This window comes from Rissa tridactyla, chromosome 14 (assembly GCF_028500815.1).
Source record: "Rissa tridactyla isolate bRisTri1 chromosome 14, bRisTri1.patW.cur.20221130, whole genome shotgun sequence".
NCBI lineage: Eukaryota > Metazoa > Chordata > Aves > Charadriiformes > Laridae > Rissa > Rissa tridactyla.
Genome location: NC_071479.1, coordinates 8,330,147 through 8,474,325, shown reverse-complemented (window position 1 = coordinate 8,474,325; position 144,179 = coordinate 8,330,147). Strand labels below are relative to the sequence as shown.

Genomic DNA, 144,179 nt, shown 5'->3' with positions numbered 1-144,179 from the left:
TTTTTAAATATAAAAATGGGTACATATTCACCTATTACAAATGCAGTATTTCCCAGTAGTAATGGTACTTGGAAATACTTCTACTAACTAATCATATTTGCCACTTATGAAGATTAAGAAAATGTTTGTACACCAAATTCAGTGAAATAAAAATGCCACATAAAAGAGGGGAAACAAAAAAGAAAACGATCCACGGGTTAAGCATGAGGTTGTTTTGCCAAAATAAAATGTGCACTTCTTTGTACTCAACTTAAAAATATGTATTTATTATGTGGCCAGTATAGGGTTTCAGAAGTCCTTAATCATTCATTTCCTTGCTTTTAAGTGTGAGGGTTTTGCAAATGATGTGATAAGTAAGTACATTGTTGTCACTTAGCAACCTTAACTCGCTTCTGAAGTGAGTTGTTTGTTTCTATAATAAATGAGACACTCAGATACCATGGTGATGAGCATGGGAGACCTTGTATGCTTAGACAGAGTGCTGTCTTGATAAATACGATATTGTTCAGAGGTATAAGGCCCTCACAACAGAGGAGTAGCTCCTTGCTCTTGTCCACAACATAGAAACGTGGTCACTGGCTGCGTTTGTGCTGCCTTAGGAGGAGCACCTGGAAGCTGTTCTGAAGACAAGGCTCATTGTCCTTTCAGGCAGAAAACCTGGAATTTTGGCCTTAGCTATGGCTGGAGGTCACCTCTGCAATGCCCAAGATCCTAGCTGTCCAAGTGTGCCCTTGATGGGTTTGCAGACAGTTCTCAGATTCCTTCATTGTTATCGCCAGCCTTCGGTGTGGAACTTTACCTTTGGCATCCAGCTCCACGCTCCGAAAGCTCCATCTTTTCATCTCCAGGCAGTCTGCTAGAGCTGCACTGGGCCTTCTCTTGTCCCCTAATTACTCCTTTGCGCACCACTTCTGATGTAACACAGCTATAATGCCAGCTTAACCAGCTGGTAGAAGATTGCTGGCCTCTGGGAAGCCTGCTGTGATAAAGAACTTCCAGTATGGTTCCTGCAGATGGGAACTGTTGCCAAACCTTGAGGGCTGTGTCTGGGGGAAAAAAAAAAGGAAAAAGACAAATAGCATGGCTGAGATTGAACTCCCTCCCTCAAAATTGAGCTTCTGCTTTCTGGGAGTAAATTAAAGCACAGGGTTAATAACAAATGTCAAAATAGATTCTAGACAACTCTGTTCCATCCTAAAATGGCTTTTACTGTACAAGACTCTTGTAAATCCCTGGACATAGTCAATCCTGCTTGAGCTCACCTGATTTTTCCAGTTTTTCTCTTCCTTTTCTGTATTTCTCGACTTTGCACACAGTGTATTTGTGCTGCTGTTACTGCTTCTTGAGTTTAAATTAATCTTTTAAAGAAGGATGAACCACATGAACTTCCTTTTGGTTTTAGAAACCACATCCATATTCATAATCCACTAATCATGTTTGATAAATCAGAATTCATTGTGAAACACACTAAACCTTCATGTTGCTTCAGTTTTTAATCTTGTAGGAGAAGCAATCATCTATGCCACGCATTTGAAGGGGCTGGGCTGGGCTGTCTTGGGTGTCTCGTTGAGTCAGCTTCCTTGTTTGTACAATACAGCTTGTGCTGCTGAATCTAAGCTATCATCTAAAAACATAATTAAGTCTTCAGCGCTTCAGTAGCAAGAGGAATCTTCACAGTGTGAATCAAACACCATCTTCTCAGTGATGCTGTCCTGAGTCTGCAACTTGTCTGGAAGAGCAGCTCTGAGCTTTCCCCTCATTCCAGTGGTGTAACCACACTGAAACCTCGAGATCTTATTCTTGCAAGTCAGCAAAGATAAATATTTCACCTGCAGTCAAAGGCTAAACAGGGAGATGAGTGACTGTAGAGATCAGTAGGGTCTGTTATTACGCAGTGACTTTTTTAATCTGGGTACAGTTTGGATAAGATTGAAAAGATGGTATTTCTGCCGCTTAGTCATTTGCAGATGAGTATGCACATTTTCTAACTGTTTGCAAAATGGGACTTATTGGCAACACCTAGCTACATCACTTTTTTTTTTCCCCTTTTTTTTTTCCCCATCAGTCCATTAACCCTGACCTTTGCTTTAGAGAAAGAATCTTTACTTGAGTCCAGATCCTGTGATCTATTCTGTCTGCTTCTCTTGCTGCCTACTCCAAGACTATCTCTTCTTCCCCACCGGCAGCTGGGCTGAGACTAGAGACAAGCAGCCCACAGTGGGGGAAGGACAGGGACAAAGTGAAGGACTCTGGACCACGGACCACCTCCCGTGGATGGTGTAAAGGTGGCTGGCTCCAGTCCATGCACTGGAGTTGTTCTGCTTTTCCCACAGCCCCAAGTTTGAGGCTTCCACGCTTTCCCAAAGACGTATGGCTGGTATTTGCCGAAGCAGATTCTGAGCTTGCCACACTTAATAATTCAGTGGTGAACTTTAGAGCTGAGCACAGGCTGAAAAATAACTTGCTTTAGTAAGTACAAAATCTCCATTTCTGCTGCCTTCGCCTCTCCCTCCTTCTCTCACCCGTGGCCCTGGCAGCCCCCTGCAATCCAGATGCTCACCGTTATTATGCGACGGAGCAAAAAAGAAAAGCGGGGGGGGGGGGGAGCGGAATTAATTTCCTCTCTGTGGGGTGTTTATTGTTTTTTCTGCTCTCAGCGGTCCAAGGTCTCTGTCGTTTTACGTGATATTTTATAATGGGAACGGTCCTCATAGGCACCAATGAGTTCATCTGCAGAGACGCGCGGAGCCTGGAGATTTAAATTTATACCTCCCTGACGCCGCTGTAATTGGGGCTCCCGGGAGAGGAAACCCTGACAAGTGACACAAATAAACCCTGCCAGACCCCTTTCAAGACCTGTAGCAGCAGTAACCCCAGGAGGACTCCCGTGATCAAATTACCCTTAAACCAATGCTTCTGCAGTAACTAAGGCTGTAACTGCTGAAGGTCAACAAGGTGTTTGCAGGAGATGTTTACCGGGTTTATTTCCCATCGCCTGCTCCCACTCAAAGACCATGAGTTGCAACACTGGCAAAATGGAACTGGAAGAAGCTGCAAACCTAATTAAAACTCGTTACTCCAATTGTCTAGGAATACATTTATTTAGGCCTTCCCTAACCCTGTAGCTATTCAGACGTAATTACACCAGCGCTGGTTCCCTGAATATAAATGAATAATATAAAGTAGACTCATTTTCTCTCCTGTGAACTGAAATTTGGCAATGCCTGTGACATTTGTTTGGGGAGCTCATGAAAACATTTTGAAGATGTCTGCATCTCAGTGGAAAAGAGGAAGTTAGCAAAGATTGATAGACAGGCAGATAGATATGGATATACAGAAATATCCATGGATAGAGATATATAAAAATGATTTACAGCTTGCTTCCTTTCTCCCACCCTTTTGCAGTCAGTACCTGTTTTTGGTGGGGGGAACTGCAGTACATTGATTTAATCAGATTTTGACAGCCAAAGCAACGGTGATCTTTAAATTCAGCCTGTGCCTCAGGAAACCTTATTTGCCGTCCCCCTTGTGGTGCCAGACTGCGTGACTGGGTCAGCCCCTTAACCGCTTGGTTTTTTATTCTTCTTTTCTTTTTCTGTATCAGATTGTAAGCTTTTTAGGGAAACGACCTATTGCATAAATATATGTTATTTCCATGTAGGAGGAAAAATAATTAATACTGATGTAATTGTCGTTTAAACAGCTGGGAGGGAATGCATTTCAGGTGCTGCACTGCTTTAACTGTTGGTTAAAAGAAGAAAAGTCCCCATAACTGACTGACAAACTGTGCTAGCATAAAAATTCTGTATTGACCTTCTACAAACCACAAATAGCTCCTTCTGGTAAAAACGGTAAGACAGACAGAAATTACGGGTGTAAAACAAAAATCATGGGATGAAATTCTTAGACTGGATTATGCAGGAAGTTCAAACTTGAAGACCAAGAGAGCTTCTAAGTGTCTTTTCTAGATTTCCTCCCAGAGGCTGCTGGGTTTGAAACATAACCTTACTTGTTGGTTAGCACAGAGCTTTGCTGTAAGCCCAATGCCTGACAGGAGCTGTAAGTTCAGTGAAAGCTTGATGAGACCCAGGAACTTCAGCAAGATTTTCTTAGAATTAGTCATGGTGTCAAGGGACTCCTTCATTCCTTGCTCATTGTTTATCACTTAGTCATTCACTAAAGCTCACATTCCTGGATCTAGCCCTGTTGACAACTCATCCCTTGGGTTTTTGTTGCAATACAGGCCATGTCCCGGCCCTGAATCTCCCTGTCATGTTCTCGTCATACTCCATACTCCATAAGCCGTACTTCCACGCAGCTGGAGGAACAGCTTGTGCCAACAGCTTGACATTCCCGGGAGCAGAGCACATGTCCCGTTCAGGACTCAGCTGCCTGCAGCTGTTCATATTCCTGCAGTAAAGGAGGCAGCCCAGGGATCTTTTCTTGAATGCTGGCCCTGCATCCCAGGGGATGGGAAAAAGATCTCCAGCCTTGGTCCAGGCCACGTTATCTCAGTGCAAGGAGACACCCAAAGGCACTTTTCGACGTTTTGAGCAGTCTAAACTGCCCTGGTGGGTGTAGCCATATTACCATGCAGTACACAGTCTGCCCAGTAGCTCACCGACTCGCGCATTTCCCATCATGCCGAAGTTTTCCTAACATCCCGGTTACTCAGTGCCCCAGGTCATTCTGTGCTGGTGGTAAAAATTACAATCACAGAACCGGACTCTTGTATGTTTCCCTCGGCTCACAATCACCAGAAGATGATTTAATTGCATGAGAAAATGTTCTCTCTAATCTCCTAGAATTAGTCATCTCTTCCTCAGTCATCTCTCTATATTTTTGGTTAGAGAGACTGAAAATCTTAATATATCAGTGACATTTATAACACATGTTAATATTATAAAACGTCAGTGCTCTATTTGCAGAAATGAATACTGATGTGATGGGAGTGTTTTATTATGTCAATGACTTTTATTATAAATATGATAAAACTGTGTCATCTTCTTTTTTTCCAAATAAAAAATAAAACCACCTAATCATTTATCTCAAGGTTACTGCTCCGCTACCTGGTTAATTTATTCAGTAGTGATGTTAAAGAAAAAATATACCCTGCAATGGATTTTCACATTGTGTGGTTGTTTGATGGATGTTATGATTTACCTGCACGTTTGGTTAGGATCAGAGTGTGACAGCACAGAAATAGGGTTTAAATAGTGGCTTCCTGTGGACACAAAGCCAGGAGCCGAAATCTAGCTTTAAGTGAATAATTAATCATTACCAGAGAGTGAAAGGTGGTTGATATCATGGCGTCTCCGTTGCTCGCCCCAGGGCTACTGGTTACTGGAACGGCCATGCCTCAATCCCACCAGCCCTGTCTGCAGATGATGCTTTCGAGACGTTTCCCTGCCTGATGCTCCTTTAGCCCTCGCGTTTATTGCCAGGCCCACAGAGATCTAGAGGCTCTGGATGGCATCTTGAGCGAGCCCATTGTGGGGGCTATGATACCATCCGGCCAATTAATCTTTATTACTACAGCCAGTATTTACTGTTGTGAGTAAGCTGAACTGTTCACAATAGGTGGTTGCGCTTCCAACCCCAATAATAAGGTGGCAGATTCACAAAAAATCAAGAGCTCATTATAAGGATAATGATATTATATGGAAAAGATTAGTAAATAATTAGTGTATACATTTCTGCTCTGTCTCTTTGTCTGTTTAAATTTCCTTACTAATTTTTGAAAATTGCAGACCGATGAGAACCATCTTTACAAGAAATAAAACATGAATTTATTTAAAAGAGAGAATGAGAAAACTTGATTTGATTCATACAAAATATCATGACTCCAAAGGCTGGGATTTTTCAGAATACACAGAAATATTATGAAAGTCCGTCCGAAGTTAGAAGCAGCCACCAGAATGAGTCGGCACATTCCTGGTCCCTGAGTTACCACACAACAACGATGAGGAATCTGTTCCCCTGGGCAGAAAGCGCGGGGAGGACGGAGATTGCAGCGTTAAGATCATGCTGTTGCTATGGTTAGTAGTGTGCAAGACTTCAGGATTATTATTCTTTTTTTTTTACTTTTAACTTTTTTTTCTTTTTCCCCTCCCTTCCCTTCTGTCTATGTGCTAGTGATACTGAGAAGGGAAACCCAGGATTACGGTCCTCGTAAGAAAGACATCTGTTTTGGTTGTCAGCTTGAAGGAGGTCAGGAACAGGCTGTTGAAGACAACCGTCATAGAGTAGATAATAAATCCAGGGCGAAATTTAATGAGTGGGTGCTTTTAATGGTAGGCATCTAACATTTCTAGAGAGACACTCAGTCTGTTTTTTCAGGAAACCTCTCTACTGCCGCTGAGACCCGGCAATATCATTGCATGCATGGGAGGAGCTGGCCAGAGGCGTCTGCAGGGGGCGTAAAGGGGCCGTGGGGAATGAGGGAAAGGCCGAGGAGCCAGAGCGACAGGAGCCTCTTCAGATGCCACCGAACCAAACAGCAGCACAGGGCAGGGAAGCTCCCTTAGCTGCTGCTTGAATGAAAAATATCCGTAAGCCGACTCTGCTCGAGTGCTCAGTAATTTGATGCCTTGAGGGAAGAGAAATAACATTCTGCTGGTGCCCAATTCGGAGATCTCCGGAAGGGGAAGACGTGAAGTGACCATCCTTTGGGCCACTGTTGATGGGACACGGTGGGCCGTATCCCGGCTGTGCCAGGACCATCCCCTTCCCATGCAGCAGGAGGATCGCTGAAATGCTGCCTGGGTTATTAGGCTGTCTCAACAGTGTGCTTGTGATGGTTCCCCAAGGACTCCAGTCTGAAGTAGCACAGTCACACAGCCGTAGAAGGCTTCTCCCTCCCAGAAGTGAGCTACAACAGCACTTTAGCTGGAGACAGAAGAACAGCTCTTTAAAAGAAAATGCTGCCGCTTCTCTTTTAAATGTTCCACTGGGCTCTTGAGGAGGTTCACAGATGTCTGCGAGGCTCTGGATGCTAAAGGATGCAGTAATGAGCCCTACTAATTCACAGCGCTGCCCAGTCAGTCTCGTACCAGCAGCCGGGGAGTGCAAGGTGTCCTGTGGTTGCAAAGCAGGACATGGGAATCAGCTCGTTTCGGAGTTTTCTTTACTTTCTTTCCATGTTCTCAAGCCTTAACGGGGAAGAAGGGGTATGCACCTTCCTCCCCTGGGCTGCCAATGGCTATGGGTAAACTGAAAGTAAGGAAATCATGGCAAGTTATTTACCCCTTGAGGAAATGCCTTGTTGAAGAAACATAAATCAGGGTTTATTCAGAAGATTTCCTAATTAGGCCTACAGGAAAGTCTGTTCTCCTTCCATTTATGCTGCTCTCAAACAAGCTGCTCCTGATATCATATTGGTGTGAATGAATTGCTCTCACTGTAGACTTTTATAGGGGTCTTGGTATTGGTGTTTAACCTATCTTTAAAGCGAGGTCTATAGAAACATCCTTCTGTATAGCATCACATTGCACTCAGGATTTTAAAGGCCCATTGGAAATAAGACTGGAAGTAAGGTCTCCTGAGGCATAGGCAGGTTTTTAAGTCCCCAGAAATTCACTGTCACTTACACTGTTGAGATCTGGTTGCGGATCTGGTTGCAGGTGCACTGCTGTTCTTGGACCCCAGCAAAAAACGGTATTGATGCAAAAGGATGGGAGAGAGGAAGGGAATCTATAAATAATTTTTGTATATCTGTATCTATCAATACATCTCGATATCCGTATCTGCCTGCCTATTGTCTGTCTGTCTGTCTATCTGTCTGTCTATCTGCGCATTTCCTTGCAGTCCTCCTCTGGATGCTTGTCTGACTTCTGTCCTTCAGCTGGTCCTGCGGCTCACTCCTACAACAGATGGGTGAACGCCAGTCGTGTCCTGACCTGGGCTGGGTTTTGTTTTGCATTTCTCCTGCAAGTGAGTTTTTACAACTTCCATTTCCCCTAATCTCATGCTTCAGGAGCTGGCTGCTGGGAGAGAGATCGCGTGAGGCAAGAAACTCCCTTACGTATGTGCTGGGATTTCAAAACGCAGCGTGGATGGTGCACTGTGGAGCAAAGCTGACTGGAGGTCACCCAGGAGATGCCTTTAGTGAGTTCCAGAGAGAAAAGCATGTCATGGTGGTGCATATAATACCAGCAAACCAGTGGACCCTGAAGCAGAAGAGTGTCTCCAAGCTGGTGTTACTCTGGAATATAGAAAAGACTGAGACTGAACGGCTAAAAAGGAGAAAGGTACGGCAAGGGGCAGCTTACGGAGGGAGGAGCGTGGGCTAAAAGTGAAGGGGAACCTGTGTGAGATGACAATGGGGAAGAAACCATTATAATGACAGAAAAGAGCATCAGGGGGTTAAATGAGCAATCAGAGGGCATGTCTGAAGGGCCTTAATGCAAAGGCAAAACTGCCAAATCCGTGATGTGGCTGGTAAACATGAATAGTGTAGGGAAGGAATGGGGCTGAGAGAAGGACTGGAACTGAGGATTTTGAAGAAAGAAAAGGTGCACAGAGATGCTGGAGAAAACCAGAAGCATTGGCCTGAGGCAGAGAAGAGGGATAAAGGATGTAGGATGGAAGCACAGAGATGCAGGACTGATTTATGGAGAGAGGAGAGCCTGGGAGAGGAGGGCAGTCAAGGGGAAACACTGGCAAGAAGAATTCACTTGTGGGAGGAGTAATGCCATGGACAGGGACAGCCTGCCAGATCTTGGTACTCTCCTCATCTGAGTTTGTCACTTCCCTGTAATTTCACCTCCATCTATCCCTTCCACAACCACCTTGAGTTTCTTAAGGATGACTCATTAAAAGAAAAAAGAAGAAAAAAAAAAAAGAAAAGAAAAGCAATAGCCACCTATTTCTGGTCTAAATTGAAAGGGCAAGCTGTGTTTTCTGTTTGGGCTAGAAAATGCCTTTCAGAGCTCAGCTGGCATTTAATTTGTTTATTCTTTCTCAGGACTCTCGCTTGCCTCTTTCTGCTCGTGTTTTTCACAGTTGCTACTCAGTGGAAGGTAAAGCCAATAATGGCCAGGTTGGAGGTGAACTTTCAAACCCACAATATTGGAGCAGGTTCAGAAGGAAACAAATGGAGGCTGCTCAGGCATAATTTAGGAAATGGCTGGAGACAGATGGGCATTTGGCGCTGAAACAAGAACAGGAAGACCATGAACTTTGGGGCAGCAGGAGGACTTTATGCTCGCTCAAAGAAGCCAACAGCGCTGTCTCGGGGATAAAGAGGGGTGCTAACAACATCCCCAGCTGTGGGATGGAGCCCAGGTGAAACTGGCCTTCCCCTTCCTGGAGACGTGACCTCGGCGCTGTGGTGGCAGTGGGTGGCAGTTAATGATGACAGCTTTATGAGCTGATCTGTAACGATGAGGCTTAGCTCCTGAACAGCTCCAAATGGGACTTTTAAAGGCTATTAAACCAGCTGTGCAGTATTTTCTGTTTCATAAGAACAGCAGTGGCAAGGTCTGTGCCTGTTTTCAATGTGAGGACATGCATGTGGCCATGCTTGTGTGTGTGTGTGTGTGCACAAAAACTGGAAGGATCGCAGTCCAGTAAAGCTCTCCCTGCTTCCCAAGGCTACTTTCTGGTTTCAGGTCTGATCTGAGGAGGAAGGGAGCTGGAAACACAATGTCCTTTGGAAGAGGAACATAACTCCTGCTGGCCTTGTCCGTGGAGATGGGGACACTGAGGTAAAAAAGACAGGCATTGCATGGCCTCCCTCCCTAGTTCATGCTGCCCTCTCTCTGTCCCAAACACCCCAATTGCTTCCCCATGTCCCGGAGGAACTTTTTTTCCTTGAGCACGCATGGATGATATTTTCCTCATGGATAAGGAGTTTCTGATTATTTAAACTAGAGGTCAACAGAGCAGCAGGGCCTTACAGCAGATTGTAGTGGGGGAAACCAGGCATAGATGAGTGACTATGAGGACAGGTTAATCAAGAAAGCAGCTAAGAGAAGCAAAGGGATGTCAACCTTTGACACTGGAGCAGATCACTTAAAGATGAAAAAATCACTTAAAGATGGAAAATAAGTGTAAAATAGCTTCATGTTTCACTTGGACAAATTCAATTTGAGAAAGGATGTGACTGGAGAAGTCAAAGGAATGCAGTCAATGTGCGACTCCTGGGAGGCACTTCAAAAACCAGGTGTCTCTGATATCCCACCCATCTGTCTTCATCCCAGCCTGAGTTTTGGGAGTCACCCATCACTTAGCCAAGCTAAGCCCAGCTAAACCACGCTGCCGCTTCTGGCGGAGGACTCTCTACTCTGTCTTGTCCTTGTCCTCTGCCTGCCTTGGAGCACGAGTCTCTGCAGAGTAGCCAGACGGCCAGTATCTCTTTCGCTTTGGGTTTGCACAGCCTTTCCCTGGGATCCAGGGGACTTGTTTCTATTAACGTAATTGGCAAACACATTGTTCAAATATTAGCAGTGGCAGCAAAGCCATTGTGCGGGACTAGTCAAGGCAAGCGGTCCCTTCACGCGCGACAGTTAAAACCCGGCCGCTGTTGCCAGGCGTGTTAGGCGCTGAATAGGCTCCAAAAAAGCCGTCCAGCTCTGTGGCTAGCTGAGCCGCTCCAATCTTAGTCATTATTAATTTGACTGGGGATAAAACTACACAGAAAGGCCACTTTATGCAGCCGAAAGCAAGTGACAAAGCATTTGGCATTACGTTCAGCTGCCTCTGGTGCGGGGAGCGAGTGAGGCAGTCCTGGGGCAGGAGCGGGATTAAGGGGGCTGTGCTGAAGCAGCCTCCCGGTGTCTCATGCCGGGTTCGTGGCGCCCTCCCCTTCCCCAATTCCAGCCCTGTCGCCCAGGAGGAGGTGAAGCAGGAGGGTTGCATAAGGCAGGGGAGAGGTTTGAATCAGCAGCTTCAACACCACGGGAAAATGCCCTAATGGCTTTGCCGCCACACCGTGATAATGCAAGATGGGAGAAAGGAGGTTTTTCCAGATACTTTGTTGAATAGGGCTTCATGGGAAGTGTTTATTGCAGTGAGCCAAATTCCACAACCCCACTGAAATCAATGGCATTTTATGCCAGCTGTGAACTGGGTCAATATTTTTATGATGAGGCCTTCGCTGATATACTGTTTGCCTAAAAAAAATGGAATTGAAGTGATCATAAAGCTCAGTTTATGCTTACACATATGGACATGTGAATAATGCAATTCCTATATGACAATAAAAGGGATGGGAGGAAGATCTTTTAAATTCTTTATTGATGAATTTAATGTAGCGGACAATACCAAGTCGATGACATGATGAAGGGGCTGGGGTGGCCAGGTCCATGTCTCTGATTTGGGCCAGCCCAATGGTTGATGAAAGTAAGAATTTGGGTCATTAACTATTCGTCTCCCTTCTGAGGCCATGAAAAGGAGATGTGCCAATAAGATCACAGAGATCTCCCGCTTACTTTCATGTATAACGGAGTGCCAACGAGAGGAAGCTGGGGAAAGCATCCGTGATGCTGAGGATTAATAGGAATATACTTACATATCACTGCCCTGTATACAAAAATCCCAGACATCTCCTCCTTCACCCCACTGTCCAAAGGTACCAGCTTTCTTTGGTCTTTCAGGTGAATCCCCAGTTCTTGGAGAGAATGTTTAAGGAATACTCATTTTTTTGTGTGTGTAAGAAAACAGGCAGTGCTTTTTTTTTTTTTCTGTAGATGCAGTTGGAAAAACAAAAACAAAACCACAGCTCCCCTGCCCCGTGATCCCAGCATATCCGAAAGATTTAAAATAGAGAAGACACATAAACAAGAATTCAAAATGTGCTTATAAAAACCTCATGCATTTTTTCAGGTATTCTCATGCTGTTTGAACATGGAAAGCTGGGCATACTCGGCGTACTGGCGATGTAGCTCCTGCTATAACTCTGTTGGAGTTGAGATGAGCTACATAAGCAGACAGTTTGGCCCATAATTTTTCTCACGATCGGCAATTTAAAAAAAATAATCTCTGAAGGCGGTGGGTGTTTGAACGCTGTTATCTCTGCTCGTGCTGACAGTTCCCCTTGCCGCCCCATCCTGAACCACACCGTGCGTGCTGGGTGAAGCCTTGGCAATAGTGCAGCCCGGAGATGGAGTGGCCCCCACCTTGTCAGACCATCCAGACCACGCTTCTGCTCAACTAGGCTGAGACTAGACTACGGTAAGAATAAACCCCTCCAGGCCTGTCCTCTCACTTCCCCAAAAATCTGATATTTGAAAGAAAAAAATCCATCCAGAGTTACCTCGACTTCAGGTATTTCACAGGACTGCCACGTCTTCCCTTCCGTGGGTAAACTGAGGTATGGAGGGGAGACCTGTTTGGCTGTACATAAAAAAAAAAGGATCTATGATAGCAATAGACATTTCCACGCCAAACAACAAATCCTGCTCATTGGAACAATTTTATTCGTAAACCCAATCTTATTCTTTAACTGAAAGTCTGTCTTTAGAAGAGAGAAAGCCTGTGGTTTCAGCAAAGTGTTTCTGTTAGAATTGGAAAACCCTGGAGCTTTTGGTACGTTATTGTGTTAGTTTAAAATTTGTTAAAATTAATGGGGAAAAATAAGAAAAAAATCATTAAAGGAAGCTTTTTTCTTTTAATACATGTAAACTCAACGAGATTGATGAACTGGGTTTTTGGTTTTTTTTACACAACTGTTTCGTTAATGAAGTATTTTGTTGTTTATTTACCTTTACAAATACCCAAGGACAGCTTCACAGCTTGGTTTATTTAATTCCCCAGGAGCGGAAAGTTTGTGGGCTTAGGGAAATATTTTTATTTAACATTTATAACAGAATACAGGTCTGATTCACATGCAGAATTTTCTCCCACTAAGACATTTCAATATATCAATAGGATTGATAGCAGAAAAAGTTAAACAAGAACGTAATTTTAAAGCAAAATAGCTAAAGGATAGGTTGAAAATGCTGGAAATTTAATTTTAAGTTAAAATCCTCCAGATACCTCAATTTACCTCATGATAATGATATTTTGGGGCACATCATTATTCTCTCTCACGGGCTTCAGAGTAGGGCTTATGCCTGTCTACTTCAATGGAAACTTTGAAGCAATTTCTCTGATGCTGATATTTTTGAGTTGATTTTTTTTTTTTTAAATTTTGATAGAAACCAAACACTTCTTTGAAAATGTTTTGATGGAAAATCTCTAGCGATTTCCCACAATTCAATGAACTCAACTGGATTCTTTACATGGTCCACATTCTGTGGAAATCAGCATCCCGAATCTGTGTCCAAGGGAAATCTGTATACATTTTTTAGTGGGTTTATTATGTTTGGATCTCCCTTGGTTGTGTCCTTGTGCCCCTTCTGATTTCTGCTGTGCCCGCAGATGATCGAGCACTGTTACAATTTTGGTTGCTCCCCATTTGAGTGTCGCAGCTGCTTGTTACGTCCTGTAGAGAGCGGCCTGGAGGGGCGCAGGGAAATGGGAGAAGAGGAAGGATGCCTTCTGAGGAGCATCATTTCACACCAACGGCAAGCTTCTGTTACCACCCACCCTTAAAATGGCATTTGTCTCCCATTTCCCCATCCCCGGACAAGTGCTGAGAGCGGTCATATTCATTGCCAGCAGGTTGCCACTCATCTTTCCAGACAGTATGTACTGATATACCTGTGACAAATACAGGAACAGATCTTCAGATGCAGCTGCAGTTCCTGGACCACTTGAGATGTTATCAACAGGCTCCTTTTATTGTCTCTACAACCTTACTTCTTTGCTACCAAAAACTGACCAACCATGAAATAGCTGGTTCAGCCACATGAAATTGAACACATCTCACTCGCTTTTTTTTTTGCCCCTGTGGTTGTATTTCATACTGAGTTTTGATGAGCCTTAGGGATATGTGCATATCATACATACCCTTGTGTGATCCAAAGTTAATAAAGTAACACTGAGATCCCGAAAGTACCGATAAGATAATATCTGGTGAGATAAAGGTACTGGGGATAAAAAAGAAGCAAGAGACAATATGAAGAAAAGGCAAGGGAAAACAGGGAAAAAAAGATGAAAAGAGGAGCAGGAGCAAAAAGGAAAAAAAAAATAGAGTAATGCAAAAACAGAAATAGGGGAAAGGATAAAAGGAAAAAGTGCAGATGGAGGAGACGAAATGGAGAAGAGGAATGGGTGGGCTGAAGGAAGGCAAAGGAAGGGGAAAGCTGAGTAAGGAGTGATGAAAGAACTCCAGAGTGATCGGTTTTGCAGGTGCATCTCAGCAGGTTGCCTCTGATCGGCTCTCTCAGGGACACAGCATGTTACCTGGACTAATTTATAAAGGAAATGAAAAGGAAATGGACTTGTTATAATGAACACCATTAACTCACCTCTTCAGACTTCACTGTTTGAACAGAGAGTATCAAACTACTCAATTGTCATTTGTCTATTCCATTCTTCTCTGTTGCCTGTTGGAAATGACTGGTGAGCACATACGCCCCCGAATGGCTGCACAGCCACTAATTAGCATATATATTGTTTGTCCTGGTACAAATTTATAGCAAACAGCAATATTTTACACTCCAGTAAAGTTAATAAATGAGGCTTTAGGCTATAAAAATTTCATGTGCTTTTGTGCAAAGGTCAATTATAAATAGTTAAGCACATATTCATCCAAAAAGCTCTGGGCTTCAGCTCTGGAAGAATAAAATATATTTTGGTCAGTCTGTTTGCCAGCTGGACAAATGCCTCTCGTACAGCCTCTGAGACACCTCTCTCCAAAAGACCACTCAGTTGTAGAGCGCTTTTGGCTGTGAGATGACTCACGTCCCATTTTAGCTTAGAGGAGAAAGATGCTCTGAAGTGTTAGAGGTACAATAGGATCGCACTGGGCCAGGCTAGGGGAGACTCCAATGATTAGAGCAGTCTTCTCTGAGAAGTGGTTCTGCGATTAGAAAATCAGATGCATTCACTTAACAGCTCCAGTGATGCTACTGTGGACAAGAACACAGGAAGAAGATAAAACTAAGTGATATGAAAGCCCTTCCTCATTTTCAAGACAGAAGGAAATCTAGGTTTAAAGATACCTTTAGTTTGCATTATGGAAACACGTAGGAGCTACATTGTGCTCAACACTATAAATATATAAAAGAGAGGTGGCCTGTGTTTTAAAGGGCATCGTCTGCGTATGAGTGATGGAAGGAGAGGTTTGGCAGTTATGCGCATTATTACTAATATTACTCCTTTCTAATGCAGCTGCAACAAAAAGACTAGATCCTGTTATATGAGGTCATATGTGAACATATAAAGACACATCTCTCCTCAAGACTGAGAGCTTATAAGGTAGGGGATCAATGGTACATGGATATATCTTCTTTCTAGCGCAGGGGGAGAGGAAAAACATTGATCGTTCCTGCAACAGCCTTCTTCAGAATGGAGGCATTAAATGATGGGAATTTTTCTGAGGGATCCTGGGGAAACTGGTCTGTAACAATGTGGAAAGGCAATTCAATCGGAGGACACTGGAGATGACAGGATAGACTAGACCGAACGTAGGATGCAGGAGAGTAGTTACTGGAAAGAGACGCTGTGAACAAGAGCATCTGAAGGCTTGACACTGCAGGAGGTTAGGAATGGAGAAGGCTGGAGCCCAGATCACGGAGGAAGCAGCGTTAAACAAACTGTCATCCAGCATTTGTCATCGCTCTTAACCTGGTAACCAGGCAACTGAGAGATCTGTAAGAAGCTCACTGCATCATCCAGAGTGAAGGGATGTGTTTGGAAGGATGAGAACGGGCTTAACAGGCATGTGTTTGGAAGGATAAGAGCTCTGTGATTCATGGGATCAGCAACCCGTCATCGGGGGCTGTCAGGTTGGCAACTCAGAGGACACACACGTGCACACAAGGAATTCATAGGATAGATCAAGGGGGAGGCAGGAAAGCATGGAAAAGAAAGGAAGAAACCAGCACAGATGGGGGCTGTACTGAAGATCCCCATCTTCAGTTATTGCCATCACTGGCTACCTCTGAGCAATTCCTGTGGTTGCCCCAAATGCAGTTTTTCACTTTGGTTTTACGCTTTCCCTCTCCCTCTGCAGGGCTGTGCATCCAGTGTGTTTCTGTGGAGCTTCATTACAGGTTACATTCAGGCGCATATGTCATCCCTCCGTTGCCCAGAGACCGTGCCAGATACCACCAGCTCCAACAAAGGGAAGGACAGCCACTGGACTACCGTGAACTACCCCACAGCAGCAGGTAAGGATGGAGGAATAAAGTTGTTGAAAAGGACTGTTGACATCCTGAGACTGGCATGTCTGCAGGTTGGAGCATGGAGACCTCCCAGTTGGAATGGTTTCATACAGGGAATGGTTTGAAGTTCCTATACAAGAAGTTTGGCAGGGAGCAGAAAGCTGTGCAGAGGAGAGATAAAATCGGGAATGCTTGGCACATGGAGAGATGTAGAAAGGTTTTGGGACAAAAGAAGGAGTACGGAGAAGGGGTAGGAGGAAGGGAGTGATATATCATGCCACTGGAAGTATTGTTCACACTCTGCATGCATCCAGAAAGGAGAACTCAGGAGTCAAAGCTTGGCTTTCCCACTCACCCTGCTTTTTGCTGGGTGAACTAGGAAACTGGCCATGTGAACAGAGGAGTTACCAGTTCTCAGCTCTCCGTGAGGAGGAGCAGTGAGGAGGCACCCCGGACACCACAGGCCTCTGTTACGTGCTTAATGGTAAAGCTGAATGAAGCTAAACTATTTCCATCATTAATAGCCTGTGAATTTATTTCCCTACATTTGCACCCGATCCATTTTTTCTGCTTGCCATCAAGGAGCCTCTCTAGCAGCAGGCGATCCAGCGGAGAGCGGTAACAGGATTGGAAGGAAGCAGCAGTCACCCAAGGTCAGCAGAAGCCTTTGGCTGCTTAGTGCCAGGGTGGCTCAGCAAAGGTCACCACAAATGGGCAGAGACGTGTGTTCGGCAAAGGGTTGGTCAGCATAAAGAAGAGGCCAGGCCTGAGCTGGGCTGGTCGGGAGGTTTCAAAGATGCATCTGGCACCCAGAAAGGGAAGGGATGCTGATGTCTGCACTTGGTCAGAAGGAGACAAAGCTCAGCAAAGGCGACCATCCAGCTGTGGCTGTCATGAGTGCTTTGCTTCATTTACAGCAGCTGTTAATTACACAAGGTTCATGTTGGAACAGCTGGCAAGGTTCTTCCTTCTGTCCTGCTTCTGCATGAGCTGGTTTGGTTGTGTTCTTCTCAGGATTTCAGTCCCAGGTTCTGGAGGGATTTATTAATTGACTGTCTCAAAGCCTCAAAGGTGACCCAAATCAGACTCAGGAGGTCCAAGAAGCAGGATGCTGGTCGTCTTATGTCTTCTTGTGTCCAGGCACCAGTTGTCATTGAGCTGTGAAACAATTTCTTTCCATTTCAAACCACCAATGCTGAAACACACACACAAAAATAGCAACTCTTGTGCTTGGATGTTTTCGTAGAAGGGTCCCTTTGTGAGACAAAGCCACTTTCAGTGGTCCCCAGTTTCAACTGATGTGTCTTTAAACTTGCCACTGATGGTGTGGGTCAAATCTCTCTCCTGATATTGCAGAAATCATCTGGTTTCCAAAATAGCGAGTGCTGGACGCTGTGCTGTAGCAAGGGCACGATGAGAGAGGCATCAGCCCTGGTACCCTGGAGGCAGGAGGAGATGTTAGAGGAGGGCAAGCTCGTTCGAGAGCACACCCAGCTCTGTTGCTGCTATTTCCACCTAGGAAGTGGGGCTGCAGGTCCACACAGCGGGCTGGAAGGAGCCTAAGGAGTGCGAGAGGGGATGTCCTGTGATCCACAGCATCTCCTCTAGCTCCAGCTGTGGTGATCTGAGTGGCTGATAGATACAGGTTAGTTGTCCACTCTCTCACCTGGATATATTAACCCCTCAGGAGTTCAAAAACTCATATAGATTCAGAAATTTGGAAGCTCAGGCTGGTCTCATCAAAGTTTTCAATGTTATTATCTCTGCTAGTCAGAAGCAGATTCCAAACACCCTCAGGAATTCACCTTTAATAAACAGTCGTGGGGTGAAGGGGTGGAGAGCATCCAGCAAGGCCCCTGTTATTATATTTTCCCCTTGTTCAGCGCCGCTCTCACTCAAATATCTCTGAGCCGTAGGGGGCTGCTGGTGGTGATGGGGATCTTATTGCAATTCATTTCTCATCCAAATTAAAATCAGCGCACTGGGTTCACCTTGCCGTGCTGACTGAGTGCCTGTGCCGGAGCAGAGTAAGGCCGGTGGTCCTTGGCAGTGACAAAGGTGGGAGGTGGACACCGCAGACTCACTACCTGAGAAGATGAAGGATCACTGAGCTATTGCAAAATTAGAGCCAGCCCACATTACCCCCTCCTGTTTCCACTGAAGTCAACAGTCAAGCTTTGAAAGCAGCAAGATTGCCTTCAGGCCACAGGCTTCTGCAGATGTGATGTAGCAAGTGTCATCTACATCTGCAGAAGGTTGAAGCAAAAAAAAAAAGTACTAGTCCTATGTCAACTGGCAATAGGAAAGGCCACCTGAGAGCCAGAGCTAGGCTGGGCCCCTGAGATGTTGGTCAAACCACTTTCCTCCTGGCAACAACCATCCTCTGGGACCTGGGTCTGCTCCGGGTCTCCCCTCAGACTCTGCAGTCCCTCCTCCAGCAGTCTGTACGAGAAGCAGCAGTTCTCAAGCTTATTCCCAAAGCTTGTATCATCATCATCCTCTATCACAGAGGAATACAGCCTCGGCATCTTCTCCGGGAAGGAGTCAGTAGCGGGGCTCCTCTTCACTGCTGCTCAGAAATCTAAATTACAAATGCTTCTTTTTGAAATCTCCTTTCACTTGGGAGTAGAGGCATGGGCTCCAGGGCTTATTTTATGTTTTACTATTTTATTCCCATTCTTTCTTTCTTGTCTTCAAAAGGTGCTTCTCACAATGCAGAGGGAGGATCTATTTCTTAGTTTAAGAGGGAAAAAGGTAAATGTGGAACAATACTTGACAAAATAAGCCTATAAGGGAAAATCTTCCAGCAGTTTTGCTTTTTATTGCAAGTTGTTATATACACCCCCTGCTCTGACATTATTTTATAATCTAAAATACTGCCACGCGGTAAAAAAAGTTAAATACAAATATGTTATTACCTCTTTGCCTGGCTTAATGATGGACACCTTGGGTAGGTTTACCCACAAGGTGTAAGCAGCTGGTGTCCCTGTTGCTTTCAACAACTGCTCTTGTCCCCTGCTCTGATTCTGTCACCTCATTTCTACATGCTGCGGCATCTATCTACTTGGCCAAGAGCCGGGAGCCTCCCAACTGAGGGAGGAATTTGAGCCTATGAAGCTATTTATTGTCATATATATACAACCTCTGAGATCAATTTCATTTCTTGTTTTTATTGACCCATTTCGCGCTTCTGAAGTCAATTTTCAAAGCCGGTTAGGGGCAGGTGTCCTCCCGTGTCCTTGTTAAATCGCCACAGTCTTTGGAGATCCCAAAGAGCCAACCGAGCAGCATCGCTTTACGTCCAGGGCTCCAACTCCTGGTGTCAGCTGCTGCACACCTCTTCCCTGGAGCCCAGGAGAGGGACAGCCTTGGAGCCTCACAGGGAAAAGCTGTGAGAGGCAGAGAGGAGGGGGAAGGACTGGAAGAGACTCAAGAAAAAGGAATGAAAATAAGAGAATAGCAGGAGAATGTGATTTGCCATGACAGGTCAGGATGGAAAAGAGTAAGACAGAAGAACCGGAGGATAAGATGGTGTTAACACAAAAAGGATGGTGGGGGGAGATGGAGGTGGAAGAGCAAAGGTTTGTGGGAAGAAAAGAGAAAAGACAGAAGACGAAAATAATTGAAAACTGAGTCTGAGAAAGACAAAGAAAGAAGGAAAAATATAGCAAAAAGAGTTTGTATTTGGTGGATAAGCATTCTGGGTCTGTGTGGTAGAGGCTTTTCTCACTCCATACAGGAGTGTCAGCCCTATTGATGGTGGCCTGCTAAGAGGACACTACAACAAGAATGGAGCGGTCCCCACCAAAAGGGTGTATTTCTTCCAAGGGTGGGCTCCTCTTTTCCAGGGCAATCCAGGGGACTGCTCTGAGTGTGCATGAGATTCATCTTGGGCTTTTCTACACTGCCAGTCACACTCCTGCCTCAGGGCAAATACCTTTCGTCCGCCTTTGGGTCTTACCAGCCACGGCCATGTGATTTATCATCATAAGGCTTGGCCCTGCAAACTGCTGGCCCACTTGCCTTTGCTCGAGGCAAAGTGCTTCACCGTGTATTCAGAGCTAAGGAGATGCTTAAGTACTGCACAGAATTGGGGACAACTTGCCCAGTACCTCCCAGGATCGGTCCCTACCAAAGCAACGCCTTCAGTTTTCACGTACTAGCTTGCGGTAGCTATTTTTCTGTTAGAGACATTGTGGATCTCACAAGTAAAACAACAACGTAATTGAGGAAGCAGCAGGGATGGAGGGAGAGGCTTTAAAAACTTGTAGCTAAATTCTGCCATTGTTACCCTGTTACTGAGGCAAAACTGTCAGGAAGCTTCTGAGGAAAGTACATCAACCTATTTCACCGTCTTTTAGCAGAATTGGATCCGTGGATACACTCATTCCGGGACCTTGAGAGCTTGAAGCCAGCTGGGGCTGGGCAGAGACTACAACCTTCTCCTGCTTCCACACTTGGAATCCCGACCTGCCACCCCGGAACTGCTGAAGTATGCTCTCCACACCTCTGAGCTGCCCACTGCCGGAAGCCTCTTTGGATTTCCAGTGTGCCTGGAAGGAAGCAACGTAAGTTTACTAAACGGATCTCTTAATCACTGCCGTTTTAGTCCTTTGTAGACACAACAATGGTATATTTTTTGCAGACAAATGGAATTCCAGCCGTGAATTCTCCCTTCCTCTGATCACATCCCTATTGAGAAACCTTGTTTTTTGAGATGATGATAGATTTTTTTTTTTTTATAAAGTGTACTTCCTTTGATATTTTTATATTCAACAAGGTGAAAAAGCCAGTGAAAAAATGTTTTATTTCTGTGAAGAGAAAAAAAATAATGTGTATACCAGGTTTTGATGCCTCCTTGACTAAACATACCCAGAGTGTGCTCAGAAGGGTGCGAGCCCAGGACATGTCTTGATAGATCAGGCTGTAACCTGCTTCCAGTTTGGGCTTTTGCCTGTCACCAGTGGTGGGTGCAGACTAAGAATGACGAGCAGAAGAGACTCGTGTTTCCAGTGCAATGCTGGTGCAGCCGTATGCATGATGGCATTAGTGTTGCCCCTAGTTCCCAGCTGGTCAAGATTATGGTGCACCCAATATGAAATATCATAGTGAGACTGAACCTGAATGGATAAAGTCTATTTTACTTTCCATGTTAAACTATCGTGACACATTCAGGGCCCGGGGCGCAGAAGTAACCCATCTTTCTACTCACGGTGAAGCTAACAGCATTTAATCCTGTTCACTTTTGGCCTGGTGACCCCATACACCCCTTCTGAGCGAGCTGCCTGGAGATTTATCGTGGTTCACCTGGGATTGCGGACAAACAACTGGTATCGATATTTTCTCCTTGCTATTAATTGTCCTGGGGTAGGTCTCACCATGAGGGAATAGCTCTGCCTATGAGAAAGTGATCGTTGAAGAAAAAACTGAAATGAAATAGCAGGAACTCAGCAGCTGCAGTGACGTTCCCTGCACGCCACGCATGAGAAGGAAAGGTATGGATTGAAAGCGGATCCCTGCCTTTCATCCGTGCTTCCTACATCTAGGGAACATTTTCCCAGATTTGTGATACAAAAGAAATGCAAACAAGTCCCACCGTCCTCTGCTTCCTCCCCAGCTGGATTAAAATTGTGCATTCAGAAAGCACACCGAAATGGATTCCATTTAATGAATTCTGTTTGAAAGTTGGAAGGAGGTTTGCAGCCAGCAGAGGAGGGAAGCTCTGGAACAGCCTGCAGCAGGAGGAGTGGGTGGCAAGCAGCAGCCTGACTAGTTTTATGATGAAGCTTGATCAGTTTTCGAGTGGGATTATGTGGTGCGGTTGCCTGAGATAGCAGGGGACTGGATGCAGTGACCTTTGAGATCTCTGTCCATCACGTGTTCTTCAACTGCAACGAAGTCACGGCATATAACAGACATAGTTTAATTTTTTTCATGGACGCTACTTTAGTTTACACCAGCTGAGAATCTGCCCTGGTGTGGCCAAAGTCAAGGCTGGCAACCTTTAATCCGTGTAATGTGTGATAACACTTCAGTCCTGTCTGCCCACACCTGGCTTCCTGATAATACCATTGATGCCTTTATTCTCCAATGTCTTTTTATATTGTAGAGATGTTAGCAATGGCCTGTCTGGTGGGCACATTCAAATATATATTTTTCCCTTTGTCTGGTAATAAAAGATACCTTGAAAGAGCAAGGATGGTGGTGAGAGTGTCATGTGGGGTCACAAGGCACAGGCGTTCCACAAAAGGGAGGAAAATAACAATGAGAAAATACCACAAAACACCTTCCAGAAATAACAGCCTAATTAATACAGCTTTTGTTTGCTCCGTGGCTGAACCTCCTTTTCCTATGCTTGGGAATGAGCACGGGGGAACATTAGAGGGAACTCGACTTTGTTTCTAAGCTTTAGCCCTAACAACCTGCTTTGATAGAGAAATGTGTATGAAATCAGGGGGACAGATACACAGCGTGTGAACTCCGGGTTGTGTCAGAGCTAACCGGCACAACATGAACGTGGGATATAGAGTACTAACAATGTACTGCCTATTTTTTTTCATGTGTATATATATATATATATATGTGTGTGTCACAGAGGGACAGCGTGCCCCCAGTCAAAGTGCTAGATGGGCTACAAACACAGTACAAAAAAGACGACCCGCCGAAGCTTACAATTCAACTAAGTAATGACACAGAAAAATAATACCAGGAAAAAATATTTGGCAAATAAATCCAAAGAACTAATGATCTCGGTTGTAGGAGGATAACTCACAGAAAGGCAAAATGAGCCTAATAAATTAGAAAGAAGCAAAATTAGCCTAATAAACCTTTGGCTAGAAGTTAATCATTGCAGTGCACAGGTGCAGTGTAGCTTCCCTCTGGGTGACCCCGAGCACGGAGAGTGACTGAGTGTGGATGTTCCGCTCTGGACATGTCAGAGTTGGGGAAGAAAGTGGGAACCGAGGGTTTGTTTCATTCCTGTATGGAATTTTTGCAACCCATCGCTCATGAGATAACAGATGTCTCGACGTGTACCCTGTCCGTTCCTGACAGGAGACTGACACCGGCATTGCAGATCTAGCTGTGAAGCTTTGTTAGACTTCCAGCTTTGTAGGGCTTTTTTCCCAGTTTCTGTGGCCAGCCAAAACGGCATCTGTTGTGCTGGTGTTTTCTCTCTCGAGGTCTCTAGATCTGCTGTGCATGCACTGCTAGCGTAAACCGGCACTGCTGGACTCATCCCTATGCATCTGTGGATACCAAAAGAAGGAACTGGTTTAATAACCCCGTGAAATAAATTTGTCCAAGCTGCACAGGAAAGCAAGCCCAGCTGGACATTTTTGGGATGAACTGATCAAGGGTACAAAAGTTCATGGTTTCTCTTCCTGCCCCCGAGCAGCACCTCAACATTTGACATGGGGATGGCATCGAGATGTCCCCGGACAGATGTCTTGCTCTTGCCGGCACGCACAATAGCATGTTTTCTGTGCATCCCTGCTGCTAGTGAGGAAAGACTTGAAGTGCTGCCTAAAACTCCACTTTTAAGAAACCTCAGCAGCTGCCCAAGGACACTAGTTCACTTAATTGCTGTATCAGTACATTCCAAGATACTCACTATCTCAATATCGGCCCTAGCGAAACATGTATTATCCATTTGTCCTTGAAACCAGCCATCCCCTTGCGAAGTGATTAAAGTAGTCTTGCGCCGGGTGAACCGTGCACATCTTTTTTTTTTTCTGCAGCTCCCCCCAAAACATATCATCCCCCCTGCCTTCCTACTAGTCACGACAGAGCTCCTTCCTTGCAATTTATTACGTTTGCGCTCATTTATTTTCCTTCAGACAGTCTTTGAGACAACTGCGTCCAGTGACCTCTGGCAAAGGAATGGGAATAGCGCACACTTTTATCCTGGCACTAGGCAGCAGCGGTGACAAATCGGTTTACTTTTCTGCCTGACACTGGGGGTTGTGAGGAGGGAAAGCGGGGGTTTATTACCCTGGACTGACTTAGGCATCTGAAATACGCTTTGTAATCTCTCCTCTCTGATGTTACTTAAAATACGTATTTGGGCTTGTCTGTTACTATCTGGGAATGCGGAAAGTTTTGCCTGAATGGATGGAAACTTCTGGTGGGAAATAAACTTGTTATCGTGATATGCTGGGATTTTTTTTTATTATTTCAACAGCTAAATATACGTGGTCGGTTGTGCATTGATGTATTCAGCTATGCTAGGAAAAGGAACAGCAGACACATGCACAACCACCACTTTCCAGCACGAAAATATCCAGCCGTTTACCAGCGAAAAGAGATTAGGAGGTGTGCGCAGCCACAAGCGCTTCTCAAAGCCTGGGGGAACATTCTGGAAAGAAAGTACTTTTCCCACTTCACTCCTCCTAAAGCGAGCAGAAATAGCCCAGCAGATGGGGGACTCTGGGCGATTCTCCTAAGTGCAAAGTGATAATAATGCTGATTTTTGGTTTCATTATTGCGTGTTTTGCTAGCACCCCTCCTGCCCCCCCCAGCGCACATTCCCCCACGGGCCTTTGGGGGGTGCCCAGCAGGATGGCACAGGAGCTAAAGCAATGGAGATAACTTGGGTGGAGTTCGAAATACTGACGCCTTTTGCAAAGCCTGTAAGATCTACTGGCGGAAAGCGCTCCCTAACAGCTGGGTGTCGTTGCCTTTATTATATTCCTCATTGATTTAAAAATCAAGTGAGAGGTTATAGCACTTGAGGACTTTTCCGTAAGTCCGCATCGCCATTCCTGAAAGGATACTTGTATGTTTGACTGTTCATCTGCCGTTCTGGCTGGGCTACTTGCCGTTGTTCTGAGGATGACCCACGCAGCATACCGTTCATCACAGTTCAGCGCACCATCAGGACGGCGTTTTCCCCGTTCCCGTGTTGCTGCTCCTGACCTCAAAGGGACGATCTCGATGCGACCCCCTCAGAAAAACCGCCTTTTGTGTTCCCTCCTCCGCTTTCTTTTTTGTGGCTGATGTTATCTTGTGTTATCTTAATTACACGCTTTAAGGATGCCTGCTGCACAGATCATTGATGGAGTTTGATGTTTGTTAATATCACGTTGCGTTATGAAAATCTGGTACATTAAGACCTTGGTGTCTTTCCAAATTATTCTGAAGATATAAAAAACTTAATAAGCAATCCACTTTAACTAATGCAGACTAATAGGTTGAGAAGGGGGGGGGGGGGGGAGTTTGGGAACGTGTTTGTTTGAGGGGCTGTAAGTAAAACGATTTAAAGAGCCCTTGATCAGGACTTGCTATTCAAGGTCAAGATTTAGTGTCAAAATTAGGGTTAGTACTGGGGGGGGGGTAGTAGGTATCAATTTGTGGTCAAATCAAGTCAACCTACACGCTTGTATTTAATTTTTCCCCAACCAGCAATTTGTCTTTAAACGCAAACACTTAGCTAAATCAGGTGCAGATGGTTGTTTTTTATCAAATGAATGCTGTTTTATCACTTTAAAAGCTTTTGTTTTTAGTCAAGTGAAGGAAGTGGGCAGCACTCCCTTGTTTTTGAAAGAAGAAGAGCATATGCTTTTTAATTTGAAATGTAGCACTAATAGCATTATCCACAGGAGGATAGGCTGTGCTATTGTGGATTGTGGATAATGCATTTATGCTCAAATATCCTTTATTCCCTCCTGAGTGAAAGAATTTAACAGCATATTGTATTACCATGCCATGGAGAATATCGTTTACTCCAAGAGTGACTTTTTTGATGGTATCAACTCTGGTTTTGTTTTTGTTTTGTTAATTTTTAGGGAAATTCTTGATGAATTTGCAATGTTCCTATAACACTGTGTTGAAAAAAAACAAACCCCAACCTACCATGAACAACGAAAAAAGTACTGTCGAGCGGAGATCTGGAGATAATGCAGACAAGAGCCAGAGACAGTTTCAAAAATAGCTTTACTGACAACGTCCTTCCCCCCCCCCCCCCCCCCCCCCCCCCCATTTCTCAGTCTCTGCTCTCTTCTCACCAGAAGTTGGTGCTCATGCTACAACGGTGCCAAGCTGGGGATGCAACGAGAGAGAAGCAGGCTTGAGACAAGCCAACTCAGTCCACTTGTGACTTTCTGTAGCAGACTCCTTTTCCCCAGGGCGGTAAGACAAATGGTTTAATAACCCAGAATGCTGTGCTCTTTGCTTCAGCAAAGTTGACTCTCTGCATTCAACCTTATTCACAGGTATCTCCAACAACCTCCTGGGAAAATGCTGAACAAACGGAGATCACGGCTTGGAGGCCCGGGGCTGGCCTTGCATTGTTTGCTTTTTATTGTGAGGCTTATCTTGCTGTGTCATATGGTTAAAAACTGGAGCCTTGGCTCCAAGATAGCGGTGAGAAGGCAAGAAAAGCTTGTGCGCATTTGTCTTCAGGTCAGTTTTATAAATGAATGTACTGATGCCGCCCTCAACAAAAATGCAAGGGAGAAACTATGAGCAAGAGAGAACAAGTCCTAACTTCTTTTCTGTCGTGTGTTTTTCTGGAAATGAAAAAATTTGAACACTGCTCGCAAGCTCTCTCACCAGAGAACTGGCTGCACTCCAACAACCGTGTGAAGTGCTGGACTTCCACTCCGGGACGGCGAGCACGGCCGTAGCTAGCCTAGCTGGAGGTACATTCGGAAAACGAAACCAGGTTTTTATACTCAGTTCCCATCTGTCCCAGGATCTTGGGATGTCCTAGTAGTGTCAGGGACAGAAAGCCAAGCCTGTTAGAGATATCGAAATAGAATCAGGTGACGAAGGATGAGAAGCTCAGGAGGCTCCACAGGGTGCAATGTCCAAGTGGGGTGGCAAAGGAGAGGGAAGAGGTTTTTGAAAGCAAGCTGGACTCTAAGTGCTTACCCACCACTTAGTAGGAAGAAACACGAAAAGAATTCCTGCTGTTTCCCAGGAGAATTCACTGAGGCCACAGCTTGAACCTGAGCTGACTCACCGATGGGCAGCAATTACTTCAGACCTGTTTCGGACAAGACAGAAGGTCCATCCTGCAGCTCCACTCACAGGATCACAGAGCAGCGGTGGTGTGGTGTTCATCGCAGTGCTTTATTGTGAAGCGTGGTAATATCTGGGTCTTCTTCAGCAACATGAAGATTACTTTTACTCAGTTTTAGCCATGTAAAAGTGTAGATGTCTAAGCCAGTGATCTAACCCTTCTCTACAGGCTGTGAAGAGAACGGGAGACATCTCCAGAGAGTGAGTCACTTCTTCCTATGTACAGTGTCTAAAGTGGGTGGGATGATTCATCCTCCAAAGGTAACAGTCTCTCTTTCTATGGCTTACATGACTAGTTTCAACTGAAAGCCTAACTTTTTGGTGTCAGAAATTAGCCATCTTCACTGTTACCCACATTTGTCTCAAGTTATTTTCAAAATGCAGAGCGAGGTGAGAAGGCTTACTTCTCAGTAGATGGCCCCTTCAAAGGAGCGTTTTGTGCTTTCTCCTGGGATCTGCACATCTTGGTCCTTCGGAAATGGCACTGAAATGGTTTGCTCAAGTTTCATGGAGTCAGAGAAAATAAAGTCTGTTGGAAACATAAAGAGAAGCCACTTGACCCATCCCAAATCCACAGGCAGAAGGCTGCGGTTAAGTTTTGTTTTCCTTAATGTTTCCTCCTTTCAACAATATCTTCCAAGTCAGTAAGAAAATTTCAGTTGTCTTCAATGGGCTTTCATCCAAGCCTGCAGAGAGAGCAATAGAGAAAATTCAGTTGCAGAGGCAAATCAAAAGAGGGGAAAGGTAATGACACGAGAGAGCTAAAAGACGTAATCGTGAGAGGGGGGAGAGAGGGAAACAGAGAGAGGTGCTTTAAAGATTGAGAACTGCAGGAACACAGAGACATCGCCCGATGGAGAGGAGATCTGGGCAAGGGGAGAGGGACAAACTCATACCCTTGAAATACTCATCTCTCCAACACTGCGGCATCACTTCCATTTGAAAATGCCTAACTGCTCTTCAGTTTAATCATTGCTGCACTTCTGGGTATAAGACAAATAATTAAGCCTGGGAGTAGAATACAGCAAGTGGTAATAGGGCAGAAGGTACTGCAAAGTCCTTATGAAAAGCTGCGCTTGCAGCACACAGTGGCTGCTGTTCTCTGCATCCCCAATCACAAAGTGAGGAGCGTGAAAGTACTAAATTAAATGAAGTGCATCTGTATCCATTCCGCTGGACTTTTTTTCCCCTGCGTTTGATAACTGTTGCTTGCTAAATAATACCCCATCTCTAGCGAAGGAGGAAAAATATAATTCTAAATCTTCCTTCCAAATCAAACCAAGGACGGACATCCTGCACGGCCTTCCGAGCCTACCCCTGCGGACTCCCACAAGCTTAGTCTTCTCCCTTACATAAGTCAATATTTAAAGAAAATGTCTGGTGCCTTAGAGACGATTCAGTCTGAAGCGGCACTGTTGTGGAGCTCGTCCTCTTTTAATGAGTTCAAGATTGCTTCCTGTTGCTTTCAGACAAAAAAAAAATGAAGAAATAAATACCCACTTCAGACCACGAGTGGCAACAATTAAACAATGTCTGAGACAACACTGGGCCAGCTACGCTGCCCAGACACCTTGAAGTGCTGGAGTTTGCACATAGCTAGCTATGCGAGAGAAGACACAGCAAGGAAATGCTGGAACTGGAACAAGATGCAGCTGTTTATCCACGTACGACGCAAGTTACTGCAGTTTGCTGCTCTGTCTGCTGTTTCCCCCTCAATCTTAAGTGTCTCTCCTCCCCAGAGCACACTTCTTCCTCCGACTGTGGACCACCAGGACAAAACAGAAGCGGCTCAAAAGGGAGCAGTTCGCATTTGAAGCATCCAAAACCTGTTTGTGGACGGCGTGCAAGGAGCGGTGTTCATTCCTGCGGGAGATCAGACTGGGCGTCACGCTAAACAGCGAATGCAGAGCTCCTCTTTCAGGGCTTCGTTTTCCGCGTGCACCCAATTAAACAGAGCCGTATAAACTAATCAAATTAGGCTGGGGAGGAAGAAAGACAGATTGTTATTTTTAAATACTTGGGAGACCTTTGGGAATGGGAGGTCATAAAGGTAAAGAGGGAGGTCAATAAATAGAAAGGAGGAAATTATTTTTAACCATTGCAGATAAGGTATTTTTAGAGCAATCACCTGAAGGCTCCCTGAACTACACAGAATGATAAGCACCGCTCACCACGGCAGCAGTAATGGGAGCTGAGCTGCAGCCTGGCTCAGACCCACGTTCCCTTGCTTCTTTCAAGTGAGTTTTCAATGTAATGATTATTTTTTTTTTCCTTTTTCTCCCACCTCCTGTCTTTACTGCCATCACTGAGGGTACCTCAGAGAGTCTGGCTCTCCTATGGACATTTGAGGAGGTTTTCAGTTGCTGCTAAGTGGGTATTTTTCCCCCTCTGTGGTTTGTTTTTCATCCTTTTCTTTCGCCTGCCCTCCTCTCACCTCCGCACTCCGTGGAAGAGATGAAGAGCCGAGCCTCCACAGGCAAGTCGGTGTGAAGAGAAACCAGAGGTTGACTTCCAAAAGGGCTGGGGGACCTGGGGGCCGGGGGGAGACATCTCTGGCTCAAACACCGTCGAGGGATGCCACAGGCAGGGCACGGGCCAGGGGTGCTGCCCCATCCGAGTCCTTTGCAACAAGGAGGCAGCAGACGCAGGCAGAGCTGCCCGAGGAGTCTCCGTGCGTCTGTCTGCGGTGGGAGGGAGGGACACCGCTGGATTTCTAATTTCCCTTTAGGCCCTTTTTGCACACTATCCCACACAGTTTCACCAATTATCTATATCACACTTTGTCAGCAAGGAGACAGGATCAACACCTTTGTTTTTCATAGCCTGGACAATGGTCCAGGAAAATTTAGGCGAAGGAAAACACCTTCAGACCAGGATAAATTTAGGATATGCCTCCCACGGACATTCCCCACTAATGCTGCAGACAAAAGCATGGGATGCACCGACCATACTGTGTAGAAAAAAAATCTCTACTCTTCTTAGAAAGGGCTAGATCTTCAAGATGATTCAGCATAAATAAGGCTGTGCCATAATGCGTAAGCTGTGAATTTAAAACAGATGTTTTCAGTGGTAAGAGAAGATGTCTGAGTGTCTTCCTAAACCTGAATTAGTATTTTTCCCTCCTGGATGCCAAGCTTTTGAATGTGTCCGTATGTTGACACGTTGCCACAATTTGGGGAAAACAGCCGTTTTGGAGCCATCTTCCTATCTGCTGTCTTAAGTCGGTCGTCTTACTGCACCTTCCCTGGCCACTCCTCTGCCTTCCTGTTTTTCCAGAGCGAGGGCAACGAGAAGGGATTTTTTCTTTCTTTCAAGGATCAAAGCAAAACAGAGACGATGCCAAATGATAAATATTTGACTTTGAAACATGAAAAAGAGGAGGAAGAGCAGCATCAAAGGAATAAATCTCTTGGGATGTCCTGTAGTCTGAATGTACATTTTGTATTGCTAAGACAGGAGTTGTGGATGCAGCGTGTGAAGATGTGGGTTTTACAAGAAAATAGAATCAGCCAGGAGACCTCTGGGAAATCACAGAACGTGTGTACGCTTTATGGTTTGTATAAAATTAAATGGTTTTTTTTTCTTAGAGATATTGATCCTTGTTCTTTTATTATTATTATTATTATTATTATTTATTTTCCACCCTTATTTCATTGTCCATATCCCTGTCTTTCAGGTCCCTTGTTTGAACTGGTCCTATTTATGTGAAACAGGTTGATAACTCTCAGCTCTTCTGTCTTTTGCTCTCAATAATTATAGGTCTCCTAGGAAAGCTGGCCTTCAGTAGAAATTTTGTAAAGGTTTTGAAACATTTTATTAGAAAAGATTTGGATCCTGCACAATTATCAGTTCTGAAAGGTGCTTTGCCCACCTCCTCCAGTGGAAGTGCTATTGATCATCTCACAAAAGGAAGGCATGTACTTACAGAGAGAAAAGTTGAGGTCTGGTTACTTTTTCAACATCAATGACAAAATTGCATCTAATGTTCACCTCATTCACCTTAACTCCACTGGTCTGCACTAATTAAGGTGGAGCAAGCAGTGCCGGTTAATAAAGAACACTGTAATTCAGCTTATGCTGGCCAGTGATTGCAACAAGAGAAAAAAACCCAATAACTGATTCAAAAGATGGGCTTTGATTAACAGAAATATCTGGGGCTTTTGTTCACTGATTGTACAGCACACCCTGTAAAACCCTGCCACTAGAAATGGCTTAGATGTAAGACTCAAAATACCTTCTCTCCCTTTTAAGTGGGGCTCTAACTTGCAAAGTCCTGCTTTAAAATATTGCAGATGGTCACCACAATTCTGCCTTCTATTTTGTAAAAACACTGTTCTACTTGGCCATATGTACCGCCGTATTGCTCCAAGGTCTTATACCCAGGGCAATCACGTCCCACCCGACAGCTGACTCCTTTTGGAACAATCACCTTGTTCCCCTGTAAGTCAAACACCAGTGCAGTTTACAGAATATTTTGATCCTGGGACTATTTTAGATACCCACGTGTATAACAAGTTTGGTTCTCTCTATCCAGGACAGTTCTTCACCACTATCAGAACAGACTTTGCTCCTTCACATCACTACCTGCCGTCCTCACAGCGTGTCCTGCAGTAGAAGCCTGTTCTCTGTGCCGTGCTAACAGAGCTGCAACACAACTCCTTTGCTACCTCTGGCACTTTGAGGTGAAAAAAATATACACACGGAATAATTTTCTGGGGAGGTGGGTAGCCACACAAGGGCAAGAGACAACCTGGGTGCTGCGTGATGCCTTGCCGTCACGGCTGATTCCCTCTATGGAGGGAGCCACGGTAAGTGGGAGAGACGCCAGCTTTGGCAGTCTGGCCTGAAGATCAGGGTGGGAGCTGCGCCACGTGGAGCAAACCCACGGGCTTCTCACACCCCAGCCCCGTCTGAGTCCTCGCATTACAGCCGTGCAGGCAGGAGACAGTGTAATCAGGGATCACTCCTTCCTCCGGGGCCTCTCAGGAGCAGTAAGAAATGTCTACGTGTACTCAGTGAGGCCAAGTTTTCACACCCCATTAGCCCAGATGTGATGAACTTGACTTGCCATAACTAGCTCTGCTGATAGAGCTGACCAATTTTTTTTCCCCCCAGCTGAACAGTTTTCTCTTACAGAAATGTGAATTCAGCAAAATATAATTTTTGTTGACATTTTTAATGGGAAATTATTGAAACACTTCATTTCCATTTTAGCATTTGGCCAGTTCTGTCTCATCTGGCATGAAATCCAGGAGAGAAGCCCTTGCCTCTTTCAATCATTTACCAGTTTCCCTTCAAGAAGGCTGTCCTGAGATTCCTGAGCTGGAATATGATGGGAGCCTTTCACTCTAAACTTTGAGAATGGCACTTTCCATTTAACTTCATAACTTTCCTTCTCAGAATGAAAACATTGTTCCAGAAAGCTGCATTTCCAGGGGGGAAAGGTGTCTCACACCAGCTGAATCATAGAAAGGATGGTTTGACTCAAGACTTTTAAAGAATTAACAGTTGCCGCAACAGGACTCCCTCTTATGCAGCCAAGGCGGTGCAGAGAGGAGTTGGTACAGGGAGCCCTGCGTGGTTTAGGCTTTTTATAGTGACAGATTTCTTTGCATAATGCATTTTTGGGTGAAGCTTCAGGTTTATTTTGTACTTATCTGATGTCAGGAAAGTATATATTAAGTCTTCAAAAAAAAAAAAAAAGCAGGTTTTTTAATCAGCTTATTACAGCCTTCTATGTATAATAAAGGAGTTATATGGCAGTAAACCTGGAATCCTGCAGGAGTTTGTTGTAAAGTGACAGATTCAGGTCAGAGCTGTTAATGAACAGCCAGATTGATGTGTGATGCATAACGATGGGAGAAATGGCATTATTGTTTTATAGGAGAGTGCAGAAAGGTAGGATATGCCAGGTTCATTAGAACAACTGGGTACCCTGGAGTTTAATACCGTGCCTCTGGCCAATCCCTGATATTTCAGAGAAACTACAGCTATTCTACAACCGGTGAATAAAGTAGGCACACGTTAGACGTGGTTTTGGCTCCTTAGCTTCCTTCACACCAGCAGGAAACCCTAAATTTCCCTGTTGACTCTTGCTTTGTAGGTACAGACTTTGAAGACCACTGAAATGAGCTGGGTATGACCCAAACAGTGCTGTAAGAAGCCCATTTTTTTTCTTCCTTTGTTTCTGCCACTGACTATGTGACCACAGGGAACTCGTTCAACATCTATTTCTACCGTCTTCCTTGTTTTAAACAAATACTTTTTGGAGTATGAGTTTCTCATGCCCATGTCATCTAGTTGGCTTTTATACCATTTCTTGTTCTAAATTTGCTGGTCTTTATTTTCATTAAGTGGATCCTATAATAAATGCGCAAGTAATGCTGACCTGAAGGAAATGGTGTTCACGTTATAAAGAATATCGGAGAGATAAAAAAACACTTTATGAGTGGGAATATATGCAGAGTGGCAAAAGAATCATAGAATCATAGAGTAGTTTGGGTGGGAAGGAACCTTTAAAGGTCATCTAGTCCAACCCCCCTGCAATGAACTGGGCCATCTTCAAATAGATCAGGTTGCTCAGAGCCCAGTCCAACCTGACCGTGAATGTTTCCAGGGATGGGGCATCTCCCACCTCTCTGGGCAGCCTGGGGCAGTGTTGCACTATCCTCATTGTAAAAAATTTCTTCCTCGTATCTAGTCTAAATCTACCCTCTTTTAGTTTAAAATCATCACCCCTTGTCCTGTCGCAAAAGGCTCTGCTAAAGAGTTTGTCCCCATCTTTCCTGTAGGCCCCCTTTAGGTATTGAAAGGCCACCATTAGGCCTCCCCAGACCCTTCTCTTCTCCAGGCTGAAAAAGCAATGGCTCCTGTTCAACATTTCCTGGGAAGAGAGGGCAGCAAAAAACCACCCTAAAAAAACAGATGAAGGACTGGTCCACCTTCATGGGACTGACCCTTGAAAACCCCCTGGGAACTTCAGCGGGTGCCACATGCATCTTCCTCTTAATTAGTGCTCTTCCGAGAAGCTATTTGAAACCAGATCTCCTTTTTACTATGTCTCAGTAAAATGCCAGCTCCTCTGGGGTCTTGGTGCATGACTGAGGTCCCCCAGTGCTTCATCAGGGATATTAATTCTCATTAAGCAGTGATGCAATTGGTGTGCATGTGGACACACGTTGTGCACTTCACTGGCTGCTCCAGAGGGCAATGTAAGTGTTCATCTGGGTCTAAAAGGCTCTGCGTGTGCTCCATCGCAGCTGCCTAGGCTTACCGAACCCAACCCAGCCACTGAGAGTAAAAAAGGAACTCAGGCTAAAAAGTTGGGTTTTGATCTTAGGACTCCTGGGCCTTGACAGTCCTGAGATCTGGGATTCCCCCAGAGCCCAACACGCATTACCAGTTATTGAGAACTCTCAAGTCGAGCCAGAAAAATATATGGGCGTGATCTTCACTCATATGGTTTTGAATAGTCCCTTTGACTTTCATGCACCTGCCCACACACATGCAGACACAGTATTGCGATCCACTGTGCTCAGCACCTTGCAGATCTGAGCCCTTCGCTAATCCTTCTAAACCCAAGTCTATTGACTTTCAAAGCAGCCCGCGAGGGTTTCTTATCTACATTCCCTGAACAAGCTGCTAGCTTAGGCTGAGCCTTTTTGCATTAGTCTTCAACCAGAGTTGATTTTGAGCAATGAACGCGATTAGATTTTCATATCAAGAGAGACTGAAATTATGGAGATAGTTCCCACGTATCAGGAGTGAACTCCCTCCATGGAGTAGCTTGTAAAAACACAAAAAGATCAGAATTAGTGCCTAAATCCAGTCCAGCCAATATCCAGGTTTTGCTTTCTCATCCTGGAATGAATCTTAACAGAACCCTGAGTCTAAATGTCTTAGGGAAGTTTGAAAACCAGATCTCAGTAGTTAGATGCGTGACATTTGTATAATATGATCCTGTCATCACATTGCAGAACAAGATTCAGTCCTAAATTACACCACAGCCCAACTCAGGGAGATGCTGCACGCTGTCAAGAAGCCTGCCCCAGAAAACAGACTGAAATAAGAATTGCTTCATCTTTAGAAAATTTCTTTTACGGGCTTCTCTGCACCAAAACCAGGCAAAGGCAGTTCTTTTGGGCTTGACCTAAGCATTTGGGATGTCACAAGTCTGAAAGAAAATCCACATTGTGGTAGCACATCATTATACGTCTTTCTCAAAGTCCCTATCAATGCATGTAAGAGTGGGACACTCAGACACCAGGGACTGTCAGTGGGAATAAAAGCACACCTGGAATAACCCTTCCTGCCCTGTCATCTCTCCTCCCCTTCATAGAATGGTCAGTCTTAAGACTGAGACTTGAGACAGACTCTGGTCCCGGTTCGGTGCAGGTTTTGCCATAGCAAGCCAGTCTCCGACCGTCTTGGGCTTCCCTTTCCCACCTGTAAAAGTCAGGCCAGCCCTAAACTGCTCATGTCCATGGGAGTGACGAGCTTCTACCAGTTCTGTGTATGCCCAGGACCAAACGCGACGAGACCTGGCTTGCAATCAAGACTTCAGAATATAGATTGATAGATATCTATTAATGAGTTAAAAGATATCTAATATAAATGTATCAAAACTTAACTAAATGCATACCCATACGTAGAAATACAAAAGGTATAAGTTGTGTTTCTCTCTTCCCGATGTCACATGAACTCTCCTGGCTTCCTCACTTGAATTTAGCAGCATCATAATCCAGGCGCTCTATCCTCTTCCTGGCAGCGGCTTTGAGAACTCTTGACCTTCAGCTCCCCTCGGCACACCCTGTTCAAGGAGATCTGTGAGCGCCTTGGAAAACCATCCCAGTTGAATTTCTTTTTCCTGTTTAGACACATCGATGTTCTCGACAACGTGACTGACTATTAAAAAACAGGGCCAGCTCAGATACTCAAAAACTACTATCTATCCCACGCGTTTCAATTGGAAAATCTAGACTTTAAATTTCTCTTTTTTAGACCTTTTCTTAGAATTTTAACCTTTTCTTAGAATTTTAGACCTAAATTTCAGTCAAAATAAGTCAGTTAGTTAGACATTTTCTACCGGAAGCTGTTATGTTGTTGAAAACTAAGGCATCTCACAGCAATTTATCACTGGCAAAAGCATCCCTAATAAACAGAACAAGTCTGCGTGCTTTTCCCGTTCCATTTTGCTTCTTTGGTTGGTTCAATTTGGTTGACTTTTTCTGTGGCATTAAAATATTATTTTAAGCTGCACTTACATGATGTGTGTTATGTATAATATCTAACAGGCTGGTTTTGTTCGTTACTGAGCCAAAACTGAAAAGAGGAGATGATGAGACACAAGGTGGGTTTGGGGAGAGAAGGGAGTCCTCCCTGAGCGGTGAGGTCAGTAATGCAATTTCTTTTGTGCCTGCCTATATCTGTTCAGGGTCACCTAAGCAGATCTCGCTCCTCCACAGGTTCTACTGCCGTGATTATTTTTTCTAGCAATACCTTTTGCAGTTCTCCTGGGGAGGGACCCATGGCTTGTTTTTTCGAGGTCTCTACACAAGGTCAAATTTGCTTCTTGTCTGAAAAGCGAGTACTGGAGGCCAACAGGAACCACGCAGTGATTGCGCTGCTGTACGGATAAACAATAAGGACGCGGACACAAAATAGTGGACCTGGGGCTGTTCCTGTAGATGTCTTTAATAACCCTAAAAGCCATTAAGATGTTTAGCTAGCTACATCCCACCTCACGTGTCCTGCAAAACGTAATCTAGCTCAGACCGGGAAGATACTCCCCTTGGGAGACCCAATCTCACCACAGTGTCCGGTGGTATCTGTCCGTGTTTATCCGAGCAGCCACAGAGTCGGTAGGCTGGGGAGTACCGCTGCTCACCTCTTTTCTTGTGGTCGGGATTCACGTGGACAGTCCTGTATTTGGGAAGGTTTGTTTTGCAAGGGTTATAGACCGGTACCGTTTGTTTGTGTGTTTTTTTCTTTCTACACAAAAGGAAAGTCCTATTTGTACCAAGCACCCGTCTTTTGTCAGTTGAAAATTCATGAGGAAGGACTGAAATTTCCAACAAGGTTTTCATAGAGCTATTAGTACTCGCTGTTTTCCATCGTTATTTCATTTACAGAAGAAGAATAATCCTGATGACGTTAAGAGAAGGTAGTTTTAGATTATGGAAAAAAAAGATTACTGGAAGAAGTCACAAAGAAAATATGAAGGGGTGTTAATAGAAATGTGGATTAGAAAAAGTATCTTGGACAAGAAGGTCTATAATCTGACTGGGTCCAGCATGTCTAATGTGCAATTTCAAACTTTCCAGGATAGAAAGAACATGGAAATATCTCCCTCATGACCTCCTTATGCCTCATCTCATCTATATCCTTTCTGCCTCTCCCCTGACACACACCACTGGCCAACCTCCTCTTCTTCAGATAAGAAACCTAGTCCTTGGGCCATGTTTTCCTTTCAACAAGCACCTGGGTAGACTCGTCAAGGAAGGCCCTTTAGCTGGAGGCAGGAGCACACAGTCTGGATTGCCACTCAGCATTTCTCCTCCAGCACTGGAAAATGAGCAGCCAGGCTGAGGATCTTGCTACACCCTGGTGCAGGAGATGCCATCTGCCAAATGTCCTCCTGAGTGGTGTTTTAGCAAGTGGGCTAAAAAGAACATCCTGTACGTGGCAGCTGAAGTCCGTCACAGCTGTCACAGGAACATACGCATGCAGCCTGGGCTGGAGGTGGATTCTGGCTCTGGAGGGAGGCTGGGCAAGTGGCCAATAAGCCTCCCTTACTTGCCCATGTTTCCCTTTGGAGAAAGGGATTCCTGGCTTAGTGTGGTCAGCGATGGCTCTGGGGAGCAGGACAGCACCAGAGAGCATTGGCATTCACTCATCCCAGGTGCAGCTCAGTCACAGAGATGCTAACTCCATTAATTGAGTTTGCCAGGGCCTTGTGGCCAGCGTTGATTTCTTTGAGGTCGCTGGCATGAGTCCCACTGGCTCAAAAAGCAGCAGATCTCTTGGGTTCTTTTATGCAAAAGCAAACAAGCTTCCTGGGAAGAGGGAAATAAGTGTGGAAATTGTCTCCATCCTTTATTTACTTCCCTGCCTTCTGCCCTTGTCGCCCTCTTCCCCTAACTTGGCCACCCACCGCCCATGCCTCCAAGAAGACATTTCGGCTCCAGGATGGTGGTGGTTGGAGCTGTGGAGGGGTCACTGGGCCTGTGCCCTTTGCCTCTGAGGAGGGCAAAGCTGCTGAGGTCCAGATTCTTCCTGATGATTTCATGTGATAGCTAATTAATGGCCTCCCCACGTTTCCATGGCAACTCCATGCTGTGCTCTTAGCCCTGATCCAAATGGGCATTCTGTACACTTCTGAAGCTGTAGCATCAGCATATTAATAAGACTTGCTGACGTCCTTTGCTTTCTGCCACATCGGCTGGTTAAGTCTAAATTAGAATAACTTAAAAAAAGCACATTTCTTAGTAAGCTCCCAGTGCATTCTCTCATGCGACTTGAAGTAACTGATCCCAGAAGTCTTCTGCATTTGAAGGGAAGAAGCAGGTAGATTCTGCTCTACCTGCCGCTTTTTGCCGTGCTTTGCCTTTGGGACACCTGGCATCTGTTTTTTCTTTTTTTTTCTCTGGGTTATTTGGAAGCTCCAGCTTTCATGCAGTCCCCAGTTTAATTGCAACAAGTATCTACGATTCTTTGGTAGGACCTTCTCTGCGTTAGCTGAGCTGGGCAATCTTATGGATTGCTCCCTAACTCCTTCTTCTACAGGGGAAGATGAGCTTCATTCTCATACAGTCGGAGAATGATTACTTATATTTCAAAGTAGGAAGGTCCCTTTTATCATTAAACTCTATAACAATACCTACTGATCATGCAATTTAGTGAATGTAGTTTTATGGGTGAAAGGATTCTCTGGGCCCTGCCTAATTCTCCTCTATTAATTACCCTCCGTTCTACTCATTGTCTTGTTAAACAGCTTTTTCTGACCAAGTAGAAGACTTGGACTTAATTTCCTCATAAGCCCATTGACACCACTGTAGGACTGGGGTGGCCTCTCTGGGGTGGTATGAACTACTTTCTCTTATCCAGACAGAAGTTTCCCAGATGCCTCCACATTTTCTATTGCCTGCAGAACAAATACCCTAAAACAAACCTGTGGGATTTGGTTCTGAATCTGGGTGTTTCAGGCTGACCCCTTACCTGGGGAAGGGCCTATGGGACTGAGCAGTGAAAGCAGAGCATGTGCCCTGTCTGTGGCAGACGTTTGTTTTCCAGCATCAACAGCAGAGTGTAGCACGGTCCAGGCCACATTTGGTTGAGTTGTTTGGTTTGTTTTTTTCCTTTTTGTCTCTGACATAAACTTTGAGCCCAAAATGCTGGCTGAGCTGCCCAGATAGCTTCATTTTCCCCTACCCTGAAGGACAAGGAAATTTATTCTTCACATTTTGGCTTCATTCCATCACAAAATTTTACCTAGCCGTGTTGCAACATGATGGCAGATGGTTGCGTCGATGTGCCATCATACCCTGGTGCCACGTTGCACCACCAGGTACTCCCAAGGTAAGTTCCATACACTGACAGCATATCTATGCCAAACTTCCTTCCAGCTCCCTACACTGGTTTTCTACTTTCCAGCTTCACCGCTCCCAGACACGGTGGAAGTGCTAGCTCATGTTGGACAATGCCTCTCTAACTCCGTGGCCGTCTCCCATTGCTTGGGTCTGAACCAGACAGCAGTGATTTAATGTTCTCTTGGCGCCCAATGTCTTGCTTAAGGTTTGTGGTGTTGCCCCCCTTGCTGAAGCCCAGTAATACGGGGGGCTGACCATCCCAAGGCATCGTCGAAGATACATGAGAGCAATTGATTTGATCCCTAACAGTCCCACAAATACAGGTCAAGATTTGGCTAACGTGTTGCTAGTTACCCACGAGATCTGAGGTCTAATTGCAACTTCTTTGGCTTCTGGTCACTAGAGCTGGATACTTATCTCATAGGAAAGCAATTTATCGAATTAATTTCACTTTGTGTTAGCACATTCACTACTCCTGGCCATGAACAGATCCCACCATTGAATGCAGACTGCATCTCAGGCTGTAGGTTGCTCATAAGCAGTATTTAGTATTTTTAGAGCAATAACTATCGTTCTTTTCAGTGTCAGCTCTTCGGGTCATACATGTAAATTAAATAGTACATTTCTATTCCCTGCTTGGATGGATGTAACTGTCAGGAACATTATTTCTAGTCATAATTACAAATCTGACATTCATTTCCCATGAATACTCTCTACTATTTGCTTAAAACTAACTTCCATGCATACTATTGCTGGTGAATTTTCTCTTATCAGAAAGCTGACACAGGAATGTCACAACTGTAAAGAAACCTCTTTGAATGGTGGGGCCGGACCTCTACTACACAAAGCAAAGACCAATCAAATGAAAAATAAACACATGATCAAACTGGGAAAAGTAGGTAACCTTGCACCATCTTGCATGGGCTGACCAGTAAAGATAGAGAGAGATCTTAATGCAAGTTAAGGAAGACACAAAGTTACTACTAACAGAAATTGATGGACGTCCCTAGGAACATCTTTGTCGTTTAATTTACCGAGCTCTTGTTCAGCTGCATGCACTTCCCCACCTTTTGGTAGGCAGACAGGAATGGACGCGTGTTTTTGTAGCTAGGACTCCTTTTTGTTTTCTTACTAACTCCCCAGAGAGTTTCTCTTAGGCCATCAATTGCCAGTTTAGCAGGAGAGTTCAGTGAATGCATATTTTCCTTAAGGTATCTAATTCCTTCTCAACCAAATCCACACAAATTAAGCTAAACCTGAAGCCAGGCTTAATTGTCTAAGTCCCTGGTGTCACATGAATAACACCACGATGCATTTAGCTCTTTCCAGCAGAACTGGTATTATTCTCAGAATCTGAGTCAAAGTCTCCCAATAAGAAATTCAAAATTTCTACAAGAACTGTTTTGAACTTGATTGAATCAACACGTTAAATCTTGAGCCAGGTATGAGTCTCGCACTTTGGGTCAGGACTGTCCCTCCTGCTCAGGCCCATTTTTCCCCAGGATACTCCTCCAGCTCTAGAAGCCGGCAGGATTAGATTTATTTCTCCTATCTAGGAAGGCAGAAACTCTAGTTTCTCACTAGCACTTCTCACAATCAACTTCAGCTAAAACCCAATGAGATTAAGAGAAACACCCCAGTACTCACCTCCCGCTGTGTTCAGGCCTCATCACCCAGCTCAGTTGATCCTACCTCCATACATTCCATTCAATGTATTTTTTTTTAAATCCAGGCACACATGAACACACACACACACACACTCCACAAAATTCTACCCACCTTTTAGTTATTTTTTTGATAATTCAAACTCAGGGCAGATTTCGTTATCGTGCTTTTCCCTCCCACCCCTCCCTTTTACTACTTTTGTGGGTATTTTAATAAAATTTTCTCATCTGTTTTCTGTAATTATTTTTTTTTTTGCAGACAAAGCAAGTGTAAGTGAAACAAGGATATTATTCACAGCCACAGAAACATATGAAAGTAAAAGGATTTTTTCCTTCCCCAAAGAACAAAATGGGCATGTGTACCCCTCAGTGTTTCGGGTTTCCTTGGAAACGTGTTTTCTTGTATCGTGCTTTGGTTTTTGTGGTGACGAGGGTTCGCCAGTGTTATCGGGAAACCCAGAACCTGAGGCAAAAAGCCAAACTCAGGTTTGCCTTTAAGTCTAGGTTTATCAAAGTGGCATATGATTTTGGCTTTCTCTGTATTAGGGACTCTGGTGAAGTACCTTAAAGATGAGCGACGCTGGATCTACAGGTGCTGATCCTCAAGGCGTTAACCTCTGACATGGCTGAAGGCAACAGCAGTCTGATGCAGGGCATGGACTCCAGCTCAGGAAAGCCACCAAAGGGACCTGACACGTCCCATTCTTCAGCAAGTGCTGAGACTCTACCTCTGGTGAAAAGTCTTCCAAGGTGGAAATCCCAAAGTGAAGACACCTGAGACCTGCACCCACCCACCCACCCACCCCCTCTTACGTGTCTTCTCACCAAAAGGGAATTGGTTTCACTCTCAAAGGAGACTGCCATCACCTTCTGTCCTCCAGCAAAGCTCAGCACAGGCTGCGTGAATAACTCAACGTAAAGCTGGCATAAATCTCAACAGAAGAAATATCTTTTATCTTTAACCATTTACTCCCACTATAGGAATAATGGCGGTTCTTTTACATTTACAGATAACTCTTATTTGTTTCTTTGCTTTGATTTTTTTTTTTTGTCTCTTTGTCTTGGCACCTGCATAGCAGAAAACTTTACAGTTCATTACAGAAGTTTGCCCCTCTCTCTGCTCCTCCCTTTATTTACTCCGCTGCCCCTGAGGACTAGCAAGCGACACCCCCAAGGTCAAGAGAGAGTAAGGTGTTACCCTTTTATGACGGATTATAGAAATAACAAACATGCCTGACAGTTTTATACAGCTGCTAGAACGGGTTTAGTTTTCAACAAATGAAGAATTTCCTCTTTTTTTTCTCTTTTGTATATTAATTACATTTTACAAATCTTGTTTTTCCCCCCTTTCTTTACTTTCCCCCCACTTTTCTTTCTTTCTTTTTATTTTTTTTCTCTTTTTTTTTTTTTTCTCTTTTATTTTTTTTACAGCAAAAGGATCAATCACCAACATGTCCACTGAAAAGTCCGGGTTAGCAGAGTTTGGCTGTCATCTGGTCCGACTGTTTGAGGATCTCGGTGTTGTACAGGTCTAGAGCGTGGTTCACGCGGATGATCTCGCTGTTGGTGAGTTTCAGGCGGTGCTTGAGCATACAAGAGAACAGATCCAGCTGGGGCTTCCCTGGGGCCACGGGAGGCGCCAGTCTATTGATTCGGTCCCGAATATCCAGCAGCAAGAGCATGACGGAGGAGGAAGAATAGAACTGCCCACCTTGCGTGTACGACTGGTTGACCTGCTGCACAGCACTGCGCAGTAGGTCAGCATTAAAACGCAGGCTGTAGCCGTACACCTGCACGTCTGAGATCTTGATGTAGAACTGACGCTTGGTGGGGTCAGAAAGGTCCACGGGCCCTTGGCCAGTCTCATTACGCAGCAGGGAGGGCAGCCGAGTCCGGCTGCGTAGGTAGATGTGGACAGTCTCGAAAAAGGTTTTCCACCGGTTGCCCAGTAGCAGGGTCCAGTTGTAGCACTGGCTGTTTTGGAGGCGGATTTTCTCCCAGCGCGGGTAGCCGTACTCCCCAAAGGGCATGTTCCAGCCCTCAGAGTGACTCCCGCTGAACGGGTTGACGTAGACAAAGAACATAGGGTCCAGGCTGCTGTTGCGCATCTGGCAGATTCGCATGGAGATCCCGATCACCATGTGGATGAAGTCCATCCGGTTCTTGTTGCTCTTCAAGGTGAGGGACATGCGTTTGCGCCACCTGGGATCAAAGAAGGTGTCCAGGCGGATCTCGTTGCTGATGAAGGTGGTGTGCACATACAGGCGAGAGTCCATTTTCTGCAGCAGATACTTCAGCTCTAGGTCCTGGAAGTCCAAGTCCGTCTCAAAGCTGATGAACTGCTCGCTCCGCTCCGAGTCTACGTTCTGAGGCTCGCAGCGACCCCGGTAAAGCTTATAGCCCTTGTTGCATGAGCCGCAGAGAGAGATGTTGGCCAGGCTGCACATGGCACAGCTGTTGTTGCCCCCGATGATGCAGGGGATGGGGCGCTGGCACAGGCTGGTGCCACCATGGCAAACGCAGCTCCGTTGGCTTTCCAGAAAGGTCCCCCAGAACCCATTCTCATTGCAGTAGAGCAGGGACTGGACCCGAGTAAGCCATTCCTGTATTGTCCTGTGGGTAGGAAGAAGAAAGCATTAGCGTTGTAGAGCCTCAAAGTGTCTTTGGTGTTGGCATCTTACTGGAGCCACAGCGTTTTCAGGGATATATCTGAGACAGAGCTCTCAGAACATTTGTGTCCTGCCGTGGCACCTGGGAGCTATTCCAGTCTATTTCTAGACTGAATCTTTCTTATGCTGTTTACTCCTTTGGTGGAGAACAAAAGCCCTCTAAGAAATAGCTAGATGGTAGGATCGATCATCTGAAGCCTCTCTCCACACTGTTCTAGGAGCTGAGACTGGCACAGTCTCCTGCCAAGGATCCCATCAGTGCCACAGTGACAAAGTTCAACCATGGGAATGGAGCTGATAAAGCCACGCCAGCGGCGGGAGTGCTATCAGACATCGCGGGTCGGCATAACTTCTAGGCTAGCAGGAGAAGACTCTTTTCCATGTCACTGGCAATTCCCCCCCACTCTCCAAAACCAGACCTGTAATGGGATGGGGCAAAGCCAGTAGTAACCTCTGCTTATGGTGCAGAGCACAATAACAGCAGAAAAGAGGGTGGAAGTCAGGGTGCATAGAGGCGAACCTGCTAGAACAGCTTCTCCTTTAAAAAATCTGCGGCTAATTAACCTCCTTTTACAGCCTTTCCCCTTAACAAGCAGCCACCCTTGCCCATTCCCAAGCCCCACCACTCTCATAATTGCGATATCAGCACCCTCACCTCCACGTCCTGCAGCCCTGGAACGACTCCTAATGAATGACACCGTAACCCATGTTTGCTTTTTGGATAACCCACTTTTGCAATGTTGCCCTGCTGCCCCCTCTTCCCCCCCGCCCCGGGGAAATCTCAGCACAGCGACTCCTTTCTCAGCGGCCTTCGGCAGAACGCCTTGTTCAGCCGCCTGCTCCCTCCCCTCCGCCTCCCCCCCCAGCTAATGAATACTTCGTTGTCTCCTCTGGGCAAAAAGTTCTCGGTAGCGCTGCAGCGAGAGGACTGGCTAATGACAAATTAGGATTCAGTCCCTGTAGAACGGGAGGAGTGATTATGGACAGAGGCTCTCAGAGCTGGATTAGTGAAATTCATGGCACCTGCATCGCCTGACCTCCGAATAATCATTAAGCTGTAGGCTGTATCAAAGAAGGCATTAAATGATACAGCAGCAAAGAACAGCAAGATGATTAGGGGGAGGGAGAGAGTGGAGGGATGAGAGTACGAAACAGAGGAAAGCGCTGGAAGGAAAGAAATAATCAAGGAGCAGAAGCAGAAAGGCTAGAGGAGGAAAGAAGGGGAAAATGTGCAGGTAAAAGGAAAAATTAGAGAGAAATGCAGTGGGCAGGAAGAATAGGGATGGAGAAAAGGGAAAACTGAAACAACAGCGACAACCGAAAGACAGAGGACAGGCAGGAATGAAAAGAAGTAGGAAGAAACTGAGTGAAAGGAGGAGAAAAAAAAAAAAGAGACAGAGCGAGGCAAAAGGAAGTGCATTAGCAGGAAAATTCTGAAGTCTTGGATGTGGGAAGAGAAAATTTTCACGTTCCTCCTGTGGTATGGGGCGACAGCGTCTCTTTCCCCTGTTCACAGCTACCAGGAGCTCTCCTGCCAGTGGAAATGACAAGGTTGGCTTGGGAGCAAGGCAGTGACCTCTATAAATACGTGCCATAGAGGGAGATGGTGACAGCCCTGGTCTCTAGAAAAAGTGCACCGGGCTCCTCCTGGTTTCCAGGACAGCTCTGTTTGGGAGGGAGGGGACAGCACAGCACAGCACAGCACAGCGTGACTCGTGACTGCAAAACATGTTGCTGACAGCAACAAGCACTCTCAAAACCATCCCCTGGGGACCGAGTCTGCCTTCTGCTCAGAAGTGAATTTTTCCTGGCTTTTTCAGCAAGACGTATTATTTTTTTACCCCATCTGAAGCCTTGGGGTTCCTGTTTAGAAAGCCAGCCAAGTGCACTTGAATTTAGCAAGGCTCCCAGATTCCGGGTTTCAATCTCCCTCAGGGGCTGTGAGTCCACCTTCATTCCTCCATGCACCTCCTTGAAAGCTTCTTTCTTTACTTCTAACCACAAACCTAAGCATGAAGCCGAGGGATGATGAGCAAGTGGAGGATGAGCTAAAACGGAAGCATCCCCCCAGTATACGCCCACTGGCTGCTGGGTTCACTGGGCTGGGGGAACTGCTGACGGGAAGCACAAGGCTCCTGCAGGCTGCCTCTTCCCGCGACTGGGCTTGATGACAGCGATGAAAATCAGAGGTTGCTTTGGAGGGAGTTATCTCCTGCAGCCCCAAGCTTTGTCCCTGGCTCCCGCTGTAATTTCTACCAAGACAAGGACAGGGAGAAGCCCCGTGGCACAAAGAAAATGAAGGGCTGAGGCAGCAGGCTGGTGGCAGATAGGTGGGAAATGTCCAGCTCCACCACGTATCGTCTCAGCATCCCTACCCCTGTCCATGAGGTGAGGACGTTATTTCCCTGATTTCCACAGCTCTCTCCATGGTCACGTTTGTAGCTTTTTGCGGGACTGGGCTTCCAGATGAGGTGGTAATGGTTGCCCGTAGGACTAAAGGTGGTTTCTGGGGTGGTTTCCTCATGCACAGAATTCCCAGCGTATTTGTCCAGTGCTGGCTCGATGCTTTACACGGGTTTGACACACTGAGAATGCCATTGAGTTCACGGGATAAAGACTGCCAGGCTACACAGCAGGGGACATGATAAAAATTAGCCAGATGACCATATCCTGGCTGTCTTAGGTGTGATCTGTCTTAGGAAAAAAAAAAATAATAAAAATGCAATCCTTCCATCCTTCTCTTTTACTAACAGTCGGCAGAGCAAAACGAGAAAGGCGTCTCATCTGATATCTTGCAATCGAAACTAGTAATTTTCCCATTCTGCGGATCAACTTTGTAGAGGAAGGGTGGGAGATCAGGAGAAAGAGGGTTGGTTTTCTTGGGGGGGGAGGGTGCGTGTATATGTCTTAGCATTCAGCAGAGACACAAGTAGGACCAAAAAAAAAAAAAAAAGGAAAAAAAGAAGGCTACCCACCATCTGCTGATGGCAGCAATAAAGGACGTAATTAAATGAAAATGCAGAATCCGGGGCAGAGCTGGGCATCGGCTACAAACGTGACAATGGGAAGTGTGATAGAGAGGGGAAATGCGGTATAAATTACCCCATTTTGTCTCGCAACTGGGCCAGGATGAGAATATACGCAGGACCAGTCACAGCCCTTCAGCTGACGGGAGGCAACTTCTTAAAACACCCCCCCTGTGATGGCTCAGGCTCACGCGAATGGAACCCAGAGATGTCAGGGCCCAAGGAGGCTGAAAAAACCCATTGTTTAAAAGCTGAAAGCCAGTAGCAGAGCAGCCATTAGTTTCCATTTTAATTATTTTTCTCTTTCATTAAGGAGTCATAGTTTATCTTTCTCCCTCTTAATATCACCGCAGAAGTTATTTTGCCTGGTGTTTGCTACCTCTGCCAGTTCAAAGTATTAAGTACCAGAGCATGTGAAATTAAAAAAAGGAAAACTATGTCTCCAAAGGTCACTGTCAAGCAATTTTGCATGCAACTTTAATATCTTCCACTCCAAACTAAAATGAGAATAAAAACGACAGCCAGGCAAGGCTGTGAGTGAGAGAGATTTCGCGGGGTTTTCTTGCTGTTGTGACGGGGGCGCGCAGTCCCCTGGCGGCGCTGGGAGCTGGGCGCCAGGTGATCAGGCAGAGCTGTTTCGCCACTTCAGACCCATCTCTTGTGACAAAAATACCCCATGTTTTACAGGACGGCGTTGGGCGTTCAGATCAGAAACGGAGGTCAGGTTATACAGAAAGGTGACGAATAATTTTCTTTCCTCCTGACTTGTCATCTTTTCAGGATTAATCAGCTCGGGGGAGGGGAAGAGGCTGCTGGGTGTCCCTTGAGACAAAGACACAGCCTTGTGGATGGTGTCTGAGATGATTAGAGAGCCATACCAAAGCAAAAACCAACCAAACCAAACAAAAACACCCAAACAATCAAACCCACAATCCAGCAGGGCAGATTTTTTTTTTTTTTTAATTGCAAGAAAAGAGGTAGGGAATTAACAAGGTCTCCTTTGCAAACTCGTCTTTCACTTTCCAACCAGCCCTAGCTGCTGTGGAGGTACTTTTGGGCTTTTGGTATGCAACAGCAAAGTAAAAAATGCTATTTTTATTCTCAGCAGCTGCGAGATGTATTCTTAACTAATGACAATTTGGCTGGAGCCCAGAACATGTATTCCCCCCCCGCTCCTCCTTTGGATGTTATTTATATTTTCCATCCAGAGGTTTAAAATGCAACTATAGGTACTCATTCAACGTTGAAGCTTTAACAACCGAGGAGTGCTTTCTTTTTCAAACCAATGAACCTGCCTGCAAAGAGGTGGTTTTTAAGCAAAAGCAGTGCAGAGCAAATATATATATAAAAATATATATATATTTTTTTTTCCTTCTTAGCAATTGCAAAAAGTCATGGAGAATCACCCTAATTGCCAAAATCCCTACTCTTTCTTTCTTTTGGAAACACCACCTCTTCCTTTCCCTCAGGACAATCAACAGCAGCCCTATTTCTTTTTTTTTTTTTTTTTACATTGCTTTGGAATATATAAAGTAGGCTTACTATTACGTGTTTTAAAGAGAGAGGCTTGCTCTTAATAGAACCTTTCCATCCTTTCAAAGCCACTGGCATGCTTGATAAGCGTCTGTCGTTCTGTACAGTAACAATTAGAAAATTAGAGTATTTCCGAGCCCCGTAAAAGCAGGATGAAATGCATACCTTCTTCCACTGCACATCTGTCTACCCAGCCCCTCCCCTGCCTCGCTACAAACGCGGAATGACAAATAAGAAAAGAAATGATAATATGCCTGGTGGTGTTGACTTAAACAAATCAAGCACATCAGTCAGTTAAAAACCCAGCTGCCATCATCCCATTTTGCCCTCCTTCCCCCAGATTTTATAGTATTAGTCGGAGGCTTCCTTTCTGCGTGGCTGACTTTTTAAAATAGACGAGAAATGCTAAAGATGTATTTCTCGCAGTGCTTTGCAGCAACATGGTTGGCTGGGTATTTGCTCGCTGCTGCTTCACTTCGTTGTTGTGGTGGTTGTGGCACAACTCAAACTAATGCCTGGACATGCTTGTGACTCCTCCACCAGTTGGCTTCTTCGTAGCAGCTCAGCCAATTGGCAGGAACGGGCCAATTTTAGGAAGTTCTCCAGACTTTTTTTTTCATAATCTCTTAAACTTAATAGATATTTCGCCTCATCCCTACTAAGGCCATCAAGTCTTTGTCCAGAAACATGAGATTTCTTGGTAATTAAAGAGATGTTAAGCCCTGGAAGAGTTTGCTGAGCTGCAGAGTAGCGAAATGAAAACTCAGTGTGCTCTCAAGGGGCTGGATGATAACAGGAGACAGCAGCCAATCAGTTTATTTCCTCTTAAGACTAAATATTTAGGTAATGAAGGAGGTGAAAAAAACAGTTCCTCTACAAATATTAACTTGGTCTGACCCTTCCATGAGGAGCAGGGAAGAAAAGGCACTTGGACTCATTTTTTCAGTGCTACTTCACCCCAGACAAAGTAGAAAGAAACGGCAAGAAATGTTTATTAAATTCGATGGATGCAAGCCTCCAAAAATGATTGGAAGCTAACTTAAACTCAGCCGTAGGTCAGGGCTGAAAGGAGCCAGCAGGAGGTGACTATTGGATATCAATAGCTGCTGTAGCTGTAATGGAAAATCTGCTCTCCCCATCCGTAATACTACTGCTGGGCTTCTGGTCAGTGCGGGTGTGCAGGTTCACTCCGCGTTTCGTAGAAGAGATGTGATCTATTCCAAGGGAAACTAAAGCTTCTCTCTCTCACTCTGGCTTTATTCATTGAGGAGCACAACTCAAAAATGGGCTGAAGCATCTTGTGCTCCATATGGCCACTTTAACAGCAAATAGAAGCTTCAAGCTAGCCTCTGGTACGCGATGCAGGATCGTTTAAAAAGCAGCTTAGTCTGCTTGGCTGTCTGATGCCAGCCCTGCCATAGTCTTGCAGAACACTCCAGAATAAGTTGGGTGCCCTTCACCTGGGTAGGTAAGACCACACAGAAAGGATGGGAACGTGCTTAGGTATGGTATAAGGGTTACTTACGCATCCAGAAATTTCAGCCCACTCCCAAACTTCACCATTTTCCCCCAAACCTCCATGTTAGCACGCCCCATACCCAAACACTCAGGCTGCTGGGTTTAGGTCCAAGGCCAGGCTCAGCTCCACCAGCCACCCATCCCAACACACCCAGCCCCAAGGAAGGATGAAGGTACCTTTCTCTAGGCAGCTGGTGGTTAGGATTGTGCCGACACCGGACACTGAGGCCAAAGAGTTTGCGGGCAGTGCGCTGGATCTTCTGGCGCTGGGCTTCCAGGGAGCTCTGCAGCAGCTTGTAGCGGTTCTGCAGATCCCAGTCGTTCCCCCAGTGCTGGTGGATGCTCCCAATGGTCAGGAAGTGGTTGCTAGGTAGCCTTTTCATGAAGGATTTAAACTCATCTGGAACACAGAAAAAACATGGAGAAATACAGACGTTTCTAAACTATAACAAAGTTACGAAGCTTTTCATTAGGAGGATGGAGAAACGGCGGTGATGTACGAGGCCATCAGTGCGCTGCTAAAGGAAGGTGATGTCCATTAATTCACTGGTCTGTCATTCTGCCCCGGGAAGCTCAGTAATTCCATGGCTGTTGCTGCTCCCATATGGGAAATGAAACCCGGAGAGTATTGGGGTGAAACAATCCGGTTAATGTGTACAGGGTAGAGAAAAAAAGAGAGCAAATTCCCTGCAGCATGGGTTATGAACAAAAAGCGGGGAGTTGTAATCATTGTCTGCTAAAGAGTTCTCATTTAAATTGTTTTTCAGCTGCTCCTAAAATGCCTTTTGTTGTTGAACTCAAATCACTTTGGCTGTGTTGTTAAAAAAAAAAAAAAAGATTAAAAAAAAGCTTTAAAAAAATCCCCAGAGGAAGGGTTTGGATTGCGTTAAAATGCCCTGCTTTCTCATTTTTTAAAAAGAGCATTCTGATTCTTTTTTTCTCATTTAACTTCATTTGAAGTTAAATGAGTTGCTTTATGTAACTATGAAAATAAAATAAAATAGTTTGCAGGGCTAAAGTCAGAACAAAATGTGTCAATTTTAGCCAAAGGAAAAAAATCTAATTGATCCAAAAATATGTTGTTAAATGTTGTTTTGCGATCACTTTATTTCCATTTGATTTTGTTTGATAATGAAAAAAACATTATGTAGGGTTTGAGGTTTTTTCATCACAAAACAGAAAATCTGGTACTGTTTCTGTTTATGACCACCCCTTTCCTCCTCACTGAGAAGTAGAGTTTGCTTAGACTCTGATTGCCGGGCTGGGACATCCTCATATGGAAAAAACAGATGGTTCCAACTTTCTCAGTAGAAAATAACCCAATTTTTGATAACAGAAAAACTGCGTTTGACACACTGAGACCTTCAGAAATGCGAGGAGTGAGCCAACAAAACCCCCATAAAGTGCAATAAAGACAAGAACAAAGCTCTGTACCAGGGCAAGAACAACCCCAACAACAACATCAGTGTAGACTTGGAAAGAACCAGTTGAATAACAGCTGCTAGAAAGGCCCTGGGGGTTACGGTGGGCACCATGCTGAAGGTGGGTCAACACTATGTTCTCACTGGAAACAAGACCAACTGCATATTGGGCTAAATCTGGTAGGTCGGGGAAGTTAATGTTCACCTCTTCTTGGCACTATTGGGGCTGCACCTGCATTTCTCTGCCCAGCTTTAGGGACACCCAATTAAAGATGAGTGTTGGGGAGGGCACAGCTGAGGGCTACCAAGGTGGTCAAGTGCCTGGAGCCCAAGACCTGCAAGGTCAGGTGGAGGGAGCTGCATTTGTTTAATCTGGTGGAGAAGGGGCCAAGGGGCAATCTAATTACAGCCTACAACTGCTTAAAAGGTACTTACAAATTCGAAGGAGAGAAACTCTTCTTATTAGAGACAGATGATATAACAAGGAGTAATAGACAGTTTGCAGCTTGAGAAGTTCAAATGATTTATTGAAAAGCTTCTTCACTTGGAGGTAATGCAGCACTGGAACACGCTGCCCGGAGACGCAGAAGAATCTCTCCTTTTAGACTCTGCTAAACAAAACCACGGCCGACCTGATCTAGGGTTGGTGGTAGTCCTGCTTCTAGAGGGAGCTGGACGAAAGCCCTGCCATAAACCCCACAAAGTATCCAACAAGAAATGCAGACATCCTTTCCTGTAAGTTATCTACATTATTTTTCTTCCTTTCCTTATTTTTTTTTTAATTCCTTCACCCCATTTTCAGAAGGAAGAGGACAATAGGAAAAAAAAAAAAAAAGGCAAAAAATGAAATCTTGTAAAGGCTGATATCTTTTCAAATAAAAGAAGTAATCCATAGAACCATTGGAGAAAATCAGACCAGATAATTTACAACCTATTCTACAAAGCTTATATATATTTGCATAACAGATTTCCTATTATTCAGCAACTTGCAGTTCATGCTTAACTGCCTAACAAAGAATATCTGTGCATTAGTCAGTACCATCATTACATAGACGATAAATGGATGTTCATGTCCTACTCATCACATGGTGAAACCGAGCACCTAATAAAAATAATTATCACCATTGCACTACCAAGATCCACGGGACATCTGCTTGTTTCCTTTCTTCCCCAAAGATAACGGAGAGATTTTTTTTTTTTTTTAATCATCTCTCAGGTTTTCACTCCATTTGTAATGCTGCTTTCAGCGCCCTTCTCCTCCCCAAAAATGATTCTCTCCTGTTCAGTGGTCCTCTGAAACTATCATCATGTATAATTGCTTCTGTTGACCATGCTGATTACTCCTGGTACCTTTCAGCAGTAAAAGCCTTGCATTTGCTTCCCGCCCCTTATAAATCAATTTCCTCAAAAACCTGTTTGTGCAAAAGACCAAGCTTTTTCTTTTTTTTTTCCCCCCCCCCCCTCTGATGATGAATGTGCTACATTTGTCATAGAGACGGGCAAGGGAGACATTTCAGTGCAGTGTGCACATTTTGATACTGCAGTGCAACGTTGGGGGAAAAACAAATGAGCAAAATAAAAGCTGGATGGGTTTGGGTTTGGTTTTGGGGGTTTTTTTGTTGTTGGTTTTTTTTGGTTTTTTTGGTTTTTTTTTTTTTTTTTTTTTTTTTAAAAAGGGGGTGAAAAAATACTTTGCAAAAAGAATAGCTGCTTCATTATTTATTTATAACTATCCCTGGAGGCCCCAACTTAGACTACGGCTGCATGGCGCTAAGCCTTGTATCTTCCTGGGAATGGTTCGTTCTTAACCCCGAGAACTTCCAAGCGACTAATGAGGCTGTCTGCGTTTGGTTTTATTTTATTTATCTGCAGAGAAAATGTTGATGGGGGCCAGGACTACATCTCCCATAATGCAACGTGCCCCCCCCGCCTTTTTTGCAGAGTCACCCCGTCCCTGCAGGCTGTCCCCTGGCAATGACTCGGCACCGCAGGTGGGCGCCGGGCAGAGGGTCCAGCCTCTGGAGAAGAATGGTGGCATCCCAGCGACACGGCCATGTCAAACAAGCTCTTTTCAAAGATGAAATATTCACTTTTCCGGTGCTCGTCTTTGCAGTTAAAAAGAAATACCACATTTTCATCAGAAAGCAATAGTACTGAAAAAAAAAAACAACCAAAAAACAACCCACCCCCCCCTCCCCATGACTTTTAATCAAAAGGCTGTTCTAAGATCCAGAATCACAGTCCAGACAGAATTTTTTGGCCAGCCAGACTAAAACGCCAAGAACCAGGCAGCATTATTTTTCTCAATTTACACATGAGCAATGGAGCACAGGACTACGAGAGCGCTCCTGAGCTGAATTAAAGCAGCATCGGCTCACCGCGGCCTCCTTGACTTTGAAGATGCTCTCCCAAATCACACCAACTCTTGATTTGCCCCACGTGATTTTTTTTTTTTTTTTTCCCAAATTGACCTAGGAATCCACCCCAGATCAGAAACAGAATATAGATCTTTTAGGCTATCAGCAGCTTCCTGTGCAAATGGTATTTGCTTTCAGAGCACTCGTGCGCCTTTCAGCCCACTTTATTGGAAAAACCTTCAGATGTCATTAGAGATTTCCTTCCTGCTGTTCATTATGGAGAAAATCCTCTAGTTATTGGGAATATTTATTAAAACAAAGCAGCAAAATACTAATACTACACGCTTTTGTGATAGCAACTTTCATTTCAAAGGATAAGTTCACGCATGATGCAACAAAGTGATGAATGAGATGCAGCAGCTTCAAACATAAAGATAATCACTCCATCTAGCCCCGAAAAGCCTCCAGGCCTGGGTGGAATATGGCTACAGCACAGCCGAGAACTGCGCTGCAATATGTCACTTTAACACGGCAAATGAAAAACACCTTCCTCTGTCGGAATCTCAAGGGAAGGGAGACTGAATATAATTATCTACCACAGTCTTTGCTTAGATCAAGCGCAACAAGTACAGAACGTAACAGTAAAACAATCACTGTGGGACTGTAATTCTTCTCTCTCCACAGGGCTCTCACCTTCTAAGTGCCTGGGTTAGATCCCCTGGGAATGTACGGGGGTTTGATGAGTGGTGGCCAACATGTGGCTCTTGAGCATCTTGTGTGAAGATCCTCTGCCAGAACTAGCAACTAGTAACACTTAACTAGCGGCAGAGCTGTGCCGGCAGGCCCTGCCAGTAATCCTAGTTTGAGTAGTACTGAGCTAGCAGAAGCCTCTGAAACCCACGTTTCAGGTTTGCCCCGGTGTGCCCACCCCATCCATGAATCTATAGAAACTTCCAGAAAGCCACTGACCTTTTCAGCTACTGACCTGCTTCTGGAACTGCCCCAGCCTTGTGGCTCCCCACAGTATATGGGGGGGTTCTCGTCAAGATGGTCATCAGCCTTGGGCCATTAACTACCATCTGACCTCGCTCAGCTGAGCACCAAGTTGACAGGGTGAGTTGGACATAAGAACCTGTGCAACAGGAGACACACCAGCAGGGTCCACATACTGAAGCAAGCAGCAGTCCTCAACAGCCCGTTGAGGAAACATCGTAGGCTGCTTCGTTTCAATCATTAAGGGGATCTTCAACATGAAGAAAAGAATTGATGCTGGGAAGACTTCTGAAGAAGAATTCTTCAGTGCCTTGAATGAAGCTAGATGGTCCTTTCCTCATGTTTTTCTTTCCTAACATGGAGACCTGGACAGTTATGACAATAACCATTAAAGAAAACGTGTTGGAAAGCAACTGGCTAACACTAAAAGAGGAGAGGCAGCGCAGGGATGAGTTCTTGATTAAGTTCTGCTTCGTGCCCGTGTGGCTGCAGGGTAGGCAGACCACTTCCTAAAGGCAAGGATGTAATTGCACTGATAATATTGCTCTCTTTCCTACCTCAAGCCCATGAGAGTGATGTTGCACACCTACTATGGGTGTTACCAGCATCAGTGTGGAACAAACTCTGCTGGCACCTCCAGTGTCACACTGGGAGAAAGTGAAGGGAGAAGAGAAATATTCACACCAGCAGACATTGGCACTGTAGGAGAAAAGTCATTTTCCCTCCTCCTCTCTATCTCAAATGAGGTGTCATCTGGCCTGTGCTCTCTCTCTGTGAATTGCCTTTCACCAAAGCAGAATAAATCATTCATGCAAATCTGAAAAGCAATTTCTGCATCATTCATATTGTGGAAGTTTCTCTGTAGAACTATTAAAGACAGCTTCTGAGCTGGTTTACTATGAAAAATCAGATTTTTAATCAAACAAACTCTTCCATGGAAAATATTCCCTTATACACAGAATTACGTGTGGCGTATGCTTTTGTCTGTACGTACATAGAGAAAAAAAGGCACTCCCTTAAGACTAAGATCACATTTTTGAATTCAATACCCTCTATTGTTTAATCCAAACTGGAACGTTATATTCAGGGAAGAAAGGATTCTTAACTGGTATAATCTGACACATTTTGTTTGAAATAAATCCATCGGAAAATACGTTTTGCTCAGTTACCTGAATTCTCCAGATCTTTATAGGCTTCTGTCCAGGTCTTGGCCATGTTCGCTAGTGTGTACTCCATGATCTGGATGTCGGTGATGGGGCAGTTGCACTGCGGGAACTCCTCGGCACACTGGCAGCCGCACTGGCTGTTCCGGCAGATGTACTCCCCCTCCCCATTGCACATGATGTAACTCAAGGCAGACTGGACAAACTTCTCTTGTAAATACTGAGGGAAGATGATCTGGAGACCTGGCGGGGAAACAAGAGACAGGGATGTAGCGGGGGGAGGGGAGGGGGAAAAAAAAAAAAAAAAAAAAAAAGAAAAGAAGTAATTTCAGGTATCTCTTCTTCTTTTCAAAACCTGTTTCATTAACAGCTTGGGAAAGTGATGCTGAGGAATTAAGAGCTGCTGGGAGATTTCTCTCGGAGCTGTCATGAGTCAGGAAGGTGGGGTATAAATTTCATGCCTCCAGTGCAAGTGGCGAGTTACCTGAGAGCATCTGCTCTATGAGAGAAGGGTGACAAGTTAATCCCCCTTCCCAACACCCAGTGCATCCCCTTCATCCCAGACCTGGATCCCAATACAGCAGACAGCACCTGAAACCAAAGCCTCCCTTATTCCCAGGTGTGAGGTTTTGATTTGGGGGTTATTGGGTTGTTTGGGGGTTTTTTGATACTCTGCAACCAAGTGCTAGTTCAGAGGTGATGAGCATTATCCTGTTCTGAGCTGTTTTGAGAGTAAATAAATAGGTTTGGTGCCACAGAAGCAAGGAAACCACACACTGCAAGAGAAAAGAAGAGAGGAAAGAAAACAGAAGAAAGGAAAATAACGTGAGGAAGAATTTATAAAAGAGCCTTGCAGAGTTAAGTGCCCAGTTCCCACAGTATAAATACAGGAGCTGGGTACCTGAGTCTTTTCAGCTCGCTCCCTGCTAGGAGGGCTACTTGCCAAATCCTATAAAAGTGCAAATGGATTTAGTGCCAATGATTTCAGTGGTGCTCTGAAGATTTACATTAGCTGAGAGATCTAGCCCCGTGTCTCTTTCTCCGTAGCAGGCGTTTGTGTACCCATCCTTCAGCGCAGGCATTGGCGTTGGTGTACGCTTGCTCGGGTACCAGAGGACATCCCAACAGTTAGCGTTTGCCCTGTGTACAATGTACATGTTTTTCCATCCTGTCCTGGGTGGAACCTGTCTCCGGGCTCCCTACTGATGTCCCTGAGGATTCACAGCTGTTTTCTTCTACCTGGCGAGTCCTGCTTGTCAGACTGGGTCAGCATCAGCGGCGCGGGAGGCAGACAGGACAGTAACTCTGAGCCAGGCTGTCGCGGGAAGCCCGGCCCGCTCGCTTTGCTCATAAACGGCCCAGGGATTTCGGAGCGGCAGATAAAGGAGTTTATGGCTTGAACAGCAGCGCTGAACTCCAGTGTAATGAAGGCGCGCGGGTCAATTACCCATCTGTTTGTGTTTCTATTGTGCTGAATTACTGTATCTGCGGCTGACAGCTCATTGGAGTGGAATGAAAATAAGACAATAATTCAGAGGATGGGAGCGTGCAGGAAGGGCGGGAAGGGCTGTGACTCCTTTCAGGAGTTCAGGCCCATCTCCGCCATGGGTCATGTTCACCTCAGGCAAGAGAAAAGCGGCAGGCAGTGCCCCAGGGACCCCCATTACCCTTTTGCTTTTGGTACCACAGAGACACCTCCAGCCTTGACAAGGTCCCTCTGGAAGACCAAGTCTGGGGGGGATGAGGAGGGTGTTGAAGGCACAGGGGCCTCTGTCTCCTCTCCCCTCCTGCCATTGCCAGGGCACAGTCTGAGAGCACCATGCCCGGTGGCAGCGAGCTGCCCCCTCGTCTGCCCTAATTCACAGCCGAGCGAGAGCAGGGGCAGCCTCCAGGCAGGATGAACGCAGAGCAACCTTCAGCTGGAAAAGATGCTTGTGACCCTTGCGCAAGGCAGGATTTCAAGCCCAGCGTTTGGAGGCACTACGCCTGCACAGATCCTGCTGCCTTTTCTGCAGTGCTGCTGTGGGGAAGGCAGGGAACGTGCAAGGAGCTGAACACAGTCTACAGCATCCCTGGAACAGCTCAAAACTACTCTGATGAGGATCAGCATTTTGAGGTCCATTTGGTCTTTCCTGAGATGTTTCTTGATAAGAAGCTCAGCTTTCCTCCTGTTGTCTTCAGGAAGGACCGAAGTTCAGTCTCTTGTAGGGATTTATCTGAAACAACTATCACAGAGGAATGGTCCCTTTTCAGGCCTTCACACTGACATTAGGGATGGTCCCACCTGCCAGACTCCAAGACTTTCCTTCAGGATGGAAAGAAAGTGCAGCGTTACTGCAGGACTGAGATCCCCAAAACGGCCTTGGAGAGCCTGAAGGCTGCTGTACTCACTGAGCTTGTGAGCACACAGGAGAAGCAGGCTGGACTTCTTGATGTGCACTGACCCTGTTTATTCATGGTCCAAGTCCCATGAATAAATCTTTCCACTCTCTGCTTCGCGGAGGAGCAGCCTGCCCTGGTTGCTCCTCCAACCTTTGAATACGAGGCCCAAATACCTGCAGGCTCTTCAGCTCACCATATTTTCTCTTTGAATTTTAACTTGGATAACAGCACCGACACGCTGTCTGGTCCCAGATACTGGCTTTGGAGATTTTTTTCTGGAGGGGAGAGGGGTTAAAAAAGCAACTAAAGTTTCAGGGAAAACACTTCTGATCGCAAGGAACATCTGTTGTGTACCTCAGCACATGCAGAAACAGGAATACCCTGCCATCCCCAACACTTAACCCGGTCCCGTCCTGCACTACAGACTGCCTCATGTGCACGTTTGCTTTTTGTCCGTGAAACTCATGGTTTCTAAAAACATTTACAGGATAACCTTCTCTTGTAAGAAATAATCTCATGTTTAGGAGGTAATCAGATCCCCTGTACACTTAGCACCAATTCAACAAAACACTTTTATAAATACTTAACTGCAGTCAGGTAAGCGGTTCTGCTGGAATCCAAGCAGTTAATTGCAGCATTTAACAAGCAGCACATACTCAAGTAAGTGCTTAGACTAAGAAGAAGTGACACTCAAATCCAGCTACTCATTGAAACACGAGTGTGCGTACACCAAATGCAAAGCCCTAACTTTAAAACTGCAAACACGCTGTAGGGGTTACATGTGACTTCCTCGTGGAAGAAATCTGTTTTAGGGTTACTGAAATACAACCATGCCGGCTTTCACATCTGTACTTTGGCATACATATATATAAACACCCACACGTTTAACATCATACCCAGACACGGGCAGATTGATATCAATATTTTTGGTTTTGTATTGAGCATCCTGGTGACCAGATCCCACCAAGTACTGGGCCAGTAGCATCTCACTCAGTCCTGGTACCCTCCTCCATCAATCATATAGTAGTTCTGTATCATGCCCAGTGACTAAATATTGCTGAAATTGAATCTATTACAGCTGTCAGTAAAGCACAGGTGGGATCAATCATTTTTAAGGTAAGCTTTATAAACACGAAATTGTAAGAAGGCCATTCTGGTTGGGGCAGCTGCTCTGGGTGTTTCGGTTGCCACCTTTAAAGCAGGAAAGTTGCAGTCCCAAGGACCGTAAGAGCAGACCGGCCCCACAGAGCAGCTTGCAGCCGGCCGTGCTGGCTGGGAAAGCCCTGCTGCCAGCCGTGACCTTCACAAAACATCCCAAGATGCTCTTTTGTTCTCTAAGAATTTTCTTTGAATACTGCAAACATCATAAAAAAAAAAAATTAAAAAAAAATTGATCTTTCAGTGTTGTCTACTGATAAAGCAACCTCATGTCAGCAGCCAAGCAAGGGGGCAACCTGCTCTTAAAAACCGAGATATTGGATAATTTTCATGGGGTGAACAACTCAATCCAAGGCAGGGTAGAGCAAGGAATGGGTTCATCCTCCACAGCAGCCTCAGAAGCGGATAATACATGCAGGAGGTAAGTTTGCTGGTGACAAGCGCTAGGGAGAATATCTTAGTTTTGGAGGTACCTTATTGATCAGAAGGAGGAATTCTGCCACTCCGTAAAGCATAAAGCTCCTCTTTAAAAATGAAGAGCAGCATAGATTCGGTGTAAGTTTGTCTTAGATAACTACAGGCAGAATATGAAGAGTCTGACATGGGAACATGTCCTTAATTCACCTAGAAAAACTATTAGAGAGAGATGTTTGGATTTGGACTGTATATAAAAGGCTTCCCGCATTAAAAGAGGTAAATTTCCCCAGCTCTAAATTAGAGCTATTTGAAACATTTTCCGCAGAAGAGTTCTCTGTTGAAAATGCAGTTTCATTGAAGCATTTTGTGAGAGCATGTTGACTCCAAAAGCACTTCTTACAGGGAAAGGTCTAAATGCATATTTTGTACTTCCTCATTTTGTTTCACTGGAAAGCTGAAATGTTTTGTGCTGTCATTACTGCTCTGCCCATCTCGGCAGAGACTTTAATATTAATTGTAATGTAAATGTGAATATTCTATTGCCATATTTGAGGTAACAAACTACCTACTATGCAATATTTCCAGTTTAATGTCACAATGTTTAGAATAGCACAGAAGGATTTTACCTTATTGAAATAGTGCCATGTTGCAATATTGACATATACTGTCACACTGCCCAAGAGGATATGTCTCTGGAATTTTAATTTCCCGAAACTTTTCAAAATGTTGGGGTTTTCCACTCAAATTTTCCAATTACAGCCTAGGACACTTTTCCAGGGAACACAAATTCCTGTTGCCCACTAGACTGCTGTAGAGCTGTTAGCATCTTCCCCTCCCGTCCTCTGGTTTACTCCTTTTCCAGGCAGCTCAAGCATTAGACGCGCTGGAGACAGAGGCAGGGAAAGGGATGGTTTTGTGCTGGTGGAAGGGACAGGAGGATACGAAATACAAATAAGTGCGGTCACCCATGAGATCCTGGCCCACAACAGGATCTCCCCAGTCCCATGAGGGGAGGCTGCATCACCACACAGCCCTCCCCAGGCACAGGACAGGGAACCTGCCCCCAGGTCGTGCAAGGAAAAAGGGAAACCTTCTGAGCTGCTGTCATAAATGTACCTGTACAGGTACCCCAGTGCAGGCGTCTGACACAGATACACACGCTGGGTCCACAGGGATACTGGTTAGTGATGCTTTTCTCACCACAAAAGACATTGAGGGGCTGGAGCGGGTCCAGAGAAAGGCAACGGGAGCTGGTGAGGGGTCTGGAGCACAAGCCTTGTGAGGACCGGCTGAGGGAGCTGGGGGTGTTCAGCCTGGAGAAGAGGAAGCTGAGGGGAGACCTTCTCGCTCTCTGCAACCCCCTGAAAGGAGGGGGTAGCCAGGGGGGGTCGGTCTCTGCTCCCAAGGAACAGGCGATGGGATAAGAGGAAACAGCCTCAAGTTGCACCAGGGGAGGTTTAGATTGGATTTTAGGAAAAATTTTTACACTGAAAGGGTTATTAAAGCATTGGAACAGGCTGCCCAGGGCAGTGGTGGAATCACCATCCCTGGAGGTGTTTAACAGACGGGCAGACACAGAGCTCAGAGATATGGTTTAGTGACAGTTTTTGTCAGAGTTAGGTTGATGGTTGGACTGGATGATCTGAAAGGTCCCTTCCAACCTGGGCGATTCTATGTTTCTACGGACACCCAGCACTGTGCATGCATCCAGGTCCTCCCCTAAATCTCCGGACTGGCTGACCTTCCCAAAACCTACATGCAGGCATGAAGGTAGCTTAAGCTCTGGGTCCAGCCATTGCATCTCCTAAAGGGCACGTCTTTGAAACCATGACTCTCAGGGCTGGGCAGCAACAAGCAAGTTCAGACACAGAAATTCTCCCTGTCACAAAGATGCTGCTCTTTTATTGAGCCAGCCTCGGAGCCAGAGTGACACGAAGGTAGTAACATGGATTTCTGTCAGCAGCTCATGCTCGGCTGCTAATCAGATCAGAGGAGACTCGGTCATGATCCATTACCTGCAGCCCTGTGACTAATTCCTAATGAGGTCTCTCAGAGCACAGGAAGGATCCTGGGTAATTATCCCAAGAACCACACTCCAGATTAGGCGGAAAACACTCAGGTGTAACTTTAAAGGTCACTTTGTTCTGTTAGGAGGAGCTCTTACCTTCCTCCCTTCCCTCACTGTCGCCCTTGGCTTGGGTCTGGCTTCTCCCTGCACTGGGTTATGCCATGAACCTCCATGAAACCCACGTGTGGTTGATCCCTGAGGTCCTATGTCTGCTCCCATCAGAAGTCACAGCCCCATCCACCTTACATCCCCTCTCTTTCCTAATTTTTCCCTCTTCCTCCACCTCCTTCCCCCTCCCAAGCATCTTGCTTTTTCTCTTCTCTTGTAGGATCAGATCTCCAGTAGAGATCTGTTGATTTACCTACTTACCAGTTTGTCCGCCTATAAACTGAGCTGTGTGCTTATTTAGCTCTTTACCTAGTTATCTGATGTGTCATCCTTGGGTTTTCATTACCAGCAGTCATCATCACAATATATAAAAAGCCTCAAATTGTTTATTGTTAATTAGTTAAGAACCAGAACTGAGTGACTTAGATAATCACTGGAATAGTGAGAACAACCTGCCTATTATTTTTAAAGGCAAATAATAACAATAATAATATATCCACAACATGACTCAGTAAATGAAACCCAGTTTCCGTGAAACCAAGATTAAAACAGCACATGCCAAATTATACTCAAAGCGGAAGATGTAACGTAGCCCATTCATCTGAAAAATTAAAATTTGTGCAAGTACAAGGATTCCAAAAATAAAACCATCTGGGCAAATGAGCAATTAAATCCCACATTTCCTTATTTTGTCAAAAACTTGGGAATAACCTTAGTAAATTACACACCCAGTGAATTTCCTCCTTCTACTGAAGCTGACTTCTTGCTAACCAGCATGTATTTATTTATTAATTCAGTCATGACCTCTATCTGTTGACTTCTGGACTAGTTCCCCATCTGGGACTGAAGCCATGGCTTCCAGCATCCAAATAAAACCTCTGTGACTTTTCCCAAAGATTACGGTCATTAGAGAGTCCCAAAAGATGATCTGCAAACCTCTTACGCATATCAGCAATTTGGGAGGGACCGAGAGACGTGGACAGAATGCCCCTTCAATATTAATGGAAAAGGTCACGTTTATTTATATCAGTGTATGTACAATACACAGAAGGCCATCAAAATTCAATGGTAGGGTGCGCCCAGACACTTCACTGGTGTCCAGTCTGCAGTGCCTTGCACCTTTAGCTCGGTCCCTGTCAAGCCCTGGCTCTGCTGCGCATCATATGAAGCCACCAGAAGCCACCGGTCCTGCTCCAGGGAACTAACAGCGAAGAAGGCAATCACAGCAAACAGAGGAGGGTAAAAGGCTAGAAAAAAGGCCACCCCTCTCTCATTTCATCCCCACCCCCCTCCATTCCGTCTATTACCACCTCCCCCATTCCTGTGCCCTACCTTGCAGGTGGAGTTTGCTCTCAGTGCTTTGCAGAAGGACAGAACTCACAGAGTCCAGATTGTCGTAGCTGTTACAGCCCAGGGGGCCAGTCCGAGTTTCTGTTACCTGTGGAGGATGTAGAAAAGAGAGAGTGTCGCCGTCGATGGCAGCATCACATCTTCCCCAGGCACGTTCAGACTTTGTAATATAATAACCCCTTGTCACCAGCTGATGCAATCCAAAATAGCTGATGCAATCCAAAACGCATCTTCCCTAATTGGGCAAAAATGCCCCACACTGGACAGACACGGCTAATGTTTGGCACACTCACAAGCCAAAAAGAGAGAGTGAACTGTATCTGCTTTCTTTATGGCACTGCATGTTATTTCGGGCTTGGCAATGAGGTCCTGCAGATTGATGTTTCTCATAGAGGATCTCCATTGGAGAACATCAGAAGCCAGTAGAGAAATTATTCCCTGGCTTCTCTTATTGGAAAGCAAGATACAGAGATGGATTGCCAGCCCACAATGGTGCCTAGTGCTCCCACAACATATGTGCACGCCATCCTTGTGCTGAGGATAGATGGAGGCACAGATGACCTGCAGTGCTGTTGCTGCGGTTGTTGCTGTTGGTTTCCAGCCATGGAGGAGAGCTGCCCTTCCTGAATTCACAAAGGGTGATTATCTGCTGTCACTGTTTCAATATCTCAATTCGATTTCCCATCCAGAAGGGAACAGACTCAGCCATGAGACACCACAGAACAATAACAAGAGCTGAAACCTTTCAGAAATGGCTAACAATGACGACTCCATCCACATCGCCTTCCCTGGAGTGAACTCTGCAACAATAAAATCCCTCCCCAGTATATGATGATTGCTTTCAGAGAAGGCAGCCTTTGTCTGCAGAGCCATTTTCCCCTATTTTGTATGCTCTGAGCAGCTCCCCTTCCTTCCTGCTGCAACCCCCAAGCTGCCTCTCAGCCTGTTTCATTCCAGATGCCACACTGAGTTTTTCACCTTTTCTTGTAGTAAATTCAGCTGAGAGATGTTTAACAGTCTTACACCCAACAAGAGGCAAATACTTCTGGGATGCACGGGGTTGTCCACTTCCTTCCTGCCTTCCCCTTCCAAACTCCATTGCTGATCTGGATTTATCTGTTCCCTCTCTCCCTTCCAGAGGTCACTGCCACACATCGGGGAAGTCTCCTATCCGACCTAGCCATCACATTGAATGCCCACCTCTTTTCAGATTTCACTGGCCCTGGGGAAATCAATTCTTCAGTAAGGTCTGCAAGAGAAAAATTTACCCTGGGAAATCAGTGCAGAAACAAAACAACTTGTGATGAAAACAGACATCGCCCTGGACTGGCAAAGTCCTGCCCCAAGTCCCTAAGGCGTTGGTACGGACACGCAATCTTCTTTCTCTTCCCAAGGCAAGATACAGTACCTTGATTGCTCCGGTAGAGATCTGGATCTCATGGAGTCTCCTCATGGTGCCATCACGGTCTACAAAGTAGGAGGAAGCGAGCTGGTGCAATGCTTCTACACTCTGGGTAGCGTTTCCTGACTTTCTGTCGAGGCGGCTTTTGTCCATATACATGGTCAAGGCCTCCTCTCCTGCAGCAGAAAAAAAAAAAGGAGATTTCAGTAAGGCCCAGGAGGCTACCACAGAGGGTCATCTTAACAGGAACACACGATGTCACATGTCGCACCTAAGGAAAGAAAAGTCCGACACCTGAAATACTCTTAAATGAACCCACCCTTCCTCACCGGTGCCAGAATCCCAGTGCAGTGTACGTGACCCTCCTTCTCTATTCATCCAGAAGGGCCGGCTCCACCGCACTTGTAGATCAGCTCCGCTGAATTGAGCAGATAACATTTCGGACATTTATTAGCCAGCATAGCTTTACCACAACTGTTGGAAAGGATTCAGACCATTTGCCCCACTTGAGGAATGCTTTTCTCTCCATGGGCAGTACCTCTGGAACGACGCATACCTGACAGAGAAGCTGCCACTTTCATGCAGTCGTGCCTGACTTGATTTCTAGAAGGAACAAATGACGATTTAAGCTGCAAATAGGTGGGTACAGAGGACAAACAAATGCCAGTTGTACCTCTTTAGCTTCCAGTGACCATGGAATGAGTAAGGGCAGGGGGGCGAGTGAAGGAGAGCAATCAGAGGAAAAAGCGAATGCAAAAGTGAAGTTAAACCAACCACCCTTTCTGCCTTCCCCCCCATCCCCCCAGAGTCTCATTCAGGGAAAATCTTTCATCAGAAAATATTGTGCAAGGTAAAGGACGAGAGGTGATTTTGAGCCAGTAATCACAGAGAATCTGGGAGCGAAGCAGTTAAAACCCGGTAGCAGCAAACATCCTAGCACTAGCAGAAACCTGACTCTAACAAAAGAGATACAAAAAGGACATGAAACTAAGAATTAATATTTACCTAAAAAGTTCAATTTGTGCTCTACGAACCAGCTTAAAATCCAGTTCCTTTCTGAACACATGCTGGCATTGCAGGAGGAGTAAAAAGGTAGAATACTCTCCTGCATGCTTAACATCTGAAATTCTGATTTTAATAAATGAAGAGAAGAGACGCCTAGGAATGCGCCATTCCTACATAGCTCTCTTAATGAGAAGAATAGTACTTGTTCTGATTTGATAGATGAACCTCTGATGAATACATTGCCTCCAGCAATGATAGCATGGTCCAGAAAAATGCACCACCACTTTTTACGCCAAGAAATATTTTGCTCTCCAGCATTTTTGCCTTTTTTTTTTTTGTGAGAACAAGCACTTATTTTTGTTTAAAATTTGTATTAGCTGACATCGTTTGATTTGTCCAAATAATTTCTTTTATTGCATACATGCATAAAAGAAAACAAACCTCAGTAAGCCCTCCCCCTTGCTTTCCCTGGAAATTTTCCAGCTTTTATCTGGAAGCCAAAATGCCTGAAAACAAAACAAAAATATTCTGGCCGAAAATCAAAATATTTTTATTAGATTTCAGTGTTTCAAGCGATTGGTATGTTGACGATTGAGCTTTTGGCTTTCAGATGAAAAACTGAAGTGTTGTAGTGGAAAGAAGATACTTTTCATCAAAAGAATTGATCAGTTGAAATCTTTTAATTGGCTTCATGGGAGCTAAGTGGAGAAGTTCGGCATGTAAAACTTTCTCTCTTTAATATTTTGTTAAAAATAACATACTACCCGTTGACCACGATCAAAGTTGCAGTGCTAACAGTACCGTCATTGTTACTTCTCACAAAAACTCCTTCCCTGGAAAGTGACCAGCTTTGATTTCCTTTATCACCATTAACATTATTATGCGTTGAGCGGCATGAGGAGACCTTGGCAGGGATCAAGGCTCTGTCACATCAGGCTCTATCCACACAAACAGCAGAAAGATGGTTCCTGTCCCAGAGGATTTAAACCCCACGTATCTGATGAGACACAACAGTTGTATACAGCAAACAGCCGGCGAAGCACAAGGTAACGAGATGACTGTGATTAGTGCGAGAAACAGCGGTCACCGCACACCAGATGCCTGGCTGCTGTCAATGCATTTTCAGGTTTCAGCTTTGAGGCAAGTTTTACAGGGGGGTTTGAAGGAAGGTCAGGCTTTGTGAATTTTCATGAGGTGACTTGTTTGCCACCGAAAGGACGTCTGCATGGGAGTTAGCCAAGAGGCTTGGAGGAAGATAGGCTGGATCGGCCTGAAAAACTTGTATTTTGAGCCAAAAGTTTAGCATCTCTCATGTAATGGCAGTATTTATCTGCACGGAGATGCAGCAGACATAAGCGATGCTTTGCCTCCATTTCACAAGGCTGTGAAAGGAGAGAGAAGACCTGGGATTGTTCTTCCCTTAGCTACAATTCTCAGAGCAACCTGTGGGATCCAACTATCAACTCTTCCTCAATTCCACCAGTAACTGGAAAAAACACTTCTTTTCTGGGAAAAGAATATCATGCCTTCTTTCAATACCCAAGGCACAAAAATCAGGACTTTTTCAGTCCAGACCAGTTCATTTTAGTGGAGGAACACTGAAACTGGAGATCCCTTGGACAGAGAGCAAGCAGGAAGCATGGGCTGAACTGCATCAGGCAATAACACTGGTTTCACATCACCGGGAGATCCACCATTAGCTTTTGGTCCCCAGACAACACGAAGGAGGCAACGAGCAGCTCCCAGACATCAGAAACCTGTGCTGTAAGGGCAGTAAGGACCAGTGATTTCCCCACGAAAGCTGTCATTTCTTCCTCCCTGAGGTGTTTGGACCTCTCCATTGGGAAGAAGAGGAAGAAAACAGGAAAGTAAAGCCCAAGATATTTGATACTTCCCCTGAGGGACAAATACTGTCCCTAGGAGCGAAGGATGCTGAGCAGAAATAGTGTTGCTGGAAACCTGTTCTGTGTACATGTGTGCAGACCTGGAAAAGCACAGCATCCCCACGGAGAGTGCGCATGAGAAAGCAACCCTTAGATCAAGAGAGGTTAATAGACTTTTGCTGCATTATTAAGTCTTAATTTCTCGTTTATTAAGCGGATGCTATGTTCAAAGTTGCCTTTCCTTCAGGGCTTTGCCTGCAAATTGGCTCTCAGCTCTGTGTGCTCCATCCCGCAGCGTGGATGCCCTCAAAATGACCCTTCGCCAATCCCTTTGTCAGGACTAAACTGGAGCAGAGCTGGGTTTTTTTTTTTTTTATTAGGCTCCAGGGGGACCCGGCTGCTCTGTAGGTTGAAAGGCACCAGAGCTGTTCCCCATGTGGCCAGGTGTGAAAATAGCTGCTGCATTCAGGTGGGCTGGCCCGATCCATCACCCAGCCTCCCGGGGTCCGCGCGACAGCTGGCCTTTAAAAGCAAAACAATTTCCTGTGTGTTTGTCACTTGTTTGCAACCTAATAAGACAGCAGGCTAAGTCCACAAACCGCTGTAATGCAAAGCGGAATTCTTGTAACTTTTCTGAGGAGACCCGAGGCCTCGGGAGAGCCAGGGTGCCAGGACATGCGTGCTTTTACATCCCAGTGGTCTTGTTTAGCCCACAGACTGTGATCAGAGCGCGTCCTACTTGCATAATGCATGCTCAGCTTCATCGGCATTTTCTCGGGGACTGCCATTGCCAAGATAAATCCTTCTTTTCTCCCCCACCATTGCTCACCATGCTCGGGGCTGGTGGAGCATTTAGCACTCCTCTCCAACACCAGTTCTTCTTATACGAGCCTCTGCATATTTAAAATTGTTGCGTTGTAAAAATCAGGAGAAGAAACAAGCCCCTGTGAATAATTCACAACCTCACCCAGGCAAAATTAAAAATATATTTTGCCATCAAAGGTCTTATTTTGAATTTCCACAGATCTAAGTAGCAAGAAGCAAAAAAAGCCTATCAATGGAACTTAAAGTAAACCCACAAAAAAACAACCTCTCAACATTTTACTGGATTCTTACTTGGCTGGCTTAGGCTCTGTAAAATATGGTTCTGAAAAGCAATTTCCTCAACAAAAAGGAGCGTATCTTTACACAGGTTTCATTAAGGCCTGATGCAGGCAGTCACTCACACTCTTCAGTGCATGGAAACCTGCTTTCTCTCACATTTCTTGCGGACGGAGCAGACGGTTTGAATGCCTGGACTGGAAGCGCAGCCCGAGGTTCTTTGAAGGACATTTGCCACACGAGAGGCCATTTGACTTCACTGGAATCACGCCAATTTACCTACCACCTCATTTGTGCATGAATCATATGCACACATCTAATCTCATCTACGTCTCATCCAAGTGTCTGCAGAACGCTTTGGGAACAGACAGATGGCCAGAAATTCCTCAAAGTTCAGTACAAACTTCACAATGTGGCAAGGCTGGAGGTCAGATACATTAGAAGAAGCAACAGCAACAAACTCTGTACTCAAATTAAGACCCTTTACCACTGCAGAATCTCTTACAGATAGCAGTTCTTGAAAGAAAAGTATTTAAATGCACACCCGAAGGGTAGAAAAAGTACAGAGATGGGGAAAAAAAAAAAAAAAAAAAAGATCAGCAGCAGATATCAAGAGGAGCTGCTGATTTTCACTGCTCCTGTTTTCAATACTGAGTACTTGAATTGTTTAAGCAGCACCAACAGCAGTGCATGCACATGGATTAATGGCCCTACAACACTCTGTCTTATGCCATCACTGACATATTCTTCTTGCACACGCAAACCTCTCTGCAGTCCTTGCGTGTACATTTTGAATTTTACTTAACTATTGTTTTTTTTCCAAAAGTCTACTCCACGTTACTGCTTTCACTTAAGCATTCAGCACAGGCCTTTCTGGCCGCCTCTTTGCTGCTCTAACTCCTTGAACTCCCTTTCCCTGAAGCTCTTTAAAATTCCTCTAGTTCCAGAAAGAGAGGACGTCTTTTTCCTCCTGCATTTGGTTTCATTCTGAAAAAAAAAAAGAGGGATCAACACACTCTATTGTCAAATTAAGGACAGAGGCGCAGGAATGACAGACAGGCTCCCCAGCTAAATGAAGCATGTTTATCTTGACGCACACGGGTAGACACATGCGGTTGTCAGAGGAGCACAGGTACCACAGATGCCGAGCTCGCACGCATTGCGCTGTGAATTCATTTCCAAAGGCTATTCGTACTCTGGGGATTTTCACACCATCTGATGACGAGACGGGCTGTAGCTGGGGCGACCTGCAGCCTGGCTCTACGCGACCGGCCAGCCTCCAACACAACGTGGCCAAGGTTTGGAGGTGCCATCACCACCCCACCACTGCCACCCGCAGAAAAAAACAGCCCCAGTTGCCACCTACCTCCCAGGGTGGCAGAGATGAGGATGTGGGTGCCGTACTTTTTGATGATGGTATCAATGAACTGCTGCGTGGTGGGTCTCCTGCCCAGGAGGCGGATGCTCCTCTGAAACTCAGGCATCAGGGGCAGTGGATTGTGGAGCAGGTCCCTCCGCTCGATGGCTGTGTTCCTCACCTTCCAACGGGCAAACTCCCTATGCGACAACACAGGAACACAACAGGGGTGAGGCTTCAAATCCGGAGGGGCAGGGAGAGCCACCAAGGGCAGGGAAGGAGGATTGAGAAGGGGACAATCCTGTTGGACACCCCCACATGGATGCAGACGTGAGGCCACAAGGCTGGACAGAAGGGGAGGGGGAGGAGAAGAGGAAAAGCGAGACGTTACTGCACAATAACAACACACTTTGAGGATCAGGGTCTGGGCTGACGAGGAGGCAGTGTCAGAGTCTCCAGAGGTGCCTGGCAGAGGGCTGCATTTCCCTACGGAGAAAGCAGCCCAGTCCTTTCACCCTCTCACGCTTCGGGATTTTACACTTCTCCATAAAGCAGGAAATTCTGGTTTCTGTCAGCAAAAGAGCTGGTCAGTCAGACCGACTGTAGATGCTGACCAGCCTGGTCATTGCTATGTCCCCGTGTCCACAAGCCTTCCTTGTGGCTACTGCTTTTGCAAAGCAAGGCTGAAGGAAACACACTATCTCCAAACATCTTAATCTTTCAGCACCGGGGAATACAGAAAAGATCATTTTGAAAAACAATACGCTTGATAAGCCATCTAAAAGGATCGATTCAGATATAAGCAGAGGCCAGGATGAAAATGGAGGTTCTGTTTGTTTTCTTTCCTTTTTTTTCTTTTTAAAAAAAAAAAACCCAAACTATAAAGTGATTTTCAAATCCCTTCCTTTAAACTGATACCAACCGGGGAAAAAAATAAAGCTAATGTTTGCAAAAGCAGCGCTTTACTGCGGGTATCCATTTTGAAACAACGCAGAGGGAAATGCCTAGAGAAAACCCTGCACACCTGCGATCTAAACATCAGGCCTCTGAAATACATCACCAGCTGAGCACCTAAGATATGAGAAACCTATCAATGTCCTTTGAAACAATATTGAGCGAGGCCTTCTAAACAGAAAGGATATTATTTATAACTACTCTCCTACGACGCACCTGCACTATCTTAAGCTATCTCCCAGCTAATCAAGTCACAAGTTTCTCTGTCACTTTTCATTCATTTATGCCTCTAACTCAGGTTTAAGACCAAAATTTCATTTAAATAATAGGAAAGACAATACCTGGCACCGAGACGGCACTTTCTATCAATGTGTGTCAGCCAGCACCAGCAATCCCACTTTGCCGGTAGAGAACCTGACGTGCAGGCAGATTTAGGAGATGCTGTACGTCAGTTGTAAAGCCAAGATCACAAACCAGGTTGATTCTATACCCGGTCCGCTTCATCTGTGTTAGGTTATTTTTACTTAATGCAATTATCCGTTTATTTATTTTGATTGCACCCCATCACAACACCCCAGGCTGCCTAACAGCAGTTGCGTTCATTAAAATAGCAAAGTACCAGCTTTTAACTTCGAAATATCTCATTACACCTGAGCTAGTGCCCCCTCTGTAGCTCCCAGGCTTTCACAAGCCAAGTAAGAGTGTCAAAACAAAACACCCCTCTTAACACACCCTAAGAGTCATTAGTGTCAAACCTTAAAATCCCCAGAAATGTAGGTCTTTCTTAGAAAAAAAAACTCTGCCAAAAGGCAGAAAAAAATAAATCCTAAACACAACCCCAAAAGACCTGTATACCAGGATCTTAATACCAGGAGTGGAAAAAACAGGCCACTGACTCCAAAGGTTGGATAACGAGTACATTACCAATATCCATATATTCACTGCATGGAACAGAATATAAATTTTGTTTTTCTACTGTCCCAGAATAGCATAAAAGTCTAGTGTTTAGTATCTGTGGAAGAGATATGTTTGGGTGTCCCACAGTTGATTTTAATGATAGAAAAGCCCTTAAAAGTAAAGACAAATAGCTTCTCTCTGACGTACAGAGAGAGGTTTCTCTAATCATTCTCGATTAGAGTGGCAGTGCCAAACCTCGCTATAGAAAGAAATCCCCTTTGTGTGAAGAAGGAACGGTCCCTTCAGCAGTTACGCTACACGGGAAGATGCAGACCTGGATGCTGAAAGACAGGCAAAGGTTTATAATAAATAGAGATTCTCATGCTCCTATCATAAAGATCATAACTAGCGAGCATAGGAAAAATGCCATCTGTGCTTCCTCTCCAAAGAGACAATTATTACTTCCTGTAAAACTCAGGTACACTTTTGCTCTCAGATTACTGTTTCCTGCAACCATTATCAATAAAGTCAGGAGGGACTAGAGCCCTCCAGAGCCAGCGTGTCCTCAGAAAGGGCTAGGGGAATGCCTGAAGTTCCCCAACAAAGTACAGAAAGTTCGCTTTTGTTACCGTCAGGTTACCTATTCCAAAGCAAAGACCACGGGGTCGAAATGCACAACTGTTCAAGCAGGACCCTATTGATATATCAACACCCACACCCTGGGCGCGCCTCCATTCACTGTGTGGAGATGGGCAGGGCAAACAGTTACGATTAGGACCACACGCTGGAAAGTGGTTGGCAATAAAGATGGGAGAAGGTAGGAACAGAAATCAAAAGTTCGGTAGAGTGTTCAAAGGGAAAGTGGATTCATTTTTTTTTTTTTACAGCAGGTCCAACATCATCTCGTGACACCACTGGCAGGAGGCAAAAGGAGGAGTTTAAAAGAAATCATTGCTATATCTTCAACTTTGCTTGCTGCCACAGGACAGTTCCAGTCACAAATCATAGAATCGGTTGGGTTGAAAGGGACCTTCAAAGGCCATCTAGTCTCACCCCCTGCAGTGAGCAGGGACATCTTTAAGGAGGGACATCAGGTTGCTCAGAGCCTCATCCAGCCGGGCCTTGAATGTCTCCAGGGACGGGGCCTCCTCCACCTCTCTGGGCAACCTGGGCCAGTGTCTCACCACCCTCAGTGTAAAGAACTTCTTCCTAATGTCTCATCTAAACCTGCCCTGCTCAAGTTTAAAACCACTGTCCCTCATCCCATCGCTACAATCATGCAGGTGACAAGACCTAAGCAGAATCCACATCTAAAACTTCATAGCCAAGGAGACTTTTTTCACTCAGTTCTCACCCATGCTACCACTCCCCAGGGCTTCCTACTCCCAGGGCACATCATCAATGTGGAAGCCCAGTTCTATTATACTCTCCAAATGCTTGGATGTGTGGCTTTCATAGCTGATGAGAAAAGCTGAGCAAATACGTTATGATGAATAATTTATGCAACTAACGTAGATGTTTATCTTCTGCTCATAGAATATCCATGAGCCAGTTGCAATTCCCTCTAATTTATGCATTATTTGAATTTACTTAGTGACATTTTTCAAACTTTTTTTTTTTTTAAGGTTTTGCGTAGTATTTGGCTGTATTCTCTCTTTGTGTGCTGTTGATTGGCTGTGACTGGTCAAGCAAATGATACAGTATTGTTAAGCTGATAAATGACCACAAATACATTTTAAACTTGGCTTCTGCTGTTCCAGAATATTTTACATTGAAAGCAACCCCTTAAATGCTAGCAATCTCCCGTGCAACCTACAGAACTCTGTGCTGTAAGATACACCTAAGGCCAAGATTGTGGTACAGTTTTAGAAAATAGGCCTAATATTAATGGATAGGCGCTAGTGAGATCACTTAGAATTATTGAGGTGATTTTAAAAAAAAAAAAAAAAAAGAGAGATTTGCAGGGAACAGTATAGCTCCGGCCTTAGGGAATGATCCAGCCTGTAACTCCTGAAGTCTGTGACAAAACACCTCTAAGAACAGGTTTTCAATTCGTTTTCAGTGTTAGACTTACTTGCATTTTCTGCAGAAGCTAAAACTGAATCCATGGCACTGGGCTAAGTAAGCATACTCTTGCCTGTTTGTCACCACTGAATCCTTGGAGGATCTACCAAGGCCTTGCATTCATGGATGTGTGCAAAAGGACACCGAAATCTTTCCTCCCAGAAATCGTTCTTGGATGCCATTTCACTGATCATCGCTCCTCAGAACCACCAGTAACAGCACAGTGCCAGTGCCGCTGCCTGGAAAGCACAGGTGAGGCCTCTACAGGTCTCGAGGCACTTCATAAAAGAGAAATATTGCACTGTTACTTGCTTATTTTCCAGGTGAAAAAGTTGCAAAGACTTGACGAGGATTATGATGGCACCCCACGACAGGTTAAGGATTATTGCAGAGTCTTCTGACCCTCGGGGGAAATCCCTAACACGGACCTGAACTTCTGCTGGTGGGGAAGCTTTTAAGGGCTTCGGAATGATGATAAACCTCTTAGCAAGGAGGAGGAAGAGTCTGTATCCCTGATGCAGAGACGGGATAAGGAGAAACTATGACCTAACGTCTGAGTAGCGCGGGAGAGGCACTTGTTTATGCTCTAATGTCTCGCCAGCGTAGACAGCCCATGCTAATGTGGAGCGTACCCAGGAAAATGCCTGCCAGGTCAGCGGAGAGGAGTCTGCTCCCTAATGCCTGGTGAAAGCACTGAAGAGCCCACTCTTCTAATGGCTGGAAGGGGTAGGAAGTGCTAATGCCTAAAGGGGGAAGGGAGGCGAGAGGAAACATAGGGATGAAGTACCACCGCAGGGAGGCAGATAGGCATGTTTCAGGCCTTCCTCCCTGTCACAGAAAGGGGATACATTTTATTTGTATACGTCTATATCTGAGAAAATACTTGGCCCTTCAGAGTTTGCGTTAATGAGCTCGCTCTCAAGGCCAGGCATGTCAGAGACAGAGGGAGCCGCTAGGGACGTCTCAGTGCTCATTAGCACTATGACCCCTCCAGGGAAACAGAAAAAAGGGGGGAAAAAATGCTGAAGAGGGAGAAAAAGTCAAAAGCCTGGAATGGGTACATCACCCAGACCCCCCACTGCACCAGCAGAGAGACTAGGAGAATCCAAGGGCGTGAGATCTCTACCCAGGGAGAGAAGTCTGAAAGAGAGAGGCCGTCGGAGCAAATTAAATCCCCCATCTTCAAATGGCCAAGACAACCAAAGGATGTGAGTGAAGAAACAAGTTCAGCACAGACCTCGGGGGCTGGCGCTTGAAACCAAAAAGAAATTAAATGCATTTAAACAACGATCAAGACAGAGTCTGTTTGAAAAAAAGAAAAGAAAAAAGAAAAGCAGAGCAGGAAGACGCTGAACAAAAAGGCTTTAACTGTCATGCTAACTGGAATCCCAGCACCTCCTGCTGCTGGCTGTATTGCCTTCAGGGCAGTTAGAGCATCCCGCTCGCAGGGCACGCTCAGCAAACAGGACCAGCCCCACCACTCCCTGGCAACTGGGCAAGGAGAGGGCAGCAGCTCCTTCTTCTTCAGCGGCTCTTTATCCGTTTTATAGATCACAGCTCAAAAGCCACCAACTGCTCCCACAGGTGATGAGCAGACAGAGCTTTTCCAAAGGCAACACCCTCTTCGGTAACAGCAAGACACAAGCATTGCTTAATGTCCTCTACCTGGCATATTGCACACATTATCGACTCTGGTGTCGGTAGGATCCCCAGTCAGGGACAGAGAGCTCCTAGAGACTTCTTGCTCTCTTGGATTTTGGTGTTTATACAACGGCATCTGCCTAGACACGTCTCTGCCCCTTGTTTTCATCCAAGCACCTCACAATCATTAAGAGAGACATTTTTGGACACCCCTAATGTATGCTGCAGACATTAGGGGACATTAGATTTTAGCTGCCAAAATGAGTATGAAGTGAAACAGCAGATTTGAGGCCTTGCCTAGGTAAAAAACAAGTTTTGTATTAGCATCAGGAACGCAGCCCAAAGTCCTCCAGAATCCTCCCAGATGCTCCTACAGCAGAGATGTTGGTTTAGGTTTTTTTTTTTTTTTTTGTCTTTCCTTTTCTCAGCCTAATTGTCCCAGTCACAGGCTGCACAAAGTAATAGTTATCTTCAGTCCTCAGGGTGATAGCTCTTCCAGGTTGCTGTGTGCCCTTGACTCTGCAAACAATGCCACGAGGGCAGGACACGAGCATGACAACAGCACTATAATGCTTATCTTTTACTGCCAGATCTGGCTTAATGCGAGTCTGGACAGGCTATCTGTGATTATGGTGGGGTCAGGGATGTTTTATTTCTAGTCTGTGCCCTCAAAATGCCAGACAGCCCCAGGCTGAGCAGCGCAATATTCCTTTAGCAGTTTCCGCTGCAGCTTGGTCTCTTCTCTATCTAGGCCAGCATGAAGAAGTCAGTCTTCAAAGCGGAGCTTTTCAAAGGACCTACAGGAATTAGTTCCCTGTGAGGGTTTGGCACTCATCCCCCCTAATCTATTTAAGAAAACTCTAGTCTATAGATTCAAACTAGTTCCAAATTAGGCAGAGGATGAAGCTCTGCCATAAGAAAGAGAGGAAGAAAATACACAAAAATCTAATTCCAGAGAAGTATGAAAGAGAAATGGCTTAAACTGAAAGTCTGACAGCCTTTTGCATAACAACCAGGCAAGCAGACAGGCTGACATGTGACAGCTGGCAGGTGAATAAGATACATAAATTGACTATTGATCTATTGATAAACGGTGTGCTGCCTGCAGCAGTTTTATTCCCATAGAGGCATCTACCTGGATAGGACTGAAGCCAAGGAGAAGACCATCAGTATGTGTGGATCATTCAACAGAATCGTACGGCAGAAATAAGCAGCGCTGTTGGACTACTTACTCCTTCACCTGTCTCCACAGGACAATGGAAAAATCTTCTGTTGCTTTTTCCTTGGTCTGTACTTTGGCCACGTGCTTGGTGTTGGCTGAGGTGTCTGAGGCCTCAACTACTTCCCCTTTTCTGGGCAATCATTTCAGCCTGGTGGATTTTCCCCATTACAAATAGAGTTTTGTTTTCATCGCTCTGATATTTTTCTCAAAAAAATTAAATTGTGACAGGGTTGAAAACTTGGAGGCTTTCTTTGTGGAAGGAGAGGGAGGTAAACAATAGGTCCAGAATGACATGAAGCTTGCAAGAAGCAAAAAGAAAGAAAATTACTTCAAAGTCAGGTGGATTTCATGTGACCTTGAAAGTGCCTTGGTAAACAGATTGTTCCAGCACTGAATTAAAAACCAATCAGACAGACATGACTCTGAGTCTTGTGTTCTCTCTTAGGATGGGACTACACTTGGGTCTCTTAGGAGGCAACATGTAATTGTTGGGTGCTGAAAAGATCGATTTGTTTGAAAAAAAGATGAAGCCGGAATGCATTCATTACTAGACAGTCAAAGCAGACTGATTCAGCATAGGTAAGTACAAGTTAAAAGGCAGGTCATTAAATTTGGTTGTTACTACGTTTGCTTATTATTAAATTTGATCGTGGCCAGGACACGGCTATGATTCCTAGCTCTGACTTCAAATCTAACCACAGCTACCACTGCAATCAGACAATCACGAGCAAACATGGCAGAGCAGGTTACTACCACCTCAGCTGAATGGGGTGACCTCCAGGTTACATGTTTGTGCATCCTCAGATATCACATTAGTAACTTCTCAACTTCTTCAACACAGAGTAAACTCACCAGCAACCTTCATCTGTCATCTATTGCTCTGATCCCACATCTCACCCCAGTCAGCTGCTACAATTCCCTTTCATCACGCCCATCCGGTTACACTGCAAACCGTTTGTGGGACATTTATTCCCCTCAACTTTCCCCATAAAGTTATTTGTGCAGGTTTCATTGCAAACAGCGTGCACCTCGGGCACTAGAGATACCCTTTCCAACGCCAGCCTACTTAAGCTTTGTCCACCCTGCAGACTTGCTCGTAAGTAGTTCCCATTACTGTTAACACCATTTCAGCTGTTTTCAGCATTGGGCTGACGGCGCTTCTTCTAAGCCACTACAATTTACACAGTGGTTGATACTAGCTGCTAGAAGCTGGAGTGACATCTCTACAAGGGCTCCCAGCATTGTTAGCACTGCTGCAGCTTAACAAACATTATCAACAATAGGAAAGTGTTCTGTTCTGTTGCTGTGTTCTTCCTAAAAGGTTACCTAAACCAGACATGGTTTATTAAGCTACTGAGGAAGCTATTCTAATAGGCTGCAGGGTCCTGTGCTCCAAGCACTGGAACGGACAATGTAGACACCCATTCCTTCACTATGAATTACGATAAAAATCACAAGAGATGCAGGCAGACCAACTCTCCAGCAGAAAACCTGAGGCAGCCTAGAGAAACTCATCTACAAAACAGGCATTTTGAGTTCTACAGTTATGATTACAATATTATTTTTCATAGCATGGTCTGCCAGATTTATGTTTCTATGAGTTTGACCTCAAATTCAGGCTCAAGCAGATCCTGGGAAGTCAAGGAGCTTTCAAGAAGATGCTTTCAAAGAAGAGCACTTTTCAAGCAACAGATGGAAACATCCGAGTCATTGAAGGAATTTTAGATAGTCTTGAGGAAACCTGGGATATTGAGGACAATTTTAGGTTCTCTTCTCCACAATTCTTCCAATTCTCTTCTTGTATGCTCCTTTACTCAACACGTAATCCTTCTCCAGACAGCTGCTGGCATACATCAGCCAATTAGACTTAGCCAGTAACAGGTTGGAAGGGAAGCTAAGACACAGGATGGTGAGACAATTAACTAAGGCTGTATAGGAACACGGGGTAGAGACAGGAAAAGGCCCCAGATTGTTCAGTCCTGTGCTGTAGCAACTGAAAAAAACCCACAACTAACAACAAAAAACACCTTTTCACACTGAAGCATTTGTGAATGCTCTAGTAGGTTAGAGGATTAAACTCTTGGTGAAGTCCCTCATAGAGTACATGAAAGTATTTAAATCTGTTACTTTTGAAAGCAAGCTTGAAATGGAAGACAGGCAGACAGATTTTAATTTATGAGCAGATAACAAACGGCCCAGGGGAAGACTGGCCCACGCTAAGCCATGGTGAGCACTCTTTACTCCATGGAGCTCCTCAGCAAGCTAGGCCTGCCCTGCCCCAAAATTCACCCTCTAGACTGGGTCACAGTTGCCTACCAGTGCTCATACGAGCACAACAGCATGAATCAAAGGCTGTAACAAGAACATAGCTTGGAACAAGTCATTTCATTAAATTGCACTTGCTTCATTTCCTGAAGATATAGGTATGTGGACTACAGGGGGTTTTTTTCCTAATTTTAGCTGTAGCAAGCTGATAACCTCAGCCTGTGACACCACAGCCCCAAGCTTTGCTCTTTACTTATCATGATTCACAGTTAACTCAGATGAAAAAAACTGTGAGAAATGTGGACTTGAACCTTAATTTCCCATGTTACAGGCAAGGGTACCTGGCTGCTGCACTACTGGCAACTTAACCATGGTATCTGCCAGTGCTGGGAAAGCAAGTACTGGAAATTTAGCCTTGATTGCCCGTTTTTTGAGAAAAAAAAAGCACAAAATTTTCTCCAACCCAGCATGCAACCATGTTTCAAAACTTGAACTGTTAGAAAATGGAGCCATCACCCACCCCCACCCGGTCAGTTGTGCCACTTAATTGGCAAAGGCTCCAATTCACCATTGCAGGAGGGAAAAAAAAAAAGTGATGTTTAAATGCAAAGCTCCTCCTGCCTCCTACACCCAGCTGTGCCCTCAAGGCAGCCCTGGCAGAGCCACCTGGGCACAGCCACCACACTTGTGGGCTTGGCAAGAACAGGCAGTGATGGGCAAGCTGTCCCCTCTCACCCACCCCCTCGCCCCTGAGTCATTCTCAGCTGATGGGGACACTAGCAATCATGGAAGGTGGGTGTGGGTTGGCAGCTTGGATGCCTAAAGACAGCCAGTTGGCAAAGCCACCTGCTTACATCAGGGATCTCTTGCCACAGGCCTGGCTTTTGTCCGGGTTAAGTGAAGTGAAGGGGGTCCATACCCCTCCCCACCAGGGAACAGCCTTCAGATGGAAGAGGGTGCTCCAGGCTTGCATGTAGGGAATATGTAGGGAAACAGGACGGAGGGACCAATCGCTGTCTGCTCCTAAAAGCATACCCAGACCCAAGACATGACCACCAACCTCAGAATAATCCCGGAGGTGTGATGAGGACTGGCATCCTTCACTACCCAAGCCATTGCAGGAAGCATTCATGAGTACGTGGAGGAGGTATGAGAGTACAAGTGAACAAAGTATGTTTTGTCATCATAAAAATAAAACCACCCTCCCCTTCCATACTGGTCCTTGCTACTTTATTCCTATAGCGTTATGTGACATTATTTCCTCCAAGTCGGTTTAGGAGAAAACGGCGGTTCCTCCTCGCGGTTCCTCAGGACGCCCATTTCTGCGCCTTCACCCCAAGAGCTGTGGCTCAACACCCCTTTGGTTTCCAAGTTCTGCTGTTAGGTTCAGGCCACTCGCCGAGGTTTGCTATTTTAACAGTGACATCCAGCAGGCAGGGATCTACACGGTGGCTGTATGCAGAGACCATCCCCTCTCAGCACAGGATTCAGAGGGTATCTGGGCCTGAAATCACTAGCAAAAGGCAAAAAAAGTGAGAGGTGAAGGGCTAAGAAAAATTAGGCTGCAGAGTAGAGCTGCAGCAAAATTCAAGCCATCCATAATCAGAGACATTTGTGCTTTGTTCAAGATTAAGGGAAAAAAAAAACCAAAACCTGTCCCAAAAAGCCTGTGACATTTCAGAATTATGGTAAAATTGAAGAAATTTTCTCTAGGAAAAAGGTGACCCATTTCCTCAGACTACATCCCTCTTTAGTAAAAAAAACACTGAACACAAGCAGTGAGAAAACCTTGAACATTCCCTGTTTGCTCCAAAATCTCATTTCAACAAAAATCAGTTTTGATGTATTTAATTTTCATTCCTAGTCATGCCATTTAAAACTCAGACATGTTTTGATGGAGGAAATAAAAAGACTACAATAAAATAAAAATTCACAAACCCTTGAAGAAAGGCAATGTTTTTTGCACGCTGCAAAGTGGGCCTGGAATAAAGAGACAGCCATGCTTTTCATGCAACATTTCATAAAGGAAAAGCTTTATTTTTGTCCTGTGCTATCCAGGGAACAGAGACTCGTGAATGCAAGTGCTTTTGTTTTCTGGGATCTGTTTGCGAAGCTTTGAAGCACTGGGTTATTCAGGCATGTGCTTCGCAATTTCCCAATCATGAGTCATGTTTCCTTTAGCTGTTATTTGTGACTTTGATACATGGATCTCAAAGCACTTTTAAACAAATGTGTCACTGTGAGAGAGCGAAGCTACGGCAGCAAGAGATGAACAACTTTTCCAAGGAAGAGGTCTAGCATGCAGCACAGCCATGAACAAAACTAACCCAGAGCTGGAGCCAGGACAAAGCATTTCTCCATCAGGGACTAAACTTGGTAGATTCATAGAATCATTTACGTTGGAGAAGACCCTTAAGATCATCAAGTCCAGCCATTAACATAACACTATCGGATGGGGGGGGTCATGGCCAAACTTACTGCCGATTTTGCAAGCGCCAATAAACTGTCCTGCCCAGGGCACACTGCTCCCAGCATCGTACTCCATCGTGCTTTGGGTGGCAGTGGCAACGTGCAAACACAACCCCACATCGACCACAGAGAAGAGAAGCAAGGGCAGAAGTACATGTCTCTAAATCACCACTGCATGTAAATTCCCAAATCCCAGCCCTTCGGGGAGGACACAAGAGCCCCAAGCTTCCAAACATGGAGTGGAGTGAGCTGGAGTCACACCGCAAGGAGGGGGTTCGACCTGTTCTATAGCAAGAGTGAGAGGGATCAAATGCACACCCGTAGCATTTATCTTCTACGAAGTAATAGGGCCCCAAAGGCTGTGAAATTAATCTAATGAAACGCAAACCACTTCCTTCGGGAAGGTTACGTTGACTGCCAACTCTGTTGTGTTCAGATCAGCAAAGAAGAACGTGCTGGATGGTCTGGGAGAGAAGGCTGAAGACCTCTAAGGCCTCCAGCAATGCTAGCTGTACCGCTTCAGGTGGTGTCTGTCTGAATTCTTGCAATTTTATGAATATACCATAGCCAGATGATACAGGAGACTGTTTTAGTGTAAAAAGGACCACCAGAGCGCTTCCTTAGCTCACCAAGCTTCAAACACACCTAATATAGCTGAGAGGGGTTGTTATACACATGCTGTGGGCATAAGATCTGCAGTGTGGTGGAGGGAGGGAGTTCAGTAGAAGGGCAGGGCATGCAAACTGCTAATTGCCCCGCAATGCGCACAGAGCCCCCAAAACACCTGTCTGCATGAATCGCTTAGTTCAGCTGCAAAGAAAAATCCACTCACGTGCTAAGGTCCAGATGTAAAATTCGGGTCCTGGAGAACTTAAATGCAAAACCTCCTCGACTCCAGTGCAGGCAGCATCCAGCCCCAACACCCCACAGGTCTCTGAGCATCGAAATCCAGGGTTTGGGACAGAGGGCTGGAGCCAAGCCCTGCTGCTGAGCAAAGGGCACAATCCTCTTCCCCAAACACAGGGGTCCTGCCTCTGGGGCAGCTGCAAAGATTTATACCCTCACCTTTCAAGGCCTATTTAGGGGGAAAGAGAAGTCAGCTGTGTGGGGAGGGTTGGCTTTTTTTTTGTTTGTTTGTTTTGGTTTCTTGTTTGTTTGGGTTTTGGTTTTTGTTTGGGTTTTTTTTGTTTCTTTCTTTTTCTTTTTCCTTTTTTTTCTTTTTTCCTCTTCTTCCTTACAAGGGTGTTTGGTTTGGTTTGGTTTTTTTTTTGGTTTTTTTTTTTTTTTTTGGGGGGGGGGGGTGTTCTTTTTTTTAAAGTTTAGTAGGGAGTGAAATAGAGGGTGAAGGGGGTTGCTCTTCCGTAAGGGCTCTTATGTCTTTGCTTTGTGCTTTTATTGTGTCTCAGGAATCCTTTGCTGAGTCTGGGTGGGACCTTCCATGGGGTTGGCTCTTCCCCTTTCGTCTGCGCCGCTTTCTCTCAGGAGAGGCTTTTTTGTTTGTGCTAAGTTTAAAGCCAGGATCTCTCTGAGGCAAGGAACGGGAAACTGAGTCTGGGGGGATCAGATGCGGCAGAAAAGCTAAGGAGAAAACCTCCCCTCATGGCCGTTTCACTGGGCAAAGTAAAATCACCAGCTAAACCCATACACATGGCTGAGTAAGGGATTATGTGCTATTGCACATCTGAGCCTCTGCTGAGAAATAATGAACTGGACCCCAGAATTTCGAAGCACATGCATATGTATATATTTATCTACTGAACAAAACAACAATATCTGCAATGCTTTTTATTTGCCTTCTGGGTTTTGAGATTTACAGACTCACATTTTCCGGCTTTTCTGTGCAATCCTAAAAGGCAGCCTATTCTTATTTTTTAAATGGAAGTTGTGAGTTATACAATAATATGACTCGAGCCTGGAGTACTTAAAGAAGACATGAAAAAAGCCAGTACGAATCCCCCAAACTCTTACAAATAATGGGGGGGGGGGATAAATAAATAAATAAGTCTGTGCAGCCTGGTAGAGAGGTGGTCCCAATGTTTCCTACCACTGACGAGAAATCTCTCAACTCCCAGTGCCCGAGCAAGCGTCAGGAAGACGGGGAACAGGTCAAAGCCTGCCCCGTTGCCATGGGTAGTCATCCCTTGGGGTACAGCCTCTCCTGGACGTGGGTACGCTGCCGGATTAGCTGAGCTGCTGCTCAGCCCCGCAGGATGCTTTTTTAGCGCTCCCCGCCATGCCCAGGCACTCCTTCTTCTTCTCTCTCCTGCTCTTTGCTGGAGTCGCTTCCCCTCCTCGTGCTTCCCAGCCCTCCTTTCTCTTTTCCTCTCTCCCCCAGCTGTTGCGTTGTGCTGAGCAGCACAGATTTAGGGTCCTGCACACCCTATTCTTGTGGCAGGAGGCAGAACCTGACATAAACTACAACTTGTCCAGGGCAGGGGCTGTTACAAACCTTGTGGTGGGGGGGAGAGGAGTCCTAAAACTGCCTGCAGTGGGAGGAATCGATTACACGGCCCAGTGCAAGAGCATCACCCAGAGGCCCGCACAATAAGTGCATGTTTATCGGACTCAAATACCGTCTCTGCAGCAGACCTGTTTGTCCCTGCCCCTCGCACTGTTGCTCTCAAAGCCCAGCTGCTGGCGAATTTGCCGATCTCCGGTTATAAGAAGCAGCGACTCCATGCTAAGGCGTCTTTTTGCAGCTCTGATGTTGCTCCTGGTTGAACTTACTCCCCCCCAGGAGATGTACTGGGTATTCCCGTGGCCCCCAGCCTCGTCCCCCCGCTGCCCGTCTCCCCTCGCCCCGCTTCTCCCCATCTTCGGAAGGGCAGGTGGTGGCTGTATTTAAAGCCTCAATCTTCCTGGGCACCGAACCGTTACAGGCAGCGCGCTCATCAGCAGCGCCGAGTTTCACTGACTGATTGTTTTCTGATTCTGTTTGGCATTTTATCCTGGTGGCATAGAAAACTTATTATAAAATCATGTTTGTGTTCCATAGATTATATCTGTGGCTGACTGCGGCGGGAGTGCGAAGCATGACAGAGGGAGTCGGAGGGACACGGCTGACGAAAGCCCCTGCCAAGGTGACAGGGGCCAAGCTGCAGCGCAGTCACGGTGTCTGCAGAGATGAAAATAGGAGCCCCTTGATCAGCCCCAGGGTTATCCTGGGGGTAAGTTTAGCCGTCGCAATTCTCCCGATCAGATCCGTGCCACACGCCACAAATAAATGTTCAAAGCACAGATTAGTTTTCTATTAGATGACTGCAACAGTCCCTGCTGCTATTAAAAAATCTGTTAGTCTTTCCCCCGGATAGCCCCAGGCTAGAGCCTGCCATCCGGTCACACCTGTATCCATTCCAACAGCCTGTGGTAGAACTAGGGAGAATTATTATTTAGGTTTTCAGTTGTCGCTTGGGCTCTGGGAGCAGCCCCAGCCTGGGAGATCCAGTCTGCAAAGAGACCGCCCCTACTGTCCTGGAGGTTTAGGACTGTAATTCTTCAAATAGCGAAGTGCCGTGCCTGGCGGAGCGGGAGATGGGACACTGTGACCCTGGAGGATTCCTTGGGTTGTGATACCAGATGCTGAAGCCTCTCTGTCCTTTCACCGTTCCTCCATGTCAGCCAACAAAAATGGTGTCCTGCGAGATCAGCTGGGCATGGCAGCAGAAGAGACACTCTTGAGTTGCGTACGCCACAAAAATAAAGCCAACCCTTTTCTAACCATGCTTTTTTTCCACCTTCCTCCTAGCTACATTTCCTGAACGCCTCCCAGCAGTGCCCAGAGCAGTATGATTAGGATCAGATGGGTGGCATTCAACCCTTCTTCCCCTGGCCTCCCCTGGAGAGAGCTAAACACGTGGACTTGTGTTTTGTCGGCTGCTTGACACAAACATCCCAAAACCAGAAAGGTGTCCACAGGAAAAGGTCAAGTAGGAAAACACAGTAACACCTTTGAGAAACAACTAGACACGGCTTGTTGGAGAGGTGGAAAAATGTTCCAGCCTCCCTCTCTCCAGAGTTGTTTCTGGTCTCTAAAACATGCATTTCAGGAGGGGGCTCCTCTATTTTCCCCATCCCTGAGCACAGACAGATCTGCCGGATTCTCCTGCCCACTTCCGCTGCTCGGCTAAGAGCCATCGGTCCCCCCTCCTTCACACGTTGTGGATGCTGGTGGTGCAAGAGGCTTCACATCAGTGGGGCTGGCCATCTGGAACAACCGTCATGTATCTCTCCATCTCACTGACTCTGTTCCATTTCAGTCTCAGCTGAAGTTGTGTCTTTTTTCTCTCCTCCCTTGCCTGTGACTTTCTTATTTTCTCCCTCATACTGTCTCTGCTGCTATTTATGATTTATTCTCTGTAACTGTCCTACTTAATGCTGCAGAATGGTTGGGAAGGTGGTTTCTGTGGATGATGTTGCAGAAAGCAAAGGGGTCCTGTCCCTTACCCATCCCAATGGAGCTGACTAAATGCATCCCAGCATTGTGGGAGATGGAAATCTCACACCAGCACCCTGGACTCTTTGCTGCCCAATACAGTCAGGAGCACAGCGTGACATGGCCACAGTGCCTTGGAGAAACTGGAGATGCTTACGGGGACTTTTGGCTAAAGCAAACAGCTTTCAGGATCAGACCGGGGGCTCCTCCCCTCGCAGTGAGCTCAGGGCATCACCTTAGTCCTAAAGGACCGAATTCCCTTTTCCTGGAGGAGCAGCATGGGATGTTACCCATGCCATCGTACAGTCTTCATCCAGGGTGGAGGAGCACGCTCTCAAGAGCCCATGGGTCCTACGGTCTCACCATTTCTGGAAACTCTGGGATCTGCAGGAGTCGGAGCAGCAAAACACGATGAGTCTGTGAGGCTTCTTCCTACATTGGGATTTTTTATCACGCGAACGCCACGCTGCAGCTGGTTCTGGGAAGGCCTCTGCCCACACACTAAATAAATTCTGGTGCGGTGCGCTGCTTCTCTATGGAAACCGTACCCTGCATTTCTCTCTATAGGATTTTTCTCATTTCAGGCTCCATAATAAATTAACGAGAAGATGTTTTCTTTACACCAACCATAGGAGAGACTCTTTTCTGTACTCGATTAATCTTTAGTGATCTATATTAAATATTTATCTGAAGAAACGAGGCCTGTATTGCAGCAACATTTTCTATTATGAGACTTTATCATATCAAAAGATATTTTCCTGGCGCTGACTCCTTCGCATATACCCAGCCAGAATTTCCGATGGAAGGGCAACCTTTTTTTTTTTTTCTTTCTCTCCCAGTGACCTTTTCCCTCCATAACAAGCTGCTGATATGTTAGAATTTACTGGGTTATAAACATTTTTTATCGAGTAGGAGGAAGCTGGGTGATTTGGCACCAGCTTCCCTAATAAAACCCTGGGGAGAGGCTGTGATGTTTGACACCAATAAAGGCATGGAAGAAGCTGCAGCCTTCTGGGATGCTGGTCACGAATGACAAGGGGAGTCAGCGAGTGTCAGTCACGTAGCTTCGCTCTGCTGAGGCGCTTTTGGGAGGAGGCCAGCTTGCTGGCATGGCAGAGAGAGCTGGGAGGGACCTGGTAAAGGGCTCCTCTGTTCTTCCCCAGCGTTACCGAAATTGTGGGATCTATCACATGGAGCAGGGAGCTGGGACTCCTAAACCCTCTTTTCCCGCAACTGGGGAGGTGGAGAGACACTAAACAGTTGAGATATCTAAGAAGGGATGAGGACCTGCGCTGATCCTACAAGAACATGGAGAACTCCAACCATAGTTTGATCTTGAGTCAGTGATCGAATTTCCCCACCTGAGACAGGCATTGGCTATAGATAAACAGAATTAAAACTGGTTTTATTGAGGTGGTGTCAAAAAGAAGCCCAGGCGCAGGACTCTGCTTGTGGTGCCAGGTGCTGCACAACAATGCGGCAAAAAAGATGGTGAGGGTTCCCCAAGCGCTCACAACCTCAAACGTCTCTGCCTCCCAAGGGAGCAGTGATTTAAACTGGTCAATAACTAACTCATTCCACAAAAGCCTGAATAAATCATCTGATGACTAGATATACACACATTATAAATGTTTAGTTCGGATAATATATGACTGAGCTGTTATTTTGACAAATAGCTGGTGAATAATATATTTGATGAACTGCATAATATTTTACTAATGATTAATTTATTCATTCGAAACAAACAAACAAAACCCAGCCTTTTCCTCAGCTATTATAAGGAATCCTACGTAATGGCTGCAAAGTGCTTTGAGATCCCTGGATGAGCTGTGTGTGTTATTCCTCCTTTTATCATTGCGTATTTCTAGTGATTTATTACCGGGGATAATAAATCCATGGCTTCTGTTATGGATGGCCTCATTTAAGATTGTGACAGATCCTGCTCAAAAGCTCCTGGTTTTATAATGCCCGCTACAGAAATTTGGCACTTAGATAGTTAAGTACCCACACAAAGTGCTTAAATACCTTTCTTAAGCCTGGACCGAGCTTATCTGAAACTTCATCTGCCTCTTCTGGCTGGAGACAGAAGCGTGGTGCTTGGGGACAGTTTCGGTGCTTGGGGACGGTTTTGGTAGGGCTAGTTACTGCAAGACGGCAGTCTATGAGATTCAGTCGAGGATGGCCCTGGCTGTAGTTCTCCCTTTCCCTCACTCCTAATCCCATTCAGAAATATAATTTCTGTGAGTTCACAGAGAAGATAAAGGACTAAAGAGCAAGAGCGCTTCCTCAGAGCTTTTCTGCAAAGGCGGACTGATTGATTACAGATCGGACGCTGCTCCAACTTCTTTTCCTAAATGAAAAATTGAGAGCTCTTAAAAATTGAATAAAATATGCCGTTCTAAGAAGGATTTCCACTGGCATGAGCACAATAAGAGGCAGTAGTGAGTTGCTCAATATTTCTGTGTGCACTGGCTAATCCTTTACTACTCAGTCCCTTTGCACTGTCCCCGTGGCACCTGATGATAACTCATCTGTAATTGGTAAGGGCTTCAGTTTTGTGTCTCCAGACAAAGCTGAAATCGCTCACGTTTGGGAGAGCTCTGACTTCAGTTGCAGCTCGAGCTGTCCAGGAGATTATTCCTTTTTGTAACTACTTTCAGGGCTGCAGAATCTGGCTGTGTTCCATGCTGGAAGACTCTGGAACAGCTTGTAATGTTTTCACTAGACAAAATTTTGTCAAAATAGCTCATTTCTTAGATCGCTCTCTTTCGCCACAGTCACTAGTGACCAGAGAGGCCAGGACTTCAAAAATGCTTTGTATCCAATTCATCAGCCTGAAACGCTACGTTACTAACAAAACAAAGCATTTTGACAAAACCTTACTTTGGAGAAAATATTTTTCTAGCTCACTGAGACAATTTTATTGCATCTAAAATGCAAAGACTTTGCCATCCTGCCATTTGCCTTCCACCATCCTTGTAGAAGTACCCAGACCTGCTCCCCTTGGTGTGCACAATCCCCACCACTACGAGTGAAAACCCCACCCCTGTGGTACAAACACTAGCAAGACTCTGACAGAGAGCTGGGCTACCTCTAGTCCAGCAGCAGAGAGCAGCTCTGCATATAAAGTCTTCACCTTCGGGTGCTCACTCACAATCGTACAGGAGACAATCACCAGTGGAGTTCATATGCTCATGGAGGTTTGGAGCCTCTTCCAAACTCTTGGTTCCTCCTTTTTATATGCTAGAAGAGCTGGTAGGACTTTTTCTGTCCCCTATTATAGAGCCATTTCATAGGAAAGTGTTCTCAGATTTCCTTTAATCCACTATAGACCATGCAAGATGCTTCAGCCATCCCAATATCTACGTGCACCTCAAACATCAGTGTCATGTCAGAGGCAGGTATGAGGCTCTGGAACAGCTACAAGCATGACGTGCTTTGCTGGCTCCCGACCTCCTCAGCGTGCATCACTTGTACACGGAATGTGGACAGCCCGAGTCAACGCGTATGTGGAAGGCAAGGCCACCACTTAAGGGTGACAGTGGCAATTCCCCTTCATCTTACCACAGGAGCATCCCTGTTTTGGTGTGTGTGCAACTGTTCCGGGAATAAAGTTCCCCTGGGTGGTGCATATACCTCACAGAAACATTGGAACAACATCCGAAGGCTTTTTTCCCCTTTCAGATTAATTGAATTCATCTGAGATTATCAAACGATTAGCAAAACGTCCCTTCTGCCATTGCTAACTTATTCGCACGTGCCTGTTCGTTTTGCAGCCTTGTGCTAGGATGGAAGACTCCAGAATATATTTCTCTTCGGGTTTGCAATGCTATTGCTCTGTGGCTTGTTTTCCCTGCTTATGCATGCTGACGAGATTTACTATTATGAATTGCCCCACAAAACTACCTTCAAACTCAAATTTAATAACCTAAGTATTATGAAGATCAATATTATGGCTATTCTCATTCATATGATTAGCACTAATATAATTTGGGGAAATATTTATGCTGCAGTAGTGACTAGAGACCTGGATTAAGAGGAGATCCTCAGCATCTATACAGAAGAAAAGACACTATTCTCTCCAGCTGTGTACTGAAGTGCAATACTCAATCTCTGAGTCTCCACGGGTTTGGATATTTTATGTAAGTTATCTAATAAGATAACAAACCAGCCTTACAATCCCTACAGCCATATTGCTAACTGTTTGAAAATCATGAGTCAGGCTCCAAAAAAGAATTAAGAGATTGGTTTTAAAATTCATGAGACTTTTAAAATCTGATAAACTTCAGGGTTTTTTTCCTCTTCCTTTTTGCCTTCTGCTTTCTGAGTGTGTAGGAGTCGTATTATCAAGTTTTCCTCTGCAATTATGAGGGCCGTAAACTTACTTTAAAAATTGAGTTGAGACTCTTACATAATCAGAGGACTCTCAAAGTGGGGGCTTTGAAGAGACACTAAATAGTCTTGAGATACAGTTCGTCATGCGAGTCGGCAACACTCGCCTGCTGAATCGGTACGGCACGGATTTCAAATACCAAATACTCCCAAGAAACAGTCGGCAGTCTTTTATGGGTGGGAGGGGGGGAATTTGAGACTTTCCCAGTCTGCACATGAATGGGGGGGGGGGGGGGTAAGGGGAGGAAAAGAGGGGGAAGGAAGACAAAACGCAAGGAGAACGTATTAGTCTGGTGGGGATTATTCATTTAGCTTTAACCAGAGACGGAGCTAACAACCTTCTTTTCTTATTCCTGCCTCTCCTGCTTGCTCTTCACCATGCAACAGGTGGTTCTGCCTGTGTACCACGCTCTCTTACTAGCCTTACCCGGGCTGTGCGCCTGCACTCCCCAGGGACAGCCCCAGACATTTGGAGGGGAGTAAAAAGTAATGCTCTTTCTGGTTTTTTGCTCAAGAGCTGGAAGCTAACACCGAAATATTTAATGCTGAATACTCAATAGGCAGGTTTTCCTTTGCTGAGCGGGAAAGGACCAGACTGAAAGAAAGGGGAGGAAAAGCCAAATGAGGTTGGGCGGCGACACAGGGATAATGAAAACGCCTTTGCACTCCCAACACAGTGCTCGGTTTCACCATGTCCTCTCTTCCACCTCCAGGTAGGTGTGGGGTGGCATGGTCCCTCACTGGTCAGTGTTCGCATCCTCATCCAAGCTGAATCCCCTGAGGGCGCTGCGACAGTCAGCTACGGAAATCCGTGCTCAAGCCCAGTCTGCGCTCCAGCAGACCTGCCAGTCCCCGCCAGCCCGTGAAACCGCAGCTTGCAAAGGGGCGCTTCCGTCGCAGAAACAACAAGATCTCTAGCCACATCAGCAGGGGCTGATGAATCAGCGTGTCAGGATGAATGCAAGAGCTATTACGAAGTCAATCAGAGCATATTTGAGCCTCCAGACCCTGGCATGCTTGCTGAGAGCTATCAAATAAGGTTCTTCTGCAATGAACTTTGCCAAAGGTCTGTCCCTGGAAGATGGAGGGCATCCAGAGACTTCTCCTTAACTGGTTTCTAAAGTGTCTAGTTGCTCCCTGCCCTTGCTAAAACTGACGGCAGGAGAAAGCACAGCGTGGGTTTTCGGGCCAGCAGGTGTTGCAGGCTTGCAGGCCACATGGGCGTAACAAAGGAGTCCCTTCAGTGTGAGCTAAGGAGCTCCAGGAGGCAAAAAAACTCCTGCCATAATCCCAGAGCAGAGAATTTCCATGGTGCTGCTTAGCAAGTGCTGCGCACCATCGGCACAACTCAGCCTGCAGGGACACAGTGGCAGTTGGCTGGCTCTTCCCACCTCCAGACGATGGCCGTGCACACGCAGAGGCTGCGTGAGTGTAAAATTTGGCCCTGCAAGGCTGCACGAGAGCCACGTACAGCAAGGGAGGGCATCTTGGTGTAATTCTGCCATGGCACAGCTTTTATGGAAACTCCCTTCTCCAAGCAAACGCGTTCATTGCAAGCAGAAGCACAAGCGGGCCTGACCTGATTGGGAATTTGATGTAATGTCTTCCTCTCCCGGCTGCTCACCCCTCTGCTGGGAGCCGTCTGCACATTAAAGCAGATGTTGGTTGCACTCGGGTCATGTTTCCAAGCTTTCTTTTGCAGTCATAAGGGCTAGAGCCGCTTCCCTCCCTCCCCGCACTCGTTTCTTAATTAAAGCTTAAATTCTGATGTCGTCACATGACTGTAGGAGCAGAGCCCCAGGCAGGCATTTAGTGCTCTGTGTTGTCAGCGGGGCTTTGATTTAGAAGCATAGCAGACACTTTAGAGAATCCCATCCCTCCGCTGCGCCCCAGCCTGGCCCCGCTCGCAGCTGCCGCTGTCAGACCTCAAGGCTTGTCCTTCAGGTCGGAGGCTTTCCCACGCCGCAGAGGATGGAGGGGATGAGGAGGATCTCCGTCCTGTTGAAACGGCGTGGTTGGAGAGCCAGGACGCTGCGAGGAGTCTGGCAGGGAGGAAGAGGAGGAGGAGGAGGAAGCCCCTGCAGAGTGCCTCCAGTCCAGGCAGCTCGGTGGATGCAGCTCCTGTCCCTACCCCTCTTCTCCCCTCCCTCTCAGCATTTCTCACCTGATGGGATGTGTTTAACCAGCAAAAATGACTGCCTGGGGCAGGGAACCTCGCTGCAGGTTCCTGTAAATACTTCGTGGCCACTGGGTTAGTGGCAGAAAGCTGCAGGTGTGAAATCAGGTCTGATCACACAGAGCTTCCAGGCTTGGTCACCAGAGAAAGGCAACGGAGCTGGTGAGGGGTCTGGAGCACAAGCCTTGTGAGGAGCGGCTGAGGGAGCTGCGGGTGTTCAGCCTGGAGAAGAGGAGGCTGAGGGGAGACCTTCTCGCTCTCTGCAACTCCCTGAAAGGAGGGGGTAGCCAGGGGGGGTCGGTCTCTGCTCCCAAGGAACAGGCGATGGGACAAGAGGAAATGGCCTCAAGTTGCGCCAGAGGAGGCTTAGGATGGATATTAGGAAAAATTTCTTCACCGAAAGGGTCATCAAGCACTGGAACAGGCTGCCCAGGGAAGTGGTGGAGTCACTATCGCTGCAGGTATTTAAAAGACGAGCAGACGTGGTGCTGAGGGACATGAGTTAGTGGTAACTTGGCAGTGCTGGGTTAACGGTTGGACGGGATGATCTTAAAGGTCTCTTCCAACCAAAACGATTCTATGAACAGCATCCCTAGTGCACAGACCGGCTGGCAGAACACTCCCTAAATGCTGCCATTCCCCAGGAGCAGCCCAGGTACCACCTCCCAGGCTCTCCGGAGGAGAAGCCGAGGCTGCGCCACGCTGCCGTTGTGCTGCGTCAGCTCCTTCGCCGGGCGCACGTGTGCTGCAGCACACGGAGGAACCGCCGGCTCCACACGAGCATATTTGATTTCACGCTGCCTGGAGAAGAGATCCTGGCACAAAGGGCTGACCCAAACTCTTCTCCCTCCCCGCTGCAGGCAAAGCTGATGCCTGGGTTTCTTTTCAGATGTGTCCTGGGGTTCTGTACCTGCACTCAGTAGTTAAACACGGGAAACCAGCCTGGATGTCTCCGACTGCCCCAGTGGGACGCATCTTGTTCCATTTACAGCGGCTGGTGGGTGGCAATCAGCAAAAAAGAAGGGAAAAAAAAATACTTTCTAGAACCCAAGGGAAACATTAGAAGGATCCAGAAATAGAAAAACCCCTATAATAGGTACAGTCATGCCATCTCCCAGTGCTACTGGTGCCAGAACAAAATTATTCCGTGCATCTAAGTTTTTTTTTTTTAAATGTAACAGCTTCTCTGCTGAAATAAGCATCTGCCTGATTTAAAAGCAGAATTAATAGTCTGCTCACCAAAAAAAAAAACCACAAAAAAAAAACCATGAAGAGCGAAGGCTTCTCCTTGGCCTGTTAGTTTTTAAAATATGCTCCCAAGCCACTGGGCCGTAGTCTGCTGGTCTGAAGAAATCTGAGAGGAACGTGCAGAGTCACTGCAGCTGCGGTGTGCTGGGGAGCATCCCTGGGATTGCTGCCGGGCACAGCCCGCCACTCTTCATGCCGAGGGGAAAGGAACACCCCCCACCGAGGAAGGTCTCCGAGGGGACTGCGTAGACAGCCCCCTCCTGGCCCAGCAGGATGCGGATCTCTTCGGAAAGGTTCAGTGACTAAAAATATTAGCCCATGCTGCTTTCTGGGATGCGTTGGCTAAAATATTTCGTTCCGGCTTCGGAAAGGGAATTTTTGCGCTTGGGCGTGCGATTCTGCAGAGCTGGGCTGACGCTCAGCCGCTCCAGCGCAGAGCTTAGCCGGGTCAGCAGACAGGGCAACCAGTTAGCGATACGCCTTGCCAGGCACACAGCTCACGCGCAGCGCCTCCCTCCAGAGGAACTGGCCTGCCCTAACCACAAGCACGCTATCAGAAGCTGAACTTATCAAATGCGCTGCTTCCCCGCCGTTCCCTACGGCCTGGGCACCCTGAGATGAGGGTTTGCCCTTCCCCAAAGCTTGGCCAGGTGTTCTATTCCCCTGTCTCTGAGCGCATCAAAGGCTGGCGCCATTTATCCTTCCAGTTGCCCTCCGTTCTCAAGGATATCAAAGAGAAGGAGAGGTGTGTCCTTCTGTCAAGCCCTGCAGCTGCCAGGGATGTTCGCAAGCCCTCGCCATCTGAATCCGAACGCAGCCAGAGCAGCTGCTCCTCCGGCCCCGACGAGGGCCAAGCTCAGCCCAGCGCTCCCAGGACTAAGTGCTGCACAGCTCGGCCGGAGCCGTTCCCCGCCATCCCCCTCTCCTGCCTTCATTCTGCTTATGCAAATACATTAAAAGCTTCCCATATGCAGGGAGACGCATTATGCAGGGAATGTAACAACACTGGTCCCTGAACTGCATGAAGAATGAGGGTTGTGGCTAAAGGAGAGGCTACGTGATGGAATCGGCTGGTTTACGCCCATCGCTGGATGGCTCCTGTTTGCCAGGCGGCTGCGTTAGGGCTGGTGAGACAGGAATGTAAATTGTGGCTCTCTTGTAAAGTTGCAGAAACTCGTAGTAATGTCATTTCCAGATTAACATTTACATTGAAGAGAACACTAGAAGGCTTCATTGTTTACATGCACTATGGAAATAGATTTAAATTTTTGGTTTACACACATTTATTTACAAGGCATTTACTGATTACAAACCAATGTACATCACTCGTTTACATGCATAATGTAAACTATGGAGATTTCGTATTTTTTGCCGTGCAATGCTGCACGGATTTCCATTGCTCATTCCACGCAGAGGCAAGAGCCTCCTTTCATCTCAGCTCCCTCTGTCCTTCAACTGCTGCGTTGCCTCTCCTAAAAAAGCCTTGCCTCTGCCTGGAAAACATAAAAGTTGATGTCCCCTTTAAACAGATAGCATAAAAACCTAATAGGAAAACCTTGTCAGCAGAACTTCAGCACGACTAAAGAAGCCAAAGCAAAGATTAAAAAGCCTAACGGTGCCTATCAATTTGTACCAGTGCAAAGCATCACCTTAATGCTGTTTGAGAAGAACCTTCACGGTGCCGTTTTGGATGCTTGAGGCATCCAAACAACTAGAACAGGACTGAAAACTTGCCAGGATGTGAGAGAGGAGCCAGGACCGCACCCGGGTTGTGCAGTTTGTCTCTAGTCAGTAGCACCCAGGTCTCGGCATCCAGCTTCGATTTGAGCAAGCGTGAGCCTGCCCACGGCGAAGCCGCCATCCTGCTGCTCCTCTTGGCTGCGCCTCCCTTGCCCAGTGGTGCTGGGGAAATCATTGTTATTTTTATTAATCCTAAAATGCTAAAAGCTGAACCCAAGGAAAGTCAAAGGCTGAACCCTGGGGAATTTTAAGATTTCAAAGTCTCAGAGTGAAAAATAAGGACAGTCCGTCTTTGTTTTTTTTTCTCCTTCCCTATTTCAACGACATAAAAACTACTTGCAAATTCAACATAAATTGAATGAGCAAGCTGAAGAGCAAACAGCTAGACAAAATACACTCAAAATAAAAATGTTTCCCTTTTGACATCTTTTAAGTGTCATTGGTTGACCTCGTCTTTTGAGATAAACTGTTACGCCTTAAACATTGAAGAGAAAAAAGTTTTTCACTGGATTAATAAAATGAAAACAAACAGCAAAGCTTAAGCCTTTCATTGAGCCTAAAATGAAATGTTTTGATCTTTTTCCTTTTTACTGAAAAGTTGAACAAACATCCATTTCAGATCAGCCCATTTTGAATGTTATTTTTTTGTTCCAGACAACCAGTGAACCACAAAATCAATTATTTGTACAGCTCTAGTGACCAGTAGATTAAATTCAATGCAGTAGAGAGACAGCAAAAGGAGTCAATGAGGAGTGGAGAGATGGGAGTAGAATAAGGAACTGAAAAAAATGGTAGAAGCCGCTCTAATAGATCTTGTCTCTGCCAAAACTTAGCATGCGTTTTCACAACCACTTTAATACAACTTTAATCCACATTGCTGCTGAAAACAGCCGTCTCGCCAGTCCCCTTAGTCCCCTTCCTGCCTCCATCCGCACGGTCCTGTCCCTTTACTATCACCTGAACGTACAACGAACGAGACCGGAAAAGTGATCTTGTTGAAAATTAATTTTTTTTTTCTTTTTTTTTTTTTTTTTTGCCAGATTAGTTTTCTGCCACATCAGTTCCTCAGTTTTGGAAATCACGGGTTTGCGTGAAACCTGCCTGGAAGGTCTGGTCAGGAAAGGCAAAAACTTCTGTAAGAGAAGCTGCTAAAAAACAGTCATAGAAACTTCACATTCACTAGCCGGATTGTCCAAGTCTGGTGCCTGAAGGTAGGAGTTACATCCTGCTTTTCCTTAGAAATAATAACAGCTCACAATGGTCCCGGCCAGCCAGCCCGGGCAAGCAGCCGTATAAGCCCTGGTGCTGCGTCTGCAGGTCCTGGGGCAGTGGGCAATGCTGGCTATACTAGAATAGGTTCTCCGCCCAATAAATCGGTGAATTTTCCTTGAGGTCAACAGCTTCACATATTTATGCCACAGAGAATCTGGCTCATTGTTTTTAATTTGTGGTGCCATAAAACTTTTGAAAGTTTTGTTGAGAACGAATTTTTTTTCTCAAATTTTTATATATATATTTTTTTTTTTTCCTCTAAGGGAAAATTTGAGCAGCAGAACAGCATATGCACTTCTAAGTCAGTTGTAGCTCATGCTACGTGCACAGCCAAGATCTTCGCTTCTTGATAATTTTCTTCTTTGCCAAGGGAATGACACGTTTAGAGAGCACATAGCTGCTCAGATTTGTGGGTTTTCTAGGACTAAATAAAAACCTCTAGCGTGGCCAAATGTATTCAGCAGTGCAAATCCCTTTATGAGCACCCAGTTTAGTGTCCACTCTGAATGGGAGAAACAGGGAAATCACAGAAATGTTCGTTAGACGGGACCCTGGGGGTCCCTAATCCAACCTCCCACCTGAAGGAGGAAAATCACCAGCTCTGAGCACATCAGCTGTGGCTTTGTACAGCCTTGGAAACCACCAAGGGTGGAGATACCCCTTGCCTCTCCATTGACCTGTCCCAGACAGGCACTGCCCTCCTGAAAAAATGACTTTTGGAGGGGGCGAGGGGAAAATCAGCTTTTTTTCCCCAGGCGCCATCCCAACCATTTTACAGCTAGCTTGTGCAGCCAGTTACTCACAACCTTTCCTGTCTCAGGAGCTGTATTTCCTTTTTATACATCCAGGGACCTTACTGTAACGAGTGTACGTAAGCAATCAGTTTTGCCCTGTCACTCTGCAGGCGGAGGGATGCTGCTTTGTTGTCGCATCCCCCATTACGTTTTGAATCTGTCGGTGCATTTTAACCAGAGTTGGCAGAGGTCTCAGAAGTATTCTGTACTTGCAGGTTTCATGAAATTAGGCAGCCTCTAAACGGTCCCGCTGCAGGAGAAGTTGCAAGGCGAGCAGATCTCTCTTCTATACCCCAGGGTTTCCCCACTCTCTTACACAGAGAGCCAGATTTCCCTGTCCTTACTGTCATTTCAGAAAATGGAATTAAACTCCCACACGCGGAAAATCCACATTTCTTCTTGTACATGCACGTTCCCCTTGAGCCCTCTGTGACCATCCACTTTATATTGCTGCCGTCCCTTACGTCCAAACGCCTTGCAGCTTTTAATTAAGTCTGCCCAGCAACGCAGAGCAGACAGACGCTGTCGCCTCCCATCCTCGGGGGCGTGGGGAGGGAACCGAGGTATGGCGAAGTGAGCTTACCCACAGCCATACCGTGAGCCCAGGGCAAAAATACAGCTGCTGCCTGCGTTACCTCTCTGCCGGTCTAACCGAGAGTGTCCCTCTTCCCAAGGCGGGGTGTCCTGTCGCTCCTTTGCTGTGGGAAAACTGGCAGTGCCAGCCTGTCTACCCGGCCGGATGAGACCCTCTTTGCCTCCCGTGTCTCACTTCTGGCATCGAACAACAAAGCCTCGTTGTCTTTTTTCCTAGAAAAGATTCCTTTTTCTAGAACTTGCTTAAGCTGCGCAGCATCGTTAGCGAAATGCCGCTGTTTCAGGGCTTCTGCCTGGCTATTTGCATAGTGTATTCCAGTGCTCAGTCTACTGTTTCCTTTGCTTTGCCTGGTAGCTAAATAATCAGTTTCTGGGAGAAAAAAAAAGAAAAAAAAAAAAAAAGGACAACACAACAATATACTTCAAAGAAGTGGACTGAAGCTGTTAACTCCTGAATTCTGGTAACATGAAGGTTTTCTGGTCTGAGCAGTGCCCTAGTCCCAAAGCCAAGCTGAGCTTCATCTGTTTTCCAGCCTTCGTGCAGAACCTCGTACCCAAGGCTCTCATGGCTAGGAACGACAACAAGGATAGTGATAATGAATATTCAGACATCCCACAAACCACTCTCAGCATCTGCTATCCTATCTGCATTAGCATCAGAGTGCACAGATAATGATCAAAGCAGCATTTTCCTGCCAGAGGCCCCCCTAAACCAGCCTTATTAGTATGAATCGATGCTGATTAATGTGCTTCCTTAACGCAATTGTATCTACCCCTACTGTCCATGATTTAATAGAAAACATCTCCCCCTTCGCTTGCCTTCCTACTAATATCGTGTGCAAGGTGCAAACCTTGACTGAGGGTACAGGGAAAACCAGTGGTTCAAGTTTCGCAAGAAAGAGGCCTAAAATCTGCTAAAATGCAATATACAGAAGGAGGGGACGAGCCTTTGGAGACTGGAACAGCGGACTGCCGTTCCGTGCTAGGATGGTAGGCATCCTAGGAAGAGATATCGGCAGCTCTGCTGTTGTACAGTGATTCTGCTTATGCAGTGTATAAAATAGCCTTGCTCACTAAAACAGGCTCTTTGCTTGCTGCTGACAGACTTCTGGCCGCTCTGATGGAAAGGGGAGCGTTGCATGTTTTATTTTGGTGGTGCTTCCTTTTTAGCATCACCTGTAAAAAGGAGAAAATGCTGCATTTTGCCTTACGCTGCTGCGTTGCTTTGGCAGTGGCTTTATCTCGGTGGGTTTTCAATGTAAATGACACGGTCCTAACGCGCTGTGTCCATGCTCCTGCACAGCAAGACACTGGGGAAATCACCACTAAAGAGGCGACAGCGTTTCAATTAGGGGCGGGTGAGGTCCTCTCGCCCGATTTCACATCCACTCCAAATCCTTGGTCGTTGTGGCTGGTTTGAGGTCTGCTGCTACTGGCCTTAGGAGAAGAGCAGTTGTCGGGTCAAACCTCACCCAACAAAGTCACAAGTGCCCCAAGGAACTGTCTGACCGAGGGACAAAGAACAAACCAGCCAACCAAAAAAAGTGTGAGAGAAAAGGAACATTGGAAGAGAAGACTACACAGAAAACTCCCATGCTCCAAATCAGCTGCTTTTCTAAGGAAAGGAGCAATATCCTTAATGTAGAATATGTGCCTCCCTTGGGCTAGTCTAGTGCAAAGAGCAATTGAGAGACATCATTTGGGAGGAAAGAGGCTTCTGTGTTGGAATTAAACAGCTGACAAAATCCCAACAGCTTCACAGATTCTCGAAGTCAATTTAAGGAGCCCACAAAATGAGATTTTACCCCTGTGGGTTTCAGTAAAATGATATGTTCTGGAGGATGTGTGTGCTCGGAGTCCAGCTCTTAACTGCGAGAATTGGTTGTGGCTCCGCTAATTCACCAGAGCTAGGCTGGTTTTGATACTCCTTAAAAAATGCATGGGCCCAATTTTTAAGTGACCGGTTCTGCCAACGGGGCCAGATATTAAAAGCAAACAACCCTCCAACATCTAGCCAGCCTCCCACCTAATGGCTCCATCTGCTCTGCCGAAGCACATGGGGTTTCCTCTCCTCCTCAGCTGACCGCAGGTGGAGCAGAAGTCACTCCCAGAGCCTGTGTTTCCAAAGCGCTGAGCTCCCAGCAGCTCAAACCATGACACACACGGCTGAGACATCCTCACCCCAGCTTTTCCATCATTTCCCCAAGCCCTCAGCTCCCTCCTCCAGCTTAGTGCGTGGTATTTGGCCATGAGATGCCTCCCTAGGTGCCCTCGCAGCCTTCCCATGTCTCTCTAAACTCTCTCCCTAACAACTTCTACTGGACTTTGTCTCATCTCCATTTTCTTTTGTGAATAATGACTTCTCCAGCGTGATGACCATCTGCAAGACCCTTCTCAGACACCTCCCATGCACGCAGAATTCTGCTGCCCATTTTCTTCCATGTTGGAAGAAGGAGGACATAGTGTCCTCCCCATGCTACAAGTGGCTTTCCTAAGTGCTTTGGCAATAGCCAGCAGAAATTGAGAAAAACAGATCCATTTCCGCTTCCCATATATAAAGTTCATCCTGAACCAAGATAAGCCTTCAAATTCTTACCAGTCTCCTACAAAACAAAGGGGAGTTTGTTCCTCGCCCCATAGCAGATAAAACTAGAAATCACAGGCTTCGCATACAAACAAGATTTTAGCTCCTTTATAAAAGCGGGGACAGCAAAGTCGTGGCGCAGGCTGCCGGCTCTGGGTGTGAATTCTCCGTCACGGGAAACCTTTCAGGAGAGGTTGCCCACGAACCTCTGTCAGATGTGACACAGGTACGTCTGAGTCTGCCTTGGGGAAGGGGCATGGATTAAATGACCTCTCAAGGTCCTTCCAGACCCGTTTCTCCGTGATTCTTAGAGACAGGATCCCAGGCTTGATGGATCTCTGGCCTGACCTACAGTGACAGTTCTTAGATGTGTCTGAACACATACATCGCATGCATTTCTCTCCCACTAGGGCCCCTGTAGACTGCTGCGGTGGCGTTCAGGGCTGAATAGGTCTTTAGCAAAGGGCAGAGCCACTGCCAGGGGCGTTGCGTGGGGCAGAGATTTGCAGTCTCCACGAGGGCAGGAGGCGAGCTGGGGATATCCACAACCAGGAAGAAAGTCTTTTTGAAAAAGGCATGTTTTCTCTGCTCCTCTGTGCAAGCAAAGACAGTGAGACATCCTCAGTGGAAGCGTGGCAGTGTAATTTCTAGGTTTCGGGGCTGTCTTCCCCCTGAGCCATTTCGAATGAAGAGGACAAGCCAGGGCAATACCTTCAACCCATGCTAACCTGCCCTTGCTCTGCGGGCTGCTGCGAGGGGAGGGGACGCTGCACTCCCTGGAGGCCCCCGGACGGGCACAACTCATTTTTCTTCCCTGCATACAGGTGAGGTCTCGCACGTCGCTGTGACTCTGCAAGTGCTTTTGGCTCTCTGCCCACGGGCGCACGCTGCCTGCGCGCACGTGGTTTCCCTGCTCCCCCCGCCCCCCGGTCACCGTGTGCGTGCATCCGCGTGCGTGTTGCCAGCAGGATCTTCACCAGTACTTCCCTACCCACCAGTTTGCATGGTTGTGTTTGCAAGTGTCTCTCCGAAACACAACCGGACCATATAATTACGTAAATGCGCACATGCCTAGGAGAGTTTTGCAGTCTCTTTGGGGTTTAGTGCAAATCTCATGACACTCGCTGGCTTATTCCCCTTCACTCCAAAGCACTTGCTGCTTTAATGGGAGGCTCGTATGAGCACCCCAGCTTTTCATGTTAAAACGAAAAGAGAGACGGGTGTTTCTGAATATCACAGCTGGCAAGAAGAGCTTGAAACAAGCCAGAACAAAGGCTTCAAAACCTAGAAGGTAAAGGAAAATCCGATTTCTGCCTATTCTCTGTCGTTTTTTAATTGGAAGACTTTTAAACCAAGATCACAGTTCTGGGGGGCAAGTTCAACTCATACAAGGGAGACAATCTGCAAGGTCTGTGGTAGGCAGTACACAGCTAAGACTCATGCACAGCAGTGTGAGAACTGCCGTACTGATGCGTGTCTTGCCATCTTTATGTCTCTTCTTGCCCGCGTGAACCTTCCGCTACTGGCAGTTCAGCTTGCTACAGAGGCCTGGTCTGCCCAAAGGTACACTGATTTGAAAAACATACCCGTGAACCCGCCTGTGAACTTCTCTGTCACCACAAATGAAGTCCACCCACACCCTTTGTCCCTTTTTATCTCCATCTGTGTCGTGCACATTGCCGTGGTACCGCAGTGCCTTCATCTCACTATCAGAGCACTACACGAGTCTTTGAAGCAATTTGTGTTGCCAGCTGAGGACCACGAAGAACCAAAGAAGCGTTTCCAGGTGGAATGGGGACAATGATGCGTCTCCCATTGACTACAAGCCTTGAGCCCACGGGAACTGGCTGAGTTCCCACCACCTAACAACTTAGCCAAGCTACAGGTGCTGTAGGAAACCAACATACCTGTATATTTTATATCTGGTTGTAAATCCTTGACGATGTCTTTCCACAAAGGATAAGTAGCTCCGTGAGTGGTGGAAAGGCCCCCTGTCTGAAATAAGCCAATCAAATTCCTTGGAGACATGTTGGTTGGTAGCAGCTGGGTCCTGGTGGGAGGGCTGTACTAGTATATGGTCCCATATAAACAGGAGGTAGAGGAACTCAACAAGCCTCCAGTTCATGCTTTTCTGTCTGCCTTTTTCCTCTCATTCTTGCTCCATTCTGTGGAGTCCTGTTGAAAAAGAGAGGGAAGAGGAGGAAGGAAGGAGAGAGAGAGAGAGAAATGGAGGGGAGGAGAGGGAGGAGGGAGAGAAAGAGAGAGTTTAAAAATGGGAATTGCTTTGATCCTTTGACAACTGTCTCTCAGGGTGAAAACAGACATGAAAAATCAAGTTTTAAAAGACTTCAGTCTGCCTGTGTTACAACTTAGAGTATTTGGCAGCGTTTTATTCATGTACCTAAGTGGTGCCTTTAACCTCCTGAACATATACCACCTTTGAAATAACCAGGTCCTGACCTGAGACATCCTCACCCCAGCTTTTCCATCATTTCCCTCGTGAAGTTCTCCGCAGTGCCGCAAAGGCGAGTGAAGGCTGGGCGCAGAAGGTGGCCGCACCCTAGGCTACAATTACCCCTTTATTGTCCCTTTAATGCTGTGCCAGAGAAACGTGTCTTCTGCTTTCATGTCTCTCTGATGATCTGTGATCCATACTCCATGCAACCTGAGCAATCTATAAAGACCCAGCTCTTACTTTAAAGTGTTGCCAAAAAAGAAATAAAACAAAATAATTACCCGGGCTTCAGTGACGAGCACATGCGGACACACAGACGCACATGCGCACACACACGCGCACGCACACACACGACTATGAAATCCTGCCAAACTTTGCAAGATAAAAATCACCTCAACCTGCTTTCCTGCCTGGGTGTTTGGGAGGTGTGTGTCTGGCGGGGGGGGGGGGGGGCGGGACGACAGGGTCTGTTGCTACTTCCATTACAGTAGGACCTGGAGGCTCGTCCCAAGATCAAGGCTCTGCAGGGCGACACACTGAACATGCATATTCAGCGGAGGAGATTTACTAGGGAGCTTAAGGGGATGCTTCACGCCACCTGGTGCAGGGCACGCTGTCGCTCACGTGATGGGAGAGCGGCTGTCCTGCTGCACCCCCCACCACCCCCATCAAACCATGGCTGGGGACAGCCCTGCTACCAGCCAACTCCTCTCCCCGATGCGTTTAACGGCTAAACAGGCAAGACATATGATGAGTGGGAAGGGAAACAGAGGGGTGAAACGCCTTGCCAAAGGTTACGCAGCAAGCCGCGGATACAGCTGGAAGAGAGCCCTCGTCTCCTGACTCCCGTTTCCAGCGTTTCAGCCATTAGATCATCCGCCTCCGCAGTCATGCTGTTGGCGCGATGCCCCTCTCCGAACGAAGCCGCGTGCTCCGTTGGTGGCAGGTGAGCAGCTTGCTTAGCTGGCACCCTGCGCCTGGCGTGGACCCCCCTCCCCTTCTGCTTCCTACCCGCAACGTGGCTGCAGCAGCAGCCCGGCATGTTGGGTTGTGTTCCTCATCCCTGGGACCTGCTGATGCTGCTCAGAAAAAGTCCTCTCCATAGGCAGGATGCGTTCCTCCTCCTGCCCACCTCCTGTCCATCTGGCTGCCTTGCTGAGTTTTGGGGAAGACGTGCCAACGCGGCGGGCATGCCTGGGCCGGCAGAGCGATCTTGAGGATGCATCTTCCCCCTCCCCGCTCTGGGAGCACAAGCCTGGCCAAAAAGTTGTCCTCAGGACAGGTGATACCCACCTATTTTTGCAGAATATAGGGTGTGTATATATATATAGAATATATATTATTTTTGCAGAATATAGTGCAAATATATATATATAGTGTATATATTATACATATAATGTATATCATACATACAAAATATATATATTTTATATATATAAATATATATATAAAATATATATAAAAATATATGTAGAAAAATACATATATAATATATATAGTTGCAGAATATAGTGCAGAGAAACTGTAGCGAATCTTTAAAGGAAGAGAAATTAGGCTATCCAGAGCTTGGCAAAGTGAGATTTAGTGTCAGGCTTCTTTGTACATCTCCAAAACTCCTTCTGCTTTTGGGTCTGAGTCCACCACAAGCACTTTAAAAGTCTGTAATTCCCAGAGAGACAAGGTCCCACTAACAGTATAGGAGAGGCCAAACCAAGGTGTGCCGGAGGTGCCGCGCACGGTCGCAGCGCGGCGTGTGAACGTGAGACCTTGGCTGGTGCGAGCAGCGTAGCAGAGACCAGAGGGCGCCAGCATTGGCGCTCAGCGTGGTCTCCTCGGCTCCAGGAGCTCTCACGGGGAGCACGGCCGGGCTGCAGCCCATGGCAGGGAGCGCAGGTGTCTCCTGCGCGGGTGGGTCGAAGGGGGGAGTGTGACGGGGAGCGCGCAAGTGCCGGGTGCGTGTGCGTGGCGCAGCGCGTGGGCGTCCGCACGTGTGCGCAGCATGTGTTCGTGGAGCGGCAGTCAGCTCCACAGCACTTGACAAAACCGAGTTGTGTAAGTCTGGTTAAAAATGACAGTCAGCTGTTGCATTACACCAAGAAATGAAAGGAAAAAAAAAAATAAAAAAAAAAATAAGTATGGGAAAGTCAACCAATGTTCGCCTTTTCTGTTGGGCACATATAAACTTCTTTGCCATTGAAGATAGAATATTACTGTTATTAAACATAATGGTACCTGCAGCTGCTGACTGAGGAGGTTGTTCCTGGAGGCTTGTATTTAATATTAGCCTTCACCACTGACTCCTACTTCTCCCATCAACGTGGCAGTTCTCGGTGCTTTAGTCCCTCGCCTCTCAGAAAGGACTGGTTCTACTTTACCTTAAAAAACTGGGGTTTGGGGAGTTCCTAGTCCCACACTGAGAGGAACAGAGCATATTCCAAGTGGGCTACAGCACATCTCTGCTTCCACTCATGGTGGTCATGAACCTGAGCTGAATACTGGGAAATGCTCCCAGCTATGTCCCTCCCTCAACGTTTCCAGACTCCAGTGCAGGGGCTTGTTTCTCTCCTGCTCCTCCATCCAGGCTGCTTCTCCGCGTTCCTGCTCTTTGCAGCCCTGCGGTGTCCCAGCACAGCAAGCAGCTGCAAACTCAGCGTATTTGCCATCAGACGGGCATGCAGATTTGCTGCTGATAACAATCGGTCGTTCTGTACACATTGTTCAAACTCGCTTGGTTGTCTGTTCATTAAACTCATCCATAACTAATTCCTTCATCAGCCAGCCTGGATCAGTTTCCCTTTAAACATTGCACTTTCTATTGAATTTCTATTGCAAAGAGAGGACGGGAACTTTTACATACCAAAGCGGAGCAACGGCTCGCCTCCCGTTCCCAGCACAGTGCGAACTGAAACATGAGAAGAGCCAAATGAAATGGGTTTCAGAGAAATCCCAGTGTGTCCTCACACACGCGAGCCTCATACATCGGGGAAATATCAGCTTATAAAAGAGAGGAGATATTCACTAATTCCCCCCACGCACCTCCTCATCCTCCCTTCCTTTGCTTTTAGCTCAGAGGTAGAGTCAGGATGGTTAGAGTTGTGATGGCTCTTAACCAAGGGTTAAGACACGGGGAGAAGATGCCTGGAGATGACTAGAAGGAATGGACACATCTCCACTCTGGAAGCTGGCTGGATCAGTGCTGAGAGCAGGGAATGGTGCCTGAGGCAACGCAGGATGGTAGAGCGCAATTGGGTCTAGACAACTATCACACCATCAACTTTAATTTTTTAGTAGTATCTTTTTCCCCCCTGTAGCTGCTGTAGAGATGTTGTTTCGCATTAAAGATTAATACACACCACGGGGCTGGTCCCCATGGAAGCTATAAAGCTTACTAAAGTGGGATTATTTTGTGTCTAAGGCAATATTGTGAGGTGCATTCAATCTAACTCCTAACAAGTCTGAATCTGAAATTAATTTGTTAGGTGTCTTTACGGGGCTTCACTGATGTAAGATATGTTCTGGGGATTTTGCTAAAGGGATGGGGGAAGAAGGGGCAGGGAGGCAATGTCTCCAAGAATATAGCCCTTGGATAGGAGACCCAAGACCAACTAAAAGCTAAATCTGGCACAGAAGAAATCTCTGCACTAAAGGGGAGGCTTGGGGCAATGGGTTTTGATCCAGGAATCCAGCATTCTGCTCAATTCTGCCCCAGATTTCCTCGATGATCTTGGGCGGTGCCCTTACATGCTTTTTTGCCTCACTTTCCAGTTATCAGCACGGAGACACTATACTGTTTATTTGACTTATCTGTTTGACTACTTGGACCGTGAACTTGTTGGAGAGGCCATTTTCTGGTTATAGCACCTGGGAAAACACAGTCCTGCTGCCCACATGGCTCAATAGGTGTCCCTATCCTATAAGCAACGAATGGCAACCACCTCAAGGTGTCGGCGAGCTTTGTAACGCAGCCGTTAAAAAAATCCAAGCTACAAAGCCCATTTCCACTCAGGAGCGCTACAGAGCACTGCAGTTCTCTGGGTCCTTCTGATTCACGTCAGCAAACGTGATCGTGCAATTGTCACATCTGTTAATAAACGTAATCGGTGGGTGAGCCACGACGTAGGCTGGAGGTCACAGTAAATAAGTACTGGGAGAAGGAAAACGTTAGATATACCGATTTTGAGACACGTTACGGTCAGCTTCCAGCATTGTCCATCACGAAGGCACATCCATCAGTGCAAATGGAGATTTCTGTCACAAGCCCTTCTAGTCTGTTAGGTGGTTTAAGACGGCCTTATTCTAATCTGAATTCAGCCTGGAACATTAAATGTTCCTTGTCTTACGAGTCTTCAGGATTCTTGGAGGAAAAATAGGCAAGTGCTTTCTGTAAAGTGCAAGTTGTATTTGAATGTACACTTAATTTCATCGTGATTGATATCTGTGTGTTAATTATATTCTATTTTAGGCAATACCTCTGCTGTCACAAGGCAGCGCCTTTTATCCAAGGAGTTCAAATTGAATTAGAGACATTAATTAAAGCTCTCAGCACTCTAGTAAGGCAGGTAAGTGCTGTTACTCCCATTGTTTCTTGAAATAAGAAGAAAGGAATAAAGCTGGGTGTCTACTTAGCCACTTAAAAGGTAATTTTTATACAGTGGGATAGCTCAGAGTGACAGATTTTGCACAAAATTATATTGCGAGGCCTGTTTCGTACGAGGGCGGCCGAGTAGCCCCGGATCCCTGCTATAAACGGGAAAGCAGAATGTGGGAGCTCTGCCTCTCCGTTGCTTGCTGTAAACATTCCACTACTCCTCTGCCTCCCGGGATTTTTCTACCTCTCTTCTAACCACTGTACCTTTCATTTATCCCTTCTATTAGATTCAAATTGATCTCGCACACATCCCTTCTGTTTTCTCACGCTCATTGTTGTAAACTATTTCCATCAGAAATGCAGACTCAGGAAAGAGAAATTACTGAACACATTATTTGCAGCAAAGAAATAAGTCCCCTATCTCTTTAAGCTTCATGCACCAATAATTCTTTCTTGTGTCCCACATTTGGTTCTTGGCAGGTTGAGAGAGGTTTCTGCCTGCTGCCATTTACCAGAGGGAAGAGGCTAACAATTGCTATTTGTATCTGAAACACTTCTCTTCTGCAGCAACTTCACACGCTGCTTTAGGATGCTGATAAATTAGTAAAAGTCTGAAGTGTCAAGGGAGAGATGAAACAGCTTATGTTAGTTTAGAGCTCGACCCTGTAAAGCGACGAATGTCTGACCTCATTTCAGCAAACAGCTTAAGTGTATCCTTAATTTTAAGTATGGGAGACACTCTCCTAGGTTGTACGCAACTATCCCCGCTTTGAGCGAGCTGCGCGCTCCCATTCCTGTGGACAGGTAACTACTGCCCTGCGCCGTTAGGATTTAACTCGTGTTAAGTCTCCGGGTGCAACTGGAGCAATAACGTTTACGTCCTGCACCTAATTCAGAGCTGGCCCATGAAAGCGCTGGAAGGTGGTTACTGCCCTGAAGCAGCTTTAGCTGTCCTTTGGAAACGCTGGCCGCCACTCCAGCCGAGCCGAGGACGTCTTCTGTGTGTCAGGGCCAGGGGAAAACAGGGAACGTGGCTGGAAGGGGACGGGGAATCCAATTTGTCTGGGTTTCTTAAGTCATATGAACTTCTGTGAATAAAGCCGAGCCCTGGGAAACCAGAATTTGGCCATTTCTACCCTAGATGTCTTTATAGCTCAAACTGCAGAGGCTGTTGTCTGACTAGACTCAGGGATGGAGCTGCAGTTCAGCAGTGGCTCTGACTATCTGGATGACCGTGGCATGCAACATCCTAAAATCCCAACTGATTGCAAAGCTATTTCTTTATGCAAGTGGGATTTCTCCATTTCAGACAGGGATGGGCGAACTCCTCACCAAACTTTTGTAATTCTGCACTGATCAGTGTCTAAATTTGCACTTATTCTTTAACCATTTCAGTTTAAAATACGCACGAGTGGTTAGACCTGAGGGATATTCATCAGCTGAAGCATTTTTGGGCGAGGAAAGGCAAGGAGGGAGGGTGAGAAATACCTCTCCAAAAATACCAGCACAGTCCACAAATTCTTTTGCCAAATTGTTCACGCTGAAAAAAATAATGATTGGGAGATGTCAGTCTTTTGGTTGTGAGAGCACCAAGGGGAAATATTTCCAAATCTCCATTTGAAACTACAAGAGCTTTTTCTTTTCCTCCTTTTGATTTGTCTTCCCAGCCTCTTAAAAGAGAACAGTGATAAAAATATTTCTTTTGACCCCAAATGACTTAGAGGAGAAAAGGTTTTTTTTCCTTTTGGGTTTGTCAACACTTTGCTTACAACTTGTCAGAATATTCGGTGAACCAAAACCACCCTACAAATCCTTCGTTATTAATGCAGTTCAACCAGCAGCCTAAAGGGAGCAGGTCTTGTGCAGCAACTCTAATTACTCCCTGCCTATAGCGAGGCAAGAAGCACACTGCTAACAACGAGGTACCTGTTTTCAGCTCGTTTGTCCCCGCGCTTCAGCTAATTATAAACTCCTGGTGTTATTATGATAAGGATGAGAGGCGGCTTGAAACCGAAGAACTGTGGCAGGCGTGCTACCTCCATCGAGTCACAACATCAGGTGGCGCTGGACAGAATTAAACTCCATTAGCCCCCATCATAAACCTACTAGCCAAGGTGCCAAAGCCACCACTCTGAAATCCAGCATCCACAGACACTTGGTTCAGGGCTCTACTTAGAAAGGGGATCCATCTAACCGCGCTCAATAGATTGAGAACCGAATTAAAAGGACCTTCTGCAGATTCACATAGATACGTGGTGAAGTATCACATTTTGAGGACAGTCCTGCAGAATCTGAGACCGGGACAGTGTCGTGCTAGGTGCTGTACGGACAGAAACCAGAAAGGCGGTCCATGCCCCAAAAAGCTTACAATCTAATTAGAAGACCAAGGACACCAGATGGCCAGGGACAGATGGGGGAACGCAAGGGAACAGTGAGATAATACCGCTCAGCGGGCTGCGGAGCAGTGGTGTCAGCACACCAGCAGCCCTACTGTTGGCAAGATTTTGATAGCTATTGTCATAAATGAGAGTTATAAATAGGGAGGCTGGATAATGAGCTAGCTTTGTAGATGTTTGTGAGGAACTCCTCTCATTTGTGAAGTGGCAGAGATAGAATGAATATAGATGATAATAATAATGATAAATTGCACTTTTCTGAGTTGCTTATTAAAAAAAAATATGGTGGGTGGTGAGCAGTGATTTCTATTAAACACCGCCCTGAACTTGACATTATTCCTGGTATTATTAAATTATTGTCCAAGCTAGTCCACTTCCCCATAATTTCATTCTAAGTTACACAAAAATGCAGCTCTGTCTTCTCAGTATTTATACACCTCATATCAAAGTCCAGTAATCTCATAAGTGTTAATAGGTTTTTATCCTTGCAGTAGCTTTAGGAGATCGGGAAATGCTGTTTCTCCTATTCTGCAGAATGGGAACTGAGACACGGGGTTGATTAATGGCTTGTCCCAGATCATTTCATAACTGCTTCAGGAATTCAACCCAAATCTCTTAAGTCTCAGCTCAGTGCTACATCTCCTTGCCGTACCCTTCCTACGCACCTTCATGCTACTATTCCAGAATTAGCTAAGACTTGCCACAGAGCTGCTTAGAATTTTTTTGGATTGCTCATTTTATGTCAGAAAAATGCCAATTCATCAGAGGCAAAACGCTTTGTAGAAATTTGTTGATTTAAGGGGAAAAAAAAAAAAAAAAGGCATTTTGATAAAGTCAGCTTTTCTTTGGAACAGAATGTGTCGAGTGTTCTGTTTGGAAAGGATCGGTTCAAGATTGTGTTTTGTTTTTCATTACATGTTGAGTAATATACATTAAAAATCAAAATGAAGTGTTTTCTTAAACAGCATGTTTTGACTGAGCCAAAATAAATTTTGTAATTTATGCACAAAAGAAAACGTCCAAATTCATTTAATACTTTTCTTGCCTTTTGGAACAACAAACACCTGCAAACCATGCGCAAGAGACTGAACAAAAATAATACTATTCCCTGCAATTTTTTACTGGGAATTTGAGAAAGACAGTAACCTGAAAATCAAGTTCAGAGAGGCCTGTGTGAGAGTCAAGAAACCCTGGTTTTTGCTTTCCTGCCTGTTCCATTCTGGGTGCCAATCTTGCCTTTCTAACGTATTCCATTGCAACAATTTGGACCTGGAAGCAACAAGCTTGAAGGAAAAAAAAAAATCAATGCCAAAACTGCCCCGAAGAGCAATAATGTAACTTTCAATCCAAAAGGTCAACTGTTATCCCACACCTGGCATTCTTTGCAATATTTTTTTTGTTGTTCTGAAGTTCATTCCTGGGCAGGGACTTTACCACCACAGTCACACGGAGCGATCCCGCTCCACAGGGTTTGGGAAATGCAAGTTAACACTGCTTATTTTGGTATGCTAGGAAGCTGAGGTTACCTGATGATCCTTGCAAATGATTTATTTTCCTGTTTTTCTTGTCCCTCGGAAAGGAGCTCAGCTTTTGACCTGGGTCTTTTGTGTTCCTCAGCCCTTACCGGAGGAGCAGAAGGGGTTAAAATCCACAGGCCGTTGCTTCTCCTGGTACAGCTCCTGCTGCTTGGATAATGACAGCCCTGCCTGCCAGGATGAAAAGCACCATTTAACTCAGCGCTTCTTATGGGCACCAGGTTCCGCCACCATTCAGGCTGGATGAAGCCAAGGGAGCCGGGGGCAGCTGAAGAGGGGAGGGAAAAGGGACCCCGAGTTGTCAGCGGCTGCCAATTCTGACCCAGGGCGGATCCGCCTCTCTTATCACGCTGAACGGATGAAGAATTTGCTGTGGCCGGAAAAATCTCCCCCTGCGTGCAGCCACGCTGGCTCCTTGCAGCCACTGCCTTAGAGCAACAGTCCTGCCAGGCCGCTCCGGAGGTGGTGGGACCTCCCAAGGACACCACGGCTCAGCCTTCTGCGGAGGAGCAGAGCTGCAATTAGAACCAGAGTGGGGGTAACTGGTCACCGACATGGGCTTGATACCCCTGCGACTGCCTGAGAGATGATGCCCAGTGGCTGAGAGACGTGTTACACGAATCGCGTGCCGATGTAAGTGTTTAGGGAGGATTCCTTCAGTGCATAGGACGCTGGTCTGAGGCTGAAAACGCCCAGGTTCAGCTCCTTTTACCACCCTGACTCCCCATACAGGGGAAATTATATACACGCTAATGCACAGGCGCTTAAGTTCAGGCTAGAAATGCGAGACAGAATGTGTAATAGCCCCAAATAACACCATTTTATCAGCAGATTCTGAAAGAGAAGCCAGAAATCTTGAGTGGAGGTCTCCCGCTCTAAGCATGCATCTACGCAGGCTCTGCAGTCGCAGGTTCTGCTGGAAGGTCTATTGAAGTCAATGAGCCTTGGGTTGGATCTCATTGCAAAAAGATAATCAAATATCATATTAACTCTTAATTCGGAACAGCATATTAAATTAGAAGCTCAAATTAACCTGAAACTGCATTTATATAATGAGAAAATTTAAAATCTGTGTATCGTGAAGGTGGGCGAACTCCTAGCCAAAGCTGTTCTCACCAGCCTTGAATCTCAGAGCCAACCAACCTGCAGCGCTGCATTTCAGCCTATTCCCTAAGCCTGGGATTTCCACCGAGACAGAAGGATGTGTGGAAAATAAAGCCATCTCCTACTTACAAGTATTAATCTGTCAAACACAGAGGGCTGTTACTAGCTAGACCCCAACCAATGCCAAGAACTGAAAAATCCCAGAGGATATTATGAATCTGCACTGGCATCTGACCATCACAAATAGCCTCTTCCATCAGCCACACAGATTTCCAAAAATATGAAGGAATCTAGTCCTTGCTGGGATTAGCGTCCAAAACCACTCGGCTCTGAGCATCTCGAACATTAAAGCAGGTTGGTACCCAAGTTTAAGGCCACCTCTAGCTGTGAGTTTTATTTATTTCCTTCTTTGAGACTGTTCTGCTCTGTGCTAAATCCATCTCCTGACCACCTGGAGCGTTTGCGAGTCTTGGCTGTGATGCTTGTCTGTTTAGATAGACTGTAAGTAGAGCTGGTCAAAAAATTTTGACAGAACAGTTTTTCGCAGGAAAACGCAGTTCTCTTGAAATCGAAACGTTGCATGAGAACATGTCAATTCTGACAAACTTTTTTATGTTTAAAGTGTCAAAACAAATCAGTTTGATTTTCTCTCTTCATTTCAGTTATGCTGAAATGTTTCATTTTGAGGAGATAAACACATTATTTTAATGTTGTTTCAATTAATTTGTTTTGACATTTTTACATATTCTGTATTATATTGATATAAGTTTAAAATATACTATATATTGCATAAAATATTTGATGGTGTTTTATTTATTATATGTATTATCATCATACGATGCTAAATATTTCCCATAGCATTTGAGTGCCACAGCACCACAGAAACAGAAGATATTGGTGGTCTCAAATTGTTATTGCTTTTGAATTTTTAGGCCATAAGAGCTTTGTGGGAGCATGATTCTCATTCGAACTGGAGCTTAAAAAAAAACAATCACGAATCAAAAGGCGAGAATTTCCCAAGGAAATAGCACGTCCATTTTCCAAGCAGCTCTGGCAGCTCAGTGACTGCGTAGCGCAGCTCCACTCCACTCTGCACATCAGAAAACCAACTTCTCTGCTCGTTTAAAAAAAAAAAAAAGAAAAAAAAAAGAGAGAGAAAAAAAGAAAATGCAGATTTTCCAGGGTGAAATTTATGTGGAATGTTTTCATGAGCATCAGGGATTTAAAAGTCTGAATACCATTGACCTCCTGGGGCCTTTGACTTCCAAACCACTTATGTACTTTTAAAAGATATATTCCACCTCCTTCTTGGAAGTCTACCTGAATTATTATTTTTTTTTTTTTTAACTTCTTTTAAACCATATTTTCGCTCCTCCGTGCAGAGCGGAGGGGAACTGCTACCCGTGAATTTGCGCCGTGAAGTCTGTGTAGGTGGTGGTAAAAGTAGGTTGAAAGAAAGGGCAAGGCAAGTGGCAAGAGGGAAGGAGAGACCGGCAGCGCGGAGCAGAGCTTGTAATGAGGCAACTCTATTGATTCTTCATTTCATGGATGAAAATGTCCCCAATGGCTCCCGTGCGTTCGCTGCAGTTTGATAAGAGACGGAGGGCAGCGGGTGTCGGTGGCGGGGTCTGCGCGGCGAGAGGACGGAGAGCCCATTTCCCGCGTACGCGCGGGGAACAACATACACAAAGGCAGGGCCGGAATACAAAACTCGGCGTGACGGCGGAGGGAACAGGAGGCAGAGCACGGCCATGCACGACCACCCTCCTTTCCCTTCTCCTCCCTTCCATCGGGCCAAAAAAAAAGCGTAAAGAGGTGGCAAGGGCTGCTCCGTCCCATTGCAAGGCCGCCAGCATCCCTCGGAGAGAGGGCTGAGTCTTCGCAGGGGGGAGCACGGTGTTTTGTGCAATGGGAATAAAAAGGAGAAGCATCCCCAATCTTTGGAGGTTTATTTAAAATAAGGGGGGGGGACATGGGATGGGACTTTTCCGTCTGCTTTTCCTCTTACAGGGACGTGTCTCTACCGCCCGGCGCTGCAGGTTGAAATCTGCATTCCCCCACGCAGCTGCTCCAAGCGCACCTCTGCATGCAGATCCGCCTGGTGATCCGCTGTTGCTCCAGCTGGCCTGTCACTACGGATTACAGCTCTTTGCTAATAGCGAGGACAGCTCTAGTCTGAGACCTCCATTAAAAGGCTGACGTTTCCACCTCCCCGCCCCACAAACGGCTCCATCCCCGTCGACGTTTCTGTACGCGTGGCCCCATCTCTGGGGTGGGCAGGGAGCAAAGAGCCTCCATTTGTTCCTGTGTTAGGCAACAACGGAACAAGTTGAAGGCAGGAAAAGATGCCCGAGGATGATACATTTTGAAAACTCTGGATTATTTACTGGAAAGTTGATCTTATCCCCTTGTCGTCAGCACATCCGTAATATTGGAGCCCCATCCCTCTGTCAGCAATGGTAAAACTGAGCACTGAATTACCCCCTGGAAGAGTCCGTGAGGAGAACGCTTCGTTACTCCGAGCCATACTGTGGAGTCTCTTTGGAAAGGAGGAATGCTCCTGCAGGGAGAGATTGCCCATCCATGCCAGACGCTGCAAATCATTAGCCCTTCATTGCCAGAGGATTTGAAGGCTCCTGACAGATCAAAAAGAACTGGCGTGGACACTTGACCTTTCTCCATTGCCGGGAGGAAAGCACTGACCAGGAAGACTAGCACACGCTCTACTAGGCTCTACAAAGGGAGGGAAGAGGGTCTGGAAGAATTCAGAGCTATTTGTAAAACAAACACTGCTGCTTCAGCACAACCTGTGCAGTTGGCCGGCGTTGCCATCACTCGTGGGCATGCTGAAGGGGCGACTTCCAGTTTGGCACGTGCCAGATGCCATCACAACTCCTCCTGCTCCAAAGGGGACATTCAGAATGAACGCCCAGAAGACTTTCTTGTGGATGCTGAAAGATTTACGCCTTTGCAGGCTGGGAACAGGACATGACAGGCTGAAACGTAGTTTTTAGTTTCATTGGCACAGTGTCCCTCCGAAGGGAGCGGCAGTCCCCTCCACCAGCATGCACGCAGCTGACTCCTGCTGGATTGTCCCCACTGCACGATAGATCCCACATGCCTCTGCAGTCTCCCAAAGTGGCTCTGTCTGAAAGCAATCCGGAGCAGGCGTCACATTTGTTTCTTCAACAGCCTGACTCCCAGTAAGATCCCATGCAATCAGCTGGCCAAATCCAAATCTGAAAAACACCTCCATCACTGGTCATGATTAATTAATTCTGCTTTGACATTCCCCAGGGCACCTAGCAGCTAGTCAGAGCTGCTGGAGAAAGAGATGCTGTTGGGGAAAAGGAATAAACAGACTTTCCTCAACTGCAGCCATGGAATTAGATAATGAATAGCTAGCTAGCTAAATAATTTTCTCTGAGTGGTAAATCAAATGCAGAACAGGAATACAGCTAGCTGGCTTATCCCTGTGAAATCAAAGGTGTTTGGAAGGAGTTTCCAAAGAAGGAAGGGTATTAAGAGTCTACTGTGCTCATGAAGACATAGCCCGAAGTTATCTATCATGTCTAACATGACTGTTTACAATGACAGGCAGCTATTCTTGGACATTTTATTCTTGGTATAATATTCTTGGACCAAAGCAGCTCAAGGAAGCTTCCTGCTAATTTACATGTCCCTCTTCTCCCTCCTCCTGCCTGGATTGCAGGCTAGACAACACCTCTGCTCCCACGGCATCAGCACGGTTTCCCCCCACCGGCTGTTGTGTGCTTGGCCTGCATTCCTCGGGGAGATACAGCTAGCAGCCCAAAGTATGGATTCTTCAGCCGCTTCTCCTATCTGACCCTTAAACGCCTCTTCTCTCTAAATCCATACGCTCTGTCCAGATTTGTCCATTAACCACACAGCAGAGGCTCCAGTGACAAAAATGTTATTCTGCAGGACTTGAGGAAGTCGGCGGGAGTTCCGGCAGCATCCCGGATTCAGGTACCAACCCTGTGATGTGCATTGTACCTAGCAGATGGCGGTCTAATCCCTGCCAGCACGCAATGCCCGGTGTGCAGAGAGCACCCGTAACCCCTGTCTGATTGAATATGCATATTCACATCTGATTTTACTGGAGCGCTAGAAGTCCCTGGGTACAAACTCATCCAGATGAATCAAGTGTGAGATGCCCACGTTTGAGGTCCTGTCACAGCAAAGAGGAGAAATCTGCTGGTTCCTCTTTACCCACACATCTCCCAGTCGTGAAAGTCTTGGGTCTCCTTTTGTCCCCTGCATCCCGGAGGATACAAGTCCCACCCTTCAGATACCCTCATGCTCTCCTCCTTAGACGTTCAGTTTGGACCCTGCTCCCATTGCACTGAGGGTTTCTGAGCGTGGAGCTGGCTCCTCTGCCTTCCTGCACACCTTTGCCCGGCGTCTGGAATCAGTTCCGATCACTCCCTTCCCTCCCTTTTTGCCACCCTTCCCCTTCACCCACCTTGCTCCTTTTCTTTACCGGTGGCAGCGGGCACAGCCAGGACACATTATTAATACTTGCCACCTCATTAGCAATCTTCTACAGGAGGAGCAGAGGAGGAGAAAAGAGGAAAGCATGCAAAAATGGAGAGTAAGGGAAGTTGAATTAAAGGAAGAGTAACAAAGAATTGAAGGTGTGAATGAGAAAGTGCAGCAGTAGAAGTAGTATGAGAAAAATCCAATGGGTGAGAAAGAGATTTGTAATTAATCCGGAGCCTAGTGAGGGGGCAGGGGAATGGAAGTCAAGACCACACGCTTCCCATGTGCTTCTGCTACTGATTTACTCTGTGACTTCAGAGAAATCTTTTTATTTTCTCCTTTTATCTCCCACTGCTCTGTACCCTTTGAGTATCTGTTATTTGAGGTACGAATTGTCTTTATCCGTGTGTAGCATTAAAGGAAACTGCAGTCATAGGCACTAAAGATGCGAGACATTTTTAACACATACTAAAATTAGGCACAAAAAAGTGCTTGGGGATTGACTGACAATGTTTATTAATTCAGCTTGAATCCATTAGATCGTTACTGTCAAAAAATGTGATGAGAAAAATTTAAAAGAATCAAAGTACATGACTGCATTATTTCTTAACTTAAATGCTTCATATTGAAATGTTTACAAAGTGGATCTAGGGGGAAATGAAAAAAAAACCAAACAAAAGTGAAATAATACAGGTATGAAAAAAAGCTATGCATTTCTGCAAAATTTAAAGTTTTTAAGTGATTTTTTATTTTCCTTTCCTTCTAGTCCTATGTATAAAAAACGTCTTTTCATTCTTCCCCCCCATTATGTCTGAATTGCTGAAATTAATTTTTCCCCCTTCATTTTTTGTTTCAGAAGCAAACAGACAAAAAAAAAAAAAAGAAAGAAAAGAAAAATCATTATTCCCTTATCCCTACGAGGAATTACAATAACTGTCTGTCAGATCTTCATAACAACATGAGGGATCTCAGCAAGGCTGAGTTTCTCTGAGTTTTGTAAGCTGATGACTTTCAGAGTCCTTTGCTCTCTTCTAGTCTAAACCTGCATTCAACAGACAACTTGGAAGTAAAATAATTAGATTTACAGAAAAATAAATGAGCAAATCCTTGTATCAAAAATGAGAAAAAAAGTTCCCAGGAAATAATCTGAGAGAGACTGGATTTAACTTTTTCCATTAGAAATTGCCACCTACTGCTGGGGGTTTTTTAAGGCAGTCACAGCATCTCTTTTTGCCCTCTGTTTCTCTGAGTTCTTTCTTTTCGTTTCATGTCGTTCTCCTTTTTTTTTTTCTTTTAAAGCACCACCATCTCTAACCTGTAACCAAATAGCCATGAGGTCCCTACAGAAAATTGCAACGTATGATGTCCAAGCGCGTCTGACGTTAAGCAAAAAAAAATAATAATAAAAAATAAAAAAAAATAAGAAAAGCACAGCTCCCTGCGATCAGCCATCCCCGATTCAAACCACCGAGGTGGGCTCTGAACGAGACAGAGACACGCGGGGATGGGAACGGCGTGTAGCGGGGATCCTGCTCCTCGGGCACCGTCTGGCAGCCGTTCCTCTGTCTGATCTGGGGAGCACAGGGCCCTGCTCGCAGCCACCCGCTGGCAGTCTCAGTCCCAGTGGTATTTAGGGAAGCATCACCTGCTTAGCTTCCCGCATCCAGCGGATTCCAGGAAAATTAGGCACATATATAGGAGTTAAGCGTCTAAATATCTCTGGGTGTTTCCACATTGTCAAAGAACTTGGCTCCTGGGTTCCTTAGCCATAGAAACTGCATTTGTATTAGTTTGCTTCCACTAAGAAGAAACCCAGTTCTGGGTATGTTTTGCTTTAGTAATAACAGTCATGGGCAACATGAGCAGGCACAAACCCTCCAACGGCTTCTTGTCATCTTCCACAGTCCTCCAGCTCTGTCCCAGAAGCCACTGCATGATCAAACCCTACGTGTGCACACAAAACTCATCCTGAGCATTTTACTGCAAAAATACTGCAATATTGAGCTGGAAATCAGCCCTCATATCCTTTCAAGCGCCTAGAATTTTAAAATCGCACATAAAAATAATACCCAGAGCGCATCCCAGCTCTCCTGTTGATTTTCCCCGGCTCCAAATCTTATTTATGGAGGACTGCAGACGAGCAGTAACGCTGCGCAAGGGCAGCAGGGTGTCTGTCTGTCCCCAGCCCTTCTGTCCAGGCCTATGATGGCACCTGAGGGAGGGTCATGCCCCCCAGCATCATGGAATCATAGAATTGCTGAGGTTGGAAGGGACCTTTAAGATCATCAAGTTCAACCATTAACTTACCCTGACAAAAACCACTTCTAAACCATGTCCCTGAGCACCACATCTACCTTCTTTTTAAACACCTCCAGGGATGGTGAATCCACCACCTCCCTGGGCAGCCTATTCCAATGTTTAATAACACTTTCAGTGAAAAAATGTTTCCTAATATCCAATCTAAACCTCCCCTGACATAACTTGAACCCGTTTCCTTTTGTCCTATCACTTGTCACCAGGGAGGTCAGCCCCCATCTCTCTACAACCTCCTTTCAGGTAGCTGTAGAGGGTGATAAGGTCTCCCCTCAGCCTCCTCTTCTCCAGGCTAAACAACCCCAGCTCCCTCAGTCGTTCCTCATAAGGTTTGTCCTCCAGACCCCTCACCAGCTTTGTAGCCCTTCTCTGGACACACTCCAACACCTCAATGTCCTTCAAATCAAAGGATCAAAGAAGTGTCCCCGTTATCTGGGACACGAAGGGTTTGGGGACTGGACTGCACTGGTCTCGAGGCTCTGCAGAAGAGCTCCCTTGGAGGAGCAGCAGTGAGGAAAAAAAATAAAATGCCATGGACAAAATTTCTGTCTTGCAACTTGAAAAAAAGCAGAGTAATGAGAAGCACTGCAGGAGAATCCACTGCCGGGACGGACTTATCAGCCTCTTTTGCTCTTCTTTTTAATGTAAGCAGCTTTATCATTAATTGCTATTTACTGCAAATGCTGAAGTTGGTAAAAAGACTAATTTGCTGCACCAAAACAGCAAGTCGCGATTCAGGCTCCTTAAAGCACGATGCACGTGCGTGTGTGTGTGTTTGTATGTGTGTATATATGTGTGTGTATGTATGTATATATGTGTGCGTGCTGTGTAAGTAAAAGCCCCATCTCTCTATGCAAGGGAGGGAAAGAGATGCAATTAGCATATTCTTCCCTTGTATATTCCAGTAAAAGGCCAACTTCATTAGTGGTCTTAGGCAACGAGAAGAGAAATTAATTCAGGCCAGACTCCTAAACGCCGAGCCATTTTGCTGGGGTGGAGGGGAGTTAGATGCAAACCAGTGCTGCTTTTGCCCAACACTGGAAATGTAAAGACTCAGTGCTGCTGAATATCAGTTTTGGAGGGGCTACGTTTCCTGAGGACATGGGTTGCTGAATTCTTAAAAAAAAAAAAAAAAAAAAAAAAAGAGCTGATTTTTTTCCTCAAGCCAAACTTGGAGCCGAGTTCCCCGAGTGGTTCACATCCAGCGTGTGAGCTGGAGGGCTCAGAGCCGCAGCGCTGCCTGTAAGAAATTCAGCTTCTATGCATGGAAACACATGCATTTAAAAAGCTCTTCTGAAAGATATCAGCCTAAGTGACCTGCCCAAGGTCATATATAACACGTCGGTGACAGCGTCGGGATTGAACTATCTTGCTACGGTGCTGCTTTATTCACACAGCGCTCTTGCATCCCAAAACAGCCGCTGCTCCCGGTCCGCTGCTGCCTTCCACTCCTTATCACAGTCTCCTTAGAGACACATCTGTCCTGTGCTCCGCAAACCATAATGTACCTATAGTCTTCTATTCACTATCTGTCACCACACAGTTTTATTACACATCCCTGAATTATCCAGCCTAGTCTACAATTTGCTTATTCCTGCCAGCCGTTCTCCCTTTCGACCCTCGCCTCACCTTTCAGCCTTGTCAGTGTCTTAAGGCTTCCAGGTACTTGAAATGCAGGGACAATTCTGATTCCCTGGGGAAAACCCAGCAGAATTTCACTGAGGCCAGTCTGCAGGTCTCTTTCTCTCGCTTCTCTCTTTTTTTTTTTAATGCAGATGGTTAGAAATCAGGAACTAGCACTGGTCTCTGCAGTCACATTTGAACCGATCCTTCAAGAATACTAACTCACCACTGCCATTTTAAGGCTCTGATCCCCATTCTTGCCGTCTATAAAATTTTATTCCCATCTCTTCTCCGCTCCCTTTCACCAGAAATCAATCTTCCAGTAACATAGGTAAACTGTAATCCTACCTCATAGCTATTTTTCTTTTTGCATGCATCTTTCTCATGCATTTTGCAGAACGAAAGCTCCCTTGTCCGTCCCTCCCCTTTCCAGCCAAGCCCGTAGGCACAGTAATCATCACACCCACACCCCACCTCATCTGCAAATTTGCACCTGCCCGTCACGTCTCTCCCTTGTTTGCAATCCAGGAAGCGAAGGAACCCTTCGCCCCGATGTGGCAGTTTGTCTCAGCATTCGCACTTGCCTTGCCCGTGGACGTTGTGTTCCTACCTGCCAGCTCTCCCCCCCTCCCCAGTCCCCCATCTTTCTCAGCACTTTATTCCATCTAGAGCATATTCACAGAATCACAGAATGGTTTGGGTTGGAAGGGACCTTAAAGTCCATCCAGTCCCACCCCCTGCCCTGGGCAGGGACACCTCCCACCAGCCCAGGTTGCTCCAAGCCCCGTCCAACCTGGCCTTGAACCCCTCCAGGGATGGGGCAGCCACAGCTTCTCTGGGCAACGTGGGCCAGGGGCTCACCACCCTCGCAGTAAAGAAGTTTTTCCTGATATCCAATCTAAATCTACCCTCTGTCAATTTGAGGCCGTTACCCCGTGTCCTATCGTTACACTCCCTTCTTTCCTTACAGCCATCAGCTTTTCATCCTTCCCACCTTTCTCAAGGAAACGCAGTTTTATTATCTGCCTCGGCCCTGGTGCAGCTGATGGTGGAAGGGAAGTGTCCTCTCTGCTCACCTGGTGATGCTTTTAGCCCCTGGACAAGTGGCCCTCAGAAAGCGTCACCTGCTGAAGCTGAACACCCCTCTCTGTTTGTAGACAACAGCCTGTTCTCTCTTCACCCAAACATCTGTCTATGGCAACAGGAAAAAAAAAATGGCTGCTACGGGAGGAAGAGTGTGGAGAAAGGCAGGTTCCTCTTTCCTCCCACCAACGTGGTGCCAGTGATGGTGGAGGAACGCGGGCATGATGCAGGATTGTGCCCAGCGCGCAGCAGACAGGCTGGACCTCCATCTGGGGGGGAGCCTTGGGACCCTCTGGTGCTGTGGCACTGGAGAGAACACGTGGGGAGAGGAGATGGGACACGGACACTAATGGGCTCCTTAAGTGACCTCTCTCCGCTCTGCCACTCCTGCCAGGCTAGTTCAGTTAAATCTCTAGGTGCACCCAGGCATTCATCTCTGCTGCAGCCTTCCTGCGTAAGCTTGGGCAAATTCTTTAAGGTGACATTTTACAAACACCTGGGAGGCTGATTTTCCAACTGTTCAGCATATCCCACTGCGATATTTAGGGCCCTGTTTTCTGAAACATTCCCTTGCCTTGCCAACGACTACTTTCAAAACCTGTCAAGGCCAACCCCGAGCTCCCATTCCTGCAAACTGAAATGCTTCCACTGCCTCTAACAGGATTTGGATTGATCCTCAAGCCTCGTGCTGCGCTCGCTCTGGTACAGAGCAAAGGTGACAGCATTCCCTGTGTCTTTTCCCCCTCCTCTGCCTAGACTGCGGGCCCTGGAGGGCAGGGAGCTTGTGTCTGTGGAGTACCCAGCCCCGGGAGGCTCCGGGCTGAGCTGAGCTCTGCTCCATCCTGCAGATAACGGCGGTGATAGAGGAAACCGAAATGTGCAGCTCAGGGTCATTGCTGCTGCTTATAACCACACATTTTATGTCCTACTTCAATATCTACTGTAATCAGTGAAATTACTTTTGTGAGAGTTGACACAGAAGAAGAGATTGTTGGATTGATATTCTGTCTGGCATTGATGAAAACCTTTTTATAATACCTTAATCCAGCACCCACAGAAGCAATTTGCTAATCTCTTGCTGACTTAGCTTCTAGCGGGATCGACCATATCCAGTCATATTACCTGGCCGACCATATTACGTTCTTTCGATGCAGACGGAAAATGTCCTTCCTGACCCCAGAAGATGGTCAGCTTTTGCTTTGAAGCACGAGATCTGATTACCATTGTCCTAGATTGCAGGGCTGCAAATGCTGTTAATTGCTCCAAAGTTACGTAGCCTTTTACACTTCAAATCCATCCAGACTTTCATCTCCGCGACATCCTACAGCAGGGAATTGGGTAGCTTCACCATGCACTGAAGCAAGGACTATTTCCTTTTAATTTGCTTTAAAAGTTGTGCCCTTTAATTTTGATGTGCCCCCTTGTTCTTGTATCATCAAAGCATTAAAATGTTTCTGATCACTTTTCATTCTAACCTTCAGATACTTTTGTACTGGAACCCAAACGTCCCTTCTTACTCCTAGCTTTCCCAGACTAAATAAACTATTATTTCTGAGCTTTCCGTATTTAACTTGTTAATATTTGTAAAGCAATTTAAAATCTATTAATACGGTTCAATTATAATATCACTTCTATTTTCCATCCTTCCTTTTAATGTCTCAAGTATCCATCTAATTTGCCATCAATCTCCATTGATTCTCCCTCTGATGATATGTTAGGCTTTATAATATCCCGGGGAATATTTCTTCTGCCTTCCTGACCAGCATTTTGGAACTAAGCAGCTGAACTCCGGCGGATCATAAACATGATTCACTCGGCACTCGGCATGGGTATGGATTTGCCGCTGCTTAGGCTTTGATCCTGGAAATAGGTTTCATTATGTCCACGGGACTGTAATTAAAAATGTGTCAGTGTGATTGGGATTGCAGGATCGGGCCCGTTGCAGTCATGACTGCACTGGGTCAGCGACACTTGGGCCCACCTTTGAGAGCAAGCCCATATTTGATAATTCTTTGAGCAATGTCTGAGCGCTCGCTGACATCTCCTGCAGAAGTGGGGCCTGCGTGCCGTTTAGACCAGGGGTACGGACTGAAGTCTGTCCAGTCGCAAACAGGGCAGAGATGGGCCGTGAGAAATGCTCATGCACTCCTCCTCATCCTCTGGAAAGTCGGGGACACCCAAGGAAATTATGTGGTAGCGGATCTAAAAAAATGCCCCCAAAAATCGCAGCCAAATCCCAAACTTTTGCACACAACTCATAACTAATTCCATTACTGCAGAATATTATGAAAACCAAAAGCACAAAGGGACTCAATAAAGCAATAGCCATACCCACCAGACCTAGGCGTCCCGGTGACACTGCACATGACAGCCCTGAGGCAACTGCTGACTTTGCATGTCCCCGAACAGCCGAAAGCTTATCCCAGTACTGATAGCGCGCATCCATGCCTTTCTGATCCTTCCAGTGTCCTACTGTTTTGGTTAGGCCACTTTTCAGTTTTTTCCCAGTCTTAACAAGGCCCGATCCGGCTCCATCACCAAAACATATCACTCCTTCCTCCATGTCATCAGCAAATACGCCCAGCAACGCATCCCGTTCTAATCACTGTATTTATCATTAACTCTTCTCCCCCAAGAAGCAAATAAGAAGATTGATACATGTGTATCTCTAAATGCACAAAAAAGAATATCAAAATACTGATGAGAACTTAAATTACCACTATTAGGTTACTTTAAGCCGTCGCCATATAAATATTTTGGGAGAATCCTAACTGGTGGTTTTTCCCTGGTTGATTAGATTTATCTATTCACTGGCCTAAAATATGGTACAGCAACCCACCATCATTTTCAAATACTTCACAGTTCTTTTTTTCGGAGAGTGGAAATGGCAGATAAACACATTATCAGCATTCCCAGGCATAAAACAGCGAAGCCTGGAGTTGTTTTGCAGAAACAACTCTGAATTTGGACGACGTGACACAAGCAATTCTAGAAATAGCTGCTGGTCTTAAGGCTACGTTACTTGTATCCTCGTTGCTGCTTTTTAATCTCTGTTCACCATTTTAGCACGAACATTACGCTGCCTTTGCTAGTCCTTTCCTTTGACCTTCTTGGTATCTCTCAAGCGTTCTTCAGTCTCACCTTGCACCTCCTAAAGCTCTCCCGGCGCCCTCAAAACCCACCTTTGATTTTTGCCTGCAAACCTCCCCCAGCACAGAGCGGTGCAAGAAACGCCTGGAATAACTCTGGCATCCTCATATTCTAGGCAAGGAGGTGGCCTGAGCCAGGAGGGACCCGTAGCCACATATGTACCCCAGCATATGTCTGAGGGCTTCGCTTACCCGCTCGCCATCTGTACCTGCTTGAAGAGCAGTCACATGCTGAAAGCAGCCCGGCTGCTCCGGCACTCATAGCCTGCCTCACTGCTGGTTATTCCACCGATCCCAGAAGTCCAGCAAAAGATTCGCACTTGCTCATCCCGGTTCTCCCGCCTGCCCTGAATCGCCAGCCTCCTCCCTAGGGTCACAGTTCCTTTCCCTCCATCCTTCATTGGGTAGTCTTAGCTTCTTCGTGCTTTTCTAATTATTGCTCTGAACTATTGAACTAACTTCTTTTATTTATTCTTCTGGTCCCGGCAGCCACACCTGGAACGCAGTGCCTGCACAAGGCAATGGTTTTAAAGCTCGCCCTCCCCGTCTTCCACCCTGCTTAGCAAGTCGGCATCCACGACTTGCAAGGATAAATTACCGCAAAGGTCTCCGGTGTTAGCAATGTGTCTGACAACCTCATACGCAGCTCCAGCAGGGTAAAGAGATGGCTAAATGGGATCGGTTGTGCCGACTCAGGACTTCTGGCTGAAACTGCATCCAAAATCGTGATGGACACAGCAGAGTCCAGAGCGCAGGGCCAGGCTCTAAATCACGCTCTAAATCAAACCCTAAGAAAGAGATCCTCACTCACCGTGAAGCCAGTTTACTCCCCTGACTTCGACAGGCTGTGATGATTTACAGCAAGATGTTCCAAGCTTTTCACAGGTACGCGCTGTGCAACGTAGTTGGGCTGTAGTATGCATAGATATAAAAATCCAAGCTGTAAGAAGACCTATCCTAAGGCTCCAGGCTTTATCTTCTATAAACACCAGGTGAAAGAACGTGCTTTCTATCAGGACAGCCATGAGACAGGTGCCACGCATGAAGAGACTGCAAGAACCAGAGCTACTCTGCTGGAAATGGGGCACTACAGGAGAATGGATGGGAGTGGGAGAGCTCCCTCTGCTCCTATATTCTGATTTCCAACAAAAAGCCCCAGAGAAAATTGTTTTTTTTTTTCTGGAGCTTCTCTTATGCTTGAGAACCTCTCATAGCTTGGTTTGCAAGCTTTTGTGTCATTGCTTGGTATGTGTCAGCCCAGAGCTGACTTTGTCGTAATTTGTGAACCTGTGGGAGGAGAGATGTCACTGTGATGGCAACCCTCCGATGAACAGTGCCCGCTGCTAACACACGGAGAGAATTCCTTCTAGGGCTTGAAAGCTGTACTGGTGCTCCTGGCACCTGAGTTTCCACCGCTGCCCAGCATTTCTATCACCAGTATAAACAGTGAACAACAACAGTATATGTCTGGCAAAGGCTATTCACTCCGTCCTCCTCTGGAGGCCACCATTTGAAGCTGTTTCAGATTGTTTGCTCCGATCAGTTGCTGCTGCTCTGACTTACTGTTATTTCGATTGCCAGCGTACGAGGCGATCCATCAGCAGTGCAACTAGTTGTTTTGGCTTTTTTTCTGAAATAGGAGCAGGGAATCGTGTGGAGGAGAGTTCAAGCATTAGGGAACGCTATGTCAAGGCCTAGGGAGATGCCATCATGGGAGCCGCAGGGGCACTGGTGCTGCCACGGGTACCGCTCGCACCCGGCACCGTGCTCCGAACGGGCCTCTCAGCAGGCACAGCAACAGCCTTGTGCACAGCTAAGCTCTGTCAGCTGCGCCTTGTAGGCAACAATAAAATGGATGTAGAGCACATGACTTCAGAAGAACAAACAGCAAAAATAAATAAGCGTCTTTCTCTCCCCTGACGCTGCTTGCAGGTCCTGCCTCAAGGCTGCGAGAAAACAGCTCGCTGAGCGGGGGGCTGCAAAGGCTGAGGCATGTTGTATTACACTCCCAAACCCACCACAGAGGGAATCCTGGGCCTGACTCTTCGCTCCTTTTCAAAATGACACGTTTATGCCCAAGTTATGCCACCTTCACTTACGATCCGATCCAGCATCCCTGAAGTAAACTTGAGCCCCTTCAGTTGTCTTCAGCTCAGCCTAAATCAGCTGCTCCTCTGATTTCTGCTCTTTCTCCCGTTCCTCCTCCCACTAGTCCTAGCGCTTTTTCTTCCCTAAAACAGTACAGCTTAGCTTGGCAAGTCAGCAACAGCCTACGCCTACTCTCAAACCCTGGTGAATGTCACCTCATTTGTCTAGTCCTGCTCTGCCCATGTTTGACTCTCTCCAGACAGAAGAACCCAGTAGATATATCCAAGTTTCTCCCCCAGGCCTTTCTGCTTGATGATATTTCCCTTTTTCCACACCGATTACAAGCCGCAGCCTGCTGCAGCCCTGGCCAGCCGAGCTCTGGTCCCAGCAGGTCGGCAGGACGTGGCAGCGCAGAGGCGCAGCGAGCAGGGAAAAAACCTCCTCTGGCATCCGAGAACCCCCTGGGGTATCACATAGAGCCGGGAGGAGATGCTCTGCCCTGACTCAGCTCAGCACCATTCGGTAGCTCAGCATCCTGCTCCGGGCGGCAGCCATCTTCCAGGCAAGAGGAAGAACCGCAGGATCAGGCCACGGTCCACGGGTTTATTTAGAAGCCAGGTCTCTCTGTGCATGGAAATCCTCTGTGTGGCCTGGAAGGAAACGGGCCAAGGTCCTTACGATTGTTAAAAATCTCGTGATACTTTTGCAAGAGGGATGGTGTAAATCAAAGCAGAGGGCACAAGCTACCTAACTCCGGGTAATTTATATTCTGCCTCACTAAGTTCATCTCTGCACTTTCAATGCATGAAGTGATTTTTCACTTCCCCTGTAGTATTTCCTGGCACGGAAAAGCTGCTGGGCTCTGTCCCAGAAGTAGCTGCATTTCATCACCGGCTAAAAGATTCCTGCATGTAGCGGGGCCAGATCCTCAGCAGAAACTCCCGCCCGCCCCAGCGGGTTTGCGGCGGGGAAGGATCCAACCCAAGCCCCCATTCAGCTGCACCTGGGCTCCTTGGAGAAGAGAGCCCTGTTGTTATTTATCGGCCGCCCCCCCTCCCGCCCCCGTATTATGATTCGCGCTCGGCTCCAGCTCCGCCAGGCCGGGGCAGGCGCGGGGGGGGACGGACGGGACGATGCGGGGGGAGGCGGGCGATCCCCCACCCCCCCGCCTCGCTCAGCTCCGCGCCGCTCCGCGCCCCGCCGCGCACGGCCGCTGCGTGGAGCCACAGCGCCCCCTCCTGGGGCAGGGCGGCGCCGCCGGCCCCGCGGCCGCGGAGGGACTGCGCGCTGGCGCAGCGGGGCGCGGAGCGTGGGGGTGTCCCTCCCTGCTTTTCCATCTACTCGTGGCGTGCCTCGGGCTGCTCTTGGGGCCCTTCGCCCTCGTTTCTGCTGCTTAGCGATTTTTAAATTTTTCAATTATTTTTTTCCTGCCTTCTTAACGTCTCTGCATCAGCTGTAAACAGCGTGTGGACAGAGTGCCCTGGGTACACTCTAGAAATGCCCATCCGTTCCGGGAGGTGGGCAAGGAGACGGGTATGGATGCGGCGGTTCTCGGCTGGAGTCTGTTCCTGCAGCGCTTCCCTGAGCCACACACTCCAGGCAGGCGGTGGGACTTCTGCCGGAGCAAAGATGGAAGGATTTGGCTTTGAACTATTTCTGTTACACAGACAACAATGATTATTGTCTGCTGGCAGACCTATTCCCGTGTAGCATTCAGCATCAGCCTTACACATAGTCCCAGTGTAGTAAACCGTGGAGGTGAGGAGGGAACACGGATATACTCTGCGTCATCACTTTTGGGACACCTTTTACCTATATGCGAGCCAATTCACCATACACATTCCTGCTCTCCAAAGTTTTAACACAGACTTTAATCAGCCTCATTCTATTCCTGCTCTTGGAGGGCCGCACAGTCTCCTCACTAGGCCCTATGGAAAGAGGGGAAGGGGAGGAAGGTCAGAGGGGGATGTTGATTAAACACATCGACCACCAGTGACATCATCTCCCCTGCGCAAACTGTGCTGTTTGTGAGGGAAGGGGCTTGCAAAGGCACAGGAGTATTTGTACCCTAAGGATGGGAGGGTTTTGCTCTGAACCAGGGTAAGACTGAAGTGGAGCCTTGCACCGCGTGTATTTTACCTCCAGAGGCATATATGGTGGTTTTGTTCACGTACACACTCACCCATGGAAAAAAAAGCAACGTAACTAGCAGAGCACTTCGCCTGCTCACAGGCTCCAGCTCTTGATCAGAGAGAGCATGATGGGTATGGGATTGCCACTGCTCCCCCCCGGCCGTTCCCCTGCTCCCCCGTCTGCTGCTCCTCTGCCTTTCCAGCAGTGAAATCATTACCGAGTCCTGAGAACATGCAAAGAGCAGTAAAACAAACGTAGACGCACAAAACGTAGTGAGCTTTTTCTGCTGAGTTGCAAAGGGCTTTGGAGTCAGACAAACCCCAAATCAATGCCTGGAACTAACTAAAAGGGAGAAGACTGCGCTGGAGGAACAAACCACCTACTGAGAGACCTGCAAAGAAGACAGCGTGTGTATGCTCCTGTGAGCATCTGAATGTTTGATTCGCATAATAAGAATATCAATGCAGTTATTTCTGCACGTTACGGTGTGTGTTCGTGTGTGGATGAAGTCTGCGTGTCTGAGTGCGGGGGAAATGCGGGGCTGCATAGCTTGACTAGGTGCTCGCATCCATGTGAGAGCGAGACCAAGACGCTGTATTTAAGCATGGGGTGGACTGTGCGAGTCCGACAGCATGTGTTTTGTGTGCTTAGCGTGTACATGCATGCGAGGGAGACCACGACTGCTTGTCTACGTGGTGTGTGGGAGGGAGAGAGCCTGGGTTTGTCTGTCTGTCACTCACAAGCAGATCTGATCAATCTTTTTCCTTTATAAGGAATTAAAAAAAACCCAACCAAATCCTTCCATATTTCTTACACCAGAGTCTCATCTCCTCTTTGCTCACTACCTCCTCCTCTCACCACCCCCCAAATACTTCTCTACAACTCTTGGGAAAGCAGCTTTGGTGCCATTAACAAATTATTATTATGCACCCAGATGAGCAGCCAGAGTAAAGCGTGAAGGACCCTTCTGTCCTACCTAGTGCAGATGTCAATCACCAGGCTAAATTCATATGTTAAGACTGCCAGCGTTTCATCTGCTGCTTGTTTCTCTCCACGAAGAGGAGACTGCACCTAAGAAGTGACACCCCCTCCCCTTCCCCACTCCCAAGTGAAAGCGCGCAGGGACTCCCCAAAGCCAAAACACGCAGTCACATCTCAGCCCTCCTCTCTTTGGATCATCGCTGGGTCTGTAGACCCAGGCTGTGCTGGACCTCGGGGATGATGTAATGGCGAGGAGATGCCCTCTGTCCCCCTATTCCCCACGGACCGCAAAAGGCGAAGTTATGCTCCACACCAGCCTCGCAAGCAGCGCTGAGACCCAAGCCGGAGAAAACCAACCTCCTTGCGCTGTGGGATGCAGCTGTCCCCCCGCCCCCCGCCATCGCTGCCCTCCGCCGGCTCTGCCGCTGTCTCCCAGTCCCCACTAGAAGTAGAGGCAATCAGCCCAGTGTGGGATTCAAGGCGACAGACTTTCCTTTTCCTCCCCGATTTGCTTGTCACTTGCGAAAACGGAGCAGTGGATTAAGTGGAGATGACACCATCTCCTCGGGGACGGTCTGTCCGTCCGTCCGTCCGTCCCCCCCTGCTCTGGGATGTATTGATACTCCGGAATACAGATGGAGCCTGGCTGCCTCCCACCCCCCCCCTCCACCACCGCCACGCCGCCAGCCCAGCCGAGCCAGGGGCTGAACCCCAATTGCCGGGCATCCTCCAGGGGCTGCGTCTCTCCCCAGCAGGAGCCAGTGCTCCCAGTACCAGCGAATCTCGGCCCCACGCTCACCACACACAACCGCTAACCGGGCTGCAGGACTCCTGCCATCCAACAATCCCCCCCACCCACCCCCGCTAACTCCGTGCTGGGGTGCGAGGCGGAGGCAAACACCGGGGCGGAGGGGGGCCGGGGGCGCGTTACACAACGCGGCCGAGGCAGGACGGGGGGAGCCCGGCGGGCACCCGCAGCCGGCGCCGGGGCAGGAGCATCGCTGCAGCCGCAGCGCTCGCCTTACCTGATGCTAATGTCCCTCTCTGGCGGAGATCTGGTCGCCCGTGGGTTTTATTCGGCTCGGTAGGAACTTGTGGGAGAGCTTCTCTGTCCAGCTCGCATACTGGGTGCTGGGCTGATAATGCAGGCGTGAAAATCCTGGGGCTCTAGCAGTCCTTTTCATGCTCAGACAGAAAATCCCCTTCCTTGATCCAGATCGCGGGCATTAAGGGCAGAGGCAAAAAAAAAAAAAAAAAATCCTTTTTTTTTTCCCCCCCTCTTTCTTTTCCTTTTTCTTGCCTTTTCCCCCCCCCTTCTCTTCTGCTGCTCAGTTCGTAGCCATCGGGGGAAGGAGCAAAGGCAGCAGGGAGAATGGAGAGGGGGTTAGAAATAAAAATGAAAAGGGCTCCAGGAGGGAAGCGAGAGGCTGGGCTTACCACCGGGGGAGGGGCTTGGAGCGGTCTGGAGAGGATGAATGGGGAAGAGGAAAGCAGGGAGGAGCCCCAGCCTGGCCATTTTATTCTAAGAAGTGTTTTGTACATAATTAGGAAAAAGCGGGGTGGGGGGGTGGGGTGGGGAGGAGGGACTTAAGCTCCGGCCAGACGGAGCCTGGGCCGTGGGAAGGGAGGATGAGACAGGGAAGGGCCGCTGGACGGGGCTGTGGGGGGATCTAAACTTGTCCGCCCCTCGGATTTGGGGAGGAAACTGCAGCGGGACTGGTTGAGATTCCAGGCAGCACCCATCCATTTAATATATATATATTTTTTTTCGCCTTCCACACCCACTTCCTATTTTCTCCTCACCGGAGCCAGGCAGCAGCGGGGCTCGATCCGCCGAGTGGGGAGCTGATAGCGGGGGGGAGGGCGTGGGGGGGGTGGCAGGCTGTCCCCCAGCCTGACTCCACCCTGGGGGGGATCATACCCCCCTCGGAGGGGGGGCAGGAGAGCCGTGTGTCTCCCCCAAGCCCGGCCGTGCGGGCGCGGTTCAGCACCGCGGACAGCGGCGGGCGGGGGCGCACCGGGCCCGGAGCTCCGCGGGGGCTCCGCGCCGCTCCGCGCCGCAGCGGCTGCCCCCGCCGCCTCAGCCCGGCCTCCGAGGCTGGCAGCGGACGAGCCCAGCCCGGCCGCCCCGGGAGGCAGCGGGAAGCCGACTGAGCTCCCGGCGCCTCCCGGCCTGGCTGGGTCCGGTCGGCAGGGCGGGCCGAAGTCCCCCGCGCTGGGCTCAGGGATGGAGGTGGGGGGTGCCTCAAGGGCATGACCCACCCAGACACGTCGCAGCAGCTCAGCAAAGGCAACCCAGCGTAGGAAGAGCATTTGACAATTCCTGCCTTTGTGTGGGGTTTCTAGCCAGGGAGCCCAGACAAGTAAGTGACTGGCTGCGTTGTGCTGGCAGAAGGCAAAAAATCAGCCCCCTTGGGTAGGGTATATGGGGCAAGGAGGGCAATGGGAGATACCTGCCTTCCACCCCCCTTCTCTGGCCTACAAGGACACACTGTCCTTCTCTCACCCATCCCCTGTGGGCTACATAACATTGTCTTAAGCTAAATCTTCAGCAAATCTTTCCTAAGCAGAATTAGAAGCTGTTTGGTTAAACTCCAGGCTGTTCCGATAGGGCTGAAGCTTAGCTTATCTCAGTTACAGTGTACGCAAAGCTCCTGAGTCTTACTTTTTTCCAAGTGACTGTTCAGCTGCAAAGCACGCTTCCTGGTAAGCCACCCCTGATTCTGTCACATTGGCTCAACTAAAAGGCTGAAATGATTCTCACAGATTCCCCTGATACAAGACCACAGACAAATGGCTTAGACCATGGCAGGGCAGAGTGAGGGATCCAGTCTTATACAGAACATATATCTGCAAAGCACTTGTCTAAACAAATAAACGATGTTTGGGGTTATCATTAGTGTGTTCTTTCATTGCTGCTCTTGGCATTTACCAGAAATAGAAAAGGAATCCTTCTGTCCTACATGAGGTTGTTTGAAATCAAAGCAAAGGCTGCATGAACAAGCGCTGTAGTCGCATGGGATTTACTGATTCAACTAATGCAACAATACTGGGTGTCTTCCCTCACTACACCTGGGAAGGCTATTGGGTGAATGGGTCTAGCAGGACCTGGCACCACCCAGCCTGATATTTCATATTCCTGTGAAGAAGAAGTGAGAGAGAACAAGTGAGATGATACTCTTCAGGCACCCAAAGGTCTCACAGACCTAGAGAACAACTCAAATATTCTCTACAAGGTAACACCTTATTCCAGAAAGTCAGAGTCAACAAACTCTTGGGACTGGTGTCCTGCCTGGAAATAAGAATTGCTATCAATATCACAAAAATATAAGAGAAGGAAAACATAAAGCAAATAGTTTTGTTCATCATTTTCCTGTCCCAGAATATTTTCTCTCTTTTCCCCCCAATTGATACACTCACTATTGCCGCCTCTTTCCCAAAAGCTTTTACTTTCTCTGTATCAAAAGAGGATTATTTGGTGCATTGAGTATTCAACATGTTCTCTTACAGTATTGTTGTGTTCAATGAGCTTTGCTCATCTGAATGGACACTCACTGCATAGTCCACTGGTTTAATTTGCTGCTTTGGAAACCTAAGCAGGTTACAGCATATTTAGCTATGTGTCTGTTCTTATGTGTCAAAGATAAGGTTTCTGGATGCCATTTTTAAAAACAAAATTATTTCACTTCAGTAGCTTTCTCTTTTCAGTGGTCTCTTCTTTTTAGTCTTGGATATTTCAACTCACCTTCTCCCTGCAATGAACAAAGCCTTTACCTTCACCCCAAATCAGCAAAGCTCCATTGAACAAGAATTTTTATTTCTCCTCTTTTTTTGGACTTTTTTTTTGGACTCTTTTTTTTTTTTTTTGAGTTATTAACCATTTTGCATGTCCGGTCCTCACTTTTTCCCCCCCCTCTTTCAACAGTCATCTTAAAAGTCATCTTAAAAGCAAAATTTGGATTTTTTTTTTTTTAATTGGAATATTGTTCACATGAAGAAAATAGAAACTAGTCAATCGAGGGAGGATATGAAGGAGAATAGAAATTCACATCATACATGACGTAAAAAGAGAGTCTTCCATTTGCAAGCACTACCCAAAAAAATTATGGTAGTGGCAGGATGAGGAAACAGTAATTCGAACTATCTATTAGAAGTTTAGGAAGGCATTACATGAAACTGAGATCTAGGAAGCAGAGAAAAGTGCCCGTGTTATTCACATGTCAGCTGTCACAAAAACGGGCTAATGAGTTGGTGTGGGTTAACTGCAGTATGCAACTAAACACTACACAGCCCCTCGCTCACTCGCCTCCACCCCCCAGCCCAATGGGATGGAGGAAAGGACGAGTAAAAGCAAGAAAACTTGGGGGTCAAGAGAAAAATTGTTAATAACCGAAGTAGCAGTAGAAGATGAGAAAAAGAAAACAAAACAAGTGATGCAAAGGCAATCACTCACCACCTCCCACGGGCAGACCAGTACCGAGCTGGTTCCCAAGTAAAAGATGCCTAGCCTAAATAAAATCCCCCTTTTTTCCCTTTTTGTTGCTGAGCAGGATGTTATACGGCATGGAATATCTCTTTGGTTAGCTCAGGTCATCCACCTGGTTGTGTCTCCTCCCAACCTCTCACACAGCCCCTAATCTACGTTCTGGGGGAGCAGAGTGAGAAACAGAGAAGGCCTTGATGCTGCGCAAACACCGTTCAGCAACAGCTGAAACATCAGCCTGTAAACAGCATTGTTTTGGTCACAAATCTAAAACACAGAACCACATGAGCTACTATAAAGGAAATTAACTCCATCCCAGCCAGTCCAGTACAAAGTGCCATTATCTAGTGCAATAGGAGCTGCCAACTCTGTACGGTGAATATTTCATTTCTGTTTGTGATTCTATAGCAAAAGCTCACTTCAGAGTCCCATGAGCTGGTGAAGATAATCAGACCCTACTCTGAGTTCTTCTCATGCTACAGGCAAACTACTTCTTTCCACATATCCTGTTGTGCTGCTCTCCTTGAGGATGCAGAATGTATTCTTGTCAAGGTTTTGCAGACTTCATTGTTTATTACAGGCTAAAAATGGATTAAACTTGCTTTGTGAGCAGTGTATTGATATTCTGGTGCTCTCCTGGTCTCTTGTGAAATGTATTTCCTCTTTCTCCTCTGCAAACAATATCACAGCAAGTAGTGATCTTATTTAAACTGTGCTTTCTGTTGGTTGCGGAGATACCCAGCTCCTGAGCACCAACCACATTCATTTGCTGTTGGTATCCCTTAACACGTGGCTGGGTGCCTCCCTGTTCACAAAGCAGGATGGGTGATACGAAGGGCTGCGTGACCAGGCAAATACCAGGCTGTTTTGATGGACAGTGGGAAGAAGTCTGGGAGTGGGCTCAAGGGCCAGGGCTAAGAGGCAAGGAGCCAGCAGGGACTGTTTCCACCACGCCCAATGCAGAATTAAAGGTCTACAGTCAAGGCTTGAGCAGGGGCTGGGGGGAAGGCTGGAACCCCCTGCCAAGCTAAGCAAAAAAGTTGGCAGGTCCCAGCAGAGGTGGAAAGAAATTATTGGGAATTGTTTGGGTTTGGTTTGTTTTTTTTTTTTTTCTCAAAGGAGTTTCTGATAGTTGGTTCCTCTGCCTTAAACCGGATCATCCTCAGTGCAGCTCTAGAAGCCTGAAAGACACTGAACTCACTAAAATTTCCAAGCAGGTGCTTCGCCGTCTTTGCACTGCTCCTAAATTTACATATCCCAAATTTATCTTTTGACAAACCTCCCTTTCCAGCATCAAACTAACAAAGGAAGAAACGCCACAGCTTCAAAATTGCACTTCAGCTGTCCTAGGCACTCACCCTCTCAGGACACTTGTTCTGAGCACAGTGAGCTTCTGGGGGTTACGGAATGAGATTTTCAGTCTCCTGAGATCTAGCTTTCTGATTAGCTTTTTTTAGTATTTTTCCTGCTGGTCTTGGGTAGGAAGCAGATGTCTTGTGAAAAAGAAATAATAGTGGTTTGTCTCTCATTGAAGATTAAAATAAGACAGCAGCGACTATAAGGTCAGTTCTAGGAAAACATAGTGGGCAGAAAGAATGGTGAGAACTGTTTCCCAGCTCAGAAGGTTGTTTCCCAACTGTCATTGATATGAAGGTTCCTGGCCGAGTCTAACTGATGCAAAATTAATGATTTGATCCATTGAATTCACGGGGAATTAGAACAGGCCAGGCATTTGGCCTCAGGTATTTGTCTAAATATTCTCTCCAGTTAACAGAAAGGGGTAATTTTAACTCTACGGGTGTAATCTTCCTGTTAGCTTAGACGCTGTCTTTGACATGGGATGAATTTCCCTCTGAAATTAGCACTCTTCGCGTTGACTCGAAAGGGAACCAAATCAGCAGCTTAGAATGAGTTCCTAGATTTTAGAGGGATGAAGCTGGAAGAGTTGAATACTTTCCTCTAGAGCATGCTGAGGTGCACGGAAGAGCAAGCAAATGAACCCATATCTGCTGATTTTCCCATCTTAGTCACAAATCCATCCTCTTTATTAGCAGTCTTTCATATTCACTATTGTCACTATTGTCTGGTACCAAGTACAAGTCATCAGTATTCATCACCTGCAGCTTAGTTTCCTTCTGAACTTGGTCGAAGGCTTTCAAAAGGGAACTACTTGTAACTCCCAACCCATCATGAGCTGTACACTGCACAGAAGGCTTCAAGCCTCACTCTGCCTCTATCCGCAATCACTCAGCACTTCAGACCACTCAAAAAAATGTTGGTAGATGAAACCTGCACGCAGTCAAATGCAGGGACTAGAATGTTCAATTGAGCTTTTTTTCTTTATTCCTCACTCCAACGTATCCGTGTTCTTGCATCTGTTTCACATCTCTCAGAGCCCCAAAAACGTTCATTGCAAAGGAGATGGCAGAGACACTCATATCTCTTGATGTTTATGCAGAAAAAAAAAAAAAAAGAGAAAGAGATATCTTGATTAACAGGAGTTGCTGGAGGAGGTGGACAGCCACTGCCATCTGTAGTCTTTCTAAGCTAATTTTGAAGTATGTCAATGAGAGCCAGAGGGTCAGTGCTTCTTTTCTGATTTACCCAAGAGAAGCCGGAGCACATCTAGCAGGGCTGTGCTGAGGTCATACAATCAGATGTCAGCACAGAATAACGGTACCACCCACAGCGTGAAGTCAAGTCGTAACATGTACACACATCTGATGGCATGACTCTTAAATTGATGCTGATATATTGTAGCTGTATGGGCATTTTTTTTTTTTCACCTTCTGGCAGGGATGGCACAAGACTGTTTCATCTTTGCCTTTCTGGATTACAAATAACGACCAAGCCACCTGGCTACCTGCCACGCAACAAAGGGGGGAAATTCCATTTTACGGAGCCCAAAGATCCCTATCACCAGGGCAGGGAGTCCAGCACTTCCCAATAGATTCATGCAACCAAATTGCACTTTTTCATCGACGGTAATCTAGGTCAGAATGGACTATCACCATTATCTTTGCACAAACCAATATACCTGGCAAGTATTGAATATAGGAGGAGAAGTAAGAAGTAATTTATTTATTTTTTTTCCCCTGGGTATCATTTATTATTTATTTGGGAGAAAATTTGAATTTGAATCACTAAGGAATGACATGTTTTAGAGCATGCTGCTACTCTGAGATAACCGCGCTTTGCCTCAGGTATGCAGTGAGTCACAGGGTTGATAGCTGGTGCGTGCCAGCACCCTGAGAAGTGGGGTTATTGTTACCATACAGTAACCACATGCCTTGAGCAGGGTTATTTCTCATATACAACAAGGACTTTTCATCTTGTTAAGAAAAAGTTGATGTGATCGATTTTCACGAGCTATGTTGAAAAGCCTATGCCTAAGTGCTATACACAGGGCATAAACACAGCCCTTCAGGCTGTTCTGATCAGTGGTCAGAGCAGGAAAGGACAAATCAAAATATTCACGACTCTGTTTTCAGAAACACGGTCAAGTAAACCAAGAACCTGTCCAGGTGTCTAGGACCAAGATCTTTGCGTTTTGTGTGAAACACAGATGCCAGACTGTTTCGGTGTAGTTTTTACGCCACTGTTTCCCAAGCAGCATGTTCAAGAGTGTGTATAAAAACTCCACTTTGTTTATTTTATTTGGATGCTTCCCAAAGCAAAGATTGCTACTTTGTGTATGCACACCTCTCCCTGAGCAGTCCTGAACTCAGCTGCTACCTTTCCCTGCTAATGGGATTATTACTGACAGGGAACTTTGCCTACATGCTTCTTCACCTCCTGCTGGCCACACACGCTCCGGTACCAGCATGTTCCAACTTTCCATACCAAACACTTCATTCACTGCATTTCTTCTGGAGCAGGTTGAACACTAGACAAATTCAGACTCAGGGACTCTACAGGTTCTTATTTCCTATCTTTTCCCCTCTTGGTATCCATTTGTCCATGGCAGCTCTGAACCAGCCCAGATGCCTCCTCTACAGCACTGTCATACCCAACGTCCCAGTGCTGTTATGGTAGATTCATACCTGGGGTTCAGTCTTTAGAGCAGACACTGTTTCTTTGTTGCCAGCAATGAATTCTGCACACAGACACTCAAGGCAACTTAAAGAGCTGTGGCTGTCAGGTGTTTCTTTATGTAGTGTTCAATTCTTGTTTTCAAGCTTTTCTTTTGCTTGTGACACCTTCTCCAGAAATAAACATCTCTCTTCCTTGCTAGTTTTAGACCATTTCCCTCCAAGCCAGTCAACATTTAACTCTTCCCATGTTTCTTGAGGAGAATCACCCAGTGGACCTCTGTGATCTATCGCATAAAACGTGCAGGACCAACTCGGACACCTGGTTTCTATGTTTGGCTCTGCTGCTGGATGGACACAGAATCTCAAAGGGATCACTTTACTCCACTTCTGCTTCTGTCCATGTAATACAACTCATAATACACCAATTTAACGCCCTCGTCATGTCAGGATTATCGTTGTTTGTATAACTTCCACCTAGAAGCCAAAAATGAGCTAACTGCCGTTACCCACCCCGTTTTAGTCTACACAAGAGCATGAACGTAGCAACGTATTAGGGTATTTGTGGGACATGTTAGTATTGAGGACATGGTTTGCACCTACGCCTCCGCTTCTGCATTTAGCCACACTAGCAAGACTAAGCCATCACAGGAACGTTATCACACTCTATCAAAGCCTCATTTGGCCTTGTAGATCATCCTGAGGGGAGTTATAAGGCTTGCCTCACAGACCCCACTATTGCAACAAGTGAAATCAAAAGGAAGCAGTAGTCACTCTGTTGTTCACCCTGTTGTTTATGAGGGGGATGTAGAAAGAGTATGTTTTACACAAAACCTAAGGCAGAACTGGGACAAACCCAGAAACTCCAAGCCTCAGTTATACACCTTTATTCTCCCAATCACCCATCCTTACACATGCACTGACAAGAAAACACTATATAGGGGCAAAGTACTTATTTTTATTCTCTTTCTTTACTGCTTCACCAATAGTCGATCAATATTGTCATTAAAGCTCTGAAAATAGGTTCAGTTGGTTAATCTGCACCTTGAGTACAACACAGAGAGAAAGGAAAACAAAAACCCCTCAATCATGTTGTTCTTCCACAGCCATCACCAGTCCCTTTGTTTGGAAAAAAGGACACACCCATGGACGTCTCTCACAAACGAGAAGGCACATGGGCCTGGGTTTTCAATAGGTACTTGGAGCCCAGGAGATATTTCTTACCAGCAACAATTTGCAGGTAGGTCAGATTTAGAGGATGAACTGACTGAGGTATCCTTTAAATAGCTGGCTTATTGTATACTTAGTGTATTCCTTTAACAGGCTTATGCTATCATTAAGTCTTCTATGGAAGAAGGGAGCCATTGTGCCAGTGTAACACCGACCTAATTAGCTTTGCTGAGGATTTATTTAACAGGTTTATTCTAACAAGTTTATTCTTTAAACGTCTGATAACTGATTTGTTATAACTCTTTTTAATGAGTCTCTGTCCTCCTCTGTTGGGTTTAATTCTCTTTGCTGCTGCTCAGTACAGTGTTGCATCTACATAGAAGGCTGATTGTACTGTGTTTAGGCTTTGAAAAGCTTTACTCTTATAGGGGATATTCATTTCAGTGTACCGGAGTAGGTGGATGTACCTATATTCATGTGAATAGGAATGTGTGGAAGAAGGAATTTTTTTGTATTACATTTCAGTACAGTGCCCTTCATCCCAGTGAGGCCCAAACAGTCTTACAAACGGTCATGTTCAACTCCCCTTGCAGAAAGGAAATATTGATTCCAAGCAGGTTTCTAATCAGACCCATAGACAAAGCTCCCAATTGGTGCATTCACCAACGAAATGGTAGGTGGAGAATCGTGTACACGATAACCTCAAATATGGTGTGATCCCGCTTCACATCCACAGCGCCCTGAGGTTCCCTTGGGTGACAGGGTGAGATGCTCCCTAGACTTTTACAAGGGTAATATGTTCAGACATAGGGTTATGCTGAAGGTGAGATAGATTCCAATACTCTGACTGGGCAAAGTATTCTATTACATTCTCTTTTCCTGAGAAAGGGTAGCGTATGTCAGAATGTGCGTAGATGCACGCTTAGCTGCTTTCTATAGCTCCAAACACCTCTCTTCTGAAGGTGCTTGAACATAAAATTAGCTTCACTCTAATGAGAGACAGCTTCTATCTAACTTCTTCAGGTAAGGAAACTTAAGCAAGAGCTGCCAGAGCATTAATCAGAATTGCCCCGTGGATCACTGGAGTAGACTTTAGCTTTCCCAGCCCAGTTCTGTGATCTCAGGCTTTGTGCTCTCCACACAAGAAGAGACATCAGTTTGTTACAGACTAAAAGGAGAGGGGGGAAAAAAGCTCCTATTTTTAGGCCAAAATATATTATTGTTCTTCAGACTCAAATAATAGGAATTAATAATACATAATTTGATTAATATTTAAGCATTATTTATGTATTATACATAACTATAACTAGGAGATATGGTTAATGGGGTTTGACCCACGTTGTTATACTATGTACCACTTGATTCAGATCTTAGTGGACAAACTCCTCTTTTGACAAACTTATTCACAGTCACATTCAACTCGGATGTGCCTCAGCTACAGGGAGCAGCGTGACATTGATGTCTGGTGGCAGAATGTGGTGTCATCTTTAGAATGTTATTTTGCACAGCCAAGGGAAAAGAAGGTTCAGGGACAAGTCAACACTTCTGCCTCATAGAAGCTGTGAATCTGCTGTAAGAATGAAGTAACATCTCTGCAGAAAGGGAGGCGGGAGTGTAGGTATATGTCTGTGTGCACACAGGGAGACAGAAAGCCTCAGTCTTCTAGATTTATTTCATAACGCATTTATGATAAGGTGTAGATATTCTTATCATTTTTATAGATGAGAACCTGACAGATTGAGGGGACTTATCCGTAAAGTAACATAGAAAAGATGTGTCCAGACAGCAAATTGAACTGTTGCTTCCAAAATAGCAAGACTGTTTCCTAACCCCTGGATCAACCTTCTTCTAATGGAAGCTTTCAGTCCACAGTGCCTCAAAATCCATGATATATCATCAGAAATAAGCGAAGAATTAACTAACATGGTTTGTGTATAAAGGAAGTGTAGAGGCCCTGGAGATAAGGGGTTGTTCCTCTCTTCACCACCTCATCTCTGCCAGTGTTTCTTTTGAAGGTCTACTAGCAAAGGTTTTACCATTTAAGTGAAAAGGAAAAAAAAATAAAAATCAAAATTATTCTCCACCAAAATTTTACTAGAGAGTTCTCAACATAGAGGGAAATATTTCCACCACATGATGATACCTCTGCTTCCTGCTACTAAAGATAAACTTTTCCACCCCTTGGAGTCCAAATGGGGAAACACCTCTAATAACAGAGGGCTCCAAGAGCAATCCATCAAAAACATGGTTTCCCCAAACAGGCCACATTCACAGGAGACAAAGCGTACCTTCTCAGCACTCATAGACATACAAACCAACCGATACCTACAGAATAGAGACAGACGTACATTCCCTGATGAAATGTTTTTTCATTCAAAAGTGTCAGTCTTTTGACACCAAACTTTGCAGGAAATAAGTTCTTGTTTCAACAAAACTTATCGGTCATGGGATTTTACTTACAGTAAAAACAAAGAGAAAGAAACTTTCAGTCTAGCACCATGGGATGTGCAGGTGAGCCCAGGAGGTCAGAGTCTGGGACTCTGGCTTGGGTCTGTCTTGGTCCTCACCTGATCTCCCTGGGGTCTTCGCCCAAGTACAGAGCAGAGCGCTCCCTGAAGCGGAGTTTGTAGGAAAGGACGTTGTGGCCAGCCTTATGGGTTTCTCATTCCTCCCATCCCCCTGTGCTCAACCCTCTGTCCTACAGAGTGATACAGAGGGTAGGCATAGCAAAGAGGAAATAAAATGTATAAAAATAATCACAGTTCCGGAGCTCTTTGACACACAGAGGGAAATGCAGATGCTGGGAATGCAGCATGACTTCTGTCCGTCTCCTCTCTCTAAACCCCAGGCAGGGCCTGGCATTGAGGAACGACCACATTCTGCTTCTGGACCAACATCCATATCCACAGCCATAGCCCTTTCCCTTGCAGACAACATATTACAGAACTAACTTGAGACAGGACAAGGAGAGGGGCTCTGAAGACAATAGTCCCACCCCATCATCACCAGCTCACTCAGTGCTTTTCACGTCTGTGACTCAGCTGTGATAAAAATTGATTTCCATTTTAGCCAAAGCCTGACCTTAGTTAGTAACAGTACAGTTTGTGCAGACACCATGGACTGAGGATTTGGTTTAACATTTCTGATTAAGAGGGAAACCTCATCCCCATGGGTCTCCAGTTTCACTTGTAGTCTTTAAGACTAAATCACTACCATTAAAAAAAAAAAAGCCCCTTCCACCACTGTGGCTCACCAAATGTCACCATTTATTTCCATCCTGCCACCTGCAGTTTTGCGTGACTGCAGGACAGTGCCTTTGCGTAGTGAATGGTGACTGTCCGAGCTGACCTCCATAGGCTTAGATCTTATCTACCCATGGCAGCAAGGCAGGCTTCTACCAAT

At 46.2% G+C, this 144,179-nt stretch overlaps 1 protein-coding gene across 3 annotated transcripts; it reads right to left on the bottom strand.

Annotated features, from left to right (window-relative positions):
• Window positions 1–42,312: 42,312 nt before the first annotated feature.
• On the bottom strand, window positions 42,313–132,276 carry BRINP1 (BMP/retinoic acid inducible neural specific 1). 3 transcript variants are annotated; one of them, XM_054220669.1, is made up of 9 exons: window positions 132,119–132,276; window positions 106,455–106,499; window positions 103,050–103,317; window positions 70,408–70,598; window positions 65,059–65,228; window positions 63,633–63,738; window positions 56,174–56,410; window positions 50,411–50,633; window positions 42,313–44,100 (listed from the first exon to the last, which is right to left on the bottom strand). In XM_054220669.1, the coding sequence occupies exons 3-9, from the start codon at window positions 103,265–103,267 to the stop codon at window positions 42,960–42,962; spliced, it is 2,286 nt and encodes a 761-aa protein (XP_054076644.1). In that variant the 5' UTR covers window positions 103,268–103,317; window positions 106,455–106,499; window positions 132,119–132,276; the 3' UTR covers window positions 42,313–42,959. The 3 variants fall into 3 exon arrangements, with proteins under 3 accessions (XP_054076644.1, XP_054076643.1, XP_054076645.1); XM_054220668.1 differs by lacking the exon at window positions 106,455–106,499; XM_054220670.1 differs by lacking the exons at window positions 106,455–106,499; window positions 132,119–132,276 and adding an exon at window positions 127,991–128,028.
• Between the last annotated feature and the right edge of the window lie 11,903 nt (window positions 132,277–144,179).

Excerpts from the sequence above, each read along its gene's own strand:
- BRINP1 (XM_054220669.1), bottom strand. The coding sequence starts at position 103,267 with ATGAACTGGAGGCTTGTTGAGTTCCTCTACCTCCTGTTTATATGGGAC. Across the intron at positions 56,411-63,632 it reads GAGCAAACTCCACCTGCAAG|GTCTCCAGATCATCTTCCCT; the intron begins GTAGGGCACAGG and ends TTTCCCCGCCAG. Across the intron at positions 50,634-56,173 it reads TAAAGATCTGGAGAATTCAG|ATGAGTTTAAATCCTTCATG; the intron begins GTAACTGAGCAA and ends TCTGTGTTCCAG.